General features: G+C 42.4%; 2 protein-coding genes and 2 long non-coding RNA genes across 16 annotated transcripts; 2 read left to right on the top strand and 2 right to left on the bottom strand.

Moving 5' to 3' along the window:
• Positions 1 to 12,447: 12,447 nt before the first annotated feature.
• LOC307040096 lies at positions 12,448 to 15,055 on the top strand. Of its 11 annotated transcripts, none has more exons than XR_013808417.1 (4): positions 12,448 to 12,634; positions 13,025 to 13,085; positions 13,168 to 13,441; positions 13,619 to 15,055. It is a non-coding gene; the product is annotated as an uncharacterized lncRNA (long non-coding RNA). The 11 variants fall into 11 exon arrangements; XR_013808418.1 differs by having other exon boundaries at positions 13,927 to 15,055; XR_013808419.1 differs by having other exon boundaries at positions 13,168 to 13,279.
• Positions 15,056 to 24,668: 9,613 nt separating this feature from the next.
• On the bottom strand, positions 24,669 to 29,803 carry LOC307040640 (uncharacterized protein). 3 transcript variants are annotated; one of them, XR_013808552.1, is made up of 5 exons: positions 29,722 to 29,803; positions 29,088 to 29,154; positions 28,269 to 28,371; positions 27,867 to 27,992; positions 24,669 to 27,468 (listed from the first exon to the last, which is right to left on the bottom strand). XR_013808552.1 is itself a non-coding variant. In XM_079683684.1 (4 exons), exons 1-4 carry the CDS (start codon positions 29,172 to 29,174, stop codon positions 27,256 to 27,258), a joined length of 546 nt encoding a protein of 181 aa, XP_079539810.1. In that variant the 5' UTR covers positions 29,175 to 29,714; the 3' UTR covers positions 24,669 to 27,255. The 3 variants fall into 3 exon arrangements, 1 of the variants encoding a protein (XP_079539810.1); XR_013808553.1 differs by lacking the exon at positions 29,722 to 29,803 and having other exon boundaries at positions 29,088 to 29,714; XM_079683684.1 differs by lacking the exon at positions 29,722 to 29,803 and having other exon boundaries at positions 27,867 to 28,009; positions 29,088 to 29,714.
• A 326-nt stretch (positions 29,804 to 30,129) lies between these two features.
• On the top strand, positions 30,130 to 30,732 carry LOC307041858. Its single transcript, XR_013808912.1, has 2 exons — positions 30,130 to 30,412; positions 30,630 to 30,732. It is a non-coding gene; the product is annotated as an uncharacterized lncRNA (long non-coding RNA).
• Positions 30,733 to 56,590: 25,858 nt separating this feature from the next.
• On the bottom strand, positions 56,591 to 119,252 carry LOC307042104 (uncharacterized protein). The gene is made up of 3 exons (XM_079685823.1): positions 119,181 to 119,252; positions 118,212 to 118,271; positions 56,591 to 58,449 (listed from the first exon to the last, which is right to left on the bottom strand). Exon 3 carries the CDS (start codon positions 58,389 to 58,391, stop codon positions 56,907 to 56,909), a length of 1,485 nt encoding a protein of 494 aa, XP_079541949.1. The 5' UTR covers positions 58,392 to 58,449; positions 118,212 to 118,271; positions 119,181 to 119,252; the 3' UTR covers positions 56,591 to 56,906.
• Positions 119,253 to 144,179: the final 24,927 nt, after the last annotated feature.

A 144,179-nucleotide genomic window follows, 5' to 3' on the forward strand; every position in this document is an offset into this window, starting at 1 on the left:
TGGGGTCTTTAAAAATGTTCTGGGCTTTTGTCAGGGAGCGTTTCTGAAGTCCTTCCCTGTTATTCTCTTCTCTTGCTACAAAGGCTTTTTGGACCTGTTGCTTCTCCTCCACAACTGTCGCCGACACTGCGCTGGGCATTATTTCTGTATCCACATTAACAGGTCCACTCTCTTCAGGCTGTTCCTGGTCCTCAGCAGGTGCTGGTTCTTCCTTGTCTTCTCCCATCTCCTGATTAGCATCTTGCTCTGCCATTGAGTCTTTGTCATCCACAACTGGTGAGATGACTTCCAGTGCATTCGGTAAAAGCAGCTGCAAAAATATATGTTTTCAGTCTCGATTTGAAAATACTAAGAGTCTCTGCGGACGTGCATGTTTCGGGCAGTTTATTTCAGATTGTCGGGGCGTAATAGGTAAACGCTGCTTTTCCATGTTGTGTTCTTACTCTCAGAACCGAGAGCAGACCCGTCCCAGAATACCTGAGACACCTTGATGTTTCATAATTATGCAGGAGATCATTAATATGCTTTGGTCCTCGACCATTTTGTGATTTAAAAACTAGCAATAATACTTTAAAATCAATTCTTTGACTGACTGGAAGCCAGTGTAAAGACTTTAGAACCGGACTGATGTGATCCACTCTTTTAATGTCTGTGAGAACTCGGGCAGCAGTGTTCTGAATCAGCTGCAGCTTTCTGATGGATTTTTTTGTGAGCCCTGTGAAGACACTATTGCAGTAGTCGAGTCTACTGAAGATAAAAGCATGGACAAGTTTTTCTTAATCCTGCTGTGACATTAGTTTTTTAATCCTATATATGTTCTTCAGGTGGTAGTATGCAGATCTAATAACTGTTGTAATGTGACTGTTAAAATGCAGGTCTGAGTCCATCACTACACCCAGATTTCTTGCTTTATTAGTTGTTTTGTAGTCTGCCACCTGAAGCTCTGAGATTACTTTTAATCGGTCCTTCTTTGCTCCAAAAACAATGATCTCAGATTTTTGTCTGCGCAATTGGAGAAAGTTCTGACTCATCCAGTCATTGATGTGCTCAATGCGCTTGCTTAAAAACCTTTCTTTTAAAAAAAAGCCTTTGATTAAACTTGTGTTTCTTTTATTTGTTTCTTATGCCTACTGTAGCAATTCGGGATTGCTTTTAGCAATGAAAGGTGCTTTACAAATACAATTTATTGTTATTATTATTATTATTATTATGCTTATTATTATTATTATTATGATGGGTTCATTGAGAGCAGCCGTAAGAGAAAGAGGGCATTATGCTAATTTCCAGGTTCATATTTGTATGTTTGATTGCTAGCCAATAGAAGTGCAAATGTTACATAGTAATGTAATTAGCGTTTCAGGCAGAGCGGGAGTGCTTGGGCGAAAAACTCCCTTTGAGATTGTAATGTTAGTCTTTGCGGACCATTTACATGCACAAAAATCTATATAACACACTACAGGAAATTAAAAACCTGAAAAAAGCGTTGTTGGGTTTATTTACAATCAGTGTTGGGTGTAACGCGTTACAAAAGTAACGGAGTTACAGTAATATATTACTTTTTGCTGCAACGAAGTCATGTAACGCATTACTAATGAAATGTGGGTAATATATTACCCGTTACAATGCTCAGTAACGCAGTTACAACAGATTTTAACCCGAAATTAAATGGTGTTTTGTTTTTTAAGAATGTACTAACATAGCGAGACATTCCGAGACCGGACAAATTGTGCGGGTAGATTAGTAAACCTGGTGTTTACCCTTCAGGCTTCGCGTCGAGATCTTCGGGGAAGTTGAACGTTATGCAACCATTCAAAAAAGAGAACATAGCGAAAAATACAAACAACAAATTGTGTCAGGTGCGCGTGACCTGCTCCGTTGCGCGTGCATCATTTCCAAAGTGCTTCCACAGCAGTGACACACATCTGATCTGTGGATAATCATTTATACGAAAATGGTTAAAGCAACCATCATTAAACGCCAGCAACACTGCATCTACTGCAGACAGTAGCAACAGGTCAGATGCGGACATCACGTTACCCTCCGTTGTGGAGACTAGCTTACTCCCGCCTGACTCGCCGGCCCCAGAGCAGCAGTCTTCGTCGCCCGAAACTACGCCGCCCCTCTGCGGCCCGTAGGTGCCAGGTATATTTAAACAACTACCCGCATGTACAGTGGGGTAAGGCGGTCATTTTGCAGCTTGTGGTATAAAAATAGAGAATGGCTAGAATATTCATGTGAAAATAGTACCATATTCTGACATGCCTGTAGAAATGTTGGGTCAAAAATAATGCATACAATAGCACAGATGCCTTCACCATGAATCGCTACAAAAATATCTCATATCCTAAGCTTATTATCAACGAGCTGATGTTGCAGCTGAAATGTTCTCCAGGTCACAAAGTCAACCTCACATGATGATGTGATACCAGTTTTCAAGCACAGTAAATATTCTCTTCCCAGCGTATATAATGGGACCAAGGTGATGATGTAGGCCTAGTAGGCTACATGGTTTTAATAATACTTTTGCCTTTCAATGTTTGCCATTTCAAACCATGAGCATGGTTTAAATAATATTTGCCTTGATTTACAATATGTTAACCTTCATTATAGTCCTTGACAGCGGTTTGTACTGCTGTATTAACAACGTGTCACATGTTAAGAATTTACAATCAGAATGGAGTATTCAACTAAGCCGTGTAATACAAGTTGTTAGTAGCCTTAAGGGCCTACACAGTTGTTATGCTATACCACATTGCCCTTCACTGGATGCATAATGAGCTGCACTAAACTAGATTTTAGCATTTAAAATACCTAGTTATTCTTTTGCGGTTATTTTGGTGAAAGTAACTAAAAAGTAACTAAAGTAGTGTAACTCATTACATTTCAGAGACAGTAATATTGTAATGTAACTTATTACTTTCTAAAGAGAGTAATAAGTAATATGTAATATATTACATTTTGGAAGTAACTTGCCCAACACTGTTTACAATTAACGATAGCCCCTCCACCCCCCCAGGTGACAATGCAACCTCTTTTGTTTCAGCAAATTGTCAATCTTTTTGAAATTACTAAGACACTGTGACCCTATCAATCCAAACGCCTACTGATTTGGAGATTCTTAAATGAGGTTGAGGGTCATGATCAGGCTCATTTAAACAGTTGGCCTCTTTTAAACAACATCCCAGGCATTTTGACAGGTTACAGACACATTAACTAATGGGCTCTCGTGTTTTCTTTGAAGCTTGGTGACTGCTGATTCCTCTTGTACTTCACTTCCTGCCTTTCCTTCCTGTAGTTTTTCTTCAATAGCCTGCTTGCTCGAGGTAACAGCAGCAGCAACACACATGTATATATACCATAATGCATACTGCTAAAACAATGAGCCATTCTTATCTTACTCTATGCCTATTATCCCCTGAGAATGGAGTTTAAATGTCTCCGACACACACACACACACACACACACACACACACACACACACACACACACACACACACACACACACACACACACACACACACACACACACACACACACACACACACACACACACACACACACACCAACACACACACACACACACAAACACACACCCACACACCCACACACACACACACCAACACACTCTCAATCAATCAATCAATGTTTACTTATATAGCCCAATATCACAAATGTTACATTTGTCTCAGTGGACTTCACAGTTTGTGCAGAATATCAGTATGACAATACGACACCCTCTGTCCTTAGACCCTCACATTGTACAAGGAAAAACTTCCTTAAAGGGGAACATGGGAGAAACCTCAGGGAGAGCAAAAGAGGAGGGATCCCTCTCCCAGGACGGACAGACGTGCAATAGATGCCGTGTGTAAATTGAAAAGATAATACATGTGCAACATAGGTAGTCCAAATGTTTGGAAATGCATGGGTGTATAATAGTAAGATGAATTCACAAGGATATCCATCCAGGACTTATGATCCAGGATCACAGCAACAGGCACAGCCACGACTCAAGGTCCAGGGCTCGCGATCCAGGACTCAGGACCACAGCAACAGGATCAGCCTCGACTCAGGATCCCGTCGTAGATAGACACCAAAAAGAAAATTTGGGGAAGCTGGGTTATTCGGAGCATGAGAGTACACAGGTACAGACAGAGAGAAGGAAGAAGTAAATTGTCCCCCGACAAACTAAGCAAAACTAGGAGCTGAATCGAATCAGCCCTAACTATAACCTTTATCAAAAAGGAAGTTCTTAAGCGGACTCTTGAAAACGGATAGGGTGTCTGCCGCCCGAACACAAACTGGAAGCTGATTCCACAAATGTGGAGCTTGATAAGAAAAGGTTCTGGCTCCCATTGTACTTTTAGAGGCTCTAGGAACAACCAACAACCCTGCATTCTTGGAACGCAATGCCCTAGTACAGGGGTCGGCAACCCGCGGCCCACGGGCCGCATGCGGCCCTTTAAGCCCTCTGCTCTGGCTCCCTTGAGCTTAGACAAAAATAAGAAGGAAATAAAAATAAAAGTACTTGTAGGACTATTTATATTTTGTTGCACGGTTGAAAATGTTTCGTATCTTGTATTTTGAGGTGATACTGTGACACATAAATAAAAAACAAAACGGTTTTGATTAGGTCAACTAAAATATGCGTCACATCCTGCTACGGTCCCGCGCGAGCGCCTTTTCTTGGAGGCACTCGCGCGGGGACCCCCGGCTCAATGAGCGAACTATGGATAAATCAAAGAAAAGTACCAGAGGAACACAGGATTTAATTCTGTGTGGACAGAGTTATATGCTTTCACAGCAAACGATGCTGGTTTACCGGTATGTTTGATATCTAGAGAGAAGTTGTCAAAGGTGCTGCAGCCTTTACGTATCGAGGAACAACACGGGAGAGGAAGACAGCTGACGATCTTCAGTCATAATTCAATGGGGTATGTAATTTATTTCAGAAAACACTTTTTGTGATATTCCATGGAATGCTCTTAACGTCCCGATAGCAATGAATATATTAAATGCTTTGACAATAAATACATACAAAAATTCATCTCTGGAAGTCGTAGCGCTGTAAAAAGCACGACCAATCATTTTAGCCGACCCGGCTAAAATAACTGGATGGCCTACCTGCCTGTCCGCCTGTCAGCCTTCCATCTCTGTTCCATCTGTGCACAAACTTATCTCGTGGCCTCATCGATGATGCGCGTTCGTATGTGTTGGAGGAGGGACTCTGTAAGAAAGTCTGAAGGAAGAGGCCTATTTTTTCCGGTTGTGTATTTTCAAATTCTTGCGCACTTGAGCTGGTTTCTCCATTCTTACCTAGCCTACCTTTAACTATTTTAAGGGTGCAGCTATATGTTTTATTTATTTCAAAGTGGGCACATTTTAATAATATTTTTTTTCCTTCAAATGTTCAGAGGACTCACCAAGTGCTGTGTTTAATTTATTTTAAAGTAGGCCTGTGTATTATTTGTAATTCTCCTTATAGGAGTTCTTTGTTTCTTATTAGAGGTTAACAGTTGTATATAATGTAATAAATAGCCTAATAAATGCAAAAAAACTTTAGTTTTTGTCTGATATAACAATAAATACAACTTTATTAGCTATCAAGCTATGAAATATGTTTTGCGGCTCCAGACAAAAAATGTTGGGGGAAAAAGGAGCAAAATGGCTATTTTGGTCAAAAAGGTTGCAGACCCCTGCCCTAGTAGGACAGTAGGGTATAATGACTTATTTGAGGTAAAATGGCGCCTGCCCATTAAGGGCTTTGTAGGCGACAAGAATAATTTAAAATTCTTTCCTGTGTTCTATAGGGAGCCAGTCTAAGGCAGCCAGAACAGGAGTAATGTGGTCCCTTTTCCTAACTCTGGTTAGTACACGAGCTGCAGCATTTTGAATCAGCTGAAGCAACGTAACTGACTTCTTGGTACACCCTGATAATAAAGCCTTACAATAATCCAGCCTTGGAGTAACAAATGCATGGACTAGTTTCTCTGCATCGTTTTGAGGCAAGATATGCCTGATTTTTGCAATGTTACGTAGATGTAAGTAGGCGGTCCTTGAAATTGATTTTATGTGGGCGTTAAAGGATAAATCCTGATCAAATATAACACCAAGATTCCTTACAGTCTAACTGGAGGCCAAATTAATGCCATCCATAGTTAGTATATCTTTAGATAACTTGTTTCGTAGAGTCTTTGGGCCGAGTACAATAACTTCAGTTTTGGTCGTGTTTAACATCAAAAAGTTTAAGGTCATTCACGTTTTTAAGTCCTTGAGGCAGTCTTGAATTTTATTTAGATAATTAATTTCATCAGGCTTGATTGATAAATATAGTTAAGTATCATCCGCATACAATGAAAATGTACAGAGTGATTCCTTATAATATTGCCTAGAGGAAGCATATATAGTGTGAACAAAATAGGTCCAAGCACTGAGCCCTGTGGCACTCCATGGCTAACTTTGGTTTGCGTGGAAGATTCATCGTTGACACGTACAAACTGAGAGCGTTCAGATAGATAGGACCTAAACCAGCCTAAAGCAGTTCCCTGTATGCCAACTAAGTGCTCTAGTCTTTGCAATAGGATATCATGGTCGATAGTATCAAATGCAGCACTGAGATGCAAGACAAGAATAGAGACAAGTCCTTTGTCTGAGGCAATAATAAGGTCATTTGTGACTTTAACCAGAGCTGTCTCTGTGCTATGATGTGCTCTAAAGCCAAACTGAAAATCTTCAAATAAATCATTGTTTTTTAAGTAATCACACAACTGTTTTGCGACTGCTTTCTCAAGAATCTTTGAGAGGAACGGAAGATTAGAAATAGGTCTATAGTTGGCTAAAACCTCTGGATCGAGGTTGTGCTTTTTAAGAAGAGGTTTTATCACTGCTACTTTGAATGATTGTGGAACATACCCTGATAATAAAGAAATATTCATAATATTTAATAAAGAAGTGCTAATTAATGGAAAAACTTTCATTTAACAGCTTAGTTGGAATTGGGTCTAAAATACACGTTGATGGTTTAGAAGAGAGAATCATTTAATTTAATTGTTCAAGGTTTATGGCTGGAAAGCATTCTAGTTTACTATCTAGTGTAATATTAGAACTTACGGGAGCAATAATAACATAAATAAAGTGATAACACTATACTGGTCAAAGGCAAGAGGTCATTAATTTTGTTTCTAGGAGTAACAATTTGATCATTAAAAAAGCACATAAAATCATTACTACTGAGTGCTATGGGAATAGAAGGCTCAATCGAGCTGTGTCTCTCAGTCAGCCTGGCTACAGTGCTGAAAAGAAATCTTGCATTATTCTTATTCTCATCTATTAATGAAGAGTAGTAAGCTGCTCTCACTTTACGCAGTGCTTTCTTATATTCATTGAGAGTAATATGCCAAATTAAATGAGATTCTTCAAGTTTATTGGAACGCCATATCCTTTCAAGTTGTCTCGACTTTTGCTTTATTTTGCGGGTTTCAGCATTATGCCATGGAGCTAATCTATGTTGTTTTATTTTCTTCTTTTTCAAAGGAGCAACAGAGTCTAAACACACACACACACACACACACACACACACTTATTATTTGTGTTGTACTATAGTGGTAAAGGCCCCCTATTATACTCTTTTACAACAATATATTATAATTCTCAGATATATGCAAAACATGTCTCCGAAGTGTTTGGCTGAAATACCTAAGATCATGCGCTGTAGTGTGATATACCCCTCTGTTTCAGCCCCGTTTCAAAAGTGCTGATTCTGTGTCTAGCTTTAAATGCTAATGAGCTGCTGCTGGCCACGCCCCTCTGAGAGATGATTGGTTTGATAAAACACAATGGTGCTCCAGGAGGAGATTCAGGTGATAAGGTTGGCGTTACCTTGGTTGGTTATTGGCTAATGGTTGCACAACCTGAAAAAACAGTGTGACATCACAAAATGGCCAAAATCTGATCAGCTCATTTTCAGACAGGTTTTTATAAAGATGGGTCAGGACAGGGAAGCAGTGACTCAGTCCTTGGGACCTGTCCTTGAGACCGAAGGGTTGCCGGTTTGCGTCCCGATTGGATCAAAGAAGAACTCGGAATGGACCTTCTGGGCCCTGCCGAGGTGCCCTTGAGCAAGCCTTAAGTCCCGAGAGGAATAAATCTTCCAATAGTCTGGTGTATTAGCTCTTGTTTGTCAGCTCAATATCATTCAAATAAAATAGAAAACAATCCTGCATCCTGTCATACATATATTTATTAGTTATGTAGTGACATTTTCTGCAAGTTGTATGGTCAGTAATGATGACTATAACATCTTTCTGTGTCTCCACACACACTCAAACACCAAATGGAAACATCTCACACACTGAAGTTATCACTGTTTCCATTTTTGGCGAATACAGTTCACTGAGCTAATAAGTTATTTTCACTCACACTCTCCATCCTTCGTTCCTCTCCATTTGCTCACCCCATCTCTTTCCCATTCCTGCCTTTGGTGCACACACACACACACACACACATACACATACACACACACACACACACACAGTTTCATTCATTCACAGAAGCAGTCAGTGTGCTCTATCAAAGGCCAAAGCAGAGTCCGGGCACTCAGTCACTGTCAGCAATAGAGACAGAGTCTGAAGAATGGCTCAGCAAACAGCAGCCAGCAGAACCCTCTCAGGGACTCTCAGACAACACAATCCAAGCAAAGGTGTTTTAGTCTACAGTACATGTTTGTTTTGGGGTTCATAACATAATTTAGCCGAATAAATGTAGAGAATTCATCACTGCTCAACTGTATGTGAAAGTCTTTTAAGATCGTTGCATCTTACAAGTTAATATTTTATTATTTTTAAGGGACACATCTAAAATCCTAAAATCCTACTCAAAAAGCAGTACAATTAAAAACAGGTTTGTCACCACTATTATTTCCATTTAAATCTAACAATTGCCAGTTAACAAAAAAAAGGCAACTGAAGAGCAATGCTAATGATCATATTTTCCAGAAAAAGTCAAGATAATAAACACCTCAATAAACCACTAAGAACTTCTGAGAACGATGAGGGCAAAGTTTATCATTGCAGTTATTGCAATTTAAAGTGGTTTAAACTTGAGTGCAGGAGTACAAATATTCACCAAAAAGCACCAGATTGAGACACTCAAATCAATTCAATAACGGGTGACAGTGCAATGTGTCAATGGTAACTGCCAAAATATGATTGTAAAGTCCTGAAAAACAGAATAATAAGACAATACAATGATGGATGGAATGTCACGAAGTTGAACTTTTTCAATTTCAAAATAATTTTCCAATGGGTTAGCTGGAGACAGAGCACAGGGCATGAATGCTGCTCCACCTAATTCACTCTGGGCCCCCGGGACACACACAGTAAAAACAATTCCTTTGACTGTGGAAAGCAATTCCCTACATTTTTTCCTGAAATAAAAGTGGAATATTATGTAGCACATATCAATTATAATATCCACATTTCATGTCATTTCAATGTCCAGCAAACTTCTCCACCTTTTTTTCAGTTTTTTGTAACTTTCAGACGAATACAGCTTCAGTAGATTCATCTATTTTTAAAACATTTAAGTAAAACACAGGGAGAAAATAGAAATAGGTTATTGGTCACTGGACACTATGCATTAATGTACCCGTTTTACATGTAGGGTGACCCTTTGTATGCTAGACTGTGCAGCATTTTTATCATCTGTCCCACAAATGTACACAAATCTGTCGCCCATCTAAAGCTTTGCTTTTATCCAATGGTTGTTTAGAAAGCTAGGTCAACGTCAAGCCATATGTGCCAAAGATACGAATACCATTTTTAACTTCCAAGAAAACAAAGACATTTTAAAACACAATCTATCAATTATCAGCATATAGTGTTGATCAAAGCAAGGAATACTCTGATGTGTAGAGCAACTGAAGATAGAAAAGTGATGAAGGTCTGACAACATAATGCCTGTTCCGTATCTAACAGGGATGGAAAACAGTCAATCAAGAATAATCATATATTGAAAGAGAAATAAATTCAATTAAAGTTGATGATGATCATTTATAGAAAAGAGTGTGTGTAACTGAGAGTTCATGTTTGAAGCCCGGACAAATATGGAAGGAAAACCCTAAAAATTTGCTCAGCCAGTGTTGTGGACCGTAACAGTGTGGAGACAAACAGCGAATCAACATGTCCATTTGTTTTCATTGTTACACGGCTAAATAGCAGTTTCTGGAGCTGTTTGAAAGAGACTTATTTAGAGTCTGAAAAATGTATATTCAGTGCAACTTTAGTGGCCTCCTACCTATTGAAAGGTGTCAAATTCATCAAATTAAGTTGTCAGCTAAGTTAAATTAGTCACATTCAATTACAGAGAGGGAGTGAAAATATGTCCTCCATATGTTATTATGACAATTACTTTCTAGGCAGTGCACACACACACTTGAAATGACAGCTAGTCTTTTTCACTTACAACTGAGCCAGAAGGAAACGGCAGAGGTACTTTTAGCAGGGAAGAAATGTCCTGCTTCACCTGGATTGCATGTAATAAAGAATACTGAGAGACAAGAGGAAGAGGAAATCTTTTAGATAACTGTTGAACTGTGGGACTATACTATGTGTTTGATTGCTTATTACAGCAATATACTGCCATGTTGTATGCATTTCCTGTTTTTCCCCGCCAATATGCTTTTATTGCTGGGTATAAAAACCTCAAAATATGAGTGTTGGTACTCTGAGCTGCACCCTGAGGCTATGAGCCCCATCAGCCCCGCTCTGCTGTCTCCACATCACTCCACTGATTGACAGCTCAGTCGACCCGCTGCTCTCCACACTTTGTTTCATACCTGATGGAGCGGAGCGAGCCGGCATCAGTCAAACTCATTGAAGAAATGTAAATATGAAGCAGCAGCTGGAGACACGTTTTCACTGTGGAATCAATTACTGACTAACAGAGTTTATCTACTAGCATTTGCTGCTGGTTCAAAACTGTCATCTGAATTTGCTCTATATTAGAAAGACTTACTCATGCCAATCCCCCATCGCCCTGTCCCTGTAAAATACTCCATGTATTTAACATTGCACTCTCAAAACAATATGGAGTCCTGATGTACAGTTAAAAGCAAAAGTATAGAAATCTATGCAGCAGAAAAAGATAGATCAGCATTTTTATTCAAAGATTTTTTACCGTCTAAAACACACTGGACGCTGCACTAGGTCAGAAACCAGAGGAGACTGTGAAGTCCACTGCAGACAGACCACTTTTGGACAAAATGTCCCTGCTCATTGTGGAATAGCCTCCCGACTGAGATACGGGATTGTCCCACTCAGTGGTGTAGTGGGGATTTTTTTAATGGGTGGACGGGGTGGTGGGTGGACGGGAGACACTATGGACGCGCTCGTGAACTGTCAACGGGGGGGGGGCTTGGGGGACCTCTGTGTCGCCTGTCAGCGCAATTTACATGATGCCGTTTAGACAATATAATAATAAAGGGCGGTGCCGGCTATTAGCGAAACGATCCGGCCTGTTTGCGCGACTATGGGGACGCGGGGCAAATAATAAAAAATGCTGTGTGTGCAGTCCCGCGCAGTGCGGGACACCTGGTCACCCTACACACACGGTTCTGCCCCTCACACCCACACGTTTCAAATCAAGTTGCATAAATGCTTGAGCTACGTTTTTATTATAATTGCTGTGAAATCTGCCTATTATGTTTTCGTCATTATTACAACAAACACACACTTGCAACTGATAACACTGGCAATGATTTTAGATGTATTAGACTATTAAAAAAAAAGAAATCATGCTTCAAAAAAGTGGGGGTACGGCGTACCCCCGCGTACAACGCCCACTACACTATTGGTCCCACTCTCAATAGTTTTAAAGGTCAACTCAAAGAATGGTTGAGAAACAACCAGACGTGCAATCACCGCTAAATGCACTTTAACACAGGGGTGTCTCCTCTTGCACTTTATGCATCTCTTGTATCATCTCTTGCACTTAATATGTTGTTGCTGCTACATGGTACTGCAATATCATAAATACTTGTATATGCTGCTCTTGCTCTTTTGCATATCATGTATTTATTTTTTGCTATGTTTACAAATGTCATGTTCTTATATGTTGTATGTCAGGGACTACGGATGGAAATTTGCTAAAAGCTAAAATACGGCATATTTAGACTTGAAGCATTATTTGTCTAAAGTGTTTATTAATGTACATTGTCCCTATTCAAATAAACTATTCAATGTAAATGTAAAGGTGTGCCGCATTTGCGGCTCAGTTGAGGCTCCCTCCGTAAGATGAGGCCCCTTCCGCGAGGTGAGGCCCCACGCAGTCTGCGTGATCTTCCTGTAGGGAGGGACGGCCCTGATTACACGTCATGTCATGTCTGTCTTTTATGTCATTTCATCTCTAGTCAAGTCCCTCTGTTATATCTCTCACAGGCTCCGCCCTCTACTGGACTATATGGGTACTACCAGCGCCGTATAGACAGAGAGTTACGTCATCTCCGTTCACTCCAATGGACCACTTTTTTACAGCAATGGCAGATCGTGGAGCCTCTCAATCGTTCCCCAGAAGTTAGCGCCAAGGCTAGCAGAGCTGTAGAGTTGCAGCATAATAGACCGTTCGTGACGGACTTTTAAAGGTAATAGGAAGTTTAAAGATTTATATTGCGGATATTATCAGTACATCTGATTCAAATTAACATGTGTATTAAAGGATGTCAGTGGATTATCCCTAAATTAGTAGATTTAGGGAATGTTTACAGATAACAGATAAAGCTAGGATTCCGGATCAAGTTAGCAACACACGTTGAACAGCCTTTTAATTGTAAATTCCGTTCTCTTAATGTCATTTCGTCCAACGTTGTTGAATTAGAGAAGAGGGGCTTCTAAAAGGGATTGTATGCGGGGGTGGAGGGAGTTAAATATTAGATAAATATAACTTTGGTGCGTGTAAGAGTGAGTGTTTTTAGCAGAGCCATATTGTGTCCTTGTGATTATGTTGATTATTACCTGTCTGTATAATGTTGCAGCTCAGCTGATTTTGGATTGATGGCAAAGGGAGAGGGACTTAAGTGAGAGTGAAAACACAAGGTAAATTTAATACTACTGTTTTATATAAGTAAGCATACTAAACATGTATTCTATCACTGTATTATATAATTAATCTTGTTAGTAACCTACTGTATGGCAGGTGGAGGGGCAGTGATGTTACAGGTGGAGGAGCAAAACTGCAAGACTGCAAACTCACAAGACAGAGAAATCAAAGTTTGTTCTCCAGAGAAGAGGTTGACTTCACTTCATTTATTTCATATTTTCTAAAGATGTGGAAATGGCAACAAAAAAAAACTTAAGAGCTGCAACCAAGACAACTGTAACAACATGATTAGAGAGCCACCAAGGTTTTTCAAGTCCCTCTCTTACTCCATTTTGCCAACCCAAACTTCCAGGTACATGACGGGACACCTTGCTTGTTTTTGTTGTTTGCGCTCCTCTGGCGGGGTGCTGGCAGGTGGAGGGCAGTGATGTTGGCAGGTGGAGGGGCAGTGATGTTACGGGTGGAGGGGCATTGATGTTAGCTGTTACACACCAGGCTCAAACTTAACACATTGCATCCTTCTTTGCAGTGTCCTTATTCCTGGAAGGGGAATCTGCAATTCCTGCAGAGTTTTGTAACCCGTTGGTCCGCACGCAAAGCAAATTTTTAAAGCCTTCTTAATTGTCTCATTGCTCCATTTCATCCCCTTTGTGATGAGTCTGCCTAATGCCTTAAGTTGGTCTTTTGAAAACGTTTTCTTATGTTTGTTGTCCCTAATTTTCATTGTTTTCTTGAGAGCAGAGCTGCATTTTCCTTCCTGATTTTTCTTAGTGCAGACTTTGCTTTTTTGGTGATTCCTTCTTGGCTCTTTAATTTTCTCTTTAATTTTTTTAATAGATCTGTTTGACTGGCTGCTGGTTCCCTCGTATGCTGACTGGCTGCTGGTTCCCTTGTATGCTGACTGGCTGCTGGTTCCCTCGTATGCTGACTGGCTGCTGGTTCCCTCGTATGCTGACTGGCTGCTGTTTCCCTCGTATGCTGACTGGCTGCTGGTTCCCTCGTATGCTGACTGGCTGCTGGTTCCCTCGTATGCTGACTGGCTGCTGGCTGAGTGGGTGGTGTCCACCCTCCCTGTCTCTCCTCACTAGCCATGTCCTCTCTTTCTTCACCCTCACTTTCCTTTCTCTCAGTCTCCTCATCCCTTCTTCCCTCAATCTTTGAGACTAATGTAAGTAGAAGACATGGCACTGTAGATTTTCGAACATTTAAAATATTATACCACTTAAAGATAAGAAATATGACTTTTGTTACTAAGAGTTCATACTTATTATACCTGTGTCACCTTTCACACTATAGCTGTGATCATGAGCTATGGGCTTTGTAGATACAGGTCCCGGGGTGAATCGTGGTGCAGGGGCCCTTCTCTTTTTGACCACAGGGCAATGCACGAAGATGGTGGGTATAGCCTCTGCTCTCAGCCTAGTCTTGCCCTTTTTTGTCTTGACAAACTGGTCTGCATCAAAATGTGCCTGCGGAGTGACTAGAGGTTACTTCACACACAGAACAACTCAGTTTTGTCTGCCCACATACATATTCCATAGTGGTTGAATACACAGTATTAGGAAACACTTTATACTTACTGGACATGTTATACTCATTACATACCGTATATAAAATATGACCAAGAATGTGAGACAACTTTATAGAAATTCATATCACATCTGTTACTGATGCCATTTGTCATACTTTGTTAAACTCACAAATAATAAAGTTCCATAACTTCAGTTGGGAACAAAGACCACACCTTATCTCCCCAAGGCAATTTTCCATCCAATAGGTGTGCTATATAGGTGTGTATAACCCTTTCTCCTGTCTGTTACTCCCTCTTTCAGCACACGAACCAGAGGGGGATTCAATGGAGGCTGAATACCTGTACTGAGACCCTCACCCTGCACCCTGAGTCTCAACTCTCTGTGTTTTTCAAGCCTATCCCTGTTTTTTTGTATTAAACAAAACATTAAGCTTTCCCAATGGTGTGGTTTTCGTTTTGTGAAAAAGTGCAAATGCAGTGTTTGTATATAATATCCTCACATATTTGTTTGCTGTTGGTCGTGAAATTGCTCCTGCTGACTTGAGCCAGCCATTTTTTCTCCGCTCTGTGTCAGTGGGGAAGCCGTACATTCATACTCCTTTCTCGGAGCGATTTGAGCATCCCCAGACAGCACAGCAAACCATGGTGGCGACTAGGAGGCAGCACAGCAAACCAGGACAACACGGAGGAAAAGGCACAGACAAACTGCATAATATGCTATTCAATGTTTATTGAATTCCATGTATTTGCAATGGATGTTCCAAAAACAACACATTTAACATCATCATCATCATCATGCTGCTGCTGCTGCTAGTCCTTTGATAGTCACCTGTCGGTCTCCTGTCCTTTCTGAAAACCATAAAGATGACATTAGTCATTTAAATAACTTGTGTCCTCAATTACCATGGGATTACTGAAACTACCATGAATTTAAGAAAATGGTAGAAATGAATCTAATCTGAATTTTGAAGCATTCCTTTAGATCCCCTCCCTCTAAATATATCAATAAACATTACAAAGTGATGCTCCTGACTACCATACAAGTTTAAGAAGATAATATTGGTTTTAAAGAATTCAAAGCTATAAATAAACAGCAACAGGCTCTTTAACCAAGGCACTGTTAGCCTAACATGTAAACTAGTTGTTCACACTAATCCTAATATTATCACTTAATATTAGCAAATTCTATTTAATTTTTTAGAACATATTGATGTAAATACATACACATATCGATTTGTTGTATAAATATTGCAAATCAAAACCTTTATTCACTAATAATTAACAAAAAATCGTAGTTCTATCTCCTGTTATCAATGCATTCACATTGCCCACCATGAACTTCCGGGGAACGATCCTCGTCTACATGAACCACGTGACGATAACCGTTTTTGGACTTCCGCTGTCGTAACTCTTCTATCTATACGGCGCTGGGTACTACATTATCCTGCAAGCCTTCTCCCACTGAGATTTCTCTAGACGCAGCCGGCCTTGGGGCGGGTCTACCTGAATGCACGCGCATCTCACCGTATAAAATGAGGCCTCGCCTCCTGACTATCATCCTTTTCTCTTCAGCAGCGGAAGTGATTCCACTGAGCTTTTAGACGAGAGAGAAAAAGAGAGCAATTGAGTCAGTTCTTGACCACAGGACCTGCCCGAAATGTCCGAACCTGATCGCGGGGGCTGATCCACACCCCTTCTGCTTTTTGTGTATGGAGCCTGACCACGCCGTGAGCGGTGTGGGCCCGGCGCCGGTGTTGTGTCAAATTATGCCCCCCGTCATGAAATGCCCCCCTTTCTAAATGACACGTTTACACCTTAAAACGATGTTTAAAACGAAAGTTAAACGTTCAGGGTTTTTATTAATGGTAATTTTTAGACTGTGTGTTGTTTAGTGGAAGCTCATAATAGTCTTGATTCTTCTGGTTTAACTTTTCGCTCCGTATTTGATGGCAGTGGTGTCGAAAATCATTTGTCACTTCCTTTTCAGTTTTAGTTTTTTTATATATATATTTTTATTATTATTGTTACGTCCTGTCTGTATAAACGTGCTTTAAAATGTATTGTTTAATTTTACATAGTTTTCATCTAATAATGAAAATATATGTTTACAAATGTTACATATTCTTTGTCAGCATATTTTTGCCATAATAATAATAATAATACATAATATTTATATAGCGCCTTTCACGAAACCCAAGGTCGCTTCACAAGTCGGGCAGGGGGGGGGAGTAGGGGAAAAGAGGCAGACAGGTCAGGGAGGGGGGGGCAAGCAAGTAGCGGAAAAATAAAAATAAACCTATCAAACTAACTATATAGTGGGGAAAGCCTTGGTGAAAAGGTGCGTTTTGAGGGCTTTTTTGAAAGTGTCCAAGGTTGGGGCGCTGCGGATTTCGGGGGGGTGAGAGTTCCAGAGGGTCGGGGATGCTACACTGAAAGCTCTGTCACCGAAAGTCCGCAACCTGGTGCGGGGGGTCTCTACCCCCCGCACCAGGAGATACTGTCCAGACGATCGGAGCCTCCGGGATGGAGTGTGGTGGCGGAGAAGGTCAGACAGGTATTTGGGGGCGAGGGCATGGAGGCATTTGTAGGTCAGAAGAAGGAGTTTATATGTGATATGGTGCTTGACTGGGAGCCAGTGGAGGTGGATGAGGGTGGGGGTGATGTGCTGCCAGGGCTTGGTGTGAGTGAGCACCCTGGCAGCCGAGTTCGGCACATACTGGAGCCTGTCCAGGGCTTTACTGGGAACCCCGAACAGGACTCCGTTGCAGTAGTCCAACCGGGAGGAGACGAATGCATGGATGAGGGTCTCGGCCACGGAATCGGAGAGTGATGGTCGTAGATGGGAGATGTTCCTGAGGTGATAGAAATGAGAGACTTGAGTCAAGGATGACACCCAGGTTACGGACTTCGGGAGACAGGGAGATGGAACAGCCGTCAATGTGGAGGAGGAGATCCCCAACCTTCCGGAGTGGTGCCTTGGGGGCCACAACCATGAGCTCAGTCTTCTTACTGTTGAGTTTGAGTAGATTTGCTGTCATCCAGGTTTTTATGGCATGGAGACAATTGACCAGAGACTGTGGAGGGAGCTGGGCAGATGGTGAGGTGCTGAGATAGAGCTGAGTGTCATCAGCGTAGCAGTGGAAATTGAGACCGAAGTGACGTATGATCTGGCCAAGGGGGAGCATGTAAATGGTGAAAAGTAGGGGACCAAGCACGGAGCCTTGGGGGACACCATGGTTGACTGGGGCCGGGGGGGAGGATGAGCCGCTGATGCTGACAAACTGAGACCTGGTTGAGAGATAGGACTGAAACCATGACAGAGCTGTGCCAGTGATGCCAAGGTTGTCGGAGAGGCATTTCAGGAGGACTGTATGAGAAACGGTGTCAAAGGCCGCAGAGAGGTCGAGGAGGATGAGAATACTGATTTGTCCGGAGTCAGCAGCGAGAAGGAGGTCATTAGTGATCTTGAGGAGGGCGGTCTCTGTGCTGTGATGTGCTCTGTAGGCTGACTGTAGGGGTTCGTAGAGCTCATGGTTTGACAGATGTTGATGAAGCTGGGCGGCGACTGCTCTTTCCAAGGTTTTACTAAGGAAAGGAAGGTTGGAGATCGGTCGGTAGTTGTTCAGCTCCTCAGGGTCAAGACCAGGCTTCTTGAGGATGGGAGTGATGGAGGCGGTTTTGAAGCAGGAGGGAACTATTCCAGATGACAGAGAGGAGTTGATGATGTCTGTTATGATGGGGCAGAGGGTGGGAAGGCAGGCCTTGACCAGCACCGTGGGCATGGGGTCAAGGGAGCAGGTGGAGGCCTTAGCATTGGTCACCAGCTTCGAGACCAGTGGAACATCCACTGGGGAGAAGGAGGAGAGAGAGCATTGGGGATTGAGGGGTTGAGCTGGTAATGTGCATTTCTGTGTCAGGGGCCAGTGCAGAGAGGGGGAGGGGGCGGGCACCAGGAGTTGTTGATGAATGGAGATCACCTTAGCCTGAAAAAAGTTGAGGAATTTGGAGCAGAGGTCAGGAGCTTCAGCAGTGTACGTGGCAGGGAGGGGGCGGAGCAGTCGGTTGATGGTGGAGAACAAGGATCTGGGGTGATTTTGTTGTGAGGTGATGAGGGAGGAGTAGTAGGCGGTCTTGGTCTTGGAAAGAGCCTCCTTGCCATGCTATGTACCCCTTGCTATCTTACATAATAAAAGTATCACATTCATGAATCTTGCTCCATTCATTGGTACTAGTCCTACAACCATACCCTGAAAAATGCTTGAGGGTGGGAATAAGAGAACCATCTTTTTGGGTGGGATGCATTTTTTGACAGGCCTGGCTATCACAATATGCCCCCCTTGCTATCTTACAAAATAAAAGGGTCACATTCATGAAACTTGCTCCATTTATTGGTTCCAGTCCTAGAACCATACCCTGAAAAATGCTTGAGGGTGGGATTAATAGAGGCATCTTTTTTTTGGGGGGGCGGGGGGGGGGGTGCATTTTATGACAGGCGTGGCTATCACAATATGCCCCCCCTTGCTATCTTACAAAATAAATGTGTCACATTCATGAAACTTGCTCCATTCATTGGTACTAGTCCTAGAACCATACCCTGAACAATGCTTGAGGGTGGGATTAATATAAACATCTTTTTTTGGTGGGGGGGGTGCATTTTATGACAGGCCTGGCTATCACAATGTGCCCCCCCTTAATATCTTACAAAATAAAAGGGTCACATTCATGAATAGTATATTAATAATGTGCCATACAAATTGTTGTATTGTATCACTGCCTGGACCATTGGTACTTTTGGGTTAATATTGACCAGGGACATTATCAGGGTTTTAAAAGTAACACAGTGGCTTAAGTATAGATTAGGGTAAATAGTCACTACATACAGTATATTGTGTATCTCAATTCCAAACTATACAGATAACATATGAAGCATCGCAGGCAGGCATCTTGAACTGCAATTTCATATAGGCTACACACGTCACACTCTACAAACACACCCTTTCAATTCTGCGGTTTATTTAAGATGTGAGATTTCCCCATCTTCCTCCTTTCAATGTGCTCATTGGTGTGTATTACTTTTAACTGATATCCTCAGTTAATTTTTACCTTGAACTTATTATAATCAAAGCTGTAAAGCTAATACATGTGATGAACAACAAAAGAACTATGAGAACCAAACTTAAATTGATGCGTACAGTGCGAAAGAAGTTTTTGGATGTTTTGAAATGACATTGTGCAGGTTCCCATTCTACATAGGGTAAGGAGAGTGCTCAGATTTAATCATTTAGAAAATCTAAGTGTTTGTGTGTTTTGCCTTTTCTTCACCCAAAATAATAAAAGACCACCCTGCACAACAAGTGTCCTTATATAATTGACCTTTTAGTCAAAAATTGGAATGGGTCAACTTGACCCCAAATCTGCAATGTGGTTTATCTGAAGATATTGACCACTTTTTGTCTCAACAGATGATCTAAGCAGGCTTTGCTGTTACTGCGGGATGGAGGAGCAGGATGAACAACATTGGGTAATTTCCTATTGCACATTACAAAAAAAGAAAATTAGCAGAAATATGTTTCCAGACTTTATCAACATAACATTTGCGTTGGTAATTGCTACTATATTTGGCATCTTCAGCATTAACTGATAAAGGATTAATGTTTTGCTTGTTTTTCCATACATTTTTGTTGAAAATGTATTTCTTTCTCATGAGACAACATTTATGTTTTTGAAAGATACCGATAATTGAAGGAATGGTTACAATGTTAGTGGGAAATACATTAGAGATATTCTATTATCATAAAAAAATCCCATAATGCATACCTTACATAACAAGTGTTTATTGTTTTCTCAGATTTGCTGTGACATTTGTCAGCGGTGGTACCACCACCAATGTGTACAAAGGCCTCCAGTGGATCAACCGTACTTGTGCCCTGGATGCACATAATTCCCCGAAGGAACCATCATTAACTGTCCACTGTCATTTCAACCTATGCAACTATTGTTAGTATAGGGAATTATTAAGTGTTCAGTAAAAAAGTCAACACCATTATGTAGTCTTTAGAGTCCCATAATTACCATATTGGTCTTGAGTAAGACATGGGTTCTCAACATAGGAAAAAACTGTTCATGAGGAAGGTTGAGGATAGGTTTTCAATATGACCGTTATTTTGCAGGTTTATCTGGAATATTTGAACGGTGCAGTTAACATTTATCATAGTTTGGTCAGATATGATTAGCTCAAAAGGGTTCAGGTGATGACAGATGATAATGAATGCCAACTAACTACTAGTTATTTTTAAGCAAGTTAAATTTATAATCCAGACAGACCTGCAAGCATACCCCTACTCTATGATCAGATAGTATGCTCTGTAACATGACTTGCATGTTCAGTTTGTATTTTCTCAACTATCAGCAACTAGGGGATAAGTAATCTAAACTCCTTAATACCTACATCAATGAGACACATAATACATGCTCTGTAATGGAATTAAAATCCTCCCTTGTGGTGCATTGTGATGATGTATGCTGTCAAAGGTTAGTCAGCTAAATTGAACGTACCACAGGGTGCTGCAAATAACTTGTCTAAATTGTGCGGCACTCTAATGGATGTTATTTATCAAGTCTGACTGTGTTTACACTGATCTTTTAGTGTCTAATTAAAAGCTATGTACAGGGATGTCATGTCTTAAGCGAGAGCACACACACACACACACACACACACACACACACACACACACACACACACACACACACACACACACACACACACACACACACACACACACACACACACACACACACACACACACACACACACACACACACACACACACACACACACACACACACACACACACACACACACACACACACACACACACACACACACACACACACACACACACACACACACACACAAGGGGGTGCATATCGTGGCAACCAGGCCTGTCATAAAATGCACCCCACCCCAAAAGATGTTTCTATTAATCCCACCCTCAAGCATTTTTCAGGGTATGGTTCTAGGACTAGTACCAATAAATGGAGCAAGTTTCATGAATGTGACACTTTTATTATGTAAGATAGCAAGGGGTACATAGCCTGGCAAAAATATGCTGACAAAGACTATGAAACATTTCGAAACATATATTTTGATTATTAGATGACAACTATGTAAAATTAAACAATACATTTTAAAGCACGTTTATACAGACAGGACGTAACAATAATAATAAAAAAATATATTAAAAAAAACAAAAACTGAAAAGGAAGTGACGAATGAATTTTGACACCACTACCATCAAATACGGAGCGAAAAGTTAAACCAGAAGAATCAAGAGCTACCACTAAACAACTCACAGTCTAAAAATTACCATTAATAAAAACCCTGAACGTTTAATTTTCGTTTTAAACATCGTTTTAAGGTGTAAACGTGTCATTTAGAAAGGGGGGCATTTCATGACGGGGGGCATAATTTGACACAACACCGGCATGTTCAGCCTGCCAGATGCTTCCACGGCTCACGCGTGAGCATCGTGGGCAGCATTTCCTGTCGAGGGAGGCCCCGTAGGAGGAGTTACAGCCGTAGCTCCTGTAAGAGAGGAGGCTATTGGGAGTGCGCAGATGAGAGTGATAAACTGCAGGCAGTGCTATCATAGTGCTATGCGAGTACAGGGGCATTATGGCCGGCGTATTGCTGTTAGGGAACACACTAAGCCTGGAGCTAAGACTCCAATTAATGCAGTTTACCATAGTGGTAATGGCAGCGCCCGCACTCACAGAAAAGCGTGTGGCGGTGCGTTCAGGGGTACGGAGCCCTGGAGGGTTCATTGAGAGAAAAATAAATAAAACGTGGCCACGTTTTGCTTTCTCGTTCGCACGAGTTAATAAAGCGTGCGCACGATTTAATAAAGCGTGCGCACGAGTTAATAAAGCTTGGCCTTGTTTTATTTAAATTGAGGGATTCCTGTCCGTGACTCACAGTATCTGCTGCCCACAGCTGTTTTATAGAAGAAAAACCTCCTTCACTTTATGAAATCTCTGCGGCACCAGTGGCCTGTACTACGAAGCAGGATTCGCTATTTACACTATTCATTCATGAAGTATGACACTGCGCTGTCAGCACGCGTCTCCATGTTTGTGATTGGTCAAATGTTGCTGACCCCGTCCCTTTCACGTGAACGCGCTCTCAGCCGGTCAGAGAAACCCTGGTTGATTTACTGAGTTGATAACCAGCTTCGCAGGACCGCTTATCGACATTGCGTTTGTTAGGGCTAGTTAAGCCGGGTAAATCGAACATATCCAGGGTCTGTTGAACTGGCTCCGTAGTACAGGGCTCTGGAGGCAGTAACGTGTAACTCAGCAGAATCTGAGAAGAGCAGCACCAGCTGCAAAGAGCTGTGCCTTTTACTGTTTACTTCATTGTGTTTCCCTTCATTAGAACCGCTGAATAGAGATCGAGGCTGCTACGTTTAACCACACACACCTATACACACATCGAACTACCAGAGTATTCCGCCTCGTTTTATGAAGGAGATGTCCTGTCACCGGGGCGCATGGTGTGTGTGTGTGTGTGTGTGCGTGCGTGCGTGCGTGCGTGCGTGCGTGTGTGTGTGTGTGTGTGTGTGTGTACGCTCAGCTCCGCTCTGTGTGCGTGTTCGGTGTGTTTGTGTGTGTCCGACACCACCGGCATTTGTTTTCAAATGACCACGAACAGTAATTTACACAAATCTGGTTCTCCATAGTTATATGTGTATTCCCAAGTGAAAGAAATTCGTTTAATCTTAATCTCGATGTGATAGTCCTGCCGGAGTACACCGGAACGAACGATACTATCATAAACAAATGCCGCCCCCCACCCCACCCCACACAAACACACACACGTGCGCGCGCACACACACAAAACGAGGCCACGCTTTATTAACTCGTGCGCACGCTTTAGTAGCTCGTGCGCACGCTTTATTAACTCGTGCGCACGCTTTAGTAACTCGTGCGCACGAGTTACTAAAGCGTGTGCACGAGAAGGTAACTCGTGCGAACGAGAAAGTAAAACGTGGCCACGTTTTATTTATTTTTCTCTTTATGAACCCTCCAGGGCTCCATACAGGGGCCTTAGTAGAACATATTACGCCAGGGGTGCCCAACCAGTCCGATCGCGGGGAGATACCCAGTCGATCGCGAGATGTGTCTAAAAAAAGAATAATAATATTCTGTTGTATCATTAATGTCCAATAACATAATCTTCCTTTGCCAGAATAATGCACTTGAACGCATCAAAGCTTTGTGATTGGCCGGCGTGACCCCATGTGTCGGGGCGTGGCTGGTGGGAAGTGGGCACTATAGAGAGGCGAAGTCACGCCCATCTACTTCCGGTCCATGGGACCCCGGAAGCGAAAAATTATACATTGAATTCAATGGAGAGAGAAAACGTATCTTTTGATCCCGTTTGAATTGTGCCACGAACTACACATATGATGTTTGTCAATCTTAAACAATCATTTCCATGTCAAAAAAGTCACATTTTGTCGTAAAACTGTTGAAATATAAGACTATGAAAAATATGCGGCTACAAAGACTACAAATCCCAAATCCCATTCTGGGTCGCGCATGTGATGTCACAGGCGATAATGCTCCAAGTGGTTGCGACTCGTAATTAAAGCGAAAAAGAAGATTTCATAACTGATTTATTCCCTCCAATAAATATAAGAGATTGTTCCAATAAATTCACTTTTACAAGATGCCTGTGTGCTTTTGTACCATGTTGTAATCACAAAAGTGATCATACCACTTGCTCGTTCTATCGCTTCCCGTCTTATGAAAGGACCAGGAGTCGCTGGATCAGACATATCAGGTAATATCATAGGTAATATACATGTTGTGCATGGAACATAGTCAAGTTAGCTACCTAGCTTGTAGCGACGAGTAGCGAGCACGTTAGTTAGCATTACATTACTTAGCCTTGTAATTTTTAGTAGCCTTACCATGAAGTTATTATTTTATTACATGAAGTACACCAAAATGTTAAACAGTAAGAGTAGTCATCATCAGTGGCGATTCTAGAGATTTATACATGGGGTGGCAGAGGGGTGGCAGGCATATATTGTAGGGTGGCAATTTTTTTAGGAAGCCCACCTTACTTTGTACTTTATATGCACCCATATACAACAGTGTTTTCAACACCCAAGTGTGATAAATTCAATATTTGGTCTACATACATGAGCATTCCACTTTTTAGTACATTAAAACAGTGTTTCCCTTGGGATTATTGTAGCATCAGAAATGTTGCTCATCCCAAGCAAGCCTTCTGGGGGGGTATCCGGGGCATATCCCCCGGGTCAAAAATGTTGAACATTGTTAATTCAATCTAATCAATCTGAGGCACTTTGAAAGCAAAATCAAGCCATAGGAATGATTTAGAAATTTGAGGACTTCCCAGCACTTTACAAAATTCCAGCATTATCCTAGAAGCAAAGCCCTCCCTCAAAGGCCTGCCTGCCAAAGTGTTTTGTGAGTGCATGTGTACAGAATAGGTTAGACAGGTTTGTGAGAACAATTTCTGTGTGTGTTAAAGTCACAAAATATATACAAGTATTTACATTATCAGTTATTGATGAAATTTCACATTGTAAATGCAACCAAAAAAATACAAAGCAGATTAGAATGTTTTTTGACTCCGTTACATATATCATCTGATTGCTACAGAAGCTGTATGCGACGATTGCTATGCTGTGCAGCAAATCTCTTCACAAACTCATCCAAATTTAAATCTTTCGCACGTTTAGACTCAATACTGAGAATTGCTATACTTGCTAGTCTGTTCTCAGTCATGGTAGAACGCAGGTTATTCTTGATCAGTTTAAGAGCTGAAAAACTCCTCTCACATGCTGCACTGGTAACAGGCAATACCACAGCTATTTTACATAACCTGAACATCTCAAAGAATACCTCCTTGTATGGTTCCAAAAAATTAACAAATTCTATTAAACTGGACGGACTTTTTCCATGTGTTGCTTGTCGATCTAACAACCTTCTAGTCTGGTGCAGTTCATGTTTCAGATCCTCTACATTTGACCCATATGCATTTGCTAATAGAAAAACTGCCTCCTCATTTAAAAAGCTGCTGCTGGATGGATTTAGGGCCTGGACACCCTGCATGATGTCACAGTTTACGCTAGAGAATCGTCTTCTCATTTCACCAACCATACAATCAATGATGGGATAAAATACCTTGGTGATAAAAGACCTCTTACTGTCCGATTCTGTGTGTTGTCCTAATGTTGACATGATAACACTACCTTGAAGTCTTTGTGTTATTTGCCTTGCCCTTTTAAAGGTGTGAGTCGTTGAAATGTCAGACTTTTCACAGGTGGCTAGTACCTCATTCCACAGCTCATCAAAGTATGTCTCACTGCGATAGTCTTCCAGAGTCTGTCTGAGGGTCGCAATTAACTCTACAGCTTTAGTAAGGTCAACCTGTGTTGACTGAAGCATCTCTGACAAAAAGTGTGTGTCCTTTAGTACCTTTCTAAATAGTACAAGACATCCAATAAAATGTAGATCGATCTGAACTAGTAGACCTCTTGCTTCAACCGCTCTGTCCGGATTGTCCTCCTCTGAAATATCTTCCAGTACTTGCATTACAGCAGGCAACCTATCCATGACATTGCGACAAGCTGTATGTCTGCTGGCCCATCGAGTCTCGCTGAGACGTGAGAGTTCCCTTACTTGACCATCATACATCTCTCTCTGCACATCCAACCATTTAGGATGGACATAAGATCCTGACATAAAAATATACAGTCGCTCTAACAATGAAAATAAATTTCTTGCATCAGGAACAGATTTCACACTGTCTACCATCACTAGGTTTAAGCAGTGGGCACTGCAATGAACGTAGAATGCATGCTTGGCTACTTCTCTTATTCTGGCTTGGACACAAGCATGCTTCCCACTCATAGTTGAAGCACCATCATAGCCTTGCCCAACTAGGTTTTTTTTATATTCCAGCCCATACTTCTCTAAACAGCCAATGATCTTCTCTGTTAAACTGGCAGCATCCAGTTTATCTGCCTCTTGAAACTCTAGAAAACTCTCCTGAACTACACCATTATAATAGTACCGAAGAACAAAAGACATCTGCTCCATTTTCTTTACATCTTTTGTTTCATCAACAAGAACAGAAAATTGTGCACTCTCTTTAACCTCTTTGATAATCTCCTCTTTAACCATATCTGCTAAACACTGCAGTATTTCATTTTGTATCAGGCTACTTGTGTATTTTGCATTTTTTGCTTGATTTTCCATTCGTTTTTTTAAAAACGGATCATGCTTGCTCAGGAGATCCAACAATTCTAGGAAATTTCCTCTATTGTCCGCCTCGGATGATTCCCGGTGACCACGCTGGGAAATGTTTTGAGTGGCAGTTAACAACAGGACTTCACCAAGTGTGCGTATATATTTCTGGTTTTCGATTACTTTTTTACTTGACTCCTCTTCCATCATTCCTAACATTGATGAGTTTCTGTCTAGCATTTTCTTATTCTCTGTCCATGCAAACATAGCATTAACATGGCTCTCTGATTTAGCATGTGAACAAAATCCACTGTCCTTAAATGTAGCTTTCTTCCAGTTAGAATAACCATTCATAGAGGTAAACACAGTCCTAGAGGCATTAGGTAAAGAAAAGTGTCTACAAGCAAAGCAATATGCTGCGTCTTTTGACTGTGAGTATTCCACCCAGTTATGCATTTTGTACCAGTCAGCATGGAAACTTCTCCTTGCACAACCTTGCATCGTCTTGGGAAAGCTCTCCAGCGATGGTTGTGTCGGCCCATCCCCTCCGTGTTTGGAAATGTCTGGAAAAAGATAAAATAAGGAGGGAAAGTTACTCTATAATAACTACCCTGATAAGCCCCAAGATGTATTTAACCACATTGATTCATTGATACATTGATTAACTACATTGATTCATTGATACATTGATTGATCTACATTGATTCAAATCATACATGGCATTTACTGTACTGTGGCTTTGATAAAATGTCACTAATTCTGTGCTGATATATGTATTTGATCCAAATGGTAAATGGACTGCACATATGGGACTTCATTTGCAACTAACGGTACCCAACACACTTTACAATGGCCTCTCATTAAGCCATTCTCACACACATTCACACCAATTGTGGTAGCCTTTTTTCAAACGTAAGGAGCTAACACTTGAATGGAACCCCCCACCCACCAAAAAACATACCATGAGGACCAGCTGTAGCTGCACAATCTTCCACTTCTGTCTCAGACTGTCTCTCTGCACAGTCATCATTGACACTTTCTGGCTCTGGCTCAGGCTCTGGCTCTGGATCAAGGCACTCCAAGGTCTCTGTTGGGGTATTTTTTCTTTGTGTAGGAGAAAAATAAAATAAAATAAGATACTATAGGTAGCAATAATAATAATAATAATAATAATAATAATAATAATAATAATAACCCTGATGGTCAATGTCACACTTATAGCACTTTATTTGCATTTAACAGTACCCAAATCACTTTACAATGGCTTCTCATTTACCCATTCACACACCAACGGCAGTGGAGTTTCTCAAACGTAAGGAGTGAACACAACTGGACCATAACACAACAACAAAAACATACTGACCAGCTACGCAGATCTTTTCCACCTCCATCTCAATGAACTGGCTCTCTGCATTGGCAGATTCTGCCTCGGGCTCGCTCTCTCCTGCTCTTTTCTGATCTGTAGCCTATTTTACACAAAAAGTAGGCCATTAACATAATACATTAGCCCTAATGTTACTGCACTGTAGCTTCGTTTAAAATATCACTACTTGTGGTGGTATATTGAAATATAAGATCACATTTACTGGGCTGTGACAAAAAGTGGAAATCCTGAAAATAGAAATACTGTAGCAATGTAATTAACTAAATTGTTAACTGGGACACTTCCTAAGTTCTTTTAACTGACCACACAAACTATGTGGTAATCTATACGATTTTATGTTAAGTTTTGTAGTGTAGTAGTGTATCCCTTATTTTAACCTAAATTAAGCAAATTTAAAATACCTTTCATTACTCTTATAGTAAATGCAATGAAATCACAAATATCCCCCTTTTATATAAAAGTAGAAAGTGTTTACTATGTAAATATTAAATGAGATTACAGTCAAATAAAATATTTCAAATAAAAGGTTTCTCTCTGCATCAATGAAATTACCTACCTAATGCATATTTTGCATTACCGAAATGCTTTACTCCTTTAAATAAGCAACCTCTGCTATGCCACCTTAATAGTTAGCCAGCTTTTTTGTAACATAAAGAAAATAAAAGGAAAATATAGCACTGGGCTACAATACCACGAGGACCAGCTGAACTAGCTAACTAACCTTCCCGCTCTAGCCTCAAGCTTCGAGTGGCAGAGGCTGTCTGCACTTGGACCCTCATGCTCCCTCACATCACTAACCTGCTTCTTTGTGAGGATGAAGCTCCTGATGTCACCCTTCCTCTTTGTGGTTGACGACATGGCCTTCCTATAATTGAAACAAGTCATATTCAAACATAAATTAAAGTTTTTATGTTAAACATACATTAAAGTTTACATGTAACGTTAAGGTTCGCCTTTCTGATGCTACACACAGAAATTCTGCTAGCCTTAGCCACCACTAGCATACTAGCTAACGCCAAATAGCAAACTTGTTAAGAACGTTTCATAGAACTACAATGATATGAAATGCCACAACATCACTTGGTTTCAGTTCAAAATGTCAAAGGCTTGCCAGTAGCTGGCTAGTTATCAACGTTATTCAGTTAGCTAGCGCCAGCTAGCTAGTTACCGAACTGGCTTCAAAAGCTATCTTGTGGCTAACCGTGACATGAGGTAAAACGTAGCTAGGGGTTAGCCACATAATAGCTATCTAGCCTCATCACTCGGTAGTTAATTCTGAAATCGATAACAACACAGCATATTCATCCAGAAACTACCAGTTACTAGTACCATATCTCTAATAATAATAATAATAGTTTATTTTGTACAGCGCCTTCCATCTATGAGGAATTATAAACGTTTCGAAATCACATTACACTTTGACGTTACCCACCTGTGAACAGACTCCATCTGACAGCTTGTGTCTGCGCTGACTCCACGTCAAGGCAAAGAGATTCTGCGATATGGATGCAACCATTCGTGATGGGGGGAGGGGGGGGGGGGGGGGGGGTGTGCACCAACAAGTTTCTTTTTCAAATTTGACATTCTGCAGTTTGACACCGATTTTGGATTGTTTTGAATTTGTTTTGATCTTAAAACGATATTAATAATAATTATCCAATAAATCATCAGTTGGTATTTTTTGACTGGGGTGGCAGGTGGGGTGGCAGACCCCTTTTCAGGGGTGGCGGCTGCCACCCCATGCCACCCTGGTAGTTTCGCCACTGGTCATCATGGTAAGTATTTCGTGAAACATTTGAAGAGTAGCCTACTGCACCCTCCACCGGGTGCTAAGGAAGCAGTTCAGGGAGATTCGAAGGAAGGCAGGCAGGCAGGGAGCTTTGCATGACATGCTTCTGGACATGTGTCATTGTGATGACAGTGAGGGTGAGTCAAGCTGTTTGTTGGAAAGACAGTAGTTGAGTGATTACTGAGAGAAAATTATTAAAATAGATAATTATTCAGTGTTGTTACTTTAAAGTGTTGTTACTGACCTTTTTCTCTTATTGTCTTTACCTCACCTGTAACTGCTGAGACCCTGAGGAACATGCACACTGACCTGCTCTGGCAACCTGATTTCCACTGTACGTAATAGTATTTGGTTATGGTATATTATTTATATACATCAAAGGCACAATGCACCCCCCAGAGAGACACATGTATTGAGTGTGATATTTTGCATAGGTCATGTGAAATCATCTTTACATACTAGAAAACTGTAGGAGCGGCAACTTGTTTTGAAATTGAATTAATATCCGATAATAAAGTTGATCTGTTTTCTTTATTCTTCTCTCTTCCCAGCTCCATCCATCACCGTTCTCTGTTCCTGCAGGTCCTGCTTGCTAATAAATGCTTTATTTTTTTACACAATTACAAATAAAGTCAATGTATTGTATGACATGAAGTTGTGCTTCATTCTGAGTCAATAATAAATTCATTCTGCCTTCAACTGCAAAATGATTGTGGACTGCACCGACATCCATGTAGCTGCCCCCCAGTAAGATGAACCAAGCAAAGCTGACACAAAGCTGTGCTCTTAAGTTGACATGAAGAATTTGTGAAATATTGGTAATTATTTGGAAAAAATGACTGACGATGCAGAAAACTTTTTTTATTTAGGAACAGTGGTCAGGTGAAGCATTTATCACTACATATGTGTCACACTTAAAAGGCCAAACACACCTCGTTTACAACTCCCCAGTTGACAGCCATGACTCCGTCTAAATTGTACCCCCCAAGCACCCTCTTCATGAGGGACGCGCATGGAGTGGATGAAAGTCCCGACCTCAGCACAGCACCAAAATTGCTGGCTGTCAACCTGCCCTGCCTGTGTAACTGCCACTGAGGATTTGTCTGCTGTCCTACGGTGGCTGTCTGGATGGCAGCTTAATGGTCTCTGCTCAGTCGCATTGAGGCAAGAATTGCCTCAAGCCCCCGACCCCCATGCTCCTTCACCAGCTCCGGCACGTTGAAAATGGCCTGATGTTGAGGCTGCAGCTCTGGCTCAGGTGACAAAAGCCATGCCATGCCACGCTGCGCCCCTCAGTGCAGACCTAAACCAGTCTACTTCCTCAGTGGCGATGTCTCTGGCCAGTGGGTTGTATGTCTCCTCTTGCTGTTGGTAGAGTTGAGACACCGGCTGGACTACTTTTGAAGTGCCAGGCTTCCTCCACTGGCACTCAACTTCTGTGGAGCTGATCTGCCACATGCCAAATATTGCCAATGCTGCAGCGTGGCTGCATTTGTACATCCCCCGTGCACAACCACAGACAGCGCTCTGCATCGCGCCATCCTCTCCCATGTAGATCTGTACAAATAAAGTAAGTACCATGTTTGTTAACATGCTATAATAGATTGAATGAGCAATACAAGGATGGTCCAGATCTGGGGGTGGGAGGGTTTATTTTTCCATTGTTTTGTCCTCTTGTCTGATTGTTGTTATTGTTTGTTTTTTCTGAAGTTTTTGTAATTTGTGTTGTATTGGTTGTGATTGTACATTGTATTTTTTTTAAAATGTGTATTACATTTTTGAAAAACATTTGATCAACAAAAAAGGATTTGGTCAGGGTCTAGACTCAGTGTGTAGTTTATTAATTAATCAATGCTCTCTACATTAGGAAAACACATACCAGTGTACCAGAGGGAGTCACACACAGCTGTGCCTAGATAACCAAACAAATGGACAAGATAACCAAAATCCTTGAATCTACACACAGCAAATAAACTCAAATGACACAACGAGATGTAAAAAGGAGATCACACATATAGTCGATATAAAACTGGCCGCTTCAATCTGAAGAGCAACTAAAACAAAACACGGGAGTATACCTTGTTCTTGTGAACACTAATGTTATCCACAGCATACACACCCGTATACAGTACACCCGTTCTAGGTTCTGATTGGCTCTCTAAGTTGGCATTCTAGCTTCTGACTGGCTGTCCAGGTTGTCAATCACAGCCGTGGTTCATATTATGCTAGTCGACTCGTAACATCGCTAAACTTTTTTTCTTGACGGTTTTCTCAGTCAACTAATGCTATTGATAACAGTAACATAAATTAACACAGCCCTGCACACTGCAGTCATTATATGCCGGGTCTGTGGTTCATCATCTTCTTTTTCATTCTCCTCCTTATTGACTGACATTAACGTTAAACATTGCACTCATGTTACTCACCAAAACCTTGTAAAGCCGGTCCCGCATGCTGGCTCTTACAGAACCGACTAACTCCCCTTTCGTGTATGTACTAGAGATGTTAAGATTCACCGATTCGCATCGGTGCACCGGCATAAACGTTCAAGATGCGAGTGCACCGGTTGAAAGAGTGCACATCGGCTACAGTTTGGGTTGAACTCGCGATGCATCGATTGCGTAGCGTCTTTGCATCGGTAAAAAACCGATTCATTCATATAAAATCCCCTTATCTTGTCAACGTTCAGCAGAGACGATCTTTGATATTTGCTTCGCCACTACGGAGAACGAGAGTCTCAGTTATCAACACACACGGAAGTTGAGGAGAAAGAGAAACACAGCGCAGCGAAAAATACCTACAAATCAAACGTTTGGCAACACTTCGGATTGTTCAAGAAAGACGGTGTAATAGTCATTTATGCTATATAGTTGACCGCAGGTCATGGAGAGTAATAAGGTATCCGTGGACCTTTGTATGAGGTATCTTTATTACTTAACAGGTCTACAGCCATGATACATAGATCCGTCCTAGATGCGGACTTGCATATACACAGTATCACTCCGCAGCCGCACCACACAGTATCACTCCGCAGCCGCACCACACAGTATCACTCCGCAGCCGCACCCCCATCAGTAACGTCCTGATGGTATATGTGAAAAATCACTCGCAAATTGTTAACGATGCCGAGCCGCTTTAAAGTACACAAGTAGTAGGCTACGAGGAACTTAGCGACGCACATAAAGAGGCGACATGGGGTCTGCGGCTGAAAAGAGAAACCTGAAAGTGAGACATATGAGTTAAATCACTCAGTGAGGTGTTCTGTCAGAGAGAGGTGTTTAGCTTACAGCAGCCTGTGACGGCCAATAATAATTTAAATGTCTTCCTTACTGTAAGCAGTTATGAAATACCTGTTTGTGAAAGGTTATTTGTTTTCTTTATTGTTCAGATAGAAACCAATGCTTTCTGCTCACTGGTGTGTTAGCCTCTGAGTGTTAAGCACATCAGGCTGGCAGATGGGCATTGCTCTATGGTAGCTGTTATTTGCACATTGTTAATCATGAGCAATGCATCCTTACATTGTTTAACTGTGAGGTGTTATACAATTGTACTCTGGAGAGCTTTTAAAGGTAAAAAAATAAACGGCATGATGGGATGTGCAGTACCAAATATGTAAAGCACTTTTTTGTTAATATATGATTTGCTTAATATAAGGAATAAAACAAAAATCCTCTGTCGTACCATATTGAAGTATCATTATTTTTGCATCGTGTTGAATCGCATCGCATCGCCCCGAATCGCATAATGTTGAATCAAATCGTATCGAACTGTATCGCAACAGGGGTGAATCGTATCGTATCGCATCGCCTGGTGTTTCAAAGGTATCGTTAATGTATCGTATCGTGGTAACGTATCGAGATGCGCATCGCATCGGCCTCAGTGATGGAGATGCACATCCCTAGTATGTACAGCTCTCAACGGGCCCAGACTTGTAGTGATTTTCACCTCGTTTTATACTTGTATTCTCATTCTGAAAGAATGAGGTGAAATGTTCCAACGTGACGGTCATCTTTGTGTTGGTGACGCGTATTGTGCGGGACCAGAGACATGTAGTTCACTGAGCGGCTTAACATAAAAAAATGTGTTACTTCACAGTTTTACGACACATTTTAATTTTTTTGACTTGCAAAATGTTCTTTTAAATTGACAAACATCATATGTGTCATTCGTGGCACAATTCAAACGGGATCAAAAGATACGTTTTCTCTCTCCATTGAATTCAATGTATAATTTTCCGCTTCCGGGGTCCCATGGAGGCTCCTGGAAGGGGAGGGACTTCGCCTCTCTATTTCGCTGACGTTGTCCGTGTCAACAGGAGTGAAAGTCCGCACACACACAAGACCGCAATTATGGCAAAAGCAAAAAAGCCCCAAATATATAATTTTCACTCAGAGTGGGAGGATGATTATTTTTGTATCTATTCCAATTCAAAGTCCATCTGTCTCATCTGCAATGCGAGCGTGGCTTTATCAAAGAAGGGTCATTTAGGAGCGGCATTTCAAAACAGTCCACAAACGCTACGAGACGGAATTCCCTCCTAATCCTGCCCTACGCTCCCAAAAGGTGAGGGACCTGAAAGGACAGCTAAATGCAAAGCAGTCCACTTTCACCAGGCCCAACAACAAGAGCAAGGCTGCTACCATAGCATCTTATCGTGTCAGTCACGTTCTTGCGAAACACATGAAGTCTTTCAAAGATGGCGAAGTTGTTTTTATAATAAAAAGTTTTAGTTTGTTTGAACTTATTCATTATAATTATTGTACAAAATGGTATAAGAATGCAAATTTAAATTGATTATAGTCTATTCAATTCAGGTTAAGGAAGTAGTGTTCCTTGCATCCTATTTTAAAGGCATCTATTTGTATACTCTACTAAAATGCAACAAAAGAAGGGTTTGATTCTATTAATTTTGTCTTTTTTATTGCACTTTGGCAGCAGATTCCTGTGTAGCTTCAGATCTGGGATGTCTTATTAGCAAGCCTAATTTATACTTTTGTAGCAACAACTTTTGACAATTTGACAACCATTTATAAATGAAGTTGCTCCAAATATATTGTATTCAATATTTTTTTTTCTTAGCTTTTCCATGTTTTTGCCTTTAAAGAAAGAAATTAATTGATTCCACAACAAAAATGTTAGGCAATTCACTTTTTATTTTGAACTGCAGTTGTTTATTTCAACACATGATGTTTCAATCAGGAGAGAATTCATTTTGTTTGAACATTTATTGACACATGCCATATGATAAGGTGCATGAACACCTGAAATCACAGCTGACTGCAGGAGAGAGGAGAACCATTTTATAGTTTCGCTGCAGCACGTTGATTGGCTGCTGGAGAATGAGGTGAAATGTAATAGGTTAAAGAGAACGCCTGTGATGAGCTGATTATAAGCAGCTGCGGAGTGAATGTATACACACCCAGTCTTCCTGAAAGAACTTGCGCTGAGCTTCATTTAAATCTTGAAAAAAGATAAATAACACATTTAAATTGCCCACAAATAATTAGCCATATTACCATGGCAAATGGGGACACAGCAAATAAATGCTGCCTTCACAACAAAGTTAGAGGCCTTTGCATATTTAAAACCAATGCCAAATATGTAAAATCTGTAAAGTTTTTGCAAAACTACAGAAACAAACTCTCAATGGCCACCAATCTGCAGATCACACACATCAATTTTACAAAAGATGTAACAAAGATGTTTACACTGCCGAGAGTCATTATTTCAAACAGTATGAACACATTTAACGCAGAATGCTTGCTCATTCATTTGTTTCCCTCGACCACGATGGTTGCCATCGTATGGTCAGATCCTGGGGTGGACCGGTCACTGATGAAGGCGATATTCATGTCCTTTTGAAGCACATTAAATAATAGTTCAGCGCATAAGAGATAATGAATTAGGTGATTGCATACTTTTTAAACTGTCACTCATTATTACCAGCTGCTAAAGCAACGCTTATTGTTTTCACCTATTGAGTCTGCATGTTTGTGTCATCATGGCAATGTGGTCCTGAAGACACACAGAGGTGCTTTTGAGTACTTTGCCTAGTGTTTAAATGCATGTGGACAGATTTTGTCAATCACAACCGTGCAAGTTTTAGTATATCTTCTCATCGTTTTTGCAGGCTCCATACAATATTTGAACTGGTTAAGTGAAGAGCAGAAGCCACTTTTCAAATTGTACACAATCCTTTGCCTGCCATTGCTGTCAACACCTATCCATGCTGCACGTTGCTAAGATATTATTGATTGGGGTTTGGCCAAAAGTGCAATATGCTTCAAAATGTAACTGACAGAGAGCAGTGCTTTTTTCCTTGGAATTTATTTTATTTCAAGATTTTGAATTACGTCGCTAAACTCCTTGAAAAGGTCCTCTTCTTTTTCTCCAAGGTGCACGACAAGGCAGCGGATGGCTATAGTTCTCTGCGTACTTCAATTGTATTGTGCTATTTTTGAAAAAGGAAAAAAAGAGAAATTACCTACATGAATATATTCTGAATGGGTGACTGCCAACAACTTGCATTTCAATGACAACGCTAAATAACGATCCTACCTCAAGAAGCATGTCCTTGATCTGCTTCACCGAGACTCATTTTTAATAAAAAGCGATATCACAATAGTAACCAAAGTATTTTTACTCTCACAGTAGCCTCTACTACTTTGTATCCTCTCACATAACTATTCACAGTTCAAAGGCTGCTAATTTTGGTCGAACAGCAATTTGCTTATACAGTGCAACCACAAGGCTATCTACTGTATTTGAATGACAAAAGATGACACTCACCTGAAAATGTCCTTTGTATATTTCTATGTGTCTTAACTGTCGGAACTTGTCCAGGCCTGTTAAGTGGGAGTGGACTTGAAATCCTTAACTCAAGGTGTAGAACAATTAAGTTATCAAGCCAATTGCATTACTTACTACAACTTGCATTTTGTTTTTAAGTCAATTAACGCATAAATCAGATTACACACAATATTAAGTTGATGTACTGTATTTACTAACATTATTACATCAACACAACTTATACATTAATATTTGCAACTTAAAATGTTTATCCAAATCAATGAACTCACATTTTTATCTTGCAACCATGCATTTAATTAAGTGGAGGTGAAAGGTCGCCTGAGTTCGTTTTTAGAGTGTAGACCCCCACATCGTACAAGGAAAAACTTCCGGAGAAAAACCCACAGTTTAAAGGGAAAACAGACTAGCATGAAGGCAAAGTACGATCTGGCAACGGGTGTTTGTCTGGTGAGGGTTTAAATACTGGCAGTAAAGCTAATGGGTGCAGAAGAGAAAGAGAGTGAGCAAAAACGTGGGTGTGGTTAACAGGTGAGACAGGTGAATGGAAAACTACTGGTGAATGATGGAGCAGACTGTGACAGTTATGGGGAATGGAAACTCAGCTGTGTACTATCAAAGTGGATGGATAGGACGCTGAAACGGGGTTATTCACTCCAATTTTGCAGCGTCCCGACCCCCTTTTATGGGCATGCAAGAGGTGAATCTGTCCTCTCAGGAGGAGATGGGTTTCCTCTCAGCAGAGATTCAGGCTCTCGTGCAGAAACAGGCTGTGTCTGTTGTTGTTGCATTGTTGGCTCCGGATCGCATCAGGGCTCCGTGGTACTCAGAGATGAAACAGATGAAGGTGGGCCAGCCCTGGGCGGTTCCCCAGTTCTGGGGGGCGATGTCTCAAGAGGCAGGTGCAATCTGAGCGTTACCCACTCTCGGCCAACCTCTCCAGGCTTGGCTCCTGAGAGGGACAGGCTGAGACAGGGTGGATTGTCTGACAGTCTATCCAGGCAGATAGAGCAGGATCCACCACAGCCTGTTACAGGCCAAAGTGGCTGGGATTCCAGTGATGGTGTGAGGAGCGGAGAATATAGCCCCTATCTTGTGAGTTAGGCTCTATTTTATCCTTATTACAGTTACTGGTGGACAGAGGGCTTCTGCATTCAACAGTGAAGGTGTATGCAGCAGCCATCTCGTCCTGCCATGAGGGATTTGGCGGCAGGTCAGCCTTTAGTCAAACACTGATGTCGTGGTTTTTACAGGAGGTCAGGAGGCTGCGTCCAGTAGTGCACGTCTCCACCCCACAGTGGGACCTGCCCCTAGTGCTCGAGGCTCTGGCCTCCGAATCATTTGAGCCTCTGGAGCTCTCCTCTCGCTCTAAAAGCATTGTCGTGGAAAACAGCTTTGCTTCTTGCCTTAAAGTCAGCCAAAAGGGTGTCCGAGTTAACCGCTCTGTCGGTGCACCCGAGTTGTTTACTGATTCGGGGTGACCGGAGCAGCGCGACACTCAGACCGAACCCCTCCTTTGTGTCCAAAAACCTAAGGAGTGCGTTCAGTTGGGGGGTTTAGTCTCCCCCCCCCCCCCCCCCCATGGTGGGGCCAGGGAGGCTAAACTGCACCTCCTCTGCCCGGTGCGTGCGCTAGAATATTATGTGTAGCGCAAGGCTGCCCTTAGACGCACCGAACAGCTGTTTTTGTGCTTCGGGGGCGGGGTGATCGGGAAAGCTCTGTCCAAGAAATGCCTGGTAGGCTGGCTCTGCGGGTGCATTGTACCTGCCTATGGACAGGCGGGGAGAGCCTGTCCCACTGGGATTTGTGCGCACTCCACACGGGCTGTGGCTGTGTCAACAGCCTTATACAACGGTGTGGTAATCATGGGGCCGTCCATCTCTTTTGGGTCTAGCCCCTAGGTCACGATGGCTAATTGGCTTTGTCTTATACTTCCAGGGTTACTGATTGCAGAATGAGATGAGGGGTAGGCAATAAGGGTTCAGGTGAAAGGCTAGGCTCTGTTTGATGAGCAGGTGTGGATGGCCTAGGTGATGTTTGAGACGGGCTCTCTTGTAAGTAGAGCTGGGTTAAGTCTGGGACACCTTCGGCTCCATCCATGTTCTCAGTAGAAAGGGCCTGACTTCCATTGTTGGGTTCATCCATTGTCTGCTTGCCATCAGTCCCGGAATCAGTCATGTGGTCACTGTGTGGAGTGTGGCTCAGTCTCCGGCTCGAAGGACCATTTGTTGGAGATGAATGTTCAGACTGGAGCCACAAACCACCAGGAGACAGGAGTTTACATTTCTTTGTTTTATTTATCAGGGTATTCAGTTGGTGGGGTGGTAGCTGTTGCCAATGGTTCTAGTAGAAAAGGTGAAACAAACTGATTACAGCATTTCACTTGCACATTAAAGTTAACAAATATGTCTGCCATAATTTATATTAAATTGGAACTAAATTATATTAATTACTACATTGAACAACAAATGTGTTCAATACCATTGAGACATAAATAAAGCAGCGACTGTATTTGCCATGACATAGACAGTCTGTGGTTTGTATTTGTAACTTTTGTCCAGTTTCTGAACAGATATGAGGGGCTGTGAGCTCTGAGTGTGTGCTAACAGCTAACGGCTGATGTGTTGGGACTAGGGATGTGCATCTCCATCACTGAGGCCGATGCGATGCGCATCTCGATACGTTGCCACGATACGATACATTAACGATACATTTGAAACACCAGGCGATGCGATACGATACGATTCACCCCTGTTGCGATACAGTTCGATACGATTTGATTCAACATTATGCGATTCGGGGCGATACGATGCGATTCAACACAATGCAAAAATAATGATACTTCAATATGGTACGACAGAGGATTTTTGTTTTATTCCTTATATGCAGCAAATCATACATTAACAAAAAAGTGCTTTACATATTTGGTACTGCACATCCCATCATGCCGTTTATTTTTTTTACCTTTAAAAGCTCTCAAGAGTACAATTGTATAACACCTCACAGTTAAACAATTTAAGGATGCATTGCTCATGATTAACAATGTGCAAATAACAGCTACCATAGAGCAATGCCCATACAGCTGCCAGCCTGATGTGCTTAAAACTCAGAGGCTAACTCACCAGTGAGCAGAAAGCAGTGGTTTCTATCTGAACAATAAAGAATACAAATAACCTTTCACAAACAGGTATTTCATAACTGCTTACAGTAAGGAAGACATTTAAATTATTATTGGCCGTCACAGGCTGCTGTAAGCTAAACACCTCTCTCTGACAGAACACCTCACTGAGTGATTTAACTCATATGTCTCACTTTCAGGTTTCTCTTTTCAGCCGCAGACCCCACGTCGCCTCTTTATGTGCGTCGCTAAGTTCCTCGTACTACTTGTGTACTTTAAAGTGGCTCGGCATCGTTAACAATTTGCGAGTGATTTTTCAAGTTGACCGTCTGTAGTAATAGTGCCGCGCACATATACCATCAGGACGTTACTGATGGGGTGCGGCTGCGGAGTGATACTGTGTGTATGCAAGTCCGCATCTAGGACGGATCTATGTATCATGGCTGTAGACCTGTTCAGTAATAAAGATACCTCATACAAAGGTCTACGGATACCTTATTACTCTCCATGACCTGCGCTCAACTATATAGCATAAAGGACTATGATACCGTCTTTCTTGAACAATCCGAAGTGTTGCCAAACGTTTGATTTGTAGGTATTTTTCGGTGCGCTGTGTTTCTCTTTCTCCTCAACTTCTGTGTGTGTTGATAACTGAGACTCTCAGCCTCCGTGGTGGCGAAGCAAATATCAAAGATCGTCTCTGCTGAGCGTTGACAAGATGAGGGGATTTTATATGAATGAATCGGTTTTTTACCGATGCAAAGACGCTAGGCAATCGATGCATCGCAAGTTCAACCCGGTTCAACCCAAACTGTAGCCGATGTGCACTTTTTCAACCGGTGCACTCGCATCTTGAACGTTTATGCCGTTGCACCGATGCGAATCGGTGAATCTTAACATCTCTAGTTGGCACATATTGCGCTGTCGGGTGCTGACCCATCACGAAGCGTCATTTCTTAACTGGCAGCAAAAACAACCAATCACAGCAGTGCTTCTCTGGCTGGCTCTGTCCAATCACAAACAAGAAGTGTTCTCCCTAAAGGAATACCCTTTCTGTCCAATGTGAAATGCTGTGGTGTTTTGTGAAATGCTGTGGTGTTTTCTGAAATACTGTTGTGTTTTCTGAAATGCCGTGGCGTTTTCTGAAATGCTATAGTGTTTTGTGAAATGCTGTTGTGTTTTGTGAAAGGCTGTAGTGTTTTGTGAAATGCTGCAGCGTTTTGTGAAATGCTGTTGTGTTTTCTGAAATGCTGTGGCTTTTTTCTGAAATGCTGTAGTGTTTTGTGAAATGCTGTTGTGTTTTGTGAAATGCTGTAGTGTTTTCTGAAATGCTGTGGCGTTTTCTGAAATGCTGTAGTGTTTTCTGAAATGCTGTGGCGTTTTCTGAAATGCTGTAGTGTTTTCTGAAATGCTGTGGTGTCGTGCACTTCAGGGCCACCGTACAATTAGCTATAAAAAAGAGAAATAATGTACTTGGATAATAACAGCACTTGTCCACTCAGCGTATCAGCTTTCCATTAAACAAATTAGGAAACATTACCACACCACAGTAGAAAGCAATGCCAGCTTATCAGACAGGTGACACATTTCATAAAATACGTTTTGCTCTGCTGACTCTATTATGGCTTACAGCGCACACTCAGCAGAAATGCTGGAACAAGGCTGAAAATGAAAGCCATTCCAAAACCACAGCAATAACAACTTTTGTGTTAAGTGTTATTTTAGAAATGGATTTGCTCCAGTGATGGATCCATTAAGGCCAACAGCTAATGTAACAACCTGCAAATGTCATATTTTCTATTTTCCATCCAATGTTTTTTCCTCCCTATGTGTCTGATCTAACTCAAGATTTTTTAACAAGTCATTTGTCAATTCTTAAAAGTGCTCTGTTATTGACAACAAATAATGAAATATTTTTTCATTTGGCTTCATTTTATTAGCTGGTGTTTATCAGCCTATTGCTGATAAGGAGGGGTAGGTTTCTTTTTATTTTGGTTAAGCCCTAACAAATCAATTAATAATGTTGTATACATCCCTTATTGCATTTTCCAATGCCAGTGAAACGTTTTTTTTACATATTTAAATGTACAGTAGCCAGTTCTTATGGAAATGTTGTTAATTAACCATTTCTGATCCTACCTATACAGAGCTGAGATTGATGGATTGTTTAAATAACCATCGGTGGACACAACACTGTACTTTTGTTTATATTTTTTAACAAACTGGAACTGTGGATGGAGATTTTAGAGACATGTTCGCTATGAGGCTAGATGAATAAAACAAATCAGGTAAGATGACGTTACATTAATGCGTGGAACATAGCTGAGCAATCAAATTTGCTAGCTAAGCATGGCAATGGCTGTGTTGGTGATGTTTAGAGTGCAAAATGAGAGAAGAATCATTGAGCAGTTTAACACAGAACTAACTCTTATAAGAATGTGACATGATATTTTAGATTTACAAACATCTCCCAGTTCACAGGGTCCAAAAATGATTCGTCTCTCGCTGTATACTATCATACATATTTTCTCCAAAATAAGGCCTATGGGGGACATTGGAAGGGCGGGACTACGCTTCCATATCAATCAATCAATGTTTATTTATATAGCCCAATATCACAAATGTTACATTTGTCTCAGTGGACTTCACAGTTTGTACAGAATATCAGTATGACAATACGACACCCTCTGTCCTTAGACCCTCACATCGTACAAGGAAAAACTTCCAGAGAAAACCCCACAGTTTAAAGGGAAAAATGGGAGAAACCTCAGGGAGAGCAACAGAGGAGGGATCCCTCTCCCAGGACGGACAGACGTGCAATAGATGCCGTGTGTAAATTGAAAAGATAATACATTTGCAACATAGGTAGTCCAAATGTTTTGAAATGCATGTGTGTATAATAAGAAGATGAATCCACGAGGATATCCATCCAGGACTTATGATCCAGGACCGCAGCCACGACTCAAGATCCAGGACTCGCAATCCATGACACAGGACCGCAGGATCATCCATGACTCCGGATCCCGGCGTATATAGACACCAAAAAGAAAGAAATTTGGGGAAGCTGGTTTAATCGGAACATGAGAGTACACAGGTATAGACAGAGAGAAGGAAGAAGTAAGATGTCCCCCGACAAACTAGCCTATATCAGCAAAACTAGGGGCTGAATCTAATCAGCCCTAACTATAAGCTTTATCAAAAAGGAAGGTCTTAAGCGCACTCTTAAAAACGGATAGGGTGTCTGCCGTCCGAACACAAACTGGAAGCTGATTCCACAAAAGTGGAGCTTGATAAGAAAAGGCTCTGGCTCCCATTGTACTTTTAGAGACTCTAGGAACAACCAACAACCCTGCATTCTTGGAACGCAATGCCCTAGTAGGACAATAGGGTATAATGAGTTCTTTAAGGTAAGATGGCGCCTGCCCATTAAGGGCTTTGTAGGCGAGAAGAAGAATTTTAAATTCTATCCTGTGTTCTATAGGGAGCCAGTGTAAGGCAGCCAGAACAGGAGTAATGTGGTCCCTTTTCCTAACTCTGGTTAGTACACGAGCTGCAGCATTTTGAATCAGCTGAAGCGACTTGACTGACTTCTTGGTACACCCTGATAATAAGGAGTTACAATAATCCAGCCTTGAAGTAACAAATGCATGGACTAGTTTCTCTGCATCGTTTTGAGGCAAGATATGCCTGATTTTTGCAATGTTACGTAGATGGAAGTAGGCGGTCCTTGAAATGGATTTTATGTGGGTGTTAAAGGATAAATCCTGATCAAATATAACACCAAGATTCCTTACAGTCTCACTGGAGGCCAAATTAATGCCATCCATAGTTAATATATCTTTAGATAATTTGTTTCGTAGATTCTTCGGGCCAAGTACAATAACTTCAGTTTTGGTCGTGTTTAACATCAAAAAATTTAAGGTCATCCACGTTTTTAAGTCCTCGAGGCAGTCTTGAATTTTATTTATACCATATAGAATGATGCAGTGATGAAATATTTTTGTAGGCTGACCCCAGAGGTTGCGCTAGACTTTTTCGCTGCCCGTCATTTTGACGGACAGGATCGTAAAACTTCCGTCAAAATCCAGAATTACCCGTCTGCCTTTACACAACTCTGACGAGGGGGGGGGGGAGAACCATGCTCGTGAACTGTCAACCGGGGGTGGGAGGGACAGTTCACATACTCCTTGTTATGCATGGCTGCTGCACCTCGCGGGAGCGTGCACAGCGTAAAGCCAAAACTCACAGACATTTCAATGATTTGTACGGCAAAGATAGGTTTGTAAACGGTATAATTTCCTTTTTGGAGGTAGTTGGGTCTAGAACCTCAATTCCGTGACCATTCTTCTGCTAAGATGTTTTGACACTTGATTTGACATCATTGGACCTTTTATAAAAAATATAGACCCAAGGTCCCTCCCAAAAATCCCGGCAATTTTTCCTAGAGGGCCAAATCCAAGATGGCTGCTCGCGCCATCTTAAAAAATTAACTTTTGAACCAGAGCGCCTAGAGTCATGTGTAAATGCACTTTTTGGGGTAAGTCGGCCACAAGGATTCAATTTCTGACATCAGTTTGGTGCGATGACATCGTTCGGACCCACAAATCCAAGATGGCCACCATCCGGTCGAGAAAATATACACGTTTTGAACGGGAACATGCAGGATCACGAGGTACCGGTCACGGCAGTAGAACAAGCACTCACTGTTATAAACTGAAGTATATATATGTACTATATATGGGGGCGGAGCTTCCTACAGGCGATATAGGCGTTTGCCTAGAGCGCCACCCAGAGGGGGGCGCCACAAATTAAAAAAAAGAAAAAAGAAAAGTTTGCTTGGCGCAGTTTTGGCTCTATATCTGCAACCATTATTTAAAAAAAAAAAATAATAATCTAACATAAGGGAAAATGAGCCAAAAATCTAAAATGGTCGGTCGGTCTAAGAGCCTCAGCTTTAAGTGTTCACAGTCAGAACATGCTAGAGCGCTGTGCATTGATGGGTATCTGTCAAGTGTTTTTAAAATTGAGCGTTGAGGAAAGAAAGACTAACGTTAGAGAACTGTGAAGAGGCAAAAGCCATCGGGGCGCAGTATAAAAACAGAAGAAAAGAAGAAGAAGAGAAACGTGCCAAGTTGAAAGGTAGGCTATGCCATTTTGATTGTATTGTCAACATTAGCGAATGGATCATGTAATCTTGCTAGTTAGCCAAGCCAACGTTAGCTAGCCAGCGTTTGTTATTACCATTCAGTAGAAACTGTCATAAGGCTATTTTTGTTGTGTCATGAAATAGAAATATTAGTAATAATAACAATGTTAGTTTTGGTGTAGCGAGCTACACGTTAAGTTTACCTCAGAAAGCAGATTGACTATCCGAGTCAAAAATTTGCCAAATTCAACCCTGTCATAATGTGCGCTAACGTTAGCTAACTAGCTCAGTGGTTCTCAACTCCAGTCCTGTTGAATGTTTTCGTTCCAACCCAGAACTAACACACCTGATTCAACTGTTCTAATAAGATAGTCATAGCTCTTGATTAGTTGAATCAGACCTGTCAGGCTGTCCAAATGCTTACTAACTAAATAATAGCTACATTTAACAAATGGAAATTATTCTTAATTTCTTATCTGCCCCCATATCAATATCTAATACGTAGGCCTACTTGTGTTTCTTATAGGGATTCATGAGTATGCCGCACGATATGGATCATAGCTTGTGACAATGTCCAACATTCCGTGTATCCTGCAGTGTGGAAGGGTTTGCAGCAAAGCCACCGATGCCATTACCTCAATTGAAAAATGGGACACTCTAAAGAACAATACAGAGTTATGGAGCAGTCTTGACAAGTTCGGAGACGTCCATACATCCATCGACTGGGATACAGGTCCCGTCGGACACTGTGTCCATGATACATGTAGGTTGACCTTATGCAATGCCACAAAACTGGAACAGGCCAACAACAGACAGAAAAAACGAGTTGTCGATGAATGCCAAGCTCAGTCTTCGTCTACATCTGACATTAGTTCCACAGCTGCAACTCCATCTTTCAAGCGGCTGCGATCTAGTCTAGGGCTGATACACGATAAAAATAAATGTGTGTGGTGTTGTAAGACGGAGTCGGCAAAACATCCAGAATCAAAGTTGGTCCTGATTTCGTACGATCATGCATGGGCAGCGTTCAAGAGCCATACGGTGGCTCTGGAAGATGAACTAATGCGCGACAGAATCAACTGTCTGATCAATTATGCAGCTGATCAGCCGTATGCACTTGAGATCAGATATCATCACAAATGCTGGTTTAAATATGTTCGTAACTACCAGAGAATGAGTGAAGATGACAAACTTCCCCACATGCACAATGTCACTCTCCGTGAAGCTCAGACAATTTTCTTTGATAACATCAGAACAGTTATCTTTGATGAACATGAACTAAGGTCACTGCAGAGCCTCCTCAGAGATTACAGCTCTATCGTTTCTCGGTATGGATTCCCAACATCTGGAGTCAAGTCATCCTACATCAAAGATATCCTGACCCGGGAGTTTAAGGACAAGATCGGCTTCCACTCTCGCCCTCAGAGAAACCAGAGCGACCTAGTCTATGACACGTCTGGGAGCGGTTCATATGTCGAAGCAGCGATCTCCTCTATTGGTGTCAGCAGTGAGCAACTGGTGCAAAATGTGGCTGCGCGGCTCAGAGATGATGTCAAGTCCATCAAACTCGTCCCATGGCCTCCACAAGTCGAGGAGCTAGAGGAGGAGGAGGAACTCCCGCCTCTCGTTTTGCAGTTGCTATCGGCTTTGCAGGGGAAGCATGGGGTAGATCTGTCTCCAAGCACACTTTCTCTCACCTCTCTCATCACACAGTACATTATAAAGCGACCCACCACTACCGCCATCAATGCCACCGTCACCCTTCACGGATTGACTCGTAGCAAGGAGCTTGTTGATTCGTACTACAAGCTGGGCATGGGGATCAGTTACCCGAACGTGCTTCTGCTACGTGATGTTTGGACAATGCATTACCTTGAGCGGTGCTCGGTCTGTCCGGCAGAGATCGCTGAAGGGGAACCAAGCATCAGTATCATCGACAATGACGATTTTCGGAACGATACATTGACAGGAGGAGGTACTTCACACCGCTGTAATTGGATGTTTCTGCAACGCGAAGAACGTCTTGTACATAAGCATGAGGCAAACACCCAGGATGAGCAACCGCGGATCAAACATGCCAAGACTGTCTCGGACGTGCTGACTGAGAAGGCCTCTGAGATGCAAACGGTTATGCCATATAGGACCGTCAAGCGTGGCGAGCCTCCGATCCGTCCTAAGCCTACTACTGTCTCATCGAGTACTGAGCCTCAGCGCCAGCGAAGCATTATTCATGCCCTTGCACGTGCTGATGTGAATGGTGACCGCCCTGTTGCAGCCGAACAGAATATCCCTTCGTACAACGGGTTTCACGCTGGATTGAATATGTGGTAGGACAAAAGCAAGGCTTATTTTCATACATCTTACAATCAACCGCCCGACAAGTCAGTTGTGAAGGACGTCATGGACAAGCTGGTTACCATCATCGCAACTAAGCACATGCCCTTTGCCTTCTTAGTTGGAGATCATCCCGTGTATGTCCTCATCACCCTGCTCAAGGCCGAAAACCCAAGCAAATTCAGTGCCATTGTACCTTTTCTTGGTCCCTTCCATACACAGTGTGTGATGATGAGTGCCATCTACAAGCGGTACAAAGGTAGTGAACTAGGTGAAGTACTTGTCGCGGCTGGAGTTATTGCCGATGGCTCCGTCGATCGTGCACTGAAAGGCAAACATTATAAGAGGGGGCTACGCTGCTTGCGACTCATGTACGAGGCCCTTATGTGTCAGCTGATGAAGGAGAACCTCGGGCCCGACCTGGCTGATGAGACGAGGGAGAACCTTGACATTCTGAGAGATACGAGTCAATCCGAGGAATCCCGCGCTGATGCTCATGTGGCACTAGAGAATGATGCTGACCTCAAGAGCCTTGTCACCAACATGTTCACCCACGTTGAGGCCAGTGACATGGCAAACTACTGGAGGGATTTCCTGTCCATGACAGACGCGCTCATGCAGAATGTACATGCGGTCCATATATGCAACTGGGATGAGTATGTGAGCTCTCTGCGTGCGATGCTGCCATGGATGGTAGCTTACGACAACAATAGATATGGGAAGTGGCTGCCAGACTTTTGGGCGATGTTGACAGCTCTCCCTGCAGATCAGGTTGCGTTCCTTCGTACTGACTTCACCCAGTCCATCACAGGCAACCCCTATTCCAACATGGCCTGGGACATGTGGATCGAATGCACCATGAACAAGGGTAGCAAAATGAAGTCTGGTTGGCTCTCTATCCTACAGAATGAGAAGCAGCTGCTGGTGCACTCCAGAAATGTGAACAATGTGGCCCAGATCCGGGCAGCTCACAATGCCCTTGCAAACCGAAAAAAGACAAAGAGGAAGCACACGGAATGCGGCCCCAAACGGATGCGAGAAGATGAGCAGTGTGTGCAAGACCTGGTTGAATGCATGCATGAGTTTGACACCTTCCCGTTCGATACGGCCTCAACCACCCTCCGTACCTTGCAGTCGGCCATGCCCGCCTCTGATGAGCTCGTTGCAGACTTCAACTCAGCCCATGCCGCAGGGGAGAAGAAATTGACCCACTTTTTGGAAGAACGGGTATTCAATAAGAATACCTCTCTTCATGCACCCGTCCCTCTGTGCAAACGATTGACGTTTGCGAAGGCGTTAAGCAAGGAGAAGCCATCAGATGAACTCAAGGCGAAAGCTGCAGAAATGGAGCGAAGCGCCCTCAAGGCAATGATAAACCTGGTTGAGGGCAGTCAACTTGTGAACCTCCCCGAGTTGCTCGAACATCGTATTGTCGAGGAGTGTGTGCCATTATTTAACTCCAACGGCACCTTCAGAAAGACACAGAAGAGCATGCTCGTGCAGAAGCTCTCTCTGGAATCTGTAGATCTGCAGGAATCATACATCGCTCTTGTGGACATGGGCATGATCTGGAGGATGGCAACTCCATCAGCAGAGGATCGGCGGACGCAAGATGGCAACCCATACAAGTGGTCGGACTATGTCCACAAGCTATCATCTATTATCCTTGCACGCCATCATAATGCTCACCGTATCATATGTGTGAACGACCCGTACGACACAGCATACTCGACGAAGGATGACGAGCGAGACCTGAGGGTACAGGGAAACACACATGTGCCCAACACCTACATGAAATTGGGTGACGCATTCCCCACTGCCAGAATGTTCAAGACGCTGCTGTGTAGCTCCAGCAACAAGGGGCGGCTGCAGAAAATGATATGCAGCTACCTGACCGATCTTGCACAGAGTGTTGATGTGGAGATTGTCTACTCTGTCGGCTCCCACTGTACCAACTTATCAACCCAACAACCGATGCAGAACTACAGCTTTGACCAGTCTGAGGCTGACACTGTCCTGTTCTCCACCTATGTAGTTTTGCGCGAGTCAGGCTACAGTGGTCCAGTTGTCATCGATGCCACTGATACTGATGTATATGTTGCGGCAGCACTTATCTCACAGCAGCTGCCAGGTATGCTCTGTATCAAGAGGAAGCAGGAAACGGTACGCTGCTGTGACATGACAACTGACATGATGGCCGACTGTATTGTGCAGCTGCATTGTATGACAGGCTGTGATGCAAACTCAGGCTTTTACGGCAAAGGTAAGAAGTCTGTGTATGACCAGGTGGCGAAGAGCCCTGTTGCCCGACAACAGCTCTCGCGATGTGGAGATAACCTTGCCCTGACAGAGGAGGTGCTGGAGCAGCTCTTTGCCTTCACACGTAGCATCATCTACGGTGACAACAAGAGCAAAACCATGGCTGAGGCCCGTGCTGCTAAATGGAGGACCATCAAAAAGAAATCCTTCATCCGTCTCCCTCCGGATGCCGACAGCTTGCGTCAACATTGCCTCCGTGCCAACTACTTGGCGTATCTGGTGCGCCATCCATCGCTAAAGCACCATCCCTCACCAATCGGACATGGTTGGGAGCTGGTTGGTGGTTGCTGTCGCCCTGTACGTCACACGCGACCCGCACTCCCGATGCATCTACCTGCACCAAGGCCAACTGAAGAGGGACAGGAAGATGAGGAAGATGAGAGCGATGATGATGACGAAAATCGAGTTGCTGCTGTCCAGAGAGGCGATTCATCGGAATCGGAGGATTCAGAATGTAGCGAGGCAGGGTGCTCTGATTCAGACTGATACGGACTCTCAGTGTCATATTGATAAATAAAAAAAAAAGCAGAATTGTGTTTCATTTGTGTTATTGTTCAAAACTTGCCATTTCTCGAGGCAGCATTTTTGCGTTATTACATGTTGTTTGAAGTCTTCTCATTTGCTAACTAGTCAAGTTACAGCTAATAAAAGTAATTTATTTGAAGGTTAAGTAGTTGTATATCTAGTCATACATTCTTATTTCATGGTAAAATATTAATATGCAGATTATTTGCTTATAAGTCGATCAGTACTCAAAACGTGTGTAATTTCTCAACCGGGTGGCGGCCATCTTGGATTTGTGGGTCCGAACGATGTCATAGCGCCAAACTGATGTCAGAAATGGAATCCTTGTGGTCGACTTACCCCAAAAAGTGCATTTACACATGACTCTAGGCGCTCTGGTTCAAAAGTTAATTTTTTAAGATGGCGCGAGCAGCCATCTTGGATTTGGCCCTCTAGCAAAAATTGCCGGGATTTTTGGGAGGGACCTTGGGTCTATATTTTTTATAAAAGGTCCAATGATGTCAAATCAAGTGTCAAAACATCTTAGCAGAAGAATGGTCACGGAATTGAGGTTCTAGACCCAACTAAGGGCATGCATAACACGGCATAACACCGGAGCCTCGCTGCTTGGAAACTTTGGCGCTGTTCCGAGTTTGTTCTAATCTGTCAAAATGACGGACTGCTTTCGGATTTGTCCGTCATTGTTAAAAAAAATCCGTCATAGACGGAAAATAATCGGTTAACGCGACCTCTGGCTGACCCCTAAGTTAGCATCACAAGGGCTAGAGTCCATTTTTAAAGTTAATCAGAGCCACAAATATGCAGTGTAAAGACAATGTGTAAAGACTAGTATGACAGTCCATGTCTACCAGCATCTGCATGGTTAAATTAAGTTCAAATAAAACTACTCTTCAACTTTTACACAGTCAGCAGGAATGTAACAAGAGGAAGAGAGATGGGGAGAAAGATAGAGATAGATATAGGGGGGTGTTAGAGTGAGAGGGGGGCTCAGGGGGGGAGATAAAGAAAGAGTAGGAGTCAGCTCGAGAGAACAAGAGCAGGAAGAGAGAGGAAGAAAGAGCAGAGAGTAGCATAAAATCAATTCATATAGAGGAAGCTCTATTTCTGATGCAGCCTTAATCAGTGTTTCAGCATGGGCGCACACACACACACACACACACACACACACACACACACACACACACACACACACACACACACACACACACACACACACACACACACACACACACACACACACACACACACACACGTCACACACACACACAGGGGAATTTTAATTACATCCTGCTATGTGAAGAAGCTCTCAGTCACTGAACCATTTACCAAACCCACCAACATCACAAAGCACCAGAGACCAATCCTCTTAATGTATGTTAGTACAAATTGGGGTATAGTTAAAGGATGTGTGTGTGAGATTCTAAGAGTAAGATGAGTAGTAACAGCAATTGTTATGATATATGATAACACATTACTGAATGCTGATTTTTACCATCATCTACACTGAACAAAAATATAAATGCAACACTTTTGTTTTTGCTCCCATTTTTCATGAGATGAATTCAAAGATCTAAAACATTTTCTACATACGCAAAATAACCATTTCTCTCAAATATTGTTCACAAATCCGAAAAAATCTGTGATAGTGAGCACTTCTCCTTTGCCGAGATAATCCATCCCACCTCACAGGTGTGGCATATCAAGATGCTGATTAGACAGCATGATTATTGCACAGTTGTGCCTTAGGCTGGCCACAATAAAAGGCCACTCTGAAACGTGCATTTTTGCTTTATTGGGGGGGTCTGAGGGGGTCCGAAAACCAGTCAGTATCTGGTGTGAGGGTAAGGATTAGGGTTAGGGTTAGGGTTAGGGTAATGTTGTGAATCGAGTGGCCTGTGTTCATCGTCCAACATACGCCTGCCCATACCATAACCCCACCACCACCATGGGCCACTCTATACTACTACTACTAGACTCCTGGTACTAGGATGGGTTAAATGCAGAAAACTAATGTCACTGTGTGCTCTGCATGTGTGACCATTAAAGAGGGTTTCATCCCTCCCAATTCTATAATTATATTCTAAGATCATGTGATATTACCAAGACTCCAGAAAAAGAGGACCTTGATTCCTCAACTGCTGTCTTCAAGGTCACCAATTAACTTTGACTCTTCCCTAAGATTAATATCACCTGTTTTAATACCCGACGGAAAATTCCACTTCGACTGCCACCACCAACACAAAAGAGATGAGGGGTCAAACCATTACACAATTGGTTGATTATTATATAAAAAATAAAGTAATATGTAACATTTTGATAATGAATAATTGCAAAGTTAATCTACCAGTGCAACACGACTGATATTGTTTGGCTTCTTAATTGACATGTTACATTTTCTACAAATCGATGACCCTCCTATAAACTTCAGCGTGGATCAATATTGAACATAATCGTTAGCTGCAGCCCTGGGGATGTGTTTTGGAGTGTGTGTGTGTATGTGTGTATTCTCAGCAGCTCAGCCTGAGGCAGATTAAATCAGAGCCCTTAAAGATTCCCACGAGACGAAAAGACAAACAGCTACAGCGCCGCCGCATTCAGCTCTGTCAGCTGCGGCTGTATCTGTGTTCCTCTATGAGGTACAGTGTAGCCCTGGGCTCTGACAAACACAGACGCTACTTTATTGAAGTACTGGGCCAGGTAAAACTATGAAAAAGCGCCAAAAAAAGCCTTATTCCTTTTGTTCATCTTTATTTCTTTCAATTCATGATTCTCTTTCTTCTTCCTTAACCTGCAGCAATTACTAACATTTTTCTCTCACTTCTCCCAGTTCTCTAAACATACAAGCTAAAGTTTTTTTCATGTTTTTCTTATATCCTATCTTCCCATGCCCTTCATCAACTGTATTTGTTCTTTATTTCCCCTCCTCTTTACATTTCTTCCTTTAAACATCCCCTTTCCATTTCCTCTCTATCCTTCTCCGGCTTTTACAAATACATTTTCTTCCCTCCTCTCTCTTCTTTAAACCTTCACGGATTCTTTCTCCATTAAATCCCTTCTTCCATTCTCTCTTTTTCCTCCAACTTCCTATTAACATTCATTTTCCTCTTCCCCTTACCATCTTCATTTTTTCTGGTTCTCAATTACCTTTCCTTCCACGTCTTTCCTCCCTGCCCCTTACCCAGCATTACCATACAACCTCAAGGTAATTTTAACCTTAGCCTTCTTTGAATCTGTTTTGCTTCTCTTTTTTGCACTCTGCTTATCTTTCCTATGACCGGGAGGGATTTAGGTGTTACTAATTGTTTCTTTCCTTTCTTTAAATGCTTTCTCTCCCCCCTTTCTTCCCTTTCTCCATCTGCTCTGAAACAGACTGTAGCCTGGGGCTGTCTGTATCAGTAGTAACAGGCTACAAAATGCTCTTTAATAATGCAACAGACATGCAGCAACAAGCTTACAATCTGTGTGATCGTGTCATATGTGATACGTGGTGCTGACCTTATACTTAAAGGCCAATTTCATTTCCATTCTATTAGCAACTCATTAATAATCAATAATGAACAGCCTCTGTCTCCATTTTCCTGGCTCCAAATAGGGAAACAACTGTTGCTGCCCAATGGGAAGCCCCTGCAACTGATACATTCAACAGCACATTTCTAATACTGTAACATTAAGTTATCCCATATAAAAAATGGTGTGTACATTTTCTGTTTAGGCAATATTAGGTTTAACAATGTTAGGACTTTCAAGGGTTGGATTGCCAAGACAGAATCCAATGATTCTATATTGAGGAAAGTTGAAGTATTATAACTATAATTAAAGCTGCGAGCAGCGATGAGCGGGTCTTCGACGACCCGCGCAGGTTCGCTGTTGTCCGCATGTCGACATGGAGCCAATGTTTTCCGGACATCTTTTAAAATCTATAATGAAACCAAATTTCCCCCGTGAAGAAAAAAGTATTCTGATTGTGAATTAAAGTCTTCAACCAAATTTTGTCTGAACTTGTTGAACTTTAATCATTTGAAAATGAACATTAACTTTATCCAAATAGTCCTTTTATAAATAAAAAAACATGTCAATGAAGTGCATCAATTAAAAGCTTACATTGTGTTTTTCTCCTCTGAACAGACTCTACCTCCAGAGGTCACAGCGACTTATTGGCCTGTGACCCCTGACCGAATAAGAATTTGGCACTGTATTTGTTTGCATAACTTTGAAAATGAAACTATTTAATGATAGGTGTGGGCTTTTCTCCGACTTGAGCATCTTTACTGCTCTTCCTCCTCTGTTAAAAGAGGAGGTGTTATCTATTCTCTATTAAAGAGGCGATAACATTGGCCACAACGATGCCGGCAACTGTAGGCATTGTTACATAGGTAACAACGGCCCAGCAACTGTTGGCGTTGTCTAGTAGGTTAAATAGGTTAAATAAGTTCTCCAGCAGCCTGATTAGTGGCTGTGCCAGTTGCTGTGTTCCTTGAATCACAGTGAATTAAGAGTCCTCCTTCCTTGTCTAACCCAGCTTCCCTGGAATTTCTGTTTCTTGGCAGAATGTCAGCATTGAGGCGTCGCCTTCATCTTGAGTCGTGGCTGTCCCTGTTGCTATGGTCCTGCCTGATGCTCACCTTACTACTTCTTTGATGGAAGCCAGAGGATTGTTGACAATATCTTTTTAATCTAAAGACGACATTATTGCGTGTCTGTCCCTCCTGGGAGAGGGATCCCTCCTCTGTTGCTCTCCCCAAGGTTTCTATTAGTTTTTCCCAGAGTCTGTAAAAGTACAATGGGATAAAGTGTTACTGCACCTGGCTATTTCCAATGTTGCTTCTAGCTTGAATGTATCTAAAAGAAGTAAATGTTGTAATTGAAAACACTTCTCCGATACTCTTTACTATGGGATGTACCTCTTTAATGGTTTCACTCTGCAACTTGCTTTTCCCCATGTTGCTTCTAACTTGAAGGTATCTAAAGAAAAACTGTGAATATGGTAACTGAAAACACTTCTCGGAGACGCTTAACTATGGGATGTGCATCTTTAACGTTTTTTCTTCGCAACTGACTGACACACACACACACACACACACACACACACACACACACACACACACACACACACACACACACACACACACACACACACACACACACACACACACACACACACACACACACACACACACACACACACACACACACACACACACACACACACACACACACACACACACACACACACACACACACACACACACACACACACACACACACCTTTTCACCTACAAATCCCTTACTCCAGAGACTTTTATATCTGAGACCTATAATATATTGATGAAAAACAGTATAATAGGGGACCTTTAATGGGCAGGCACTATCGTATCTTAAACAGTTTGTTATACCCTACTGTCGCACTAGGGCAGTGGTTCTCAACTGGTCAGGCCTCGGGACCCACTTTTTACTTGGTCAATACATCGCGACCTAACATTTTGAAGCACTCAAATCTATTCAACAAAAACGTGCTGTAATATATACGCTTTTCAGCATACACTATTAATAAAAGTGGAGCACAGTGCATATATCCCTTATACCCCTTCACAGAAATGAAGTATGTTTTTAAAAAAGGTTTAATGAGATGATGAACTGAAAAGCTGAACTATATAAAAAGGCACACATGCTGAAAACCCAACCCCAGCAGGGGGGTCTCCCCCAGGAGATTTTTAGAAATACTAACATAAACTATGCATTCTGGTACACTCTGAGAAGAAAATAAATAAATCTATTACTACCTGACATATTAATAATATTTTATGCCATTGTTTGTTTTTCACTTTGTTCTGACAGCGTTAGAAAATCGGGCCTTCAAAATAAAAGTTTGACTTCCCCCCCCCCCCCCCCAAAAAAAATTAAATGTTTTATCCACGACCCACTCGAAACGGGTCCGCGACCCAAACAGTTGAGAACCACTGCACTTGGGCATTGTGTTCCACAAATGCAGGGTTATTGGTTGTTCAAAGAATCTCTTAAAATATAATGGGATTAAGTGTTACTGCAACTTGCTTTTTCCCATGCTGCTTCTAACTTGAAGGTATCTAAAAAATTGTGAATGTGGTAACCGAAAACACTTTTCCAATACGCTTAACTATGAAGGGCCGTGAAGGCCAAAATTCAAACTAACTTCGCGCACACACTACTGAAAACATCTGGCCTTGCACACACAATACTGAAATACTGTCACGGTTTGTGAAACAAGCAGGACCCAAATTCAGATATAAACTGAAACTTCCTTTATTTCAAGGCTATGATCTATATAGACAATGACAAAACAGAAAACTCACCGCAGAACTAGTCAGGGAACAAGACGAACCGACCAAGACAGACAGACAACCCAGAACTTAAATACACACAAGACTCAATCACACAACAAGAGACAGGTGAGGAGGGAGGAAAAACACAGGGGCCCAGGCGAACATAATCAGACAATTAGACACACCAGGGAAACTAATGACAAGAGGAAAACACAGGGAAAAGGACCAGACAATAACCCAAAGGAAAACATGACATGGAAAACAGCAAAAACACCCAAACCTACAAAACTATAAACGTGACATAACATGAGAATCGTGACATAACCCCCCCCATCAAGGGACGGATTCCAGACGTCCCAAAAAAAACAAAATCCAGCAGGGTGGGTGGAGCAGGTCTGGAGGACGGGTCTCGGGCGAACGGCCCGGGGGCAAGGCAGAGTTCAAAAAAGGGGAATTCGGGCGGACGGCCCAGGGGCAAGGCAGAGTTCAAAAAGGGGAATTCGGGCGGACGGCCCGGGGGCAAGGCAGAGTCCACGGAGTCCCCAACACGACATGGAGTTGGCAGGACCCCCAGCGGAAGAGTAGTCAGCGGGACCTCCAACGTGGCAAGACATGGGGTTGGCAGGACCCCCGGCAGAAGAGTAGTCTGCGGGACCTCCAACGGAACCAGACATGGAGTTGGCAGGACCCCCGTCAGAAGAGTAGTCTGCGGGACCTTCAACGGCTCAGGACATGGGGTTGGCAGGACCCCCGGCAGAAGAGTAGTCTGCGGGACCTCCAACGGGACCAGACATGGAGTTGGCAGGACCCCCGGCAGAAGAGTAGTCTGCGGGACCTCCAACTGGATAAGACATGGAGTTGGCAGGACCCCCGGCAGAAAGGCAGTCTGCGGGACCTCCAATGGCACAGGACATGGGGTTGGCAGGACCCTCGGCAGAAGAGCAGTCTGCGGGACCTCCAACGGTTCAGGACATGGGGTTGGCAGGACCCCCGGCAGAAAGGCAGTCTGCGGGACCTCCAACAACACTTGAGTGGGTTGATTCGCCAACAGAACACGGGGAGCTGGCGTCGGAACGACAGCCATCAGGACACGGGGAGCTGGCGTCGGACGGACAGCCAACCGGAGACGAGGTGCTGGAGTCGGGCGGTACGCCGACAGGACTCGGGGAGCTGGCATCGGACAGACAGCCAACCGGAGACGAGGTGCCGGAGTCGGCCGGTACGCCGACAGGACTCGAGGAGCTGGCGTTGGCCGATGAGTCAGCAGGTGACGAGGAGCTGGAGTCGGGACCATGGTTACTGGAGCCGGCACTGAAGCCGGGACCATGGCTGTAAGGTCCGGTTCTGGAGCCGGAAACATGGCTGTAAGGGCCGGCACTGGAGCCGGAAACACAGCTGTAAGGGCCGGCACTGGACCCGGAAACATGGCTGTAAGGTCCGGTTCTGGGGCCGGAACCATGGCTCTTGGGGCTTGAGCTGCTAGCTTGGCCTTGCGACTCCTCCTCTTAGCAGCCGCCTGAATACTCCGTGGACCTCCATAAGCCAGACGAGTTCCAGAATATGACTCCTGGACAGGAGCAGGAACTGGGGCAGAAGCACGGGCTGACTGCAGACGGAACCCACCAAGGCGTATGGTGCCAGGTTGGGAATTGGGAGCCCGGGAGCTAGCATGCCTGGGGCTAGCAGGCCGGGAATCACACACAGGGAGGATCTTTGAAATCCAGCCAGGTAAGAACTTCACCATACCTGGTTTCTCTCTAGCCATCTGGTGCGCCTCCGACAACACAGCCTCCCGCTGCTGAACTCCGGGTGCTCTTTTCCATCTATCCGAGCAGTTAGCCAAAAAAAATAAAAAAGGAAACATTTAATAATTCCGACTCGAACGGATCTGCTGGGCCCATTTCTTGGGTCGGTTCGTACTGTCACGGTTTGTGAAACAAGCAGGACCCAAATGCAGATATAAACTGAAACTTCCTTTATTTCAAGGCTATGATCTATATAGACAATGACAAAACAGAACACTCACCGCAGAACTAGTCAGGGAACAAGACGAACCGACCAAGACAGACAGACAACCCAGAACTTAAATACACACAAGACTCAATCACACAACAAGACACAGGTGAGGAGGGAGGAGAAAACACAGGGGCCCAGGTGAACATAATCAGACAATTAGACACACCAGGGAAACTAATGACAAGAGGAAAAACACAGGGAAAAGGACCAGACAATAACCCAAAGGAAAACATGACATGGAAAACAGCAAAAACACCCAAACCTACAAAACTATAAACGTGACATAACATGAGAATCGTGACAAATACTCTCGCATTCACTACTGAACACCTCACACGCATACTACTGAAAATTAACCTCACACACACGCAACTGAAAATTAACCACACACACACACACACACACACACACACACACACACACACACACACACACACACACACACACACACACACACACACACACACACACACACACACACACACACACACACACACACACACACACACACACACACACACACACACACACACACACACACAATTGAAATCTTTTCACATTCACTACTGAACACCTCACACACACTACTGAAAACATCTGACCTTGCAAACACACTAATGAAATACTCTCACATTCACTACTGAACACCTCACACTATTGTTGTGACTATTCGTCATAGAAATATAGGATTTATCTGCGGTTGAAACAGACCGTCTATGAATGCAGTTTATTCGGTAAGTCAACCCTGCGTACTTTATGTTATGTTACTGGTGTTTTTATTAAGCTAACTTTAATGAATGTTTAGAGTTGGGTTAGCATTTGAGCAATCGTAGCTCCATCTGTGCTAACGATGCTATGCGTAGCATCCAAGAGTGTAAAACATTAAGTGGGATGCTACTGTATACCTAAAGACTTCTGTGCGAGGTTGGTAAAATAAGGTCATCCATGTACGTTAGATAGTTAGTTTGCTAGTTAGGTTACTGTAAGCATTGTTAAGGCTCATTTAAATTCGCTAGTGGTGACTCTAATACACTGATATGCATGTCATTAAACATGACTAAATATAGATCACCCACACATCAGTGATGTTGAGTGTACTTTCTTAGCAAAAGGTTACATTTACATTTTACCAAGCAACATAACCTTTTTGTTCAACTTTCACATTTCAATGTATTTAAGGCAAATATTATTGAACATAGTGAGAACTACGACCCTTTGTTTCTGTATATTGACTGTAAAAAGCATGTTAAAATTGATTCTTTCAAGGCAAGGCAAGGCAAGTTTATTTATATAGCACCTTTCAACACAAGGAAATTCAAAGTGCTTTACAAAAAATGAAAGACATTAAGAAAATGGCATTTAAAATCAGTCATTAAAAAGAAAATATAGTAAAAGAAACATTAAAAGAAAAAATACATGGATACAAGTTACAGTGCAGTTTAAGATGTGAATAGTTCAATTAAAAGCAGCGACAAAAAGAAAAGTCTTCAGCCTGGATTTAAAAGTAGTCAGAGTTGCAGCGGACCTGCATGTTTCTGGGAGTCTGTTCCAGATATTTGGAGCATAATAACTGAATGCTGCTTTACCATGTTTAGTTCTGACTCTGGGGACAGAAAGCTGACCCGTCCTTGAAGACTTGAGAGATCTGGATGGTACATAATTTAGCAGGAGGTCAGAAATTTATTTTGGACCAAAACCATTCAAAGCTTTATAAACCAGCAGCAGTATTTTGAAATCTATTCTTTGACATACAGGCATGGGCGCGGGAAGGGGGGTGCTGAGGGCGCTGCAGCACCCCCTAGCGGCAGGCAGGGGGTGCGGAGCTCCCCTGTCTGAATTATTATTTGACGGTTATTGCTGCTCTCGCTGTGCATAATCTGTGTAATATGTAGCCAATAAATTCCACATTGTTGGTAAAATAATATTTTGGCCTGCCCCGAATGTTTTTTCTGTAGCCCCGGACAATTCTACCTCAATAATATAATACATTAACCGTGCTTTACGTTAACCTCATCAAGACACTAGAAAGGACGGCAGGACTGTAATTTCCCGTGTTCAGCCAATGCAACAGAGGTAAGACACCAGACCAATCAGAGAGTTGCATGGAAATAAACGTGTGCTTGTGTCATTCAAGCTCGCGGCTCTGTGTGTGTGCCGAAATAGCGCATTTAGTGTGTGTGAGAGAGGGGGAGAGAGAGAGGTACCGGTGCCAGCAGCAGGGACCGTGTTGTTAGCATCTGGTTAGCTAGCTGCACTAACGGACATACGGAGCTGTTTGTTCCACAACAAGCTGGAGGAGAGCTCTCCTCTCAGACTGAGGGGCTCAGGTGAGCTAAAGGACTCTCTGAGTGTTTAGATAGTTAACTTTAGTCTAAGTTATCTCAGTGGGTCTCAAACGGTTTGGTCAAAAATTATTCAAAAGATTATTTCCGCGGCACACCTTCATATGATCATTATAGTTATAAAAAAAATAAGAGAATAAAGGAAAAACAGTTATGAAATACTATATGGCAGTAAAACAAGAATACAGTTTGAAAGGGGAGTGATTTGTAAAATATCCATAAAGAAAAAGAACATCTGCTTACAGTTGTGTTTCATCTGGGTGTTGAGAGATGTATCCATAGATCTCTTAATGTTGCTCTCAAAGTGCACCAGATTTATGCTTTTAACTTCAATATTTAAAAAAAATCTTCCCGGGGGAGCATCCCCCGGACCCCCCTAGAGGTGGTGAGGTCCACTCCCCAGTCGTAAAAAATAGCACTTTACCCCTGCCTATATGCCGTGAGCTGATTATCGAGCCTTCATTGTAACAGTCGCGGGTTTACTGTGTGTTTGCGTGTGGGGAGTTTTTTTGTGCGTGCTCTATAGTGCCCGTAATAGTGTTCACTGGAGTCCAGCACCTCAGCACCCCCACTCAAAATACCTTCCCGCGCCTCTGCATACAGGAAGCCAGTGTAAGGACTTCAGAACAGGAGTGATGTGATCCACTTTCTTAGTGTTAGTGAGGAATCGAGCAGCGGCGTTCTGAATTAGCTGCAGCTTTCTAATAGATTTTTTAGTGAGACCTGTGAAGACACCATTACAGTAGTCGAGTCTACTGAAGATAAAAGCATGGACAAGTTTTTCCAAATCCTGCTGTGACATCAGTCTTTTAATCCTAGATATATTCTTTAGGTGATAGTAAGCTGATTTAGTAACTGTTTTAATGTGACTGTTGAAACTCAGGTCAGAGTCCATGACTACACCTAGATTTCTGGCTTTATCTGTTGTTTTGAGCATTGCAGACTGAAGCTCAGCGCTAACTTTTAAACGTCCTGCCTTGGCTCCAAAAACCATTAGTTTTATCTTTGTTTAATTGGAGAAAGTTCTGACACATGCAGTCATTGATTTGTTCAATGCACTTACTCAGTGTTTGAATTGGAGCATAGTCTCCTGGTGAAATTGTTATGTAAATGTGTGTGTCATCCGCATAGCTATGGTAACTTATTTTGTTGTTTTTCATTATCTGAGCCAGTGGTAGCATGTAGATGTTAAAGAGAAGAGGCCCCAAGATGGAGCCTTGAGGTACCCCACATGTCATATTTGTCAACTCAGATGTGTATTTACCTATAGAAACAAAGTTTTTTCTGTCCTTTAAGTAGGATTCAAACCAATTTAGAACTGTTGCAGAAAGTCCCACCCAGTTTTCTAGTCGGTCGAGTAATATGTTGTGGTCAACAGTGTCAAACGCAGCACTGAGATCTAATAATACTAACACTGTAGTTCTGCCACTGTCTGTGTTTAAGTGGATGTCATTGAAGAACTTTACAAGAGCAGTCTCAGTGCTGTGGTTTGGACGAAAGCCTGACTGGAACACATCGAAAAGTTATTTAAATGCAAGAAATTACTCAACTGTTGAAAAACAACTTTTTCAATGATTTTACCTAGAAATGGCAGGTTTGATATGGGCCTGTAATTGTTCATTACTGAAGCGTCTAGATTATTCTTTTTTAAGAGCGGTTTAATTACTGCAGTTTTCAGGGCCTGTGGAAAAATACCTGAGTGAAGAGATGTGTTTACTATATGAAGTAGATCTGAAGCCATGCAACGAAAAACATCTTTGAAAGATCCTGTGAGAATAATATCAAGGCAGCAGGAGGAGGATTTCAGAAGTTGAATAATGTCCTCTAGGTTTTTATCATTAATCTGATGGAATTGTGTCATGGTGTTTGAATTGATATTAGGTGGACATAGGGACAACACATTTGCTGTACCTGATGCAGAGACACTGACTGCTTGTCTGATTTTCTGAATTTTGTCAGTGAAGAAGGAGGCAAAATCATTGCACGCCCTGGTGGATAGAAATTCAAAGACTACTGACACTGGGGGGTTAGTTAGTCTGTCCACGGTAGCAAACAAGGCACGTGCGTTGTTTTTGGTAATGATGGCAGAGAAGAAAGACTTTTGTGCGTTTTTCAATTCCAAATTATAAAGGCCAAGTCTCTCTTTATAGATTTCAAAGTGAACCTGGAGATTTGTTTTTCTCCACCTACGTTCAGCTTTTCGACACTCTCTTTTTTCTGCTCTCACGGCCAGACCTGCATCTATTGATGTAGAAAAATAATCAGCACATTAAACCATTATGAAAGTAATCATTAGTTTGCTCATTGTTCAAAATGAGCTCCAACTACAACAGTTAAGTCAACTCAGTGTGATTTTAGTGAGACAACCGAACAGAGCAAGCTTCTACAGTTACACTACGTTTTGATAACAGTTAAATATTATTTTAATAATACATTTATTTCAATGTTGATGAATTTAGAACGGTTTATTCATAATCTGATTATCTTTGTAGTACACTGTTGGATTTAAAAAACACATTCAAATAAAAAAATCATTATATGTATACAGTAGCCCCTGAACAAACAAACACACCTCTTTCTTAAATAACACACTTGCTCTTCAATAATATGTTTTTTAATATTTCTGTTAGGAAAGGACAGGCCTGAGAGACAGGACTGCTTCACCATTTTCTCTTTCTCCGAGGGTCCAGAAGAACATCCAAGAGGGAAAGGAAAAGCGGATGTTATGAGATTTAAGAGCAGTACAGGACATTCACTAAGAGACACTTATATTGTAACAAAAAGACCTGCACACTGAATAGCTTTGTAGTCTAACAGGAACTTAATTTGTGAGGTGTTTTGTGTTTTACGTTGCACCTCAGAGACAGTGTGATTATTGTCAGGCCTATAAAGTTTGGCAAAAAAAAAAAGTGAGCTGATCAAATGCATTTGCCTCGCTTTATGAGCTTCACAATACTTGTGCCTTGTGCCGCCGAGTTTGCAACGTCACAGATAAAAGGTGCCAATCTTCAGTCAGATGTGAATGTGTAATTTAACATTTTCAGTAAGAATAACGGACAAAAGGAGTACAAATACAATTTATTGAAATGTGAACTAAAGGCTATCAAGCATGAACCATCACCATTTAAAAAAAAAAAAAAACGAAATAATATACATAAGTTACACTAAATGTTAATCTGTTAATTGATTAAGTAAACACATTTTGTTAAATAAAGTGACAGGCTAGTCCTGTGCAGGTGGTAACAGCTATGCCCAGCATGGGCTAAGTTCTGTAGGTGCAGCCAGGGGCGGCGCCAGGGGGGAGCTAGAGGGTGCTGAAGCACCCCCCACAATTGCCAAAGCACCCCCTAAGCACCCCCAAGAAATATGTTTTTTTTTTTTTTTATTAAATGAAATTAGAAAAATTATTGATTACATCAATGCAAATGTGAAACAAACAAATGTTTGACCAAAACCATAAAGCCAACACAGGTGATTAGGCCAATGGCCAGCACCCATTATATTTTTGACCTATCCATAGGCTAAATTACTTTGTGATACTTTAGCGATTTCCTGTTAGCTGGAGCGCCAAATTATTTGCTAACAGCAAAGTGACAAATGGATTGTTTTTTAGTCCTTAAACGTCCACGTGTGGACACTCAATCAAAACCACCTGAAAGCGAGAGGGATTCTGCACATAATAGGCCTCGTGAGTACAAGTAGCTTACTTCTGGCTCTCTGTGTTTCATTCAAGCTCTGCTCTGTGTGTGTGTGGCACGAGCCATTTTGTGTGCGTGCGCGAGCACCGGTGGGTCTCTACCGGAGATCGTTGTGGTTAGCATCTGGTGCTAGCTAGCCAAGCTAACGGATATAAGGAGCTTTTTCAACAACAAAGTGGAGGGAGAACTCTCTCCTGTCAGACTGAGAGTCTCAAATAACCTCAGCTCAGGTGAAGTAAAGGACTCTGTGTTTAAATAGTTAACTTTAGTCTAGTTATCTCAGTGGGTCTCAAATGTTTTGTTTTAAAAGGGGAGTGATTTGTAAAATATCTATAAAGAAATAGTAAATTTGTTTACAGTTCTGTTTCATATGTATGTTGAGAGATGTATCCATAGATCTCTTCATTTTGCTCTCAAAGTGCACCAAATTGATGCTTTTAACTTCAATATTTAAAAAAAAATCTTTGGGAGCATTTCAAAATGCAAGATGGGGGGGAGGGGATGCTAGTGGATCGCCGGAGCTGTTAGATTAACATTAACATGCTTATATTGTAGTTCTAAGTGCAATGCCTTGCGGCCTGTAGCACCATCCTTGATGGAGCATATGTGTGGGCAGGAAAGGAGTGAGCAGAGAGTAGAGTTGTCGATTTTTGTTCTGTTTTTTGTGACTATCTGCCTCACCCTGTCAGACTTTCAGTTGCGCGCGCTACTAAAGAGACGTGTTACCATGGAAACCAAACAATGGTTCAGCTGTATTAAAGTCCGAGTGGAAACAGTTGTGTGTAAATCTGATTTTGTGAGAAATCGGGAGAAATGCGGGAGAAATATGACCCCGGGAGGAAACCGGGAGAGGGCAATGAAATCGGGAGTCTCCCGCGAAAATCGGGAGGGTTGACATGTATGAGTTGCAGTAGAAAATTCAACTGTAGCGCTAGTGCATTAATGGGAAACCCTCAAAGTTTGAGCACCCTCTATGAAACGTCAAGCTACCCCACAGCACCCCCTAGAGAAAATCTCTAGCGCCGCCACTGGGTGCAGGTGGTGCAGGTCCTCCTCCCTCAGGCCTGGTCCTCCTCGCAGGGAAAGACCGTCAGCCCTCTCTGGCCAAACCAACAGACAGGACGTTCATAAAGCTGAGGTTTCCCCCAAAGTCTCTTATCATCCTTCCTGTGAATATGAGAGGGGAACAATAGTATAATAGATGCTTTGGACAATAAGAAATATAAAGTTAACTGTCGAGTTGCTCAGTTTTTTGGATTGAAAGGGTTTAATAATACAAACAAAAGGAGAGGCACCGTAAAATAAAGATTGGTCTTTCAATAAATTGTGTTGATTTTGTCTTTTGAATTGTTTGTCTAAAGTCAAGTACTGTTACTTATAGTTTGAATGATACAGTCTGGTTATAATGTTTGGAGGAGGCATCACAGGTAAGAGCACCATTTGTCGTGTTCCATCCACAACAAATGCACACAGATTGATGTGTGTGTATTTATTTATCTACTATTTCTTGAATCATTATTGTTTTAGTAACATGTTTTTAAAACATTATCTCTTTTCCACTACACTATCTTGAATATTTTAGCTTTTACATCACTACATTTATCTAACAGCTTTAACATTGTAAAGGTGTCACTTCGGACTCTGGGTAATTATGACAGCATGTCCTACTATTTTGAGAGTTTGAACAAACCAGACCTGCATCTATTAATGTAGAAAATAATCAGAACATTAAACCATTATGAAAGTAATCATTAGTTAGCTCATTGTTCAAAATGAGCTCCAACTACAACAGTTAAGTCAACTCGTGCATCGGTAATAACAATAAAACAAATGATATAATATAATAGTATAACTTGTGTCTACTTTAAATACTTTAACAACACTTTCCTAATTATACTAGCATACTTTTACTAAAGTAACATTAAAAAACAAACAAACTGACTACTTACCCGAGCGGCGAGCCCCACTGTACTCCGAAATGTTTCTCCCGGGTTGTTGTGATCACATGACTGACAAAGCCGTGCTCTGATAGGCCAGAAGTCGGGTTGATTGCATTAGGGCTCGATTGCTTATCCTGTGTGAGTAGCTCGGATGATGCTGCATCGCAATTTTGGACATCGAATTGTATACACCGATTTTTTTTTACTTGAATTTTTGGGATCTGAATTTGAACATTCGATTTTTTTTCACTTTAATTTTTACATTTTTATTTCACATAGGTAAATTCGGAGCAAACACATTCAGATACATGATATTTTTTTGTCTAATAAAATTCAAATACTTCTGTCTCTTGTTTGCTTCCATACTACTCTCCCCATAACTGACGGCAAAAAAAGTCCTACATTATTCAATTAAAATAAAGAAGTAAAAACAATAAGTCTGGCTTGATATTGAGTAAGAAAAAGGTTGATAAACGCTGTGAGAATGGATCCGCGGAGAGCATTTCGCCGCGATCCCAACTCCTCTATTACCAACGTTCAGGGAGCTCTATGCAAGTCAATGGGACGCCCTGCCTGTTGAAAACTGACTCTCAAGGGGTACCCTGTACGTAATAGAGTGACGGGGAAGGGCCCTGACCGACCGTCAACATGTGACGGGTTGGGAGTGAGAACGTGTTGCTTATTCACACACACTTTCAAAAAGCGAGATAACACATGTAATACAAACATAAGAAGGTAAAAGTTAGAGTGTGCAATAATAAGACACAATGAAATAAATTAAAGATATGTATATAAAACTTAAGAAATTAACGTTAACATTTCCACTAACAATAAATAAAATAATATACATTTATATAAACCTAAGGCTTTAAAGTAAGAATATGAAGCTTTAAAACAAATTCTACTACAAATAAAATCAATATTACCATATATTCAGTTGTTTATTATTATGAATTAGATATTAATTCTGAATTGCAAAGATTAAAAGGGTTTGGCTGCTGATGGTGAAATATGTCTATTGCCTCTGAGTGCCTGACGATCATGAAAAAAATTCTTATCTTATTCCAAAAGGTGAACTACAGCAATAAATAATAGTTTCACTGCTCAAGCTTTAAACAGAACATAATTGCGTTTCATTAACAAGGTTATATTGCTTTGCATTTCAATGACATTTTTAAGCTCCTGGCTTCTCTTTCAATGTTGAAAAGATTATTGGCGAAGGAGAACATAGTAATATTCCCCTTGTGCTCTGTTTGAGTAAACATTCTGTCTTTGACTCTCTCTCTCCTTTTCTGTCCTGTTTATTTGTTCATTTACTCAACAGCTTGTTAATAACTTCACTGAGTGTTTATGTGGTTTTGCATTTTCTAATAAGTGGAACTTGTTTGCTCTGTCTCCATCTCTCTGCCTCCTTTTAACTCATTAATTATTCATAATGAAGGTCATGCTCCAGGGGAAAATGTATTTAATTCCTTAATGTTTATTTCCCTCCAATTATCTGTTTGCTCTCTCACAAAGGTGATAAATTCTGCAACCTGTTAGAGAGGTCAGTCTGTTTGGTGGTTTGCATTTCCATCACCATTTCCTCTTTCCTCTTCTTTTCTCTCACTTTGTGCCTTTTGGTGCACTGATCAAAGCTTTATTTCCCAGGGATACATTTTATCATATTCGCTTCCCTCCCTCAACAACACAATAATGTGCCAATTGGTAGAGGCTTATATCCTGTTTCAAAGCTCCAACAGATCAGCCATTGGAGAGAAGAAGTCCTCACTCTATCTAGTGAACACTATCTGCTATATAGAAAAGATGGAAATGAACCATCAGGGCAGGAAAACTGAGATAGAGAAACCCTTGAAATCTGGACATCTTCCGTCATGAATTCAGTGAGGATAACTTGCGACTGCTTATATCCTAACCGGTATATTCCATGGTAACTTGCCACTCATTTTGTTGCTGTTGTTTTTTTGTATGATGACCCGGGAATTAGCATCACAACGGCTCCCGCCAGAAAAAAACATTGAAACAGTCCATTGGATTTTGGATTATTGCTGGAAATACGATCCTTGGCAAAAGAAATGTCAAGCGTAAATGGAATCACCAGAAATAAAAAGCTAACGTTATGCTATAAATCTGAACCATGGTCGCATTACTCCTTGTCAAAACGCTAAACTAAAGATTAAGATCCCCTTTATTACTCCCAGAGGGGAAATTCAATTATTCACCTGTGTGTTATTTCGCATAAAACACATATAGGCCAGAAACACATACGGACAAGCAGGACCTATGGACATGCACTAATGGAGAGGTGGCAGAGTGAAGGGGCTGCCAGTGGTCCAGCCTATTCCCGACACTTTGGCAGTACCTAGGAGGCGAACTGGCCCTTCTCCAGCTAACAGTCCACATTCTGTATTTTGGCTCAATCAGGACTTGAACCGACGACCTTTCAGTTCCCAAGTCATGTCCCTACAGACAGACCTCAAAGGCAAACTCGCCAGGCTATCCCTCCTCTCCTCCTTTCCTGTCTTCTTAATAATACATTTTCTGTGAGTGGGGGTTTGTGGGTAAGTGTTCACGGTAACTTTCCCTCAGAAGAGCTTTCCATTTCCCCGGCCATTGTTCAGATAGTACCACAACTAATCCTCAAGGTACAGTTTTCTTACTGCAGCACACTTTCTCCATCTGAGTGTGTGTGTGTGTGTGTGTGTGTGTGTGTGTGTGTGTGTGTGTGTGTGTGTGTGTGTGTGGGGGGGGGGGGGGGGGGAATATATACATGGGCAACAGATAGACTGCATGACATACATTTAATTATTTTGTGCATTTTCTCTGTGTGATGATAAGTGTGTGTGTCAAACCCTACACTCAGCCCGTCTTCAGAACCCAAATACTGCAGCACTGTTTTCCCGCCAAATTGTGTGTGTGTGGCCATGGTTGACTGAATGCCTTAGTTGGTTATCCCCTGCAGAGGTAGACACAAACAACCAAATGCCCTCCTCTCCCTCGATTATCGATTTGTCTTTAAAATACACTCTTTGCCTTTTCCAAAACTTTAACTCTCTTTCGTCTGCATTTCACAAACTGCTAATGTCTTGCCCTGACACACATGCTCCCACAGCCCATCCCCATCTTTCTTTACACTAATTAGTTTTCTGCATCATTCCCTATTTCACTCTCCCCACGCTACTTTGTCTTTCCCTCTCCTGATTACTTGCTTATATCATTTACTCTCTGTCTATCAAACAGGCACACACACAGAAACACAGAAAGCTGTGACTTGGCAGGAGAGACTACCGCAGTACCAGGGTGCTAAACTCAGATTTGGTTGCACACACACACACACACACACACACACACACACACACACACACACACACACACACACACACACACACACACACACACACACACACACACACACACACACACACACACACACACACACACACACACACACACAATCTGGCAGGACTACTGCAGCATTGGGTGCAGTGTCTGAGGTAACGTTATGATTATCTGAAGGTGATCCTGCTATTTCACCGTTCAATAACCAACAAGGTAACAGCAGCAGCCCCAGCAAAGACACATACACAGACACACACACACACACACACACACACACACACACACACACACACACACACACACACACACACACACACACACACACACACACACACACACACACACACACACACACACACACACACACTTGTATTGTGTGCCTCTACTGTGACATGTCTCCATGCTTTATTGTTCAAAAAGCTCTTTATTTTTCTCATATTGCCTGTGATGCAGCACCTCTTTTCACCCTCGGTCTGAAACCAGAGCCCAGTCTGCTCTGATTGGGCCAGCTCTGTTGTGATTGGTCAACCACTTTGTGGGAAATGTGGGACAAGGTGCAGGAGCACTAGCCAATATAAGTGTGGGTGTTACAAAGTGATGAAACTCCCTCTGAAGGGAAAAAAAGAGAGATTTTAACATTTGCAGACCATTTATGGCGCATTTCCACTACAGGACCTCGCTCGGTATGGCTAGGCCTCATTAGGCCTTGTTCGGACTGGCTCAATTTATGCTGCGTTTCCATTACAGTTTAGTAGCTGGGGCAGTAACTATAGTAACGCAGTGTAGGCGGAGCCGTGAAGTCATCTTCAATGAGAACCACAGAAAAACAACATCAGCCGTTAGCTGTTAGCCTTCAAGCTCACAGCTCCTCATATCTGTTCAGAAACTAGACAAAAGTTAAACAAAACCACACATTGTCTGTGTCATGGCGAATACAGTCGCTGGTTTATTTATGTCTGTATAGGCCAGGGGTCACCAACCTTTTTTAGGGTGAAGGCTACTTTAAAAAAATAAAGCAAATCGGGGGCTACTTTTACTCCTCTTTTTTTGTTTTTTGAAGTGTATATATTTAGCACATTTTAACGTTAATATGCTTACCTTTAACCTTTGTGTGCTGTTTGGGTCTGTGGGACCCGTTTTCAGTGTTTACTAAAAGAACATGTTTGCAATCTAATTATTTTAACCTGCTTTATTTGGGGGTGGACGGGCCTCAGCTCCTCTAGGGGGGTCCAGGGGCGTGCTCCCCCGGAAAGATGTGTTTTAAAATGTTGAAGTGAAATGTTGGTGCACTCTGGTGTATCCATAAATTCTGGTGAATTTGTGGATACAGCTTTCAACACTCATATGAAAGGGAGCTGTATACTTTTCAAAAATCCAATCATCTTTAGAATATGATCACAACCAATAACAAATCATTTAAACTGGTTTATTCTTATCTTATGTTACCTAGTTAGCATTCTTTCTTTCTATTTATGCATATTTTACTAATAGCTCCCTTTTTAAACTGTTTTTTGTTTTTTTTACTGTCCTACAGTATAGTCAGTGATGCAAACACAGGTATGGTGAAAAAAGGGGGAACTATTCGAAGCAGAAAAAAAAGCGTAATATACCATCTGACAATGACAGATTTTTCTTTTTGGATATTTTACAAATCACTCCCCTTTCAAACTCTATTCTTGTTATTTTTAACAACTTTTTCTTGTTACTGTCATATAGTATTTTATACCTGTTAATAATTGAGTCTCTAATGTCTCATTAATAACTATAATGATCATATCAAGGTGTGCCTTAACCTCACTGGGCTTAGGTTATTTGAGCCTCTCAGGAGAGAGCTCTCTTCCACCTGGTTGTAGAAAAGCTCTTTAAATTCGTTAGCATAGCTAGCTAACCAGATGCTAATAACAACAGATCGCCACTGTGCTTACAACTAAACTAAACTACACTGCCTAGCAAACACTGCGGCATGTGTACGGCTCCTTATGGGTACTGCAATATTTGAAGAGCTGGAGCAGCGTTCCGATGCTCTCCGTTACACCTTCCACACGAGACGAGACGAGACGCTCGTGTTGTGTTCAATGAACCTGTCCTTGGCCAGGAAAAACAGGCACTCGCTTGTTTAATTATTTTGCGATCTAGATTTCTTCTTCTTTTTTGAAGTGAGAAGTTGTCCGTCCGTCAGTCGGACGGACGGACTGACGGACCACACCCAAAACGAAAACTCTTCGGTTCTCCACGAATTACACAAGTCACCCAAATCAGCGGTAAAAAAGCGGGAGGCGCTGAAAAGTGACTAATTTGCATCACTGTTTAGTACACATTGGAATAATTTCTTAATTTATCTATATTAAATAGATAAAGGTGTGCTCTCCCAGCTCTCTCGCTCGCTCTCTCTCCCTCCCTAGCTCTCTCTCTCTCTCCCTCTGTCTCGCTCGCTCACAGATGCTGTGTGCTCTTCCGTGGCGATGACAGCTTGCGTTAAAAAATAATAATACACATATTTGTAAAGTGGGGGGACACAAATGGGATTTCGAAAAGAGCGGGGGACATGTCCCCCCTGTACCCAGTGGAAATTACGCCATACGTGTGTGTGCGTCAAGTGCAATAAATATATATGCAAGATGCAACACACAGAGTAAATCTCTGCCCCTCATGTGCTGTGTAGGCTGGCACGACTAGGCTGTTCAATGGGGCTGATGTGTTATGTAGATTGTGCCAGAAGGAAAATCAGCAGGGAGATGCCACATTGCTTTTCTTCCCGACTGCAACTCGGTTATGGCTAGAAAGGATCCGTCTATGTAAATATGACGTCACGTTCTCGTTGTAACTCTCGTTGTAATCGGAGCGGCTCGGAAACACATCTACAGAAGTAACATGATGCAACATACACGTTAATGCAGCAGCAATATTAATAGAGAAACATCAGACATAATAGTAAAACACTGCAAGGGAACATTTTATTGCACCAGGAACTATCTTGGGACTTTTACTGTGACAACGTTGATTTGCCTATGAATAAAAAATAAACCATAGTGTTGGTGATCTACAGTGTTGTCATTCTTCTTTGAACACCAGCAAGACCGCTAACACCCTATTTCAACAATCACACTCCCTGTAATTGACATAATTAATAGATAGTTTAGCTTCTCATTATCATTTGCTGTGGCCCACTGATGTTAACGATCGTAACTGAAAGGCTGCCTGCCAAACGTAAACATTCAGCCACGTGACATTCAGCCAAACTCTCGCGAGAGCTTTACATAAGACGGATCCTTTCTAGCCATAACCCTGCAACTCTGGACCCGCAAATCAAGCAAGAACGTGATTGGTCGATACTCATTGTGGGGGTGGCGGGAGGAGGGGTGTTAGATAGATATATAGAGTTATATTAAGTAGATAGAGTTCGCTATAATTTAGGTTTCGTTTATGCATAGGGTAGATTATTTTAATTACATTTCCTTTTTTGTTTTGTGTATTTTATACATGGACTTGCTTGGCGAGCTATTTTCAGAACATGCCACGCGGGCGACTCACGTTGCCCCTGCGGGCAACTAAGTGCCCGCGGGCACCTTGTTGGCTAACCCTGGTATAGGCCATTGTTGTGAGTGTGGACGGTCGGAGCATATACTGCGTTAGCTTAGCCGATATCCATTTAGAAAAAACGCATTTTAAAATGTTTTTTCCCCTGCCGTCTGTCTGCAGACTTGTCAAAGCATTAATTCATGGTTTTTACTAACCGGTATCAGTATGTTGTTACTTCGGCATCATTTTGAAACATATATTACAGATAAAATAACGGTCAAATATGTTCATCTTGTTATAGTCGTAGCCCCCTTGCCAGCGATTCTCGCTCTAGTTTAGCATACTCAGCCCGACTCCGCCTGGTTGTTGGCCCGGAAAGAACCTCGATTTTATGGGGCCCGAAAAACTGTGAAATAGTACCCGCTAGCTGGAACTACGCCAAGTGGAAACGCAACCAAAAATGGGCTGTAGTGGAAATGCGCCATTATATGCAACCTATATAACACACTACAGCAGCGGTTTTCAAAGTGTGAGGCGCTCCTCCCCTGGGAGGCGCCAGAGAGCTTCAGGGGAAGCGCAGCGTGAGAAAAGAATAACGAGAAACAGTGGCAACATGGATCGATTTTTTTGTGAAGTTACCTAAAGTGAAAGAGGAGACAGCGTCTGGCAGAAAACTTCAGCTTTGTTTTTGAAATAAAAGTTGTGGCTCATCGGACATTTATGAGAGAAAATCACTAATGTCCGAGTGCAAGTGAATGCAGCACAAGACGCGAGCCTTGTAACCCCTCCCCCGGCTCTGGCGCAAGCGAGGAAATGTGATTGGCGGCGATTTCATTTGAACGGGACGGCGCATTCGGACCCCAAGTAAACGGAAGGAATGAGGTATTTGCGGGCGACAATGACGAGAAGAGACTGTCAAGTTTGGCTGTACCACTTTGTTTGTCGAACACACTTATTGTAAGTCGCTTTGGATAAAAGCGTCAGCTAAATGCAATGTAATGTAATGTAATGTAATACTCAGCATTGAATCAAAATGCACCATAGCTTTAGACCTTAATAAGTTTGTGAGGAATTTTGCAGAACAAGATGGTAATCGCCGCATTCAGCTGTAATAGGCATGCCAACTTGATGCTCTGCTCACGGATGACACGATGAGCATACAAACCTGTTAGGATGATGACCTTACGTGTGTAAATATTTTTTTTCTTTTTGGGGGTCTGCCCCCAAAAAACAGTATTAAGTCCTGAGAAAGTCAAACAAGACGGTGTGTAAAACTACACCGCCCAGCCAAAAAAAAGTAACCACTTTGATTTAACTAGGCCAGTAGGTAAGGGCATTCCACTGGATAATAATACCCCTGCATTATAGCAACAACAACAATAATAATAATAATAATAGCAATAATAATTGGGAGGGGCTGTTCTTGTTTTTTCTGAGGGGAGGCTCACCTTCCCATACTTTGAAATCCCCTTCAATACAGGAAATGGAAAACCACAAAAAGAAAATAGGGCGTCTTTAAATGCATTATCAGCTTGCAAAATAAGATAACAGCATTAAGTAATTTCTTCTATACAACACTGAGATACTTTTATAACTTCACAAAACAGTAGTAAAGTGTTTGCCTCGTCGTTAATTAATTAATTAATGGGGTGATCGAAATGAACTATGTTTGCAAAGATTTACCAGAAACGTTCCAAATAAAGTGTGTCCTGTTTCTCGGCAAAAATGCCTGTTTTATGAGAATATAAACCAACTGTCACAACAATAATTTAGTTACTATGAACAGTTTTTCAGTTGTTTAGATTTACTATTAAGCTTTCAGGAACATTGGTCCTAACCAGATCTATATTCTGCCCAGAATTAAGCAAGCAGACGGAACCGGTAATACACAATATGGACATATAACAGCAAACTGCTTTTCAGAGACCCAAACTGAAAAATAATCCAAACAAAAGCAACATATTTTTGACATGACAAAAGTTCGGATTTGCTTTATTTGACAATTAAAATCCTGGTCCACTTTAATTCCAGTTTAGAGCATCTGGTGAAAAGGTGTGTGTGTATGTGTGTGTGTGTGTGTGTGTGTGTGTGTGTGTGTGTGTGTGTGTGTGTGTGTGTGTGTGTGTGTGTGTGTGTGTGTGTGTGTGTGTGTGTGTGTGTGTGTGTGTGTGTGTGTGTGTGTGTGTGTGTGTGCGTGCGTGTGTATACTGGGCTCAGGTTCTGATCATTGTGCACTGGTTTGATGCTGCGGCCTGTTTTCAGCAGCTTTACTCCAAATGCTGCAGTCCATAGTGAAAGCCAGACTGAGGCTTTGCTGGAGCTAATCCCTGCTTTTTAAAACAATTCCAGACCACATGATTAGATCCTCTGCAGCTGGCATTGAATTTGAAACTAAATGTCAGGTGGGAAATCATTTTCTGGGAGATTCAGTATATCATGTTCCGTGAAACTGAGACAAACGTGTGTTTAGTCCCAGAGCAGCTAAAGGTATTTTTTTAGAGGACCTAACATTTATAGTGTTGCTGTAGAGCCTGCAGGAAAAACAAGACAGAAACAAATCTGCCCCCCACCTTAAACCTATCCTCCATTGGGCCAGTGATCTGTGTTGTGGCGCAGCTACACCTTCATGGGGTCCAGTTAATGACTGCAAACTCAATGTGTGAAAACAGAAATGCTAAAGAAAAAAAAGGCTAAACAACATATAATTTCTCAGCAGTACGTTTGAGATAATCTGAAAAGTTTTCGCTGTTTTTAATGCCTTCTATGACAAATGTCCAGCAAATGTTGTTGTTTCCGCTTGTTTAAAACATTACATTACATCTGATGTAATGCATCAAACAGACTATTCTCTGGAAGTGTTAGTGGTCTTCTTTCACAGCTCCATAGAAAAAGATGGAACTAAGGACAGTATAGCCTTTGCATCTCTATTAGCACGTAGAAGAATACTCCTAGAATGGAAATCCTCAATAGCACCTAAAGCATGGCTTAAAGATCTAATGTTATACCTGAACTTGGAGAAGATTAAATATAACCTGAGGGCAGTGGCGGCCGGCCCATATGGGCTCTAGGGGCACCGCCCCCCCTCTCCCCACATAAAAAAATAAATAAACAAGGTAAATATTATATAATTGGTATCAGTAAAATGTATAATCTACAATAAAATATTGTTTAAAATTGTATTACGATGTCTAAAGTTACTGTTAAGTCACATGTTTCCTGCCTGGCCGTGTATCATTCCCCTCTCTCATCTGGACGCTATGCACAGCGCCCAGATGAGAGTGCAGCAAGTGCAGCAGAAGCCAACTGTTGCTATCTTTAGACTATGCTGCCGAAACATAATTTCAGCCAATCGGCATCGTGAAATGTAATGGTCACAGGGGCGCCCACGTAAGCGCCCGGTGCAGTCTGTGAGTTGTTTGGACTCGTATCCAAGGTGACGCTATGGAGTATCACTCTGGAGGGGAAAACTCCGATCCGATGAAACCCCCAAAAGAGAAGAAGTATAATGAAATGAGATGTACTGGGTTTCTTACCCTACGAGCTGGCTGCGTTGATCTATGGATATAATGAGAGAATTATACAGGGATGGAGAAGACATGTAATTGATAGCGTATAATTAAAGAGTGGAGTTGCTTTTAGGGAGCGGACCTTCGCTCGTTTAAAACCGAACGAGACACATGAATTATAAGACAGCCCGTCTTATAATTCATGTGTCTCGTTCGGTGCACGGGGGTTTTATCGTGAGAATGCAGTGCCTGCGAGAATGCGTGGATGGTCACATCCTGGCTCACACGAGCCTGAGTCCCTTCTGGTCGACGTGAAATAAAAATGCGAGGTCAAACATGAAAATCAATCAATCAATCAATCAATCCATGTTTATTTATATAGCCCAATATCACAAATGTTACATTTGTCTCAGTGGGCTTCACAGTTTGTACAGAATATCAGTATGACAATACGACACCCTCTGTCCTTGGACCCTCACATCGTACAAGGAAAAGCTTCCAGACAAAACCCCACAGTTTAAAGGGGAAAATGGGAGAAACCTCAGGGAGAGCAACAGAGGAGGGATCCCTCTCCCAGGACGGACAGACGTGCAATAGATGCCGTGTGTAAAGAAATGCTTGCTCACACGAGCATGGGACCCTTCCGGTCAAACGTGAAACAAAAATGCGAGCTCACACGAGACTGCGACCCTTCCGGTCAAGGGTGCCGGAAGGGTACCACTTTTCAGCCCTGCCCCAAATTTTCGCAGCAGCAGATGCCGCGGAAAACTGTACAAATCCCGTTTCAATAATTCCCCTCTACTCTAAAGTCGCATCTAAAACGTGATCTGATCTAGCTGTGTATATTTTGTTATTTTTGATTGTTATATTCAATCTCACTAGCTACAGGCATGTTTGAAGCTTGTAAAGGGAAGATGACAGCTCTCGCCACTCTGCTGTTCCTCAGCGCCGCTCCCCCTCCCTCCCGCTGAAATTATGAATGTAAGGCATATAATCATAGATAACACGGCAGGGTCCGTTACAGTTTGTTTTCATCTGATTTCAAATAAACAAAGTCTTGGCTTTCAGAATATTAAACTTGTTTCGGCAAATTCAGATGATAAATACAGGTTTAAAGCTTGTAACGGCATAATTACAAGCAGAGAACGGACTAACTTAACGTTACAACAGGAACAACAGCCGGTGTTTCCCATGAGTGCAGTAATCCAAACGAAAATATCTTCCCTCCGTAGTATTTTGATCATTTGCTCCGCTAATAATCAATCAATTGATGGATTCCAGAGAAGAGAAAACTTTAAATGCCTTTTTCTCAAAATGATGACTCTGTAACAGTCATTATATAATGTGACATATTTTTCTTAATATTTGGAGTACAAAAACAATCCTGATATCATTTGAAAGCTAGGAATCAAAATGTGTCTTCGGGTCAATGCGACTGATTTCGATGGAGCAGGTCACTTTGCATTAGGTAAAATAAAGCAGGCAGACATAACAGGAAGAATATGTACATTTTAACCCAATCAAATAGGACATTGTCACACCATTCAAATGTATTCATGTAAATTACAACCAATAAAAAAGCCTAAATATGTTTATTGGTTACGTTGTTTACTTTATTTTTTCAGAAGAACCAGCGCAGAAGAAAACTAAATACAGTCAATCTAAACTTAAATTTAACAACTGGAAGGTCACATCCCTGACATCCACATATCCGGAGCCTGGACATTCTTCAATCATAGAAACAGCACAGCCAGATGAACCCAAAAGCAGCGGCTCTGCGGCCGCAGAAACTGTCAAAACCGCCGCCGCCCCCACCGCCGTTGTTGAACCGAAACAGGCTGGTTCCGATTGCATGGAGGTTTGTTGTCGGGACATTGAGGCGGGTAAAGCTGTAGGCTACAGCTAACTATCGGAAAAAAGGAGACCGCTAGTAGATTATTTGGGCAAAGAGAAGGTACTTCAACGCAGAAGGGTACAAAAACAGAGAGTGGTTAATTATTTGCAAAACCACTAAACGATAGTGATAAATTGCGATGTTAACAACCTAATGATAACCTCATTTTTGTTTTACTTAGGATCATACCTGTGTTTAGTCTAGAAAAAGGTAAATGTGTGCATGTTATTATAAAGTTGTGTATATTTACAGACTATTGCAAAAACTAAGAAGTTTATAAATACCAGGTTTAAAACTAAAAGAGCTTTACAGAAAAGTAACACAATTAAAGATGTTGGAGTTTTATTACCGTCACGGAGGGGGAGTGTGTAGGGGTAGGGTGTAGGGCGTGGTTTGGGATTGGGCCATACACACGCACTTTTTTTGGCCCCCCCACTTCTAAAATGAATCCGGCGCGCCTGCTTCCGGTCAAACATGAAATGAAAATCCGTGGATGATCACATCCTGGCTCACACAAGCCTGAGAAATGAAGATGCGTGACATGGGACCTGAGACTTGAAATAAAAACAGCCGACACGAACATGACGTGCAAGAGTTAACGTGCCCGTGATCTTAGATTGAGTTATACAATAGGATTCAGATAGATCATGATAAGTGATATACGTGCTGATATGCTATTAAGACACCACCACCAGTTATGTGCATATTGTAACGTCCACCCGGACGTGTCGGAATGACGAGTGAAGCGTTCTCAAGTTAAACAGGTTTATTAACAACCAACGGCTCTCATCCGTCCTTTCTCACTCTCTCTCCTCTCGCGCCAACCTCTCACTCCCTGCACGCGCCCACACAGACACACACACACCAAACCCTCTGCTCCCCAACCCCGCCCCTACCTGCTCTCCTCACAGAAGCCTGACACAAACAGTTAACAGAACACTTGAACAATAAATGCAGATCGCTACATTGCCCCCCCCCTTACTAAGTCCCTCGCCCCGAGGGAATGCATAAAAAGTCTCTGAGGTGGCCCGGGGCTCTTCTTGGTCTCTGAGGCCGCCTTGGAGTGAACACAGGCGGCTGCGCTTGCCGGCTTGGAACATCCTGTCCCGGAACAGGGGGTGAGTTTGGGGGTGGGGGTGAATGTGGGGGGTCAGCAGGGGACACAGTCAGTGAATCGGGGGAAGTGACTGTCTGGTTTCTCCTAGACGATGCTGGGGGTCTAGGCCGCGGATGTGCATCGCCTCTGTATGGGGCCAGCCGGTCCCTGTGGAGGGCCACCCGTCTCCCTCTAGGCGGCAGCTGGACCCTATAGACCACCTCTCCCAGCTTTTCCAGCACCTCACAAGGGCCCACCCAGTGACAGTCCAACTTAGGGCACCGGCCCTTCTTTCTTCTTGGACTATACACCCACACCAGGTCCCCGGCCTTGAAGTCCCCCCTCTAGCCCTCGTGTCATAGTTTCTTTTCTGTCTCATGCCCGCCTTCTGCAGCTGATCGCGGGCAAAGGCATGTGCTGACTCCATTCTATCCTAGAGCCTCCTGGCATATTCCGGTCCCGGAGGAACCGCTGGTGTGTCGGGGGGTCGGCCAAAAGCCATTTCTGCTGGTGTCCGCAGCTCTCGCCCCAGCATGAGCAGGGCCGGTGTGCATGAGGTGGACTCCTGCACAGCCGATCTGTAGGCCCAAAGAACAAGAGGGAGGTGCATGTCCCAATCACGCTGATGCTCCGCGGTGAGGATAGCGAGTTGTTTTCCCAGAGTCCTATTGAACCGTTCGACCAGTCCGTCACTCTGCGGGTGCAGAGGAGTAGTCCGCGTCTTTTGCATGCCCAGCCGGTCACACATAGCGGCGAACACCCTCGACTCAAAGTTTCTTCCTTGGTCGCTGTGAATGACCTCGGCCGCTCCAAATCTGGCAAACATGCCCTCCACCAGGGCACCTGCAACGGTCACCGCCTCCTGGTCTGGTATAGCATACGCCTCTGGCCATTTTGTAAAATAGTCCATGGCGGCCAGGACGTAACGGTTCCCCTTCTCTGTGCACGGGAATGGGCCCATTATGTCCACCGCCACCCTCTCCATCGGGGCCCCCACCGCTAGCTGCTGAAGCTGGGCACGTGACTGATCAGTGGGACCTTTGTAGGCCGTACAAAGGTCGCAGCGGCGGCAGAAGTCCTCAACATCTCTCCTGAGCTGGCCCCAGTAACAGCTTTGGCGGAGTCGACGCAAGGTTTTGGAGACCCCAAAGTGTCCTGCCCCAGTAGTTCCATGGGAGGCCTTAAGCACTTCTTCCCTCAGCGCCCTGGGGACCACCACCTGCCACCTCTCCTCCCCCGTTGCAGGCTCTTTCCAGGCTCTCTGCAGCACTCCATCCTTCGTCCGGAGAGCCTCAAACTTTGCAACCAGTCCTTTGGTGGCAAGCGAGCACCCAGCAACTTCATTCCACAGTGGCTTTTGTCCTGACTCCACCCACCTCAGCACTGGCTGTAGGTCAGCATCCTCTTCCTGCCGCGCTCTCCATTCGGGCGAGTCGATGATCCGTGCACCTCTGCAGACCGGCTCGGCTGGTTTATGCCTGTGGTCTCGCTCCTCCTCTGCACAGAGCTCCTTTTCTTGGTCCTCTCTCTTTTCACAGTACCGACAGCCGCTGGGAGCACAGGGGCGCCGGGACAGGGCGTCAGCGTTGGTATGGCGAACCCCCGCCCTGTGCTCCACTGTGAAGACGTACGGCGCCAGTCCTTCTAGCCAGCGTGCAATCTGTCCCTCGGGCTCCTTGAAGGACATCAGCCACTGGAGGGCTGCATGGTCAGTCCTCACTGTGAAGGACAGGCCACACAGGTAGTACCTGAAATGGCTGATTGCTCTCACAATTGCCAGCAACTCTCTGCGTGTCACACAATAGCGCCGTTCAGCTTTGTTGAAGGTTTTGCTGAAATACGCCACCACTTTTTCCCCCCCAGGCCCCACCTGGCTCAACACCGCCCCCATCCCGACGTCACTGGCGTCCGTATCCAGGACGAACGGTAGGCTGAGGTCTGGGGGAGTGAGGATGGGAGACTCCGTCAAGGCCTTCTTTAAAGAGCTGAAGGCCAGCTCACACTCTGGAGTCCAAGCAAAATCACAGTCTTTCTGTTGCAGGCGGAACAGGGGTGCAGCTATGCAAGAGAAGCCACGCACGAACCGCCTGTAGTACGACGCTAACCCAATGAAGCTCTTCAGCTCCCGCAGATTGATGGGGGCTGGCCAGTCCTTTACTGCCCGCACCTTCTCCTCCAGCGTGCTGATGCCCTCTCCTCCGACTCGGTGCCCCAGGAACTCCAACTCTCTCCTCAAGAAACAGCACTTGTCGGGGTGGAGCTTCAACCCCGCTGCTGCTATCCTCTGTAGAACCCGCCGCAGGGCTCCTAAAGCCGCCTGGAAGGAGCTACCATGGACCAGGATATCGTCCAGGTAGACCAGGCACTCCTGTCGGGGAACGTCAGCGAGCACCCTTTCCATCAGCCGCTCAAACGTGGCCGGAGCGTTGCACAGGCCGAAGGAGAGGACTCAAAACTGCCACAGCCCCCTCCCAGTGCAAAAAGCTGTCTTTGGTCTGGCTTCTGGGCTGAGGGGAACTTGCCAATACCCGTTGCGCAGGTCTAAAGAGGAGAACCAGGATGAGCCAGACACCAAGTCCAAACACTCATCTATGCGGGGCAGCGGGTATGAGTCTTTCTTGGTCACACTGTTCAGCGGTCTGTAGTCCACACAAAACCTCATCTTTGAACTCTTCTTCTTATTGACCATCACAACCCCCGAGGCCCAGGGGCTGTCAGAGGGCTCAATAATGCCAGCTGACAGCATCTCATCAATAGCGCTGTCTGCTGCTGTCTGATGGGCCAGGGGAAGGCGGCGGGGGCGTGTCTTGACGGGCCGTGCGTCGCCCGTGTCGATATCGTGCTGCACCAGGTGTGTCAGGCCCACTTCCTCTTCTGTCAGAGCAAAAATGTCCTTAAACTCCCACAGCACTTGCCACAGTTCCTCCCGCTGCTCGGGTTTTAAGTCATCACAGCTGCGTTTCCACACCTCCTTCACTGCCGCCCGTCTGTCCCCCTTTAGAGCTGCAGGTTGTTGTTCCGGGGCCGGGGGCCGTACATCAACTGGAGTACGGGGTGTGGGGTTGGGGCTGGGGTTAGCATTGATGACAGGGGGCATGGCTGCAGGGGGGGGGGGGGTTTGGGGTGGGGGAAGTGTTTCAGTCACTCTTGATGTAGGTGGGTGTGGTGTCGTGGCAAGTGTGGGGTGCACCATTTCAACTGTGGGACCCCCTGGAAAGGCCAGCGTGTTCCTCCCCAGGTCTAGCACACAGCGTGCAACCCGCAGAAAGTCAAGTCCTAATATGCAGGAGTCCTGTACTGCCGCAACCCACACCTTAACAGACACTGACAGCCCCCCCACCTGTATAACCACCACCCCTCTCCCAAGCATAGGGGCTAGCTCACCGGTTACTGTTCGCAGTTTCACCAGAGTGGGTGTCAACCGTGTCCCCGCTGGGACCACGTCCGGTCTCATCAGTGTCGCTGTGGAGCCGGTGTCAACAAGGGCCATCCATGGGGCCCCTGCCAGGGTGACGGGGACATGGCAGAAATCCCCCGCGTGAGTCCAGCCCACCACCCTCACAGACTCTGCGATGTCGTTTGCTTCTGGGGGAAGCGGAGCCCCGCTCCCCCCTCCGTGCAGCTGGGCTCTGTCCACTGGAGACCAGGCAGGATGGGACCCAACGGCGGGGGTCTGTGACGTCCCATTTACACAGACCCGGGGGCGTTTCCCTGAATATCAGCATTCATGGGGCACCTTGTGCTAATATGGCCGACCTGGCCGCACCCCCAACACACTAGAGGACCCCGACGAGGACGGTTGCTGCCCTGCGGCGATTGCAGTGCCATAGCACGGATTAGCTCAGTCAACTCAGCCGCCCATGCTGGTTCCTCTTGTCCTGGCTCCTCCTGTCTCACCGTTCTCACCGTTCTCACAACCGGGCCGCCTCCCGTGTGCGTGCTCTCTGCCGCCCCTCCTACAACCTCTCTCTCCAACGCCAGCTCCAGTGCTTCCTGCAGAGAGCGGGGATGTGCCAGTTGTGTCTGGACGCGCAGCTCCCTGGGGGTTATGGCCCGGATAAACTGGTCCCTAGCCAGCTCGCTCTGCACCTCAGGGGACATGTGGCTGTATGCCCTTCTCGCCAGGGTTTCAATGTCATTAGCCAATATGCGGAGCGGCTCACCCGGCTGTCTCTGTCTGCTTGACAGCTCCGAACGCAGCACCCCAGGCTGGCTGCATTGTCCAAACCGCCGCTTCAGAGCCCCAACCAAGGCCCCATAGTCAGTTCTTTCAGCCGGGCTGAGCAGTAGCAAACAGGATAAAGCTTCATCTGTAATACACAGGGCCAGCTGGAGCGCCTTATTGTCCTCAGACCAGCCCACAGCCCGTGATAACAGTTCAAATTGGGCATGGAAGGCTTCCCAGTCGGCTTTACCGTTGTATTTCGGTGTTTTAACTTGGAGCCGGGCGCCGCCATCATTGTTTACAACCGTCCCTGCGCCGACGTGCCGCTTCCCGCCGGCCGAGTCGAAACCAGCAGCAGCATTTAATTCACGCCATAAATTGTCTTCTGAGTCACGCCATAAGCCATCCATCTCCTCCTTGACTTTCGGACGAGCTCCGGTCCGGTTCATCTGTGCTTCCATTATTTACCGGCCGATGAAGCAGAGCTAACGTTAGCCGAGTCAGTGCTAGCTGCGGCTACCGGCGATTAGCGGATAAAACTCTGTTTTTTTGTTGTTGTTTTTTTTACTTCTGACACCAATGTAACGTCCACCCGGACGTGTCGGAATGACGAGTGAAGCGTTCTCAAGTTAAACAGGTTTATTAACAACCAACGGCTCTCATCCGTCCTTTCTCACTCTCTCTCCTCTCGCGCCAACCTCTCACTCCCTGCACGCGCCCACACAGACACACACACACCAAACCCTCTGCTCCCCAACCCCGCCCCTACCTGCTCTCCTCACAGAAGCCTGACACAAACAGTTAACAGAACACTTGAACAATAAATGCAGATCGCTACAATATTTACCATAGTTAAGCTTGATAGATCTTGGATTGCCAGCACGAGCCGATGTCCGGGCGAATGAGGGAGATGTAGGCAGCGTAATGCACGTGAGCTGTTAGCTTGAGTACAGTGATGCATGTATATCATAACCTGGCTTATCAGCAAGCCATGTGAGTATGAAACCAAGACTATGAATGAAGTGCAAGATGCACGGCATAAAATGACATACGCTTAGATAAATACTGAAACATGACCCATGATATAGGTCTAGCTTAATTAGCAGTTTAGTTACGCCAAGATGAGTCATAGATGCTGATATGCTTGATTACTTGATTGAGTGATTAAGACTGTTTTCTATCATCTGAAATGAGAACGATGGAGGGAAGCTAGTGTTAGATCCAACGAGTATGATAATGAATGTGTAAGGAATAGTGGAAATCTGAGCTTGCCGCTATGGCGGATGATCTCGTGCAGGGAAGAGTCGCTACTGTAAGTGAGTGGGCCCGGGACTGCGACTCGCTTACCCTGCGAGATTCCCCCCAAAACAAAGAATGTGCAGTGCACAACCTTTAGAGGTTGTTGTTGTTTTTTTTATCCGTGAGCAGTGGCGGCCGGCCCATAGGGGCGCTAGGGGCGTCGCCCCCACCTCTTCCCACATGTTTGTTTGTCATTAAAAATAAATAAAAAAATTTAAAAAAAATTATTTTTTATTTTTAATGAACAAGGTAAATATTATATAGTAGGTATCAGTAAAATGTATAATCTACAATAAAATATTGTTTAAAATTGTTTTACGATGTCTAAAGTCACGGATAAGTCACATGTTTCCTGCCTGGCCGCAGCGTGTATCATTACCCTCTCTCGTCTGGGCAGTAAGAAAGGAGCCCTCAGCCAGAGCACCAGCAGCCAACACATTGCTCACTGTTGCTATCTGTAAACTATGCCGCCGAAACATAATTTCAGCCAATCGGCGTCGTCAGATCTGATGGTCACAGGGCGGCAATTTCAGCACCCGATGCAGTCTGTGAGTTGTTTGGAATCGTATCCAAGGTGACGCTACAGTCAGTAGTTGATGAGGATGGCTGCGTCTGCAGGTGGAGACTCCGGTGCTAGTGGATCGCCGGAGCTGTAGATTAACATTTACATGCTTATTGTAGTTGTAAGTGCAATGCCTGTAGCACCATGGAGCATATGTGTGGGCTGGACCTATATTTTACAGGAAAGGAGTGAGCAGAGGGTGGAGTTGTCGATTCTTGTTCAGTTTTTTTTTATTCCTCACCCTCTCAGACTTTGAGTTGCGCGCGCTGCTAAAGAGACGCGCTACCATGGAAACCAAACAATGGTGTAGCTGTATTAAAGTCCGAGTGGAAACAGTCGTCAGTAAATCTGATTTTGTCAGAAGTCGGGAGAAATATGACCCCGGGAGAAATATGACCCCGGGAGGAAACCGGGAGAGGACAATGAAATCGGGGGTCTCCCGCGAAAGTCGGGAGGGTTGGCGAGTATGACACACACACACACACAAACACATACTGTTCGTATTTAGTCTCCTGATTTTAAATGGGAATTAAATCATTTGAGTGTTCACAAAGCCCCGGTGTTCTGCAGTTTGTGTGGGCCTTCTGTACTGTTGCACAGTTTATATAAACTATGTCCAGGACAAGGTATTTGGAAGTTTTGGAAGATTCATAGCAAACTACACTGAAGATTATGGATTATCACCCCCCCTAACATCACCAGAAGTCATAATTTAAGGGGTAATTTCTTCCGGGGGAGCATCCGGACCCCCCTAGTATGGTTTGGTCACCATTTCCATAGCCCCACCAAGAATATTTTCCACCAGCCGCCACTGTCCGCGAGTGATATGATAGTAGGGTGAGCTGCCGCCCCCTGTGATACTGACTATTATTATAGGGTCTCGTCTCCCAGCCCCGTGTTATACTGACTATTTCATGGAGCGAGACTTCTGACACCGCAAGCAGTCTGCAAGACTTCTGACAGCGCAGGCAGCCTGCTGGGGCTTATTAAAGGGTCCCGGCTCTCTGTGATACTGACTATTGCATGGAACAAGACTTCTGACAGTGCAGGCAGTCTGCAAGATTTTATTTAAATTATTTAGTCTGCGTATGTGGGAGAAGTGAGGACCTACCTATACCTTACCTAGATGTACCTTTACCCTGAACCTTGGAACTAAAGATAGCAATAACATAGGTCGGACATTCTCGTGAATTTGTTGCAAACTGCCTTCTTGCCAGCGCTGCACTTGACGCCTTGTTGTTACGTAGAGGTTAGACGCGGGAGGTGCAGGAGATGAGGTGAAGCTTCGCATGCGAGGATGTAAGGGCCCGTTCAGCGTGAAGGCCGGAATTGCCGGCATTTTGAGCGGCCCTGATGCCGGTGATGCCCTCTCGAGAGGCTGAAGGCGTGCGTCAATTGTTTGAATGAAGTGCCAGAATGCAGGGTTTTGATCGAGCTATTACCCGGGGGCGGCTGCTTCCCATAATGGTGAGCATTAGAGCGAGCCGAGGAGGTTTTCCGGTAAGCCAGAGGAGCTTCTGTGGGGCCAGGCTTCCTTATCCCTTTTCCTCCCACGTCCGGGTCTGCGGGGTTGCCGGCTGGAGCCGCTGACTCGAGCTGGGGAACGCCGCCTGTAGCTTGATCCACGAGCTTGCAGAGCTGGTGAAGAGATAGGCATGGAGCTGGAGTAATGCCCTGCTGCTGCAGTTGGGAAAGGAGGAGATCTGCCTGTGCTGCAGGTGAGCTGCTGTGGGATACCGAGCAGCAGCTTGAGGAAGTCGATGCGATCTCAGGCAGCTACTCGATACAAAGTGTTGTCCTAACAAAAGACAATGTTCTGCATGGCCACATGCAAGATGCCATTATCGTTCAATAAGGGGCAACGGTGCATACTTTCTCTCATAGGCATTTGTGATTTTGTGCTTGCTTGTACACATGAAAATTGACAGAGAAAGTGGTTTTAGGTTAGGTTTGACACATCAAGCATTTGTTTCAAATCATTGACACTGGAACATTATACACACCCACAAAATAATTGTCCAACCAGATAGATTTGTAGCAGGTCCGAAGCTTGCTAAGAAATCAAATAATATAATAAAATAGCATGTTTCAACTGTCCAGTGCTGTGGAATGAGTTCAAATTCAATACCAATTAAAAACCCGTTAACTCAATCCTATTGAATGCGAAATATCCAATAATAAGTCATTTGCCTTGAGTTCAAAAATATATGATGGCATGTGTATCTACAGATGTAGCGATTCATTTCAGACAGTTTGAAACGCGAGGGCCGTGATTGGTACGTGATCTGCCCTCGCTCAAGGGAAAACCTCCAGCTTGACTTGAGACCGCCCCCGTGATAGATAAATGTAATTATAATGAAGCCAGCTGCAATGGATCATTGATCCACCAGGGGGTGCAGTGGGGTTCCACACTGGAGCTCATGTGAAATAAAGTCAGATACAGTACGCTGGATGTACAGCGGAACTTTGTTAAGATCCATATGTCACGGATGTCATACTACTGTGCTAAATAAGAGACATGTAATCATTTACAAAACATCACCATGTTGTTATTTAACAAAATAATTTTGTTATTCGAAAAAAACGAACGGGAGGAAATGCAGCCCGGCTCTCGATTTTTAATCCTAATTTAATCATCATCTTCACCATCATCATTTATGTTTATGTTCGCCGAATTGACATGAAATCACTGACACATATGAATATACTGTATTCAACTTCATTAAAACGTTATTAACGTGCCTAAACTCAGTAATTCACCAAAAATATGTATATTTTATTGTAGCTTCGTCGGTCGATCAGGATCCCAAAGTGTAGCGGAGGGATCCTCATCTGGATGAAGGGTGTTATTTTCCCCATAAGGAACAAGTCGGTGCAAATTATCCCGCTTATTACATGGCCACATTCTCAACAAAGTAACGACATGACTCCCAATATTAATTGAAATGCTTTTATGGATTTAGAAAATGTTTTTATTGATTTAAAAAATAGTTGTATTGATTTAAATTGACATGCATCCGCTAAGAAAAATAAATCTTTCTTCTCCAGCAGCTAAATTAACAGTAGGTTACTCTGAGTGACCATAGACTGTATGTGACAAGCTTACAGTTAGTGACGTAACAACACCATAAAAGCTGGTGGGTTGAAAGCAATACGGGAGGTAAAAATAACTAGAATAATTGTGATTTATTTATTGTGGCTTTTATGTTTTTAGGTATAAAATGTTATGTAATTCAGGCTTATAGTTCACCCTTCTCTAAAAGCCTTCAACAATGACAATATTCATTGTAATTTAATAAATCCTTCCAACACACATTGTAAAAAATAGCCTACTGTAAGTTAAGAAATCATTTCAATATGTACATCTTCTGATGTAACAACAATAACATTATAAATAGTAACATAGCTGAACATGGTATTGCACATTTAGCTTCGAGTGTTACTGACCTGAGATGTTTTTATTACATGAATTAAGGTGACTGAGGCTTTTTAACATACAGGGATGCAAACTCATCAGGTATGAGAAAGGTGACAAGGATCCGAGCCCCCGGCTCCCCCACCCCACGACCCCAGTCAGAACAACTAAAGCAGCAGTGTTAATAATAACAGAAACGCCAAAGAGTCACATCTAATAGAAATATATAAAAGCATTTATTTTAAATTGTGTAGCAGTCAGTTTATAATTTTGGCAGCACTGTTGAGCATTTTGAAAATGTATTTTCGTGCCTCTGTGCAAGGCTTAAGTATTTTTATCTTTATAGGCACATGGTGTAAAGTAACTAAGTTCATAAACTCAACAAGTACTATACTTGGGCACAATTTTGAAATACTTGTACTTTATTTAAGTATTTCAATGTTTTGCTACTTTGTTCTTCTACTCCACTACAGTTCAGAGGTACATGGTGTACTTTGACTCCCATACATGTATTTAATACCTTTAGTTACTTTACAGATGTGGATGAATGATGTGAAATATAATCAAGTGTTAAATCAGACTTTAGTTCCACCTGGAGTAAATCCACAAGCTACCCTGCAGTATACAAAGTCATTCAAACTAGCTGCACCTTTACCAGCTTTGAGAACACTTTCATGATCAATCATTATAAAACATATCATATCTATTATTCTGAAATGGACCAATCTGCACAATGACTACTTTTACTGTCGCTACTTTCACTATATTTTGATGATAATACTTTTCTACTTTTACTTGAGGAACATTTTGAATGCAGGACTTTTACTGTAACAGAGTATTCCTACACTCTGGGACTATTACTTTTACTCAAGTACAAGATCTGAGTACTTCTACTTTTACTCAAGTACAAGACCTGAGTACTTCTACTTTTACTCTAGTACAAGATCTGTGTGCTTCTACTTGTACTCAAGTACAAGACCTGAGCAGTGGCGGTTCTACGGGGTGGCACGGGGTGGCAGCTGCCACCTCAGAAAAATGCCTTGCCACCCCAGCTGCCACCCCATTTGGCAGCTTTGTTTTGAAAGAAAAGTTGTGGCTCATCGGACATTTAGGAGAGAAAATCTCTAATGTCCGAGTGCAAGTGAATGCAGCACAAGACGCGAGCCTTGTAACCCCTCCCCCCCCCCCCCCCCCCCCTGGCGCGAGCTTGGAAATCTGATTGGCGGCGATTTCATTTGAACGGGAGGACAGCGCAAAACGAGAAGCATTTTGGATACAAGTAGAGACAGAAGGAATGAGGTATTTGCGGTCAGGGTATGGCTGGGGTAGGCTACAGCCATACCAATAAATGGCTTAGCCCCACCATGAACAATGATGTTAAAGTAAGCAAAATAAAGTCTGCCAACTCGCGGAGTAAATTGCACAGACAGCAGTTAGAAAGATTGATTTCAGTAGCCACTTGTCTGGAAATACCGAAGACTAGAAACGTTTTTTAACACTTTTGTCACGTAGTGATCGTCTTCTCAATAGAACATCTTTGATAATATCTTCTGGCCAATCAGAATCACGATAACGGCGTGGTGTTGTTGCAGGAAGTCCCGACGGAGAATACTTTTGCTGTAGTACATCTCTATATACATCGGTACAACTATAAGACCTCACGGTTTGATGATTGATAGGTGTGTGGGCTGTCTTTCATTTTGACACACAGAACAATGGGGGCTATCCACCCTTATCCACAATGTAAAGTAATTCACACAGCCTCTTCCCTCTCCTCTCTGTGAGGAGCAGCAGGTTCAGCTTTCAGAACAAAGTAACAAAAAACTAAAATGGCATTCATTTTTTTAAATACGTCGTGTAGTAATATATATTTATTTATTTTTCTTCTCAAGAGAGCACCAGAATGTGTATTTGATGTTAGTATTTCAAAAAATCTCCTGGGGGAGAATCCCCCCAGACCCCCCTGCAGGGGTTGGGTTTTCAACTATTTCACCTGTGTGGAAATTGCAGGATTGGCTCCAGGTCGCCCTTTTTAATTACTACAAGACAAATGTGCCTTTTTATTTCATACAGTTACATTTGGATTGAGACAGGGAAGTAATCTAAACCTCACGCGTGGCGTTTCACTGTCAAGGGGAGCGTGTATGTAATTACATTGCAAATACTGACTTGAGCCCCACCACTGTATGGGTTAGCCCTACCATAGATTACCAAACACAAATATTCTGGCGCCGCAACTGTTTGCGGTCTACTATGACAAAGAAGAGCCTGTCAAGTTTGGCTGTACTCAGCATTGAATCAAAACGCACCATAGCTTTAAATCTTAATAAGTTTGTGTGGCGTTTTGCTGATCAAGATGGTAATCGCCACATTCAGCTGTTATAGACATGCCAACTTGATGCTCTGCTCACGGATGAGTCGATGAGAATAATAAACTGTTTAAGAAGATGACCTTACATGTGTAAATATATGTTTTTTCTTTGTGGGGGTCCGCCCCCAAAAAAACGTTTCAAGTCCTGAGAAAGTCAAATAAGACGGTGTGTAAAACTTCACTGCCCAGCCAAAAAAAAGTAAGCACTTTGATTTAACTAGGCCAGTAGGTAAGGGCTTTCCACTGGATAATAACTGCAGCGATGTATGTTTTAGCTGAATACACGTTTTTTTTAACCCTAACTGATGCAGTTAGTCATTTCTTTAATGTTTGTTCTTTCTGATGTAAAGTCCAGGTTGTAACTGTTTGCAATTAAGTTGTGGGGCGCTGAACTGTTCCTTTGATTCTTTTGAATTATGATAATAATTACTGGTCTTTCAAATTTGAAGGAGGGTGAGCAAACATCTTGAGGAACATTCATCATTCACTCCTCCAAAAAATATAGTTTATTTTATAATAACACTGAATATGTGAATCATAACAGTGATTGACAGCTGATAGGAATAATATGATTGTTAATATTATCATATTCATACAGACACACATCGATGAGACAGTTAATTAATGTATTTATTGCAACAGTCTGCATATTTGGTACCCCCTGCTGGTCTAAGAGTTAAACCAACTCATTCAGTTAAAATTCATTAAATTACGTGTGCCACCTTATATATTTATATTTAAGGCTTTACTGATGTGCCACAATAATGTCACCTAATGTTATTAAGTTAAAATATCAATATTGTGGCTTTCCAAGTTAACATTGATTGATATGACTGCAATTAAATCAGCATATACTTCTGCCAGGGGATGCCACCCCTGAAATTCTCCTGCCACCCTTTTGCCACCCCATGAATATTTGTCTAGGTCCGCCCCTGGACCTGAGTGCTTCTACTTTTACTCAAGTACAACATTTGAGTACATCTACTTTTACTCTAGTACAAGATCTGTGTGCTTCTACTTTTACTCAAGTACAAGATCTGAGTACTTCTACTTTTACTCAAGTACAAGACCTGAGTACTTCTACTTTTACTCAAGTACAAGATCTGAGTACTTCTACTTTTACTCAAGTACAATATATATATACTTATGCCACCTCTGTTTATAGCCTATGAAAAAAACTATTAGAAATAGAAGGCTAAAGCTAACGTTAGCAGATAGTGACAATGTATGCTAGCTAGCTAGCTCAACGATTCCTTAAATAATATTGCCACAGAAAAACTTTTCAGTTCACATCACGCTCTGCCGCTCCGACAGGGAGCTTTGCTCTGAATACCTGAACGGCCCGTTCTAACAGCTGTTCACCAGTGGTCCAGTCTGTGCCACAGTGACTCCGGACGCACAGTTAATATTAACGAACGCACCCGTAGGTATAATGTAGCTGCTTAAGCTAGACCATCATCTCAGAGCAGCAGAGCCTTATTATACATCCATGAGCAGAGCCGACAGGCAGGAAGACTCGAGCACACAGCTCATACTTCATTATAATATATAAAAAAAGAACACCATGCGTGTCATGATGGCACATAACAGCTCACGGCCGCAGATTACTCCGGGTCCCAGACACCCCCATACCCCAAAAATATTTGTATTGCAGATCTACATGAATCACACAAACGACTTATTTTGGATTCAAAACGGCGAATTTCGCCGAAAGGTGACAAGTTTGCATCACTGAACATAGACAGAGAACAACTGAAACATAACATCTGAGATGTAACAACATAATACACTTTTCGGGGATGCTTGGGATGTGAGGAGTGAGGGACACGGCTTAGAACGGGCGTGTCGCCTGGCAAGACAGGAGAGTGTGTGCACCAGTCTGCCTTGATCTATGAATTCATGTCCGTGACACTCACTGCTGCCCACAGCTGTTTTATAGAAGGAAATTCCTTCACTTCATGAAAGTGTTTTAACCACACACACCACTACACACACATGACGGGTGTTATTTTCCCCATAAGGAACAAGTCGCTGCAAATTATCCCGCTTATTACATGGCCACTTTCTCAACAAAGTAACGACATGACTCCCAATATTAATTGAAATGCTTTTATGGATTTAGAAAATGTTTTTATTGATTTAAAAAATAGTTGTATGTATTGATTTAAAAAATAGTTGTATGTATTGATTTAAATTGACATGCATCCGCTAAGAAAAATAGTCCGTTGTTACAGTTTTTTAAACAGTCTGAATGAAACGGCAGCTCTCAGCTGTGTATTTACACAACTAATGGCCCATCAACCACAGCTCTCTCCCCCCCTCCCCCCTTGATCTTTCTTCTCCAGCAGCTAAATTAACGGTAGGTTACTCTGAGTGACAAGCTTACAGTTAGACACAACACTGTCATTGCAAGTGACCCTCAGTTAGTTGACTTTTATGTTCAACTGCTAAATTCGGTACTGATAAAAAAGGGCTTCTACTATACCTAATTACCTTAACACTAGAACCGCCAGAGGTTTTTGTATAGGCCTACCTAAACCCGTCAAATCCCGCTATTAGAATGCAATTTTTAACAACATAGGGTGCTACATAACACACTTTCAGGAAAAGTTAAGGACTGGGAGACTTTAATATTTTATTGAAAAAAAGTTACATTGCACACACACAACACACATCATAAATTGACCCGATTGGCGGTTCTAGTGTTAAATAAACTCACTAATTAATGAAACCAGTTCAATACGCATTATTCTTATTCTTATCATTCTTTATGAGCGCAGAAATAGTCAAATCAGATCTGTTTTTTAAATGAAATCTGACGGCAGGCAGTTAGCTCTGATCACCTATGATAAATGCGCCGCACCTAATCGCTGGTCATTCAGCCACAGACACTGTTCGAAATGGGGGGGAGCTAGGGGGAGCTTGGCTCCCCCGAAGAGGAAGGGAGCTCCCCTGAAGGCTGACTTTGAGATAAATAGGGGGAGCCCAAAACCATCGTGCATATTTGTGTCACACAGATTAGAAATGTTGAGTTTCTGTAAATAACAGTTCTTGAAATAAATAATAGTTATTGTTTGTTACAGTTTCTGAATATTTGTTTTATATTTGTGAATATGTCTGGGTGTTGCCATCTGTACGTGGCGGCGCTGCATTCTTACTTAATTTGCTATGGTTATGGCGGTGATGCCGGCGCGGTATTTGAAATGTTCATATTGATATTTTTTTAACTCTGGCTGTGTAATAAAAAAATATGGCAAAACGAAAACAGCCAAGCGTCACAGCTTTTGGATTCACAAGCAAAGAAGCGAAGGAGTCTAAAAATGACAACGTGAACGGAAAACAACTTTTAGTTGGCCGGCTGTAAGCGGCGTTAGGGTCGAGCTTGACAGCTCCACACCGAGGGAGAGGCCTGCCAATGCGGAGCCTGAAGAGGCTTCAACAACGGCCACATCCGCCGGCATAGTGACACCGTCTGTATTCGTAGAAGAGTGTTTTTATAGCAATTGATCGCATCCGCGCTGCTGCGCCAGTCAACAGAGCGTGCGTGTGACATATTTAGCAGCAGGATGTGCTCTGAAAAATAGGGCTCCCCGAAAGCAAATGGGTAATTCGAAAACTGACAGAGCTCCCTCTATACAAATCAAACTGTAGACGGTGTGAAAGCACCTATTGTTTTAAATAATGGTCAGAATGTGACCTGTGAGCCTTCTGAATTACCGTGGGACAGCACATTCTAAACTAAAATGTTCAATCAATAAAGTAACATCTTATCTTATCTTAATAATATCTTCATATTAATAATAATAATAAATCATACAATATGTGTCCGAAAGGGAGCAGGAGGAAGCAAACACAAAAATATACTGCATATTAAAGCAAACGATTGTAAAGGTTAAAGTATGAGCATAACAAATAAAAAAGTGTAATGTAAACATTTACATTATGATTATTTAATATATAAAGACTATATATTATTGAATTACAAGATTAGATATACTTTAGTTGATCTAAAATATTGATGTGTTCAAATGCTCTTCAAAACACAACTGAAAGTCCATGAAACGTGTCTTTCTGTATTTGTGAATGAAGCGCCATCTCCTGGTTAAAACCCGAAATTGAAAATCTGGCAACGCCCTCTTGGAAAATAGTGGGAGGGCTTAACATTCCTCTATACTGGTCTTTGGCAGGTCGTAGGCAGGAAGCTGTAAGCTGGAGTCCGAAATTCAGTGCTACATCTGTAAGAGTGTGTGAATGTTAATACTTAGCTCATTTTTTAAATAAATGTTATCTATCAAGCTTTACAAGTGCTCAAATATGCTTTACAAAGATAGAGACAAATAAAGTTCAAAATAAAATTGAGCTCACATGTGTGTGTGTGTGTGTGTGTGTGTGTGTGTGTGTGTGTGTGTGTGTGTGTGTGTGTGTGTGTGTGTGTGTGTGTGTGTGTGTGTGTTGTGTGTGTGTGTGTGTGTGTGTGTGTGTGTGTGTGTGTGTGTGTGTGTGTGTGTGTGTGTGTGTGTGTGCTTTAGGCTCTAAGCCAGGACAGCCTTGGCAGAGTAAAGATGCTAACAGAGACAGACAGGCTGCCATCTCCCTCAGCTGCTTGGCTATACCACACAAAAACACACTCAAAAACAGACACACACACGCACACTAGTTATAGATTGACTCTCATGTGACACACGGAAATACAGCGAATTACAGACGATCACATTAGTCCTCGCTCTTACACAGCGCAGAGTGCTCACATCAGCAAGAAGAAAACGTCCATTGACAGAGAAAGAGGAAAAATCATTGCTGACTCTTTGAAACCAAGTTAATTGTTTTCAGAAGAGGGTGAGAGGTCATGTGCCTGTAAAATACAACGTCAAGGAGAACAGAGTAAGGGCGAAAGGGAGGGGGGAATTCAAAACAGTGTATATAATATCCTATGATGTAACAATGACCTCACTCTACTGCGGTCTAAACCTCTCCTCCCTACACCATGTGTTCAGATTTGATCCAAAGTGACATTTGAATCTGTTTTTCTTTTTATTGTACTTTTACACAATTTAACTCACATGTATCTGTAATGTAAGCCACACTTTTAATTGTAACTAGAGACCGTTTTGCAATTGATTCACACCAGCTACTATGCCAAATCTGGTGTGAATCAGCGGGGAAATTACCATACTTCTCTACTTTCAGCGCCCTTTCTTGGACCACAGCCATCTTTAAACTAAGCAGTTATTTTGATCTCAAAATAGAGATCAGACCTGTGCATTATTGTGACGTCCAATGGGGCCACAGGCAGAAGTAGGGAGGCCTAGTTTCAGTAGTTTTTCCTTAGTGAGGTAGCGTGAGTATAATATGTGCAAGATGTTTCAATAATCCTTTTCAGGGTTATTGAAACATCTTGCACATATTATACTCACGCTACCTCATTGGATTTCAATTTAAACTTAAAAAACTGCACGCAACTTTGCACACTTTTGAATTTTATATAGTCCAGTGTGCGAAAAAGTACACGTCCCACCGTCCGGGACGCGTTATTTACAATATCGGACAAGTAGATCTTTCAATTGACTTGTCCGGCGGACACGTGACGTTTTTCGCCCTGATTTATCGACAAATTATTGATAAATTCAGTTTACAAAAGGCAGAACTCATTCGCAAATTGTACGTGTCCGCCATTGTTCGTTTAGAAATGTTAGTTTCGGTTCTGCTTGTCGATTCCTAAGGAAATGCATCTCGCCGCTTTCTGTACAGTTAGACGGGGGCGGGGCGGGGCGGGAACTGTAGCACAGTGGCAGGGTTGGGAAGCAAAACTCGGGTTCCGAGTAGGAACAAGAAATAACAATTGTCCGGTCCCGGGATTGATAAGAGTTGTGAGGAGAGGAAGCAAGGCAGAGCCCCGCGGACCGCAGCTCTCTCTCTCTATGCTCCGTATCAGCTGATCGCTGCATGGTGCAGCTCAGCGTCTCTCTCTCTCTCTCTCTCTCTCTCTCTCTCTCTCTCTCTCTCTCTCTCTCTCTCTCTCTCTCTCTCTCTCTCTCTCTCTCTCTCTCTCTCTCTCCACACAGCGGATCCGCTGCCCGTTTAACAGCCTCATCTTTGTCAAACTTTCTTATGTTCTTTCTCTAACACGTAATGAAGGTTATTAAAAGTTTTAGCTCCTGTGTTGTTAATATTGACCGCCATTTCCTTTATGAAGTGAAGCAGCCTCCCTGTGTCCTCGCGCTGTCCTCACATCCCCGGACCCCCAGACTCGGAGGAGCACAGGGATGTCAGTATTGTTTATGAAGCAGGGTATAGAAAGTAAATTATTGAAATGAAAATACTATTTATTTACTTTTACAAACAGTGAGCAGCTAGGCAGCTGCAGCATGTGTATTGCAGGACATGTGTAAGCGTCTTTGAGTTTTAGAAAAGTGCTAGGCCTATAGGCTATAAATATAATGTATTTTTATTATTATTAGGCCTATGTGTTGGACATGTGTGGTTGGACCCTGTCTCACAGGCAGGTTGCAGTGGAACATCAGAGGAGACTGGGCCAATTGTACATTCTCAAACTGCACCACTTAGAACTAACTAAACAATGCAGAGATTATTTTTATATAATTGTATTCAATAACCGTAATATATTAAACAGTATGAAGTGATTTGTAAATAGGAATAGAGATTTGACTTAATGTTTTCATAAATATATTTTTCTCCCAGTTTGTCATGGGACTTATTTTTACCCTCTCAAAAACCGGAATCGAGAACCGAAAATAACTGGAATCGAAAAACAGATCCGGAATCGTTCAAATCCAAACGATACCCAGTAAATATATGCAGTAAAATCTTACCGCTCACTTACGTTAGCGGTGTCGTAAAAACCGTGGGAAAATGTAAAATACGATGGCGAAGAAGAAGATTCCAGTGGCCCAAATTTGTGTCCATTCTGGACAAGTGAAAAATGTATTCGGACAAGTAAATTGCCAAATTCAATTGTCCATGGACAAGTACTCTCTAAAAACATTTTCTCACACTGATAGTATGTCTATATTTTATTCAATTCTTGTTGTAGATGTATCTAGGTATTAAAGGAGTATTCTTATATATTCAGTGTTTTTTTCATAGTCTTTAGATGCTCTATTGATAAATGTATTTTCTCATGTTGATATGTATATATTTAATGTTTATGTTCATCATGTTTTATCTTATTTGTATTTTATTATATTTATTATATGTGTAACTCATGTGTAAAACCTACTAACTTTCCCAATTTGAGATAAATATCTGATACAGTACTAATCTCATGCCCATACAGTGTATTCGCCCCAGATCTACTGCTTTGCATTCCTATGTTTTTACGTAATTAGAAAAAGGCCATGAGAGTTTAAAACTGAGTGTGTTGATGTTGTATGCACACATCGGCTTTAGAGGCATGAAGAGATTGTGCATGCATGTGTATAAGCAAGGGGTAAAGAGACAAAGTAATTGGGTGAAAAACTGGAGATGAATCTAATGTGTGTATTTCTGTGTGTTGTGTGTCTGTGTGTCTGTGAGAGATTGTGTTTGTGAATGTATCTGAATTATGTGTTTATCTGGATGTGTGAACGCAAAGCACCTTGAAAACAGTTAGAGAGTGTTATATCTATGTGTGTATGTCTAAGGAAGTGTACATTGGAAATCAATAAAATAGTCTCGTGAGCATATCGATGAAGAACATAAACGAGAGGATATTGAGTCGGCGAAATGACGGCTCATTTTGTCTGCAAACCGTCCTCTTCTGTTGTCTTTCCTTCGACTATCTTTTCTGTCAATGTGTCCTTTCCTCCCGGAGTTTTTCACAATAATAGCCCGATGACTGTTGATGCGGAGCAGACCTGTGGCAAGATTACTGTTATTAAAAGAGAATTATAAGCTGAGCGGTATTTGCTCTGCTTCAAGCACTCGAACATTTAAATGAGTCAAGTCGCAAGCACACATTCAGGGAAACAGCTTAAAGTCAGCAGGTGTCAACTGCTTCTTCATATTCTGAGCAGCAGTTTCTGAATCAGTAAGCTGTTTTGTCGTATTTGCAAAGCAACTTTTGATTTGTAACTTGAGTAAAGGTATTATTCACCATGGCCAATTGGTTTGGATAAACAGCAGAGGAACCAAGTACAGAATGAGATCCACAAAAAAAAAATGAAAATAAAAACTTCCAAAAATGTTGGACAAAAAGTATCACAGTTTATTCTTTTTCAACTTACTCTGTGTTTGTGTCTTGGAATGATGAAACTTTGTTTAGTTTATTTCAGTGCAGAGGAAAAGTCTCTCGACAGAAGTCTGACTTTTCTGTCTGAAAACAAACAGGTCACACACACACACACACTCAGGTCATTGCTGTTGGCTCTGCAAGCAAAAGCAAAGGGTAAACAGGAAGGACCAGATGGGCCTCCAACAGGCCCGGACTGGCCATCGGGAGGACCGGGAGGTTTCCCGATGGCCTGGCCTGTTAAGTAGCCTGCTGGCCTGAGGAATCTTTTTTTTAATATATATATATGTATTGTGAACGCAACGCTGCACAAATGTGGGTCTGACTCTGCCTCACAGAGGGTGACTGGCTGTCTACATAATGTGGCCTGCCGACATTGCCACTTTCATACAGATCGTATACTAATGCCCTCGATTGGTCTCTGTGTGTCATTCAAGCTCGGGAGGGTGTGTATGTGTGGCGCGAGCGAGAGAGAAAGCGCGCGCACCGGTTACGTGTAGGCCTATTGTTGTTGTTAGCATCTGGTGCTAGCTAGCTGCGCTAACGGATATAATGAGCTGCCAACAAGGTGGAGGAGAGTCCTCTCCTGTCAGACTGAGAGACTGATAACTACAGCTCACGTGAGGTAAAGGACTGAGTGTTTAGATAGTTAACTTAGTCTAAGTTCTCAGTGGGTCTCAAACGGTTTGGTCACCATTTATGTAAACACATATTTCCATTTGAAGGGGTAGTGATTAGTAAAATATGCATGCATAATAATAAAAAAACGTTAACTAGGTGAAAAAAGGCAAGATAAACTTTAAAAACTTGTTGAGAGCTAAAACTAGTCTTTGTTGCTGCCTCAAAGAGGAGCAGGGGGAGAGGAGGGAGACATATGAGGCTGATTCAGGAGCCCAGACACACTCACAACTATAAATGAACCAAAAACAAATAAATAAACAAGTTTCAATGTTTTTTCATATTGGATATGGTGTGTTATTTGTTATGGCCATGTTCTTATGATTTTATGATTATTTAAATGTATACAGTTCTGTTTCATATGGGTGTAGTCTCTTTATTTCCCCCTCAAAATGCACCAGATTGATGCATTTAAGTCCAACATTTAAAAAACAAATCTTACCGGGGGAGCATGCCCCCAGACCCCCCTAGAGGATTTCAGGTCCACCTCCACTTAAAATATGTTCACATGGATAGGTTGCAAAGTAGATTTGCACATTCCTTTTAAAATAGTAACCCATGTCCATATGTTTTTTCTGGGGTAGTAGATTTAAAGTTTAGGGCTATCACTATGGGCAGCAACGCTGTAAATATTGACAAATAAATCCAGGAAAATCGCACAAAAGAAAACGGGTAGTGGCCTGGCTGGGTGTATAATTCCCGGCCTGACTTATTGTCCCAGTCCGGCCCTGGCCACCAACATGTAGAGACAGAGGAGTGTACGGAGGGGGATGATTCATATACTGTACATGGTTTGCCGTTTTTTGTAAAAACGTTTATCTGTTTATTAATGAATTTAATTTTGTACTTCCCTTTGCTCTAATTCTGCCGTAAAGACGCCTTTTATTAGTATCAGCTCTGATTGTTGCAAAATAAATGACCTGGAGGAATCATTTTAAGTGAGATGCTCAGGCCAATTAAGTATTATATCTGATAGTAATTAGCATTTAATAATAATAATAATTCAATAATACTTGTTTTATTACTACTTAAAGTAGCACATTATAAGCACTGGCTACTATGACTGCTTAGTATAAATAGCTCTGGGTAGATCTGGGTAGGTATAAGTATAAATGGATAGTGTACTCATTTTATGATTTACAATAATTTGGGAAACTCTTGGGAAAGTATTTTCTTAACAACATTTTTTATTTCAATGTATTTTCACTTGTGATACAGTCAAATTGTGTGTGAGCATCTGCCATCTACCTGTATTATATATTTCATTTTCATTTTTGCTGCTCTGCCTTCAGCGGTCACTCCTACAGATGTAGCACTCCAGATAGGACTCCACCCAGCAGATTCCAACCAGAAACCCAGCGGATCCCAGTGGCTGGGATTTTAAAGCCCTCCCACTATTTCCTAAGAGGGCGTTGCCAGATTTCCCCATTTGTTCAATTTTAACCATTAGATGGTGCTTCATTCAAAAATACACAACTGGGTGAACTTTGGTCTTCAGTTTCTTTCCTGGACTTTCAGTACTTCAGTAATGTTTGCAGCTCTGCAGTTGTGTTTGCTGAATACTGTAGCATTTAATCAGTTATTTCTTATGGTTTTCACAGGCTACTATAAAGAAAAAATATCGATATTTGAGATCAAATAAAGTATATCTAATCTTATTATCTTAATTGTAATTCAATAATATACAGTCTTTATATATTACATAATCATAATAATGTAAATGTTTACAATTCTTTATTTTTTCTGCTCATACTTTTACCTTTACAATAGTTTGCTTTAATATGCAGTATAATTTGTTTAATATTGTTGTGGTGTTTTTACACAGTACAGTAGATCGAAGTAAATTAACGTATACATTATCATGTATTATATTGTGTTGTATTATTAAGTAATATCATACATTAACCCCATTATAGCAGATGCCACATTGAATGGATGAACATATTTATGCAACAATAATTACAATGGAGTATTTCTAAATACAAGTTGTAAAAATACTTATATGTATTTAATACTAATAACATAATGATTTATTTTACTTTTAGATGATAATACTTTTCACATGGGCAATTGACAATTTTGAATGCAGAACATTTACTTCTAATACGTATTTTTACCTAGGTAAATAATCGAAATACTTCTTCCACCTCTGAGTTTGGACCCTGTCACTGTTTTTAAAACTTTAATTAAATGTTTGATATTTCAACAGATCCTTTCAGACCACTGCTGGAGAACAGTGGGGGGGATGGGAGAGTTGTGTCACATTCCGACGGCCCATGACTAGATTTGAAACAAATACCTCATTCACACCAACGCAACTCCGGTTCAAGCTCCGTGCTAGAGCTTTTCAGGTTCAGAACCGGTTCTTCCGTTTAGCTCCGGCTCTTTTCACAACGCCCAGAGTCCGACTGGTGCTGCGTCATTGCGTCATGGTTTGCGTCATGACGTAACCGCTTGCGTGCCTGCTTCATAAAGCCAAACCGCGCAGAAACCCCTCACAGCTCTCACCGACAACAACAACAATGGCCGATTGTGTTGAAGCGCTACTCGTTTTGGTTTTGCTCTGTCGAAACGAAATGGAAGAAATGGGACGACTTTACTACCAACTTTACAGTCGGACTCGTTACATGCTACATTCAAAACTGCTTTACAATCGTAATCATCAACTTCAACGACGATTGCCCCAGCCCCTTCCCCCGCCTCAACGTAAGCGTGACGTATGCAGTACTTTTGCTCTAGCCGGACAATTTTGGTGCTTGAAACTAACCGGATTCCTAAGCTAAGAGCTAAGAGGCTGCTCTGCTGCGGTGTGAAGAGGAAAACCCGGTGCTTTTCAAGCTCCAGCTCCAAACCGGCCCTGAAACACCGTTGGTGTGAATGAGGTAGAAGAGAGTCACAGCCCTGCGTTGATCACCTTAAGCGAGCTGTCGGGGGGTGGGTGGGTGTTGAAGGGTACATGGTCAATGTTTGTTTAAAAATGTTTGCAGTCGCAAAAGCTCTAGCCAATCGGACATGGACAAAAAAAAGGATCAGTCTATGTGTCGAGGACGAACTAGAGACACCCCTCTGCCTTTACAGCCATGGTCCGGTCTGACAGCGCTTAGCTCTCTGCGGCAGAGAGGAAGAGACAGATCACTGCTCTAAACAAAATCAAAAATCATACATCCAAAACGGAATAAATATAATTAATTATTATTAATACGTTAAGTCTTGTTCATTGTTTTTCACTTTTTTTAAATGTTTGATATTTCCACAGCCGGCAATGCGCGATAGAAACAACAGGAACTGCGACAGCATAAATATGCAAACACAAACCTACAGTTAAACTTTACTGCTGGAGAAGAGAGATCACAGGGGGGTGGGAGAGCTGTGGCTGATGGCCTATTAGGTGTGTAAACACATGCCCCTTTCACACCAACGCGGTTCCAGGGCCGGTTCGGAGCTTGAGCCTGATAAGCACCGTTATTTCCTGTTCACTCCGCAGCACTACCAAGCTCCAAAAAAAATTTGGTCTAGAAGCAAGAACCCCTTACGTCGGAGGCGGGGGCAGGGGCGGGATGAACCTGAGGTCCTGAGCAACAGTTTATGGCGAGTACAGCAAATAAAAGTTGTAACAAGCAGTAGCGCTGCTGAGCGACCAGAACGCAACCACACACTTATAAAAAAAACATACTTTATAAAGTCAGGCAACACTAACCAGGCTTAGTGTGATTCTGTTTATTTGTACCTTACTTTGACCATCCGTTCGCTGTTATTGATCATTGTGGAGAGCAGGCAGGCGTTTTGTATTATAGCAGCTATCAGATGTAATCAATACATGGGCTGCACAGGTTGCCATGTCCGACTATCACAAGTAGAATCATAATGAAAAATACGCCGGTAAAATGTGCCAGTAGAAAACGGCTTATGCCACAATAGGATAGCAACAACAATTAGTCAAGATAGTCAGTTTAGCTTTGATTGCTATGCTAACATCACCCATTTTATACCAAAGAAACGTACATAACTGCGTTGTGACTGCAGCGGTCAGTAAATGCCGCTGAAAAGCATTAATAAACAACGAACCACGGCACTCTGGAGAAAAGTACAAGGGTTGAGAAGTAGTTATTTAATTTAATCTGGCTTCCTATGATTAAAAGCAACATGCTCATCTACCCGACGCAGTCCCCCATTGTTGTTGTTGTGAGCGCCGTTGGGGAGAGAATCAGCGACGTAAACGGTAACGTCATGACGCAGCCGTGGCAGCACCAGTCGGGCTCTGGGCGGTGTGAACAAAACAGGGGCTGAAAAGTAAAACCGTCTCTAAACCAGAAGAGCGCAGGCACGGAGCTAGAACGGGATCCTCATTGGTGTGAAAGGGGCAAAAAAGAGTCACACATAGCCCCTGCTGATCAGTTGATCACCTACTGAGAGCTGCAGAGTTTCATTCAGACTATTTAAAAAAACAACGGTCTAATTTTATCATTGCACAACAATGAACTCAATGTGTGATTGTTATAGCAGTAATATTAAACAGTAATAATACAGTAAACTATTAACACTGTACATATTCTTGTTTGCCCGTGGTGAGATGACGAAGCTCCATTAAAAATAAACCTCTTTTAAGTGAATTACTGAGTTTAGGCACGTTAATACAGTTTTAATGAAGTTGATTACAGCAAATTCATGTTTGTTAGTGCTTTCATGTCAATTCACCGAACATATGATATATTAAATGATCGTGAGGATGATGATTAAAAATCGTTTGTTTGAGCCGGGCTGGATTTCCTGATGAAAAAACAAACCGATTGTTTTTGTAGTTGTAGTACGCCAACGTGGATTAAACAACATTATTTTGTTAAATAAAAACATGGTGATTTTTTGTAAATGATTACATATCTCTTATTTAGCACAGAATATGATCCTAACGTGACATATGGATCTTAACAAAGATCTGCTATATCAGATACCTGTAGATCTATCAGCTGTTTCACATGAGTTCCAGTGTGGCAGTTTTTTAATTACTGCTCCCCCTGGTGGATCCATGATCCATTGCAGCTGGTTTCATTATCATTTATCAATGGGGCGTATCAAGTCTGAAACGTATTCACTACGTCATAAGGGGGTTTTCCTTTCGGCGAGGATCAACTCCGTGCCGATCACGGCCCCACTGCGGTAGGGACGCACGAAATTAGGTGCTACATCTGTAAGTCAAAATCTCAGGAAATTTCTGCAAAATTATCCTTTCTTGTTATGTTTTTTCAAATATCATACTCAAGTAGGGTACCTCAATGTGATATTTTGAGTGCATACTGTAAGTACTTCTTACTGCGAAGTTTAGTAAAATACACTATGAGTAACACTTCCCGGGCGCTGTACAATAGCTGCCCACTGCTCCTACTATGGGTTAAATGCAGAGGTTAAATTTCACTGTGTGTGCTGTGTGCATACGTGTGACATTTAAAGAGGGTTTCATCCAGGGTCGGCGTCATGGGGGGTCATTCGCGGGCCATGCCCCCCCAAATGAGTCACTGTGCCCCCCCAACGCAGGGTGGACAAGCCTTGCCACTTTGCCGTTTTTTGTTTTTTTTAAATCATATAAGTTAAAACTTTTTTGTGTGAAATACATCAGAAATAAAAAATACAAATATGAAACACAGCCTGTGGTGTGCTCACTGCTGCTCTCTGATTTGTGTGTTGCTTGACCTATGACCCCCGACCTTTGTTTTGTTATCATTCCGTGGCTGTGTGTTTAGATGAAAGCCCAGTGGTGATCTGTCCATCTGTTACACTGATTATACAGTAAAGCCATCGAAAATAATATGATATACAGTACAGTACAAGTACATGGGTCTCTGTGTTTCATTCAAGCTCGGCTCTGTGTGTGTGTGTGTGGCACGAGTGCATTTTGTGAGTGCGCGAGCGGTAATGTGGAATGTTGTTGTTAGCATCTGGTTAGCTAGCTATGCTAACGGATATAAAGAGCTGTTTCTACACCAAGGTGGAGGAGGGTCCAATCCTGTCAGACTGAGAGGACCTTATAACCTCAGCTCAGTGAGGTAAGGACTCTCTCAGTGTTTAGATAGTTAACTTTAGTGTAGGTTATCTCAGTGGGTCTAGTCTAGCCAAAACCAATTATTTGTCATTTTAGTATATACAATTAAATAAGATTATATCTTGACCTTATTTGATGAAAAACACAGGTTGAATGATTAAGAATGGAGCTTTGCAGAGAGTATCTGGTCAGGTTTGTGGTGTTTTTACCAGCTGTGTTATGGCCACATTGCTTCCCTTCTGATGAAACAATGCATTCGCTTTTTTTCTCCGCCTCATTGTAGCAAAAATGGGCCCAAATATCACATTGTTTCTTTCTCCCAAGCAGTGGTGGCTTTAGACTTTTTCGTTGTCAGTCATTTTGACGGACAGGATTGTAACATTTCCGTCATAATCCATTATTACCCGTCGAGTGCACAATTTATCACTCACTCGTGCTGACGGGGAGGTATTCGGTTAACGCGAGTGCAACCAGTGCTCCCAAGCCCTGTTGTTGCCATTTTATTAACTGTTAAATAAGGTTAGTTAGACCATGAGTTAGACCCGAGTCTTCCTGACAGTTCACAGTGTGCCGCTGGCCGGTGTAATTCAAATGTAGCGCCACGTGCAGCACAGACACAAAGCTACTGCCCAGCCGCAGCACCGGAAATGGAACTGCTGGGAGAAAAACTGACTATCAGAGATGTAACGTTATCTTTGATAATATTTCGTCTCCTCATTTTTCATCAACGAAAGTAAAGAGAGATTTTGGCATAGTTTTTATTTAGTAAACTACATTTTCGTCTCGTCACTTTTCGTCAACGATCTTGCATGATGATTTTTTTTAAAGTTATTGTTTACTGCCGTCGGTGCCTTCTCGTCATCGTCTCGTTTTCCTCATGGAAAAAAAGGTCGTTGACGAACATATTTCGTCATAGTTTTAGTCAACGAAATTAACACTACTTTACAGCATGTTTTTTTAAATGGAAGTTTCGTTGGTGTTTGTGTGTTGGTTGTTGACGGCACTGTGGGCCCCCCCTTGATAAATGTTTTCCCCCCCATTCGATTTGTTCTAGAGCCGATCCTGGTTTCATCCCTCTGATTATTCTATGATGCTGCTCTCATGACGTTCAAAAGGTTGAAAGTGAAAGGCAGGACACATCTAGCAATCAACGGCCGCCATCAACGGAAGTTACTGCTGTTATCGTGGTTATTCCCTCAAAACAGAACTATACAAATATAATACATTTTTCTATATAATATACAGTATGTACCACTATACTAGTGTCGTAAAAAAATCCCTCTTTAATTGTTTCGAGGAGTTGGTAATGATTAACTACCCTGAACGATAAAGTTGCTAGCTAGATAGCTCGCTAGCTATCAGTGGCAATCACCACTTCATGAGAGGGCACAGCAGTAGTGTGTGATTTAAGATAACCTCACCTCGTCAAAATTCAGCCACTGTGCACGTGTTCAAAGTGAAGTACTAAGGAGAGTATCAGAATTGAGACACATTATCTAGCAAGACTGAAGATAGCTAAACTCTCTTGCTATAGTTGTTGAGCGGAGAGGAGGGTCTGAATATGAGTGTTGTTTTGACAAACCACATCGAACAAATCCTACTCATTGTGCGTTTAGCTGTGAGCATGAATGCTAATGCACTCATACTTAATATTCATATTCATACTTACCAATACTTCACTCATACATTGAACATTACTCGAGTTGATTAACATCCGCCTCCTACATTGTAATTTGTAAACGTCACTTGTTCCCTCTAGAACGAAAACAATCATTTGTTTGGTTTGTCCAATAAATCAGGCTGATGGATTAATGATATATAATTAAAACACTTGAATTAATCAGCGATCAGTAGGAGTGATGTATATGAATATCTGATTAGTTTTAACTGCAGAAGAAACTTTGAACATGTGAAGTTAGATGACACTCACTTTATTTCTATAACATATTCGTTACTCCCTAAAAACATTGCTGACATTTTAGGAATACACTTCATACTGAGTAGTTTACAGCTGAACTATAACCTTTTCTACACCCATAATACGACAAGTAAACCTTAATTATGAGCTCCTATTGTTCTTAAATAAATAAAAACTGTCAAATGTTTATATTATGCAAAGCCCTTTTTTCTGTTTGACAATCTTCCAACAAGCTTTGAACTTTAACCTGTACAAGTGCACATTTCTGCTGCACTGAGCTCTCGTTGCTATTTAAATGCTAATCAATTCATTACCGGGAACATCATTATGCTCTCACTGCAGTTCACTATAAATCATGTCAATCCAAGCAAACATCCCTGATAGGGAGCGAGAGAGAGAAGAGTAACATTAGTGTTTAAATGAGGTCTGATTGAATCCTCATTCTCAATTTCATAATGAAAGTTTTCCCCCCCTCCTTGTGTGCTCTTCCACTCTATCACACACTCCTCGGTCTGTGTGTGTGTCTGAGTCAATCAGTGAATGTAATGAGGAAGTGATGAGAGCTGCACACACACATTCCAAAACACACACACACTTGCACAAAGTCTCAGAGGTGTACTCGCACATTGCCGATAACCAGTCACACACACACACGCAGAAGTCTGGGAGAAATTAGCACTCTGCTAATTCATTTCCATTGTTTAAATGCATGGTAATTATTTGGGATATGGGAGGAGGTGAAGGATGGGGGGGTAGTGTGTAGAGGGTTGAAACTTCAAAACCAATTGCAGTAATATAGGAAAAAATTGTGCATTACAGCTCTGGCTTAATTATTATGCTAATCGAGTCACCCTGCGGGACTCAGAGAAGTGATGTAACGCAGAGAAATAAATATATAAATGCACTGTTTTCACACTGTTTCAGTCAACTTTGGTTTTTATTCGCAGTTTATTGGATTAATGTTTTCTTTTTTTTCTTCTAATTCAGACAGAAGGGAGTCGAGGCAGGAAGAAAGAACGTTTAAATTGGGCTGCGAGGTGGGATTTTTACTCGTTACTAAAGAGGAAGGAATTTCTTGTTTTGTTTTGTGTGAAACTGTTTTTAACCAATCACTTTAATTGTCAATGTTTTTTTTGTATCTACAGTATAACAGTGGCTGTAATCATCCCCCTCTATCAGTAAAGTCTGTATCTAATTTAAAAGTCAACCTGTGTGCTTCTATATTGCAGAAACTCAATTTGTTCTCAAAGAGGCCCTATTATGCTTTTTGGGGTTTTCTATTTCCTGTAGTGCGTTATATGATTTTTTTGCATGTAAATGGTCTACACAGGCTAAACTCCTTGTGTTTCCTCCACAGCTTTTTGAAGAATAAAGCAAGGAGACCTGTCACAGTAGAGGCACAACATACAAATATGAACCTTAATATGAGCACAATAGGGCTCCTTTAATCACAAAATAACATAAACAAACCATAATTTCCAGTTAGTGCCAAACAAGCAAATTACCAGACTCTTTGTAATTATTGCACTCATAGAAGCAACTTTTCCTAATTCCTAATTCCTGACATCCCCGCTTCTTTTGTGTGCATCATGCCCATATAATATCACTGTTGAAAGTTACTTCAGCCGTTCCAGGGTCCCTACTTTAAAATACATGAGTAACAATTGATTTCTCCTACAGTGTGCCGCCTTCTCTGTCTATTCCTTCGCTGGAGTTGTTGAGTACCATAGGATTTCAAAGCAAAGATATGTACTGCACAAGCTTAAATGTAAGCTGTGTATGAAGCCGTATTTTAGAGACCATTAGCAGTGCTTTTCTATCTAAGTGAGACATAATGTTGACTAATGGATTGAGATAGGAGAAGCAGATAAGGTGGCCAAAGAGGCTTGAGAACCATCCGTAGACATTTGACGTTGTTTCTCTGCAGAAGTGTCGCAATTGGAATATGTTGTAACCAAGGTGAATTAGTTTACACAGCTGTTAATAACATACATTCTAAAAACACATGGGAAAGTTACACCAAATGTTCATGTCTTCGCCAGTTCACCAACGTGGTACTAACCCTACACCCAGTCTCTCATAATAGAGAGTGTATTTTCCCCATGTTTACTTTTTTTGTATTTAACCTTGCCTGAAGTCCATTTCCAGCCAACAGCCCTGCACCCTCTGCCTGACCTGCTCCACAAAACCCCGGATCAACTCTCACTGAACTCTCTTCTCAAATAAAGCTGCTTGAGAACTTTTTAAAACCTCTATTCAAGCTTTGCACTTTCGCAGGACACAAAAGGTAACTAAGCCTTCCTAAAGTTGGTCAAATGGGGCCATTCAGAACATACAAAAGAGAAATACAAGCAAAGGTTGGAAATGTGAAACCCAATTTTGATAAATTGCCCAAATGGACAATGTGACACTACTCCAGTATGCATTCCACAGCGAATGGGCAGATATGCACAGGTGTTGAAGTGGGCTCAGCTCCTGCTTCTGTCTATGAGTCGACAGATTTCTCAAGGTGTCTTAATACAATATGCCTTGTGTAGAACGACAATTATTTTGTTTAATCAAGTTGGTAGAAGTATTTTACTAGGTTCATTATAGGGCTTTGCTTCTGGATCCTGATCACCCTGTCAGTGTTCTCTTTTCATTAATGACCGCCTCGCTGCAAATTACCATGTTTGTTACAAGACTACATAAATGAACGACTTGACGCACAATATTATTTACAAGTTATTGAATTGATTTAAAAATGAACGGATTGCTTCCCCTAAGAAAATATTCCTTCCACTGCGAACCAACGGCTAGAACTGTGGAAACAGCAACATAACTAAAAAGGAAGGCAGCACTGATGGAGGTCTTCTTTAATTGTCGAAGTCTGTTCTCACTTTCTGTTCCATTAAACAGTCTTTAAACACTGCAGAGCCAATACCGTGTTCCTGTTAGTGTTTACTTCCTCTCTGATTTATCTGACGTCCATTTCTCCTTTAACCTCTTTCCTTCTCTTGCTCTCTTTTTATTTTATTTACTGGGCTCAGTTAAGCTATCATCAATCCAACGTGTTGTGCTCTCCACAGATATAAAAAAGTGAATATACAAAAGGTACTCCTTTGTGGTTTTCTACGGGGAAAAACAAATGTTTGTTGTCCACAGCTGACGTTAAATTGACCGGACTTCTTCCTTCAGATTGATGTGACTATACATCCGTTAGTGAAAAAATGGCAGACCTCTGGAATGTGCAAATTGACCAATTAGGATCGAGTATTCAAACAAGCTGTGTAATATATCGATATAATATTGATATAGTTATTGAGACAAGATATCGTTTTAGATTTTGGATGGTAAAATTGCAGGTGTCGTTTCCTGTTGTAAAGGCTGCATTACAGTTCATTACAGTGACATCATTTTCTAAATTTGTTTTTCGCAGATGTTCCTTTATGTTATGTGCTTTTACCCACTTAGCCATTACATCCACATAGCTTTTTTTTAAGATTATTCATCAAAAACCGAATTTGGTCAATACTTTGACAAATAATATATAGTCAACCCTTTGATATTGCAATATTGATATTGGGTTATTTGTTCAGAAATATTGTGATATTTGACTTTCTCCATATTGCACAGCCATAGTTCCTAATGTAATTAAATTGCATACTACAACAGCTTTTATGATCATCATCAGAAGGCCACATTTCGAATGTTTGAGAAAATAGAGCCCAATATTTATATTTCCTTTTCTGTATTTCAGGACAATATATTTAGTTGTTTCCGTAAGGGAAGACACATCGAAACGTTTGCCATTTGTTTGCTAATGTGGGTCATCTCTGTATGCATCCATCAAACTGACATCAGATATGGATCCCATTCAGAAATGTCAGTCCAAAAATTGGATCCAAGCAAAAGGTGAAATTGAGTGAGGCTCTGAGGCCCTCGGAGGCGTGGGGGTCAGCGGCTCTTTTGAATTCACACAAAGCAGAGTCGCATTTCATCGTCTGGCTGCGCACGAGCCTCTGCCAATCATCCTCCTGCGGAGAAGAGCCGAGCGAGAGGTGCATCGCCTCTGAGCTTTATGCAAATTAAACGCCGTGCTTGTCAGCAATGCAGTAGCCAATGCCAATCAAACAGTGTGTGTGCCACCGTGTGTGTGAGGTTGTAGTGTTTATTTGGTCGTGTTTTTTCGACTTATTGTGCAAAGTAACACTCAGTATGAATATATGTTGTGTGCGTATCTGTGTGTGCTTATGAAGAAGATTGTGTGTGCATTATAAATGTGCTTCTTATTTGTTTCTACATTTATCATATTCTGAATGTAATGAGACCTTGTCCAGCATTTATAGGAGCCCAGAACGTGTGTATGCATTTATTGAGCAATGCGAGTGTTAGAAGTGAAAATGTATATGCCACTAATGCATGTATGCTCAGGTGCACTTTTTGTTACGTGTGAAAGCTAAGTTAGCGAGCCTTTACAATAATACGCTCTGACAACGGCAGATGCAGCAAAGAGGAAACATCGATGTGTTTTGCTTTGGATGGCCCAGGGTGCTTTTACTACATCCACTGAGTTATTTTCATTGAAGAATATTGACATACTAGAGTCTATAAAACGCTTATTTTAACAAGGTAAACAAACCTCAAGCTAAAATCCTTAACATGTAGTGTCCAGATTGTGTTGTTCCCGCAGTCCAACCCGTTGCCTGATTAAAATCCACCACTATAGGATCATTTCTTGTCCAAGATTCATGTTATTGTTTCCTTTTTATCTTCATTGTATATTTTTGCAGGTGGTGCAAGGCCAATGTAAAATGTAGGCCAATGAAAAGTGAATTGCAGGTTTTAATTATTTGAATATAACAAGTGCAGAAAGGCTAAATAACTCAAATGCACCATCCTCAATAGATCCTCAAATGTACAATTTTTTTGTAATCCTCAACTGAAAGGGACCTGCCAAAAAGAGCATTTATTTATTGTTTCCATGCTTGTTTGAAAATGTGTACCATACCCTGCAGTGTTTTTCACCTTCTGCTCAGTCCATTTGGGCTCATGACATCACCAGTCTTACTTGGATCAAGACCAAAACAATTGAACCCAGAGTTTGACAGGGGTGACAGCAAGCTCCAACTACATAATGCATTGTGCATATTGGGTCTAACACAGCAGATGTTTTTGTCTGTATTTAGATTAAAGTACATTTGTAACAGTTCCAAGTCCCCTGGAAACTTAGCGGCAAAAGAACAGGACTGGGAGGATCGGAAAAGAACTACAACATCTATAACAGGAGTCGTTACATTTATACACTTGGCTACAGCATACTTTCAAAGAACTCTGCTCAGCAACAAATGAGCAGTAGTGCTGGAGCATCTGAACAGATGTTCCAATCTAAATACAGAATAACAGAAGCTTGTCTTCCTTCACGTATTATTTTAAGAGCATTTCAAAAGAATCAGATTAGAGACTCCCTAAAGGCATCACTTGTTAATTTCCAGATCAAGGTTCTGCAACAGGCTTCATACACCCCTATGAGAATGTGGTTACGATTAGGGGCCAATTTTGGGGCCGATCGCCGGAATCAGTATCGGTCGATATCGATCGAGTGGGCGGGGCCTATGGGGATCTTCCATTTAAAGTGATGTTTAAAACTCAGTTAATGGGGCTCATTCACTGGCGCTTCCACAAACAACAACCAACATCATTATTACATTCAAATGAAGTAAATTATTCAAGTTTACATTAGCTTTGGATAATAACACGGGAGAAATGAGCGGAAGCGCTCTGTTTTCCTCTCTCCCCCTCTCTCTCTCTCCTGACAGCCTGTCAGTATCTCATGCAGCTCACTGATCCAGTACTAATGAGTAACCCGAAAGTGAAGAATACATATATGTATAACTAGTTTAGCTTGTTCCAGAGGTAGATAAAATAGCTAAGTGTGTTAGGTCTAACTCTTAGTGTGTGTGTTGCTTTGCTCACCGGTCCGTCACAGCAGGTGGAGCTGCAGGATTTCTGTTTCACAAACGTTGCAAGCCACTATTTTATTGTCTTTTTCGGACACCTTAAAATACTGCCAGACCGGTGAAGCCATTTTGGCGAGCTTGTTTTGCTGCGCACAGAGAAAAGTGTCATGTATTTTACGTCATAACTTTACGTCATGCAATCGGCTCTCGCGATCGGCATTTTTAGAGAGCACCGATTGATCGGCAGAGAATGAGTATCGGCCGATATCGATCGGCGGCCGATCGGAGCATTCCTAGTTAAGATACAAGTGTGGAATATGAACCCTTTAAAATAATAGCTGGTGAATGCTGATGGTTATGTTCCCTATTATAGGAACAACATTATTCAAAAAACATTATGTTTAGATGAGCAGATACAATGAAATTGAAGCAATACTGTGTGTCCTGCCAGACAAAATATTCACCCCCAAAGCTAACAATGCTATATGCTAATGGTCCATTTCACAAAAATGGTGGAGCAGATGATTAAACATATGAGACAGAGGCACAGAAGGGACAATTCACACTGAAACATAAACTGGGTATATAAACTGTCGACTGAAAAGAAAGCTGCAACTTAATCCTGCAGATTAATCACTCATGATTAATTGTGGTCATGCAAAGCTGTCACTTTGAGTGGTGAAAAATGCTATCCCTAAATATAAGCTTTAAATAAATTACTGTCCAAATATCAAACATAATAATGAACATTAAATCCATGCAAAACTCTTGATTTGGATCTCTTTAAAGTGTGGCTACTGCTGAAGATGCTAAAAAAAGGTATTGATTGTTGAAAAACCTTCAAAATAAACTAGGTTAGAGTAGATCAGGCGTCACCACCCTTTTTGACACTGATCCCTGAAGGATATGGAGGGATACTTGTTTGATAACATCTTTCTGAAGTAGATATACATTTGCAGTTTTACTTTAAGTAATGAATATTATGCATTTAATAGGCTATATATAAGAGCATTATTTTTACTTATTACTGTTTCCACATGATCATTATTAATAATTGTTATATATTATTATTATTATACATTATTATTATTATTATTATTATACAAAGCTATGTCTATGGTCAACACACAGATTAGATGAGAGTATTTTCCAGCTGTAGTGACAGCTGAGGACAATATAAAACACTGCTGCTATTGGGCACAAACCGATAAATATGAAAAGCACAATTTAAAAAGGTGAGTGTTTGAGTGTTTGCCTCGGACAGACGTGTCCACTTTGTTCTGACGGCAGATATATGAAAAACTGTTTTGGGTATCATGATAAAACAGTATTGCATCTGCATTATAAAACAACAAGGCCCAATCTTATTCCAAATACATGTACACCAAGCGTGCACTACACAATGTTTACTTTTTCATTTGGTCCTTTTTCCATGATTTCATATACTACACCATAATTATGTCATTCATTAATATTTAAATTATATGTCATGAAGTCAGTTTCAATTTAAATTCATCGTCCTCCGTTGTAGGATCATTCATCTTTGATGGAAAGAAGTTTGCTGTTGCCACAGGTCGAGCATCTCAACGTGTCATTTATTTGCTCAAGTGTGATCTCTGGACATGCTTTATTTGAAGCGTGCTTTAATAATAACATATGGGCTGCACGCTTGTGGTTAAAGTGCTGCTAAATTGCTCAGGCATGTTATTTGGAAGAGGACGGCAATAAAAATATGCATTAGCGAGAATAAAATAGGCCCATCACTGGTTCTTAATTAGCTGTGTGAGACGGAGTGTCTATGTGTGAGTCTATGACAGTAGACAGTAAAAAGACAGAGCATGAAGGTTGCCTTTTTCCTGGCTATAATGTTTATGAGGGGTCATTTGTATTTGTATATAAGTCTTTCACAGACTTTGGTTTCGTTTCTATGGTGGCTGACAGGGGCAAATGCGCTACAAAGCCCAAAACAGTTCCATTTGGAGATACGTCCTGCAGTTAAAAAAAATATAAAAATATAAAAACACAAATGTGCCAAACACATGCAGATGAAGAAACATCTTCACCAACCTGACAATACATGCGCAGCATTTAAAAAAAACATTCATGATTCCTTTCGATATTATTGCAGATCTGCTGTAAGCTAGCTAGCTAACACAGCTAACCTAGTCATTTCAAATATGACAAAACACTTACAGTTATAAAACAGACTAACTCTGTAAGTGACAGTTAGCTAACTGTATATGCAGGGGTGCACATAATTGTTTTGCTCTGGTTCTCAAAGGAGCACCTGGAGATGTTGTTTGGTGCTCATCCTTAAAATGAAATAAACCGTAACTTTTGAGGGGCTCTTGACTTTATTTGCCAGACACACGGCACTGAACACACATGCAGATGTGAACACAGAACACACATGCAGAGGTGAACACAAGACAACATTTGCACGAACAGTAATCCTACAAGCTGTCAACACTACCCTGCTGACTGTTCTCCTCACTGTCTTCCTCTCTGTCAGACATGGTAGCTGATGATGTAGGCCTACTACTTTCTCTCTGGTTGAGTCTGCGATTAGCTGCTTGCATCCACAAGTCAACAGCTGGTTTTGGGTCGAAAGTCTCTGTTGTCATCTTAGACAAGTGGATGTAATCAAATAAGTATGTGAACATAACCAATAACCTACCATAGCCAATAACAAATTAATGTAACTTATTTTATTTGTGTTGTTCATTCATATCTTATTTTACCTTAACATTTATTTATGCATTTTTTTTGTATCTCTCCAGTTTTAAAGGATATTTTTGGTTACTGTCCTATAGTGTACATTGGAATGATTTCAAACCTGTTTATCCCAATAATTAAAAAGGAGTGCCTTGGAAATATGTGTTTACATAAATTGTGACCAAACCGTTTGAACTTAGACTAAAGTTAACTATCTAAACACTCAAGAATCCTTTACCTCACTGAGCTGTAGTTATCAGCCTCTCAGTCTGACTGGAGAGGACTCTCCCTCCACATTATTGTAGACCATGGGCGTAGGAAGCATCCTGAATGTGGGGGGGACATTTTTAACGGGGGGTGTGGGGGTCCCCCACCACGAAAAAAAATAAATAGATTTCCTGTATTCTGGTGCATTTTAACAGGTGGTTTGATACTTTTATGTGGCTATACTAGCATGAGGAAAATGATGACATTTTGAAATTTCATCCAGTAGTAAAGAAAGGAAACATATTTGATTATTAATTCAGAGCCGTCCTTGAATTAATAAAAAGCAGTTTAAATGCCCATTTTTTGTACATTTATATACAACAATAAATACTTGTGAGTGCATTGAGAGATATTGTTGTGGAGAGTCATTTATATATAAATCGCAAAATACATTTGTGAATCCTTCTGTGAGCATTTATTAATATTGAGACTGATCTGACTCCATACAGATGTTAAGTTCACCTAGGAATGGTATCATTGACTTAAATGTTGAAATAAATGTTGCTCTTCAGTCTATATTGGTCATATGATGCCCCTTGACTGAAATGTTTCCTGTTCAATGTCCTCACTGATTTCCTTAAAATTCCGGGATGAGAGTCCACATCACAATTTACTCTGAACTGTCATTTCCCTTTCATCACTCACCTCAACAATGGACCTCTCGCCACTGTCCCTGTGTTCTGCCTCTGACTCACTCTTAAGCGCCTAGATGTCAAGAGAGGTGGTGAACTGATCATTATTTATTGAGCAGTATACTCTTTCACATTGAATCATAACAAGTCATACTGAATGTAAATACAACTGACTCTAAAGTAAGTCCCAGTCTGTGACATTGGACATTTTGAAGACTCAAAGTCCCAAGCAGTAAGTAGAATATTAGCTAGTCTATGTAATGTGCACAGAAAATAAATAGTTAACTGAATACTGGGATGGAAATTGCCTATAAGCACTCAGTAAAACATAAACACACACAAAAAGCTTCTGAAGGATAAGAAGTATAATTAAAACATGATGCACATTACCATTTTGAGAGAGAGTACCGAAGTTAAAGAACTCAGAAAATAATCTCTTATCGAACTGAGGCTCCAGTAAAACACACTGACTGCATCTCTACATGGACATCATGGTGTTTACATGAGCAGAGAGATCGGGTTAGTCATGTTCCCTGTTTACATGATAAATACTAGTGTAACGTCCGAGGTGTTAAGGCTTCAATTATACTTCTGTGTAACAAAAGCTCAGGAACTTAGTACTTTTTGGAGCGTCCCAGATAGCACCTCTGTTTATTATTGTACAGTCACACCACGTTCTCCTTCACCACACCAGGACAGACTGCGCATGCTCACAACACATGACCTCTAAACTATTCAGTATTTGTATCTCTCTATCATGACATAAAGACGAAACTCCTCTCCAGAAGTGAGACGCTTTTGCCGCCGCCATCACTGTTAACTGATTAACTGCTACCAGCTGATGACTTACTTTCCTCTTCTTTGACATTTTTTTTCTTATGTCCATGTTGTCTGGGGGGGAAAAAATATCAAACCAAGAGATCGTCAGCTTTGATTTTCGCTGTATTAACCAATTCCTGAACATTTGGTGTGTGTGCCTTACCTCTGCTACCAGCATCGCCTCCCTCGCTCACTCGCATTTTGGCTGTGAGCTGCGGGCGCCAGATAACCCAACATCCCCCATTTTCATCACTTACAGCGCCCATCGTACAGGGCAAATGAAACGTGTAACCGGGGTGAAAAGGGTGTTACATTTACTTAATTATGAATATTGTTACATCAAGGCCGAAAATTAGGATGACCTCCAACGGTAAAAAAAAAAATGTTTCCCTCCCAGAACTGGCGCCCTAGGCGAAAAGTTATAGAGAGGCGAAGTCCCGCCCATCTACTTCCGACCCATGGGACCCCGGAAGCGGAAAATTATACATTGAAGTCAATGGAGAGAGAAAAGTCATCTTTCGATCCCGTTTGAATTGTGCCACGAATGGCACATATGTTGTTTGTCAAATTAAAAGAACATTTTGCAAGTCAAAAAAAAAATAATGTGTCGTAAAACTGTGAAGTTACACATTTTTTTGTGTGAAACCGCTCAGTGAACTACAGGTCTCTGGTCTCGCACAATACGCGTCACCATCACAAAGATGGCCGTCACATTAGCAAATTTCACCTGTTTCTTTCAGAATGAGGCGAAAAAGTATAAAACGAAGTGAAAATCACTACAAGTCTGGGCATGTTGAGAGCTGTACATACACGAAAGGGGAGTTAGTCGGTTCTGTAAGAGCCAGCATGCGGGACCGGCTTTACAAGGTTTCAGTGAGTAATATGAGTGCAATGTTTAACGTTAATTTCAGCTAGCTAACATTAGCTGACAAGGTACACTAACGTGTTCTGTTTTAGCAACTAGTTTTCTCCTTAAGAACTTTGCGGTCTCTGTGTATGCTGTGGATAACATTAGTGTTCACAAGAACAAGGTACACTCCCGTGTTTTGTTTTAGTTGCTCTTCAGATTGAAGCGGCCAGTTTTATATCGACTATATGTGTGATCTCCTTTTTACATCTCGTCGTGTCATTTGAGTTTATTTGCTGTGTGTAGATTCAAGGATTTTGGTTATGTTGTAAATTTGTTTGGTTATCTTGGCACAGCTGTGTGTGACTCCCTCTGGTACACTGGAATGTGATTTCCTAATGTAGAGAGCATTGATTAATTAATAAACTACACACTGACTCTAGATCCTGACCAAATCCTTTTTTGTTGATCAAATGTTTTTCAAAAATGTATTGTATTATTATATAACAGCTGCACATCACAGACCGGAGTCTCATGGCATGGAAATCTCCTCCTCCTGGAAAAATTCTACACCCAGCATATGCTCCCTGTGTTGGCCAGTAGAGAGGAGGACATTTCAATAAACATACTTTTAACACCCTCGGACTCTGCGTTGTGTTTCGTATGTGTGATGGGGTGTTATGCAGAGGGGAGGAAAACAGGACACAGCAGATTGGGATTGTGGTGGAGATGCTGAGCAGTTATTTAAGTGTTGCATGTAATTATTATTATACTGCGTGCTTCTTAGTTATTCCATCTTTTGCTGTAACATGGATCTGTATGTAACTCTATATTTACTTGTTATCTACCACACTTCCTTCTACATCATACACCATCATTATACACGATGGTGTATATAGGATATATATATTTGTATACATATCTGTAAATTGTATAATTTTATTTTTCGTATTTGGGATTGTTGGAAACGTCTTTTTGATCTCTCTGTCTATAAACACAAACTGAGTAAGATTGACAATAAAGTTGACTTTGAAAAATATATATATTCTTTATGAAAATAGTTGACTGTTGTCAAATGAATTCAAATGAAATGTTGGACTGAACTACAACTACGCCTTTAAATCTCTACGGACTGTTTTTCAGTGGGTTAGTGGAGTTAGTAGTTTTCAGTTCCCTGGACTGATTAACAGCTAAGCTCCCTTTCTCTTTTGTCCACTCAAATACACTTGGCCCTTTCTCTTTTCCATGTGGAAAATGGCAGCTGCATATTCTGCTTTTCTCATCTGGCTCCCTGTCTGCTCGTCTACAATGAAAAAATTATATAATTAATTACTAATAATCATTTAAACCTGTTATTTCCAATATTTCACAAATTCTTCATGTAAACTTAAGAGCACAGCTGTATGTTGAGTATGTCAACTTTGCTTGGTTCATCTTACTGAGGAGCAGCTACATGGATGTCGGTGCAGTCCACAATAATTTTGCAGTTGAAGGCAGAATGAATTTATTATTGACTCAGAATGAAACACAACTTCATGTCATACAATACATTGACTTTATTTGTAATTGTGTAAAAAAATATGAGCATTGATTAGCAAGCAGGACCTGCAGGAACAGAGAATGGTGATGGATGGAGCTGGGAAGAGAGAAGAATAAAGAAAACTATACGTTACTTACGTAACCCCAGTTCTCAGAGTAACATGAAGTGAGATGTCTCACTATGGGATGCGCCTCATCGCGGAGCAAACAGAAGCATCAATCTCATTACGCCAATCCTGATTGGCTGGTGATCTTGATGTCAGCGTTAGGGAATCTACCCCCTATAAGTAGCTTGCGCTACGCCGCATGCATCATTCAAAATAAGCACCTCTTCTCGCTTCACCATAGCAAGGAGGGCCGTCTGGTGAGACATCTCAATTCATGTTACTCTGAGAACTGGGGTTACGTTAGTAATCTATAGTTCTCATTCGTAACACTCCGTTCGATGTCTCACTATGGGATATTGTAGCTCCCGTATTGCCAGACGAGCTTATCTCGAAAATCACCAAACCCAACCAGAATTTAACAGTTAGAGCTCTAACTCAGCAGGGGGCCCAGCACTGCATGGGCCACACTGGGAGCAGAGACGTCTAATCTGTAAAAGCGGACAAAAGTGAGCGGCGAGGACCAGCTCGCTGCTGCACAAATGTCTTGGATGGAAACACCCTTGAACAAAGCCCAGGATGTAGCTAGACCACGAGTCGAATGAGCACGCAAACCCGAAGGTGCCTGCAGACCCTGACTCGTGTAAGCCAAAGCAATTGCCTCCACAATCCAGTGAGAGAGCCGTTGCTTAGTAACAGGCTTGCCCTTCTGAGGGTTAGCCCAGGACACAAAGAGTTGGTCATTATGACGAAACTCTTTTGATCTGTCCATATAAGTGCGTAAAGCACGGACTGGACATAGCAAATTCGGCTGCTGTTCCACGGAGGGACACAGCGGCGGAGGAAATGCCTCAATGTCAATGGGGGTACATGAACCAACCACCTTAGGTATAAAGGCAGGGTTGGGCTTCAGCAACACTCTCGTTAACCCTCGGGCGAACTGAGTGCATGAAGGATGTACAGATAGCGCATGAATGTCACTGACTCGCTTGGCGGATGCCAGGGCCAGTAACAGCACTGTCTTGAGTGACAGGTGCTTCATGTCAGCTTCTTCCAGGGGTTCAAATGGGGCTCGAGTGAGCCCATCTAAAACCACTGTCAAGTCCCATAAGGGCACCAGTGACCTGGAAACAGGAAGGAGCCTGCGAGCTCCCTTCATAAAACGGCAGACCAGAGGATGCTGGCCGGCCGTCTTACCCTCAAAACCCACATGGCATGCAGCAATAGCAGCCAGGTAGACTTTGATCGTGGAGAAAGCTCTGTGTTTATCAATTAGGTCCTGTGGAAATGATAAAATCACTCCCACAGGGCATTGAAAAGAGGTGTGCCCTTTTTGAAGGCACCAGTCCTCAAACACCCTCCACTTACAGTCATAAAGAGACCTAGTGGAGGAAGCTCTCGCACTCTGAATAGTGTTTATCACCTTCTGCGGGAGACCCACTGCATTCAGATTATACCACTCAGGGGCCAGGCCCATAGGGCCATGCGCTCCGGGTGTGGGTGAAAGATCGTCCCCCCCGCCTGAGACAGTATGTCTCTGCGTAGGGGGAGCTGCCACGGCTGACCGCACAGCAGCTGATATATCTCCGCCAGCCAGTACATTGCAGGCCAGTGCGGAGCTATCAGGATCATTGTGTGTCGCCGTTCCCTCCCTCTGGTCAGAGTTGGGGGTATCAGCGCCAGGGGTGGAAACACGTACAGGAGGACCGGAGGCTAAATGTGCGCGAGCACGTCCACGCCTAATGGTGCGTTTTGATCCTGCATTGAAAAGAAAAGCTCACAGTGAGCATTTTCTTTTGATGCGAACAGATCTACCGCGGCTCGGAAGTAACGCACCCACAGCTGGCTCACAACCATTGGATGTAGAGTCCAGTCTGCATATAGTGGTACGCCTCTGGACAGCAGGTCTGCCCCGCGGTTCATCACACCCGGTACGTGCGTCGCTCTTGGAGAGAGGAGACGGCCGCAGCTCCACAAGATCAGTTTGCGTGCCAGCATGTGTAACTGGAGAGAGCGCAAACCCCCTTGTCGGTTTATATACGATATTGTGGTCGTATTGTCCGTCCTCACAAGGACATGGTGTCCTCTGAGAAAAGGCAGAAAGCGTTTTAGGGTGAGGAACACTGCTAAAAGCTCCAGGTAATTTATGTGCGACCGCTGGAAGTCTCTGCTCCAGAGACCCCTCACCGGACGACCTTCGTAAATACCTCCCAAGCCTGTCAGACATGCGTCTGTGGTGACCACCTTCCGTGAAAGGACAGCACCCATAGGCACGCCCCGTACCAGAAAAGTCGGGTGCAGCCAGTGGTGCAGTGCCATTACACATTTCACAGTAACCATCACTCTCCGTGCTCCATGACGCGCAGGATTTAGTTTTAGAGTGGCTAACCAGCGCTGAAACTTCCTCATGTGTAACCGTCCCAGTCGTATGACCAGGATGGCTGACGCCATGAGCCCCAGTAACCGCAGGCATGATCTGAAAAGAACATGTTTGCGCAGCTGGAAATGAGCGAGGCAAGCTCTGAAAGCTTTCACTCTTTCCGCTGACAGGCGGGCTGTAAAGGGCACCGAGTTCAGGTGTAAACCCAGGAAGAGTACAGTCTCTGCCGGGCACAACATGCTCTTTTCTGTGTTTATTATGAAACCCAGGTTGAGCAGGTGCTTTACGAGGACATTTGTCTGCGTAATAGCCTCCTGTTCCAACTGTGCGAGAAGCAACCAGTCGTCTAGGTAGGTGGCCAGGCGAATACCCTGTTGTCTTAATGGGGCTATCGCGGCTTCCGTACATCGTACAAACACTCTTGGACTTAGAGACAGACCGAAGGGAAGTACTCTGTATTCGTAACATATCCCCTGAAATGAGAACCTCAGATATTTCCTGTGTGGGTAATATACTGGGATGTGGAAATACGCATCTTTCAGGTCGACTGATGTAAGCCAGTCGTTTTGTCGCACGAGACGCAGCAGAGATGTGTGAGTGAGCATTCTGAATTTGTATCTTTTTAGATATTTGTTCAGAGCCCTCAAATCTAGTATTGGCCGAATTCCGTTCCCTCCCCGTTTGGGAACGAGGAAATACTTGGAATAAAAGACGCTCTGACTCTGCTCGGCGGGTATTATAGATATAGCCTTCTTTTCTAGAAGTGAGAGAATCTCTCTCTCCAGAATATGGGCTCACTCTCCTCGGGCTTGTGAATACAGTACGCCCGAGAAGCGAGGGGGGGTGACAGCGAATTGGAGTCTGTAGCTCCGTGTTACTGTCTTGAAAACCCAAGCAGACGCTGTGAGCATCTCCCACTGTTTGCTCCTTAGAGCCAGCGGAGATGTCACGTCTCTTGCCCTCTGAGTCTCTATTTGTTGTGTTATGGGGCCCTCTAGTGTCTGAACACGATGGTACCCCATTTCGACAGTCCCCACCGAGACTGCGCATGCGCGTGACGGTAGCGGCTCTATAACCCCAGTCGTCACTGCGCATGCGCATGGCGGTGGTGCCTTCACAGACCCGTCTATTATCCGCCTTTTGAGAGAGGCCGTAGCTGCTCCCAAAAGAGGGACAGGCGACAGACTGTTTATTGTTTTTATTGTCTTTCTTTTCATTTTTTTTGGACTGCGCCCTCGGCTTGAAGCCTGGATGCGACAGTGAAAAATTGTTTATTTGAAAACGACAACAATTGTGACATGTGTTTTTGTGACTTAGGCAGATAGCAGAACTCGCTGTCTCTGGTATTAAGTCTGTTTCCCTTCTGGCGCGAACTTGAGGATGGCGTTGCGGCATCACTCGAGGCGGCGGGAAGATGGAGGCCTGGTGGCACCCCGAAAACACATCTGGAGCTGGGGAACAGGGAACTTCCAGCTCTGTCACTGAGGAGAGGAGAGGAGGCTGTCAGGCCGCCCGCTTCTTCTTCCTCGACTGGTGACCAAAAATCTGAGTCGGCTGTGCCTGAACAGCAGCTGCCGAAACTGGAGATTTCCTCGGCCAGCTCGTCCTCGTCTCCTGCCTGGGCTGGGGACTCGGGGCGGGCTGTGGCCTCTGCTGCCTCGGTACCTTGAACCGGGCAAGACGTGAGGCAACTTGGGCGAAGGACTGCCGCGAGACCGTTGCAGGTAGCGGCTGGAACCTTCGGGGGAGACAGAGGTGGAGGGCCTCGTCTTCCTTCTTTTTTTTCGACTCACATCTCCGCTGCATCGAGACTAGAGCAGAGCCGAAAATACCCTCGGGAATGATAGGCATGTCAAGAACATCCTCCTTTTCCCGGTCTGGGAGGTTGGTCAGGTTGAGCCACCTGGCTCTCTCCTGTACCACCATTATGCCCATGACTTTGCCCGTGGCCTGGACTGCACAGCGCTGCACACAGAGGCAAATGTCCGTGATTGCTGCGATCTCGTCCCATACGGCCGGCCCAGGTTTGCTCGATAGGTCCTCGCATAGCTCCGCCTGGTAGGCGGTCAGCAGTGAGGAGACATTGAGTGCCGTGGCGGACAACGCTGCATTTTTATTGAACCCGTTCCATCATCGCTGACTAGAACCGGTTTGCCTTCACCGGTAGCGTGGGGTTCCTGCTTGGTGTCAGAGCCAGCCTTGGTTGGAGGTGGGCTGCTACCAGCGGTTCCATGGGCGGCATGCGGAGCAGGCCGAGCCTCTCCATACCGTCACAGTCCAGGGAGGAGGCACCCTGGATTGGGGCCTTATTACTGAAGGGGCGGTCTCTCCACGAGACCGGCACCTCGTCCAGCATCTCCGGGAAGACTGGAAGGAGCTGCCTCTTTGTCCTCGCTGCTTGGGGCAAAGTGTTCCCCTCATAGCGAGACCTGGAGGTCTCCTTGGCCATTTCAGGCCATGGGATTTCCAGCCTGGACGCGGCACGTTGACACACAGCCTGCAGGTCCATGCTCAGACAGGGCGAAGCTGGTGCGCTATCGCCCGGGAGAGCAGCCATCGCTCCCGGCTTTGCAGCCTGAGCTGATGACACGAAGACATCATCGTCTTGCTCATCCGAGTCGAACAGGAGGAACTCAGAGGTATCTTCTTCGTCCTCCATGTAGTCCAACTCCAGGACATCATCCGCGGGCGAGACTATGGTGAGGTCCAGTTGGGAGCCCCAGCCTGACACAGCGCGGGGCTCCGCTCTCGCCACCGGGCCCCAGCCTGACACGGCACGGGGCTCCGGTTCAGCATCTGCCGCTGTTATTGAGCCCCAGCCTGACAAAGCGCGGGGCTCAATCTCCGCGGGGTCCTGTCCCGACAAGCTAGCTTGTCGTGCTAGCCGTCGGCGGAGGCTCTTGATGGTGAAGCGGGCACAATGCCCGCACGAGCCGGGGTTGTCGATAGCCTCCTGGGCGTGTTCCAGCCCGAGGCAGGACGAGCAGACCTGGTGTGAGTCTGTGCCTGATATCTTCAACCCGCAGCCGCAGAGCCGAGCCTCCGAGTCTCTGACTCCTCTGGTGTGAGGGAGAGAAGCGTCCATCTCGTTCGCCATGGTGACGGCGTGGAGAGGACCCGCTCGTGTTGTTAATCCGGAGAAAAAACGACGGTGTAGAATTTTATTCTCAAAGAATATTAACTGGTGTGTTAATACCCTTTTTATCTTCCCCTCCTCTGGTGTGATAGAGAAAAAGAAAAAACCGTCCCCGCTACCTTGGTGTCGGTAGTGAGGAAAGGCAAGCTAGTAACAGGTGTGTTACCAGCTTGAAAAATCAAAACCTTACCTTTAATTCCGAAGAAAGAAACGGCGAGGTCGATTGCAACACTAACTGGTGTGTTAGTATTAACAGTCTTCTTGCAGAAGTATATATAGAAGTAGCCGGCGAGCGCCCGTCGACCGAAGTTAGCTTGGATAGCTTGGTTCCGTCTGTGGACTGTGTGAGCTAGCCCGCCTACCAATAGAGATGTGCTCTGAAGCGAGAAGAGGTGTTTGAATGATGCATGCGGCGTAGCGCAAGCTACTTATAGGGGGTAGATTCCCTGGCGCTGACATCAAGATCACCAGCCAATCAGGATTGGCGTAATGAGATTGATGCTTCTGTTTGCTCCGCGATGAGGCGCATCCCATAGTGAGACATCGAACGGAGTGTTACGAATGAGAACAGATCAACTTTATTATTGGATATTAAAAATTCCATTTCAAAACAAGTTGCCGCTCCTACAGTTTTCTAGTATGTAAAGATGATTTCACATGACCAATGCAAAATATCACACTCAATACATGTGTGTCTCTGGGGGGTGCATTGTGCCTTTGATGCATATAAATAATATACCATAACCAAATACTATTACGTACATTGGAAATCAGGTTGCAGGGTATATGCAGGAATCCTGAAGTCAAATGTAATACCTTTTAAGACCTTTTTCAAGACCCTTTCCATACATGTTAAGACCTCATCGCAACTTCGATTTCTAACCGGTTACATTGGCGACACACTTTACCTCACATTTACTATATTGATTGTAAGATAGCACAACTAAACAGAGTGCAGACAGATTACTGAAGCCTCCTCTCCACATGAACTTCAACCTCTCTGTGGAGGTCAGGTTTAATGCAGTATGCTGCTTTTTTGCTTCTGTAGACTCTGTGCTCTTTCATTCCAGTAAAACTCCTCAGAAACCATTAGAAACCAGTATTTGACCAATAAACAAAACACTTGACAAAACTTTGAACTATGAAATATATTAAACTTTGGTGAGCTTCAGCAGGGTAATGCCATATAGGAGCTCCCTCACAAATACCCAGGGGTTAAATTGGGCTGGGGCTGTCCGAGGCTAAGCCCTCACACATTTGTCATATGTTCGCAAAAAACGATGTTAAGACTTTTCTCGTTCTTAATATAGACTATATTTAGGGTCGATATGTGTTGCCTTTACTTTAAAATAGCGGATCTCTGTGACCAGATATAGTTTGGCTGAGACCCCGGCCCCACGAGGACGCATACGTTAAAACGCATACGCAAACGCAAAAAAGTCTTCCGTTCACACGCATTCGATTCATTAACGTGTCCGTTCACACTAGACCGCTGGAAATGCTGGAAACGCTTAAGTACATATGCCAGGCCTGTAAGTGGCGCTGCTGCCGCCACAAAATACACCAAAAGCAGCGAAGAAGACCCCGGAGCATGGTTGCCATGGTTGCCCTTCTGTTTATTCTCCGCGGTGGACGGAGTGTTCTCCTGCTGTATATCTCTCACGTAGTCCACCAGCAGATGAAAAACACCCACCTCTCCGCCTCTTCCAAGGGACGAGGGAACCATGCGGCAGAGTTTCCGTTAAAAAAATGTTCCGCCGGTCAACATGTCCGTTAAAGTTTAAATCTTCCGTACAAAATTAGAAAAGTGCCGGTCAGAGGTCTTCTTTGTTATTTATTGAGCTTTAAAACAAATTGATAACGAGTCTCTGTATAATAATATAATAATATTTAATAAAAAGTGCCTGCCTCTCTTTTCCTCCCCCTCTTCTGACAGTCCAGCAGCAGACAGGAGACGTGGGGAGAGGGAGGCGGGGCTATTTCATCTTTAACAGAAAATGATCATATAGGGCTTACACACGGAGCCGTTGGACCCCCAGAGCGTTGCGTATGCCGGTCTACCCACCTTGGGACCCGTTATCGTTACCTTAGTCGTTTATGCCCCCCCCCACAGAGCGGAACAAAGGCAACGAAACTTAAAATAATAAGCAGCATTTTACGGCGCACTATGCATGGGGCCGCCTTGAGGGGGTTTCCCGACATGTCGTTTCAGTAAATTAAAGGGTGTTTCATGTTGTCGTTGCTGTGGACCTTCTTAATACCTTGGAAAATGCCGTTTAATACTTTTTAATACTTTTTAATAGCCTTAATTTTCGCAAAATTGATTTATCAACTTTTAATACTTTTTAAGACCCCGCGGACACCCTGGGTTGCCAGAGCAGGTCAGTCCAGTGTGCATGTTCCTCAGGGTCTCAGCAGTTACAGGTGAGGTAAAGAAAATAAAAAATAAAAAGGTCAGTAACAACACTTTAAAGTAACAACACTGAATAATTATCTCTTTTAATAATTTTCTCTCAGTAATCACTCAACTGCTGTCTTTCAAACAAGCAGATTGACTCACTCTCACTATCATCACAATGAAACACGTCCAGAAGAATGTCATGCAAAGCTGCCTGCCTTCCTTCCTTCGACTCTCCCTGAACGGCCTGATCTTTTAATGTTCAATGTTAACCATTTCTGCAGATAGCATTAAGTAGAAAAGATCGCTGATGCTAATGTGGCGTTAGCCTACCTCCCGCCCCCTTAGCACCTGGTGGAGGGGACGATAGGCTACTCTTCAAATGTTTCACAAAATACTTACCATCATGACTACTCTTACTGTTTCTAACATTTTGGTTTACTTCATGTTAAGGCTAATACAAATGACAAGGCTAAGTACAGGGCTCTCAAGTTTAGAACAGAGTTCAGAGTGAGATTTTGGCAGCGGTGTTTGGTACTCCAACTTCTGGCTCCCCTCAAAGTTCCCATGAAGCCCTCTGTACCGCGAATGTCAACGGGGGGGATGCTAGTGGAGTATGAAGCCCTCCGTATCGCGAATGTCAACGGGGGGGGGGGGTGCTAGTGGAGTGCACGCGTTTCAAATAAGCCTAGTTTGTTTACAACATTTTGGCGCAACTTGGTGGGCGGTACCCTGGAAAGAAGTCTCTGCGTGAGCAATACAAGGTGTGGCGTGTGAGCGCGTGAATGGAGTGAAATGCGTGTGAGAGCTCTGTAAGTAATGCAATGTAATGCTAACTAACATGCTCGCTACTAGCTAGGTAGCTAACTTGACTATGTTCCATGCAAAATATTACCTGATATGTTTGGTCCAACGACTCCTGGTCCTTTCATCAGACGGGAAGCGATAGAACGAGCAAGTGGTATGATCACTTTTGTGATTACAACCTGGTACAAAGCACACAGGCATCTTGTAAAAGTGAATTTATTGGAGCAATCTCTTATATTTATTGGAGGGAATAAATCAGTCTTCTTCTTCTTCTTTGCATTAATTGCGAGATCTTCTTCTTCTTCTTTGCTTTGCGAGTCGCAACCGGGTCGCAACCAGTCTTGGAGCATTATCGCCTCGGACAGCACTTACGCGACCCAGAATGCATTTGGGATTTGTAGTCTTTCTAGTTGCGTATTTTTCATAGTCTTATATTTCAACAGTTTTACGACAAACTGTGACTTCTTTTACATGGAAATGATTGTTTAATATTGACAAACATCATATGTGTCATTCGTAGCACAATTCAAACGGGATCAAAAGATAACTTTTCTCTCTCCATTGACTTCAATAATTTTCCGCTTCCGGGGTCCCATGGAGGCTCCCGGAAGGGGAGGGACTTCACCTCTCTATAACGCCAGTGCTACGGGCCGGCCCTCAGTTAAAGGTGGGGTAGGTAAGTTTGAGAAACCAGCTCGAGTGCGCTAGAATTTAAAAATACACAACCGGAAAAAATCAGCCACTTCCTTACAGAGCCCCTCCTCCTCCAATACACAAACGCGCACATGACCAATGAGGGCACGAGATAAGTTTGTGCACAGATGGAAGGCTGACAGGCAGGTAGGCCATCCAGTTATTTTTGTCGGGCCGGCTAAAATGACTGGTCGTGCTTTTTACGGTACTACGGCTTCCACAGATGACATTTTGTTATGGATTTTTTTGTCAAAGCACTTAAGATATTCATTGCTATCGGGATATTAAGAGCATTCCATGGGATATAATAAAAATTGTATCTCGAGCCGGTTTCTCAAACTTACCTACCCCACCTTTAATATGCAACTCGCAAATATCTTTCTCTCTCTCTCTCTCTCTCTCTCTCTCTCTCTCTCTCTCTCTCTCTCTGTCTCCTCTCTTTTCTCTTCTCTCTCTCCTCTCTCCTCTCTTTTCTCTTCTCTCTTTTCTCTTCTCCCTTCTCTCTCTCCCTCTCTCTCTCTCAATGTTGGTACGCAAATTTTCAAACGACCCGGTGCTCTTTTTTTGGCGGAAGTGCGCATGCGCACCTGCGCACCAGTTATGTGCAGCCCTGTGTATATGCCCCAAAACGTCAACAAGCCCCTGGTCCCAGCTGTGTGCGTCACTTTTTAGTGTCCCCTTTTTGAGTTTCTAGCAGCGTTTTTTTATTTGCAGCTTTTTTATGCAGCATGTTCCTCCTAATGTTTGCAGCTGTGAGCCACAGTAGAGTAAGGCTAAATGACACAAATTTACAAAGATTCTGAATTAAACTATATTTGTACTAATTGCTGGGCATGTGTCGACAACCGTAGTTTCCTCTTTTTATAAACACAAACAGACAAATAGTACAGAATGTATTCTGCTCACATTTTTGTAACCTCGCCTCTACTTTGTGTGGTCACACAAACAAAAACAGTTGCATCATCTTGTGCCTTGTCTGGGAATAAAATATTTCTTTCAGAGTTGAGATATCCAGCAGCTGAACAGTGCCACTCAGACTCTGACAAAACGATTTCTAACATCAAAGTAAAACTCTCAAAGGGTTCTTAATTAAATTGTTCCTCTTACTTTCTCCCCAATTCCCCCTTTGTATAAAAGAAAAATATCAAGGGAGAATAGTGTGCTGATGCTTTGTTGTGTTTTCCTCGCACCATCTGGTTTCACATTCAGAGCAGTGACACCTGGGAGCTGCTGGTCCTGCCGCAGCCTCCTCCTGTCAGACGCTGATTGCTCCACTGGAGCATTCGGACTGCTACACTCAGTCCTGCTGATGTGACTTTCAGTTCTTCAAATGTTTTCTCAGGGGCAGCAGGACTGCAGAGCAGGTTGAAGCAGTTTTATATTCTAAGTTTAACTTGATTGAAGCCAGCATACTTGCATTTTTTATTCAAATTCTGGCCCTGTCTGATCACCTCACTTCCCCTCCCGTGTGATACCCTGCCCGGCCCTGATCACTTTCATGTGTATTTATGTAACCGGTGTCGACAAGCGGTGTCTGCGTTGTGTTGATGATGGATGAGACCCGAGCCATCATACCGTTGAGACGATCTCCGTTTATTTACTGACAACAATACAACGAATCAGTAGTTATTAAATGAGTTATCCCTCACACTGACACTGAAAGGGAAGAGGAAACGTGAGGGACACAATATGAAAGGGGGAAGTCCCCACAAAAATAATCTCCCGAGTACAGTGAATACATTCTGGAGATTCCGCCCACTGATTGGAAACCTAGTCAGGTATTGAACAATTAATAAATAAAGAACACAGAATTATTAAATACGCAACACAGAATTTGTGTTATTATACTAAAAATGATATACAGAGAAATATTTAACACTAAACATCACTGCATATTTACAACTCTTACATTTAGTCCGTGCTGTCCCATTTGTCAGAGCCAGTTTATTTTTGTCTGTTTAACAGTTAGCGTCCCAGTAATTCCTAGTCTTTTATTTTAGAGTTTTGCTACATTGCGTTCTTTCAACAACTTAGTTAGTTGGGTGTTTGTGTTACTTTGTTCTATCTGTTTTAGAGTTGCTGGTGTCAAAGAAACTTTGGGATTAGTTGGTGTGAATAAATTGGAGGAAATCACCTACATTTGAATTGTAATTGCTCAACTTGAATAATTGCTTGAATCTAATTTGAATTTGTATAGCTTAACTTTAATTTCACAAAAGAAAACGTTGGAATAGCATAATATATAATGTGAACCTAAATTAGTATTGCTTTGGACCTGGATTTCTATAACATTTAAATTGAAATGAATATTAAAGCATTACATCAATTTGCTCTGAAACCGTTTTAAGCCCTCTCTGAAAAAAACGAACTCTCTATATACTATCCCATTCAGTTTTCAAAATTAAGAATCTTTTTTTTTTTTAAAGCACTTGTTGCTGGGATTAGGGTTAGGTTCCTATGTTAGAATAACCTGTTTACACTTCTCATAGACAGAAGCAACATTGGTCTTTAAACGTTGATGTCTCGTTGTTGGCCTTACAGTAATTAATTTTTAGCAATTATTTTGGTCCCTACTTCCTCAAGAAGCTTGTTGCTTAAACCCTTTAACTGCCGGACCAAGAAAAAAGCTATGGAAAAATTATTTTTTTGCATTTTCTTATCAAATGGGCCACAAATAAGCACAAACCATTTTTATTTTTTTTTACTGACCACACAGTTTTGTTTTTATGAGCCTCTACCAAATGGTCGAGCTGGCCTTCTATGGTAAAAGTACATTTTCAACAATCATCATAAACAGTACGGTATTTGTATGCATCAAACTCAAATAAAACACAAACTCAAATACATTTGTTTCTTTTATGGAAAATGAGCAATATATACAACCAGATATATTCATAAAAGATAATAAATTATAATTGTAAAAATCAAAAATGGAAAAAAGTGATGTAAAGTGTTTTTTATGATAAAAAAAAAAACTTGCTCATCTTACTGTATATGCTGAATTGGCCTAACAGGAAACCACTGGCCTAACAGCAAATGTCTATATCCTGTGTTGGCCTAACTTGTTCATCTGTGTGCAATTTTGGGCTGAATTCCATTCATGAAAGGTGCTATATAAATTATTATCACTCTTTTACTCTGAGACTCATAAGGCAGTACTAGATTTAGTAATATTACCATGAATCTAGCCATTTATTTACCATATTTTATTGGAAAACATCTCTGAAACTCTGAAGAAGTCATATTGCTAGTTTACCATAAAAGGCCAAATCGACCGATTGGTTGAGCATATTTTCCCAAAAATAATTACAACCTTGTTAAAACTTTTTTTGTGCATCAAGTTATCTAATTATGTTCAGTCACTGCCCTGCCACTAAAATATGTCAAAAATGACATGGTTACCTTACAAAAGTTGACCAAAAATAGTTATTTCTTCAGCAGTGATTTTTAGCATTGCCAACTTTCTCAGTGGAAGCTAGCTGAAGGGCTTTCTGTTCGAACCACAGTGACATCTAAAGGTTGTTTTGTGCATAAAATGTCCACCAAAGGGTAGAGCTGGCTGAATCAGATGGAGTTCAACTTTTTTTTTTTTCAACAAGATATCAAGACACAAAATGTGCTCTACCAAATAGTGGTGCTGGCAGTTAAAGGGTTAAAGCATTGACATGTTGACAGTTATTTGCCAGCTTTGTCTAAATTAAAAGATAATTTAAAGTATGTAAAACTCTTCTGTCTGCTTCTTTCCTCGTTCCTCCCCTCGTCAATCCGTTTCTGTTTATCTTATCAACGTTTTGTATCTCTCCTCTCTCAGTTGTGTTTGCATCTCTCCTGTGAGGCTCTGATGTCCTCCTGTTGATCCTCCTGTTGATCCTCCTCTCTTTCTGCCGCTCTCCGTGTTCCCTTATCCAAGACATGCCCATTTATTCTTCAAGTACTTTTATCAAACAGGTTTGTCAGTAAGTGCTCTACGCAGATCAGGAAACAACAAATACAGATAAAACGACAACAAGATAAAAAAAGAAAGTACAAGCACATCAGAAATAAAAAGATAGTCGAGGCTAGATCTTCCTCTATGTGTGTGTGTGTGTGTGTGTGTGTGTGTGTGTGTGTGTGTGTGTGTGTGTGTGTGTGTGTGTGTGTGTGTGTGTGTGTGTGTGTGTGTGTGTGTGTGTGTGTGTGTGTGTGTGTGTGTGTGTGTGTGTGTGTGTGTGTGTGTGTGTGTGTGTGTGTGTGTGTGTGTGTGTGTGTGTGTGTGTGTGTGTGTGTGTGTGTGTGTGTGTGTGTGTGTGTGTGTGTGTGTGTGTGTGTGTTTGTGTGTGTCATATAGTGTTACATTTTCAAAATGTGTTGACATTTTTCTATACACTGTTAAACAGGGAGAGAAACGGAATATTCTCGGAAATTAAATAAGTGTCCATCCAAATGTCAAATAAAACATGAAAAGAATAAGACGTATACATGAAGATGTAAAAAATGTTTTTCCAATGACCATTTCACCAACATCCCTCAACAACCAATGAGGCCTCATCTATACTCTGAGGAGGAACCACACTAAACGCTTGTAGAATTACACGCACAGCCAAAAATAATTATATATCTAAAACTACAATATGAACTAAAGATGTTATAAGTCTTCAGCCAGTATGCACCTTCCTGCTCATAAATCCCAGATAAACTTGTCCGCATGTGGATCAGCCTAATATCAAGCCCTCCACACGCCCACATTCTACCATAAATAGTCAATGCAAAGCACGTCTCATATGAGTGAGATTGTAAGAAAAATGACTCTGTTTCAGATTATTTTATACTATTTGATGTTATTGTGGTTTATATCAATACATCTTCTCAGTGCCTTCACTCGCTGGATACCATCTACCACGATTCATAACAAACCTCAAAACCTTGACACACCACTGCAACCTGGTCTTCCCAGACCCCGCGTAGACTGAAACACTGGCACATCCTTATGTATATATATATATATATATATATATAAGGCTATTCTTGGTGCTCTTCCTCCTTATCTAAGCATCTACATAAACAGAAAATGCACAAGATCTTATCGGCTTAGCTCAGAAGACTAATTTCTTCTAACTGTACCAAAAGTCTGTGATGAACTGGGGAAGAGGGCGTTCAGTGACGCTGCTCCTGTGGCTTGGAACCAGCTTCAAATTGAGCTGAAACTCAGAGAGCTGGTTTCTTTAAACAGCTTCAAAGTGACTCAATTCCCTTGAAGCCGCTGTGTCTGTAAATGCTTTGGCTGACTTGTTGTATGACTGTGTTGTGATTGTGTATTTTAAAATTGTCTGTAATTTACCTATCTTGGGCCAGGACTCTTGAAAAAGAGATGTTTAATCTAAATGAGACCTATCCTGGTTAAATAAAGGTCAAATAAAATAAAAAGTAAATACATAGTGGATTTTACATGTCACAGAGCCTTTCCACTGTCTTCCTTCAACTTATTAATTATACTGTCATACTTCAGTCACAGATGTACTTGAAGCTAAATGCTAACATTACCTTGTTATCATGAATACAGTGTGCTGGTTATAATGGAAGTCAGACACTATCAAAACATGTCGCTATTTGCATATAAGCATATAATCCTGTTATCTGAAAATGCATCACATACTTTCATTGTCAATCCCCAGACAAAGTCTTTCATTCTGACAAGATGCAACAATAATAAGTCCGGGATCCATGATGTGAATTGAGACTTCACTATCTTTGCTCAAGGGCACCTTCCAGCAGTGTGTTTTACACCGACCCTCTGTCAGTATAGGGTCTGCTCTGAGAAATATACCCAGCTGTCCAATTACTGGAAACGTATTTATCCATCTGTACTCACGACCTGTGTCACCTGTGTTCAATCTCCCTCTCTCCTTCCCTCTCTGAACCACATCAACTTTCTTTCTATCTCCTTTCTGATCCTCAGTGCAATAGTGTGTGTGAAATATATTTCCTGTCACAGTACAGTGGTTACAGTGCGGTGGTTATCCTCCATCTCTCCTCTGCTCTGTGTGTCTCTCCTTCTTGTTCCTCTCTGTCACTGTGCTATTTGTTAATGTCATCACAGATTAAAATATCCAGGCAGCGTTGAGTGTGTGGGTCTGAATACATCCGTGTGTGTGTGTGTTACGCTATACTGTATGTGGGTTTTTCTGTGCTATGGATGTGTGTGTAAGTGCATTTACTTTTTGCAAGCCATCTGCACCCCTGTGTGTTTGAATGTGTGTGTGTGTGTGTGTGTGTGTGTGTGTGTGTGTGTGTGTGTGTGTGTGTGTGTGTGTGTGTGTGTGTGTGTGTGTGTGTGTGTGTCTGTGTGTCTGTGTGTGTGTGTGTGTGTGTGTGTGTGTGTGTGTGTGTGTGTGTGTGTGTGTGTGTGTGTGTGCATGTGTGTGTGTGTGCGTGTGTGTGTGTGTGTGTGTGTGTGTGTGTGTGTGTGTGTGTGTGTGTGTGTGTGTGTGTGTGTGTGTGTGTGTGTGTGTGTGTGTGTGCGTGTCCTCCCTGCAGCTGTGTACTCATGCATGACTGCCACTGGAATCTGCCTGCTGCTGCTGCTGTCCACTGCTATTCAGGACAAACTCAAATATACATACACACACACACACACACACACACACACACACACACACACACACACACACACACACACACACACACATAAACAATCTTGCAAAAAAACATTTTCTTTTCAAGCTATTTCTTCCTACATTTTGATCATATGATTGATGCACTCTTCATTAAGACTATAATGTGTTTCCATAAATACATAGATTGTAATATGTTTATTTTTTGACAGGAGAATCCTCTGATCTGTCTGATACCAAAAATCAACCAACATGATCTAAGCTCTATGTTGTTGCCAAACCGTTACCAGAGAGGGTTGAAGATGGGACTGCGGTCAAAGCTCATTCTATTTATTCAACCATTATCTCCAACTTTTCACTTAGAGTGCCGTAAAGTAGCTGCCATGGAGGAAAACAAGGGTCTTGGAACATCGTTTCTCTTACACAGTAGGCTAAACACACTTTATACAAGGTTGAGTTTTGAAGGCTGGTTATGGCATTTATTACAGTTAAATTGGAAAGAATAATTACAAAACTTTCTTTCCAAGCTAAATAACGTCTCCAATTTATTCTTCGTTCTTAAACCTCTACTTAAAAAAATGCTAATTGTGGATATTGCATCGATTCCTTGTTTAAAACAAGAGAATACACTTTCTGAAAAACCTAATACATACATTATTTTACATCATGCCTCGAGTAGTGCATGTTAACACAATTTCCTGTCCTCAGGACTGACAGAAAAGAAAACAAATTCTGGAGATATCTGTCATTTTAAGCCTCTACGCACAAACCCACAAGCTCCACCTTAAAAAGAAAATCACTTTTGTTTGTCGGCCTTTCAAGGAAAGATTCACTCAACCATGCACAAACACTTGCCTTTTTCACCCGGTGTACAGATGATGCAATGTGGCGTTATCACAAAGAGCACAGCAGTCTGATCACAGCATCGTGAGTAAATATGTGTGAGTTTGTATTTGTGACTTATGGGGAAAATAAGAATATGAAGAGGAGATAAAATGTGGTTAGAAAATAAGTAGAACGCAGTTGGGATGCAAAGTATACATCTGAAAAGAGAAAGATATTTGATATATTCTGATAAGTAGTGTATTGATCAGTTTTAACAAAGGGAGGTATAAATGAGAGGAAAATTGCGGGCAGGTTGGGGGTACAGAATCACTTTGTATCGACTCACATGACAGACACACACACACACACACACACACACACACACACACACACACACACACACACACACACACACACACACACCATCTCTCTCTCCAGTTCACCCATTGTCTGATGAATGGCAGCAGGGGAATTTAATGATAATTGAGGTTGTTTCATCGGAAATCACACCATGACTCCACATATTACAATGGCCTTATGCCGCTCCCACGCAGACATGCACCTCACACACCAAACACAACCAACACACACTCAATATTCTTTTGTGCCATTTTCCCTCATCATTGTAAAAAAGAGACAAGCTACTAAATGAGTTAGCCTAATCAATATGATGAATGGATCCCCGTGAACAAAAAGCCTTTGACTATTGAAAACTAGGGATGTAACGATATACCGAATATCGCGGTATCGCGGTAAATAAACTTCCCAATACCGTTGTGAGACTGACTAAATCTACCGCGATTTTAAAACTTTTTTTTTTTTAAACACTTTTTTTTTTTTAAACCTTTATTTAACCAGGTGGTCCCATTGAGATCATAGATCTCTTTTTCAAGAGAGACCTGTCCAACATGGTAGCAAGTAGGTTACAACATGAAAATAAAACAACAGCACAAAAGGACATCGTATTTACAGGGCTACATTTACACACCTAGAGACATTGACAAGTACCAACCATATATTTATATCTCGCCATGTCAATAAGCCTGGCGTTAGAGTTTTTCGCTGTCCGTCATTTTGACAGACAGGATCGTAAAATATCCGTCATAATCCCTTATTACCCGTCGGGTCTGAACAGTTCACGATAGAGCATCCTCATGAACTGTCAACAGGGGGTGGGGGGGGGGGGGGGGGGGCGGTGTTATGCCGTGTGTGCATGCACCTCGCGGGACGCGCACAGCGTAAAGCAAAACCTCCCAGACATGTATTGATCTGTACGGCAAAGTACGGTTTGGAAACTATATCATTTCCTTTTGGAGGGCATGCATAACACGGCATAACACCAGAGCCTGGCTTTGGGGAAACGTTGGCGCTGTTCCGAGTTTGTTCTAATCTGTCAAAATGACAGACTGCTTTCAGTTTTTTCCGTCATTGTTAAATAAAATATTCGGTTAACGCGACCACTGGTGTCCCAGCAACATCTGTACCAAGCGAGAGAGTTTTTTCCAGAGCAGGGGATATTGTAAATGCCCAAACATCCCAGCTTATAAATATCTGGAAATGTGGACATTCTCCTAAAAACCTGTCTGATGATGCTGAGTGAGTGACTAGTGAGTTTGAGTTGAGTTACTTGAAAAACTAAAGTGAAACTTGATTTATTTTATTGCAGGGTCTGATTATTAAATCTCCTTGTTTATTTGTGAGATGCAGTGGCATAAAGAAAATGCTTACTTTGTTTGGTAGTACTAGTAGGTACAAAAACACTGGTTTTCTTGTTCCAGTCTGTTACTGTCACTTTGTTTTTGACACTTTAAAATACTGCTATCCTACAAAAATGCTGTAAAAATCAGATTTATTATGTAATAAAGAAACATTTTCCGAGTAAAAAAATGTTTTATTGAAAAAAAAAAAGTATGATTTTTTTTCTTACCTTTATTATTCAATATCGCGATAAATACCGTACCGTGGACTTGTTATCGCAATATTATCGTACCGGGAGTTTTGGGTATCGTTACATCCCTATTGAAAACTATACCAGGCTTTGTTAGAGACAAACAAAGATTTCTGACTGGGATAAGAATTATTCCAGTCATCTTAAAAGATCTTAAAAAATTACTTTGGCTTGCAAAGTTTAAAGGTAATTTTCTCAAAATCATGGCTTGGTCATTAAGTTATGTGACATAGGCTAATGCTAAATATTAAGAAAGCTCCTTCAAATGTGTTTGGGCATACACAAATATGTTATCACTGGATATAAAGAGCTTTTTCTACAACCAGGTGGAAGACAGCTCTCTCCTGACAGACTGAGAGGCTCTGATAACCTCAGCTCAGTGAGGTAGAGGCACACCTTTATATCAGTGATGCAAACACAGGTATGGTGAAAAAAGAGAGAACTATTCGAAGCAGGAAAAAAACAGCGTAATATACCATCTGACAAAGGCCTGTGCTATAATGCATAATTAACTGGCTATTCTTTATAATATACTCAGATCAATAGGAGACAGAGATGTTAAGTTATAAATCAAGGGTTTTTATTATTATTTACAGCAGGGGTGGGGAACCTTTTTCCTTTACATTTTTACAAAATCCTCCGAGGGCCGTACAAATTATTGAACTCAACCACTGCTTACATTTTTTTAAATCACAGCCAATTAATTTGGCCTTTCTTTCATGCTGTGCAAAGAAAAAGCAACCTCTTAATCCAGATATCTTACCATGACTCGCGCATGCATGCATGCATGCATGTGCAGGGTGTGGCATGACCACCAAAACAGAAAGATATGGACACAAGATGTGTGCAAATGTATTTAGTATCCATGTGAACATGATTTAAGTGGGGGGGACCTAACCTCCTCTAGGGGGGTCTGGGGGCATGCTCCCCCGGGAAGATTCTTTTTTTAAATATTGAAGTTAAAAGCATCAATCTGGTGCACTTTCAGAGCAACATGAGGAGATCTATGGATACTCAACACCCATTTGAAACAGAACTGTAAGCAGATTTTTCTTTTTGGATATTTTACAAATCACTTATTTTTAACAACTTTTTTGTTACTGTCATATAGTATTTTATACCTGTTTTTCATTTAGTCTCTAATGTCTCATTATTAATTATAATGATCATATCAAGGTATGCCTTAACCTCACTGAACTGAGGTTATTTGAGCCTCTCAGGAGAGAGCTCTCTTCCACCTGGTTGTAGAAAATCTCTTTAAATTTGTTAGCATAGCTAGCTAACCAGATGCTAATAACAACAAATCGCCACTGTGCTTAGAACTAAAGACACAGCCACGCAAACACTGCAGCATGTGTACGGCTCCTTATGGGTACTGCAATATTTGAAGAGCTGGAGCGGCGTTCCGGTGCTCTCCGTAAGCAGGTCTAGTCTACACTCCTTTCAGACGAGACATAACCAAGTGAAGACACGTTACGCTCGTGTTGTGTTCAAGGAACCTGTCCTTGGCCAGGAAAAACAGGCACTCGCTTGTTTAATTATTTTGCGATCTAGATTTCTTCTTCTTTTTTGAAATGAGAAGTTGTCAACGGACTAACGGACGGACTGACGGACCCCCCCCCCCAAAACGAAAACTCTTCGGTTCTCCACGAATTACACAAGTCACCCAAAGCAGCGTTAAAAAAGCGGGAGGCGCCGAAAAGCGACTAATTTGCATCACTGTTATATGATCATTATAGTTATAACAAAATTAGAGAATAAATTAAAAACAGGTATAAAATACTATATGACAGTAAAAAAAGTTGTTATTAATAAACAAGAATACGGTTTAAAAGGGTAGTGATTTGTAAAATATCCATATAGAAAAAGAAAATCTGCTTACAGTTCTGTTTCATATGGGTATTGAGAGATGTAGCCATAGATCTCTTCATTTTGTTCTCAAAGTGCACCAGATTGATGCTCTTAACTTCAATATTTAAAAAATAATCTTCCCGGGGGAGCATGCCCCCGGACCCCCCGAGAGGAGGTTAGGACCCCCCCCCCCCCTTAAATCATGTTCACATGGATAGGACACTAAATATATTTGCACATTTCTTGTGTCCATATCTTTCTTTTTTGGTGGTCATGTCACAACCGTGCACGTGCATACATGCACGAGTGATAGTGACTGTCTGCATTTTGGTCCTTACGCCTTTTACACACTCTCCAAAGTATAACCTAAAAACGTTGAAAATAAAACAGAAAGATGTCTGGATTAAGAGGTTGCTTTTTCTATGGACAGCATGAATGGGCTGTGATTTTAGTTTTATTTAGTTCAATAATTTGTATACGGCCCTCTGAGGATGTTGTAAAAATTGAAATGGCCCTTGAAAGGAAAAAGGTTCCCCACCCCTGCTATAAACAAACCACATCACGATAGCATGTCTGAACATCAACACTGCTAAGCTAAATGTGGGCTCTTGTCAGTGTGATGATGTTTAGTAACTAGTTTACCTATTCACAAGTGAGGTATTAACCTGACGTATTTGATGTCCTAGAACACGATGCGATAATCTCTTCAGCGTGTGTTAACCACAGAACTTATTTCAGGCATATCACGAAAAACCCGCTCAAAAAACGACTTTGAGATGAGGGAATATGAAGTTGTCAAATGCTAACTCATTGCCGGGTTTTAGGACTCATTCCTGCACCACTCTATATGTGTACCAAGACTGAGAAACAAGCAAAGAAAGTGTCTGTCTTAATCTCTGCCTGCGTCTCTTTTACAGCTCTACACACAGGATGAATGGTCTCATCAGAAAGTGTTTTTCTGACAAAGACAGGGCAATAAAACATGAACCCTGTTGTCTTGTGTTTACAAACCCCCCCTTCCCGCTTTCTGGGATGGGCTCATGAATTAGATAAGGTGTCTTGAATAGAGAGATAGAGCCAGATAGACACAGGAATAGCTGCTTCTGTTGTTATTAGAGAAATAGCATCAGATCCACAGGATGGATATTTTTCTTCTGTTACATTGGTGAAGAATTCTGATTTAGACCTAGAATCCTGGATGAGTGAATGTTAGGCCTAGTCTGATGGTATGGCTTTGCTAATATGTGATTTGCAAGGCTGATATATACTGTTTGGATAACATATATATATATTTTTTTTTTCTAAATAATGTTTGGGTTTAAAAAGACTCTACAATCACTAGGAACATGAATACAATTTATATTCCGTAGCACATTTTCACAGTGTAGTTACAGTTTTACACTTTAAAGCAGTTGAATTGAAGAAGTCAAAACCTGCGTTGCCTCGCTTTTCGCCGAACTGAATTGTGGGTAGCAGAGCGGAGTTTTCCTGGCGTTTCAGGCTGCAAAAGTTGAACAATGTTCAACTTCTGAAGCCGGAAACGCTGGAGTAGCCAGCGTCAGCCAATCAAATCCCGTTTATGCAAATCTGACAGTTCAAGCGCTAGCCAATCAAACCGCGTGCAAGCTGGGAGAGCCAGACCGCAGTTCATTTCCTCATATTCCAAACGAGAAATTACGGTAGCAAATCACCCGGTTCTTTACGACCAGAACTATTTACTGGGATACAAACCGGAGGAACCAGGCATGGAGGGAGGTGGCAGAGACAGTGGGTGAAACTGGTAGGTTTTCGCCTGTTTGGGGAGTTTATATATATCTATATATATTGTTCGCATAAAATCCCCGGGGTTTTTTGCTTTGTATGCCGGGGGCGGGACATTCATGTTATTGGTTGTTGGTCGCGGTGCTCGAATAAAATCCCCAAGCTTCAGACACGCCCAGCTCCAAGCTTTTTTTGAAGCTATAGTGTGGACAGGCCGTTACCTGCAGAAGGAAGCCATGCACACAACGCAGCCCCGCTCTCTTTAACTCCAGGTGACTTTCTG

The sequence above is a fragment of the Notothenia rossii genome, assembly GCF_949606895.1.
Source record: "Notothenia rossii genome assembly, chromosome: 5".
Lineage (NCBI taxonomy): Eukaryota > Metazoa > Chordata > Actinopteri > Perciformes > Nototheniidae > Notothenia > Notothenia rossii.

Coding starts and splice junctions, on each gene's coding strand:
- LOC307042104 (XM_079685823.1), bottom strand. CDS start 58,391: ATGGCTAGAGAGAAACCAGGTATGGTGAAGTTCTTACCTGGCTGGATT.
- LOC307040640 (XM_079683684.1), bottom strand. CDS start 29,174: ATGACTTGTTTCAATTATAGGAAGGCCATGTCGTCAACCACAAAGAGG. Junction 28,372..29,087: donor TCATCCTCACAAAGAAGCAG/GTTAGTGATGTG, acceptor TGTGTAAAATAG/GCTACAGATCAGAAAAGAGC. Junction 27,469..27,866: donor AGCTACAGCTGGTCCTCATG/GTATGTTTTTTG, acceptor ATCTTTTTCCAG/ACATTTCCAAACACGGAGGG.